The 144,179-nt window shown below is 39.5% G+C and overlaps 4 protein-coding genes across 4 annotated transcripts; 3 read left to right on the plus strand and 1 right to left on the minus strand.

The window, feature by feature from the left end:
* Window positions 1-10,578: 10,578 nt before the first annotated feature.
* Window positions 10,579-11,322, plus strand: LOC137043782 (uncharacterized). Its single transcript, XM_067420200.1, has one exon. The coding sequence runs from the start codon at window positions 10,579-10,581 to the stop codon at window positions 11,320-11,322; it is 744 nt and encodes a 247-aa protein (XP_067276301.1).
* A 9,007-nt stretch (window positions 11,323-20,329) lies between these two features.
* Window positions 20,330-84,294, plus strand: tnfaip8l3 (tumor necrosis factor, alpha-induced protein 8-like 3). Its single transcript, XM_067419280.1, has 2 exons — window positions 20,330-20,622; window positions 83,348-84,294. The coding sequence occupies exons 1-2, from the start codon at window positions 20,577-20,579 to the stop codon at window positions 83,908-83,910; spliced, it is 609 nt and encodes a 202-aa protein (XP_067275381.1). The 5' UTR covers window positions 20,330-20,576; the 3' UTR covers window positions 83,911-84,294.
* Window positions 84,295-97,269: 12,975 nt separating this feature from the next.
* On the minus strand, window positions 97,270-141,776 carry LOC137043342 (long-chain specific acyl-CoA dehydrogenase, mitochondrial-like). Its single transcript, XM_067419599.1, has 11 exons — window positions 141,594-141,776; window positions 137,535-137,711; window positions 137,304-137,441; window positions 127,106-127,270; window positions 126,873-126,939; window positions 119,991-120,155; window positions 119,775-119,876; window positions 119,295-119,408; window positions 110,931-111,058; window positions 99,094-99,180; window positions 97,270-97,756 (listed from the first exon to the last, which is right to left on the minus strand). The coding sequence occupies exons 1-11, from the start codon at window positions 141,674-141,676 to the stop codon at window positions 97,657-97,659; spliced, it is 1,326 nt and encodes a 441-aa protein (XP_067275700.1). The 5' UTR covers window positions 141,677-141,776; the 3' UTR covers window positions 97,270-97,656.
* Window positions 137,718-140,117, plus strand: LOC137043343 (uncharacterized). Its single transcript, XM_067419600.1, has 2 exons — window positions 137,718-138,738; window positions 138,883-140,117. The coding sequence occupies exon 2, from the start codon at window positions 139,067-139,069 to the stop codon at window positions 139,640-139,642; it is 576 nt and encodes a 191-aa protein (XP_067275701.1). The 5' UTR covers window positions 137,718-138,738; window positions 138,883-139,066; the 3' UTR covers window positions 139,643-140,117.
* Window positions 141,777-144,179: the final 2,403 nt, after the last annotated feature.

Genomic DNA, 144,179 nt, shown 5'->3' on the forward strand with positions numbered 1-144,179 from the left:
ATATTTTTTTACGGTCTATGTGATCTACTTGCATATTCTCTGGTGCTGGCGGCGGTGATCTCTCTCTGGCTGGAGGGGATGGTGAGTAGACTGCAACGGGGATATCTCAGAATAAAAACCTTGAGCGCGACGATCCACTCAAATGGATACCTGAATGAATTTCTCTAGACCCAGGGAATCATCGCAAATAGCAAGCTGTAGACGAAGTGCGGGGTTGAGGCCTTGACGATATGTGGTAATCTGTGCTCTCTCATTCCATCTGCTCGCAGCAGCCAGTGTTCTGAAAGTGAGGGCATATTCAGCAATTGAAGACGTGCCTTGACGTAGATGGTATAATCGCTCATAATCGCGGATATCCGGATCCATCTCCGGTCTTGATCTCACCTTCAGGATACACACACTGGACAAGGTTACGGTAAACACACAGGTAGGTTTATTGAACCACAGGGCAGTGAATGGAGCATGAATGGAATGATGAATGCGGAACAGTCTTACAGGATGCATGGAGAGAATGGCAGGATGCACGAAGACAACAGGGAAGGCACTCAGATGATGGGGAGAGACTCTGAAAATGCAGGATACACTGGAGACTGGTAATCGCTGGAGAACAGGTAAGTGGGTCTTTCCTAGTTCGAAGTGAGACGCTGACTGAGTGTGAGTGCTGAGACTATATGGGGAGTGGTGATGAGATGCAGGTGTGGGTGATTAGTACTCTGGTGACTGTGATCACTGTGTGCAGGAGGTGAGCGAGTCAGATCTGTGACACCCCACTGGCAGATTATTTTGCTTTTTGGGTGAACTAACCCTTTAACTGAAGCGTTGCGCTGGATTTCGCGGTTAGCAGCTGTGAACATAAAGCCCGCAGAGCGTTGTGTGTTTTTATTTTTAGATTATTTTATGTTAAATGCATTATATGAGTCGCATTTGCAAAAGCCAAAATTACATTCTTTTTATTTTCAGTGGTTAAATCAGCACTTGGCAACTTTTGCTCTCGGGGTCCCCCTACAGTTGGGAAAAATAATGTCCTCAACTACTGTCGTAAGCTCTGTCATCCTACAACAGGGGATGCCATCGCGCGTGCATTTGTTGACATGACAACCCTGATAGCCCTGAACTAGTAATGCGCGGGTCGTCTCATAACCCGCGTACCCCGTATTTCTATTTAGTGGTCGCGAGTGCGGGCGGGTTGTAAAAATATATACAGTGGTGCGGCGCGGGCCAAATAACTTCAAAAAAGCGTCCCCGCGGGTTGGTGCAGCTCTAACAGTTGAACACTGCAGGAGGAGTTCACATGCAGCTGTTCTTCTCAATTCAATGTTTGAGTGGTAGGTAATCACCATAACAAGCATGACAGCATCGGTCGGGCACGCCTCCCTCAGCTCACGTCAACGAGCAAACGCTGGTCCAATGTTGATCCTCGTCCTGCCTTTAATCCGATCACTTTTTCGTTTCCTCTTATTGCTTTCCTCCAACAAAACCTTTTCTTTCTTATTTGTCTGTGCTGCTTCGGACATGACTATATTATCCGACGAACAAAGTTGGGCTCGCACGTCCGAATTTAAGGAAGTGTGGGTGTTGGTGGAAGTGACCTATATGCCGTAAAGCAGTCGAATTTTGTAGTTCTTTTTTTTCTCGGGTTACTACCCGAAACCCGAAGTTTAAAAGTACGATTAAAAGCGATACAGACCCCATCAAGCTAAGGCAGACGTGTCACTCAACCTATTGTAAGTCACAAGAGTCTTGAAAATATATTATGAAGGTTGAAAAGTTAACTAGTGCTGTTTTAAAAAACGTAACCTATTGAATAGACTATCGCTGTAGCCTCGGATTTGATGACCAGACTTACAGTTCGTTGTTGAATGTGAAGACATCTCTAATTTGACAGTTTACCATCTGATCTCACTCAGTGATTGTAGGCTATGCAAAACAGGACGGAACCATGCAGTAAATGGAGGGAGATATTTTTTGCCAGAAATAAGACATAATTTTTTTTTTATTTGTTACTCTGGTAGATTATACATTTACAATTTTTATTTCATTACTAGAACTGTTACTACTAATAAAACCAATCTCTGGGGTTCCCAAAAGTGCATGGTCTTAGCTATGGCCCTTAGCTATGGCCATGAATGTCAGTCCTTTTCAGAAGACCACAAACACAAGGGTGAACTGTGACCTGCGGATTCGCATGACATGATGGCGTGTGATGAGTAGAAGATCGATACAAAAAAAAAACCACACAGACATGATTGTTATAATTATTGTTAAAAAAGACAAGTGGATTTCTAAATCCCAAAGTATACTTAGTTTTTTTAGGCATACGCTCACGAACGCACCACCTTACAAAGCATAATTCTTTTAACTTTTATGCGTACACAGGTGTTTGACGCATAGCTCGCTATGAGTTACAACCCATGTCAATAAAGCAAACATTTAAATGCGCATGTGCAACCTGCGCAGACAGTTAGATTTTTTTTCTTAGAATTGTGTCATATTAAGCGGTTTATATCTCACATTTCTGACTTTATACCACACAATTCCGACTTTATAACTTGCAAATATGACTTTCTAACAGGCAATTCTGACATTATAAGTCACAATTTTAACTTTATTACTTGCAATTCTGACTTTATAACTCGCAATTGCTGAGAAAAGTCAGAATTGTGAGATGTAAACTCACAATTGGTAGATAAAAAGTCGCAATTATGTTTTAAAAGGTTTTATTCAGTGGCGGAAACCAGCTTCCATAGTTCTGAGTGTTTTAACTGCAAAAAAAACAAAACAAAAATATTATATATGGAGGTTACGTGGCAATAAATGTATTAACCTATTTGAAGAAACTAGAAAATCTCCAAGAGGTGAATACAAAAGGGCACATTTCAATCACTGTCATTGAGTACCAACACATATGTAGCTTTGAAAACCCAACAGTGAATAAAACATATTCCATCAAATGTGTCAACCTTGATTGGACAAAAACTACAGCATCATCTTCACTTTTGAGTGTTTTTATTATCAATCTTATACTGAACTTTAGCATGAGTGGTTCGAGACGATTGACTGCTTCACTGGACTGAGCTGAGATATAAATTTGACTCAAAGAGAGAAAGTTCATGACCATCTGTCTATTAAGATGTGACAGCTGACCACACACACCCTTAGCCTGAGGCACCTCTACACCATCTGCCACCACACTGACCCTGCTGAGTGCCACGAGCAATCAGACACTCATGAAGGACAAACAGATCACGAGACAGACACAACGACATCTGCACAGACAGACAGACAGACAGACAGACAGACAGAGAGAGAGAGAGAGAGAGAGAGAGAGAGAGAGAGAGAGAGAGAGAGAGAGAGAGAGAGAGAGAGAGAGAGAGAGAGAGAGAGAGAGAGAGAGAATGAAGAAAACCCAATTCTGTAGGTTTTACAGCAATCAGAACACATTTGACTTTAATGTACACTAATGTGGAACAGGATTTTGGACCATGACGTTTTACTGTGGACGAAACGTAACTTACTACACGTAAACTTCAAAATTACAAAAGACATTCAGAGGTTTATTTGAATTCATTTATTTTCTGTTATATCAGAGAATAAGAAGGGAGAGATGGTCCACTTGTAGATTTATTACTGGGAAAAATTGTAAAACTCAATATAAAGGTTGAAGCCTGGTCTTACAGAAAGAGACAAATGTCTTCTCAGAATGGTGCATTATCTGGACCAGAGTGAAAAAAAAAGAAAGAAAAAAAAGAAAAAAAAAAACACGAACAAGTATTCACTTGACAGACACATTTTATCCAATGTGACATATAGAGGAACATCACTAGCAATTTGTCATTGGTCATAAAAAGAAGTGTGCTTAATCGCATTGCCTGCACTTGTGTTCTTGCAGGTAATACAGTATAAATTAAATAAAAGAGAGTATGCTTTCATGACCTTTTGTAATGTCAAAGTAAAAGTTTTACTTTGAAGTACATTTTAAAACATTCTAGTTTTGAAAATCTTTTATCATGCTTTAAAGGAACACTCTACTGGTTTTAGAAATAGGGCTTATTCAACTTCTTTCCTACATTTAGATATGTGGGCAAATGCATTTGTCTCAGTGCATGCATGGTTTTAGTTTGGCAGGGTTGCCGCTAGCTTAGCTTAATGAATGGAATCCTATGTTGCCAGCTAGCATATCAAGAGTAAAAGTGATAATTAAAAAAAACACCCACCTGATTACTTCTTGTGGCCTGCATATTCACAACGAATACAAATAGCGTTGCAGATTAAGACTAGGCGATTTCCTATGCAGATATTGACTTGGGACTATATTATTGGGAAGAAGACTTGGGCGCAGAGATATCACAGCTATTATCCTCACGTCATTCGGCTGTTGAGCGATCACAATGTGTTGTGTGATATCTCTGCGCCCAAGTAGCAGTGCTTTGCCTGTGCTTCCCCATAATATAGTCCCAAGTCAATATCTGCCCCTCAGGTCTCGATTCTGGCGCCAACTCTCTATTCCTTGTACAAGCTTCTGTATGTTCTGTATACCTATAAGGCATGAAACATCTTTCCATTTTTACACTCATTATACCTAGATTCAGAAATGATCCTTTGGTAATAAAATCTATATTAGTGTGCTTGTACGAGGTCAAAACTTGGCTAGAAAAGCCTTTAAATGTAGAACTGAGGTGATTCTTCTTGGTCCCACCAAAGTTTTTTTAGCCTACAGCATAGATTTGGGAAGCTTATCTGCTTTTAGCTGGTCGCAAGTACGGGACCTACACATTAATTTATGCGATTGTCTAGAACTTGACAAATATATCTCCCCTATGTTTGGATCTAGGAATCTATGTCTGATCTAGGGAAATTTACATATTCACCCTTTATTCAGTCCTTTGGATGGGATGATGATGGGATGAAAGAGTAGGGGTGTAACCCTGGCCAAATTTGCCCATTGGCCTCTGTCCATCATGGCCTCCTAATCACCCCTAAATACTGATTGGCTTTATCATTCTGTCTCCTCTCCAATCAGCTGGTGTGTGGTGAGCGTTCTGGTGCAATATGGCCATCCAGGTGGATGCTGCACATTGGTGGTGGTTGAGATTTCCCCCTTCTATATGTAAAGCACTTTGAGGACCCAGAAAAGCTATATAAATGTAACAAATTATTATTTTTAAAAGCTTAAATTGTTAAAGATTTGGCAAGAATATTCTGTATTTGTGCTTAGATTAAATTGTTTTATTTGTGAAAACGCACAATGCCTTGGCCAGGCATTTTTTGGTCTTATAAAGAAATTGTGAAGACATGCAAAAACAAGAGAGAAACTACAGAATGTTAATAACTAATTATGTTGTAGTCAATGAATGCTTTTTATTTTTTCTATGCAATTTGCATAGTAAAATAAAACATGTAACTGTAGTTTACCCCTTTTTTGCCAAATAGTTTAGTCAGATAAATACCTTAACCAAGTTTAGCGTTTTTTTTTTCTTCCCTCATTTTTTTCTCATATTTTGATGGTTTAGTCAATCTTATAGGGTCATTAAAAGCAAATCCTCAAACCAGTCCCCTCCAGACATCAGTTTTGGTGACTCCTCTATGGGATTATAATGCATTCATACTGTGGTTGATAGCCATTTACCTGTTATTCATAAAATAATGTATATGACTATAGTCTTGTATGACTGAGCACATACTTGCTGTCTCTCAGACACTCCCTGAGTACCAAAGAACCTGAACATTGTCTTCGGAGGGCTCGTTCAAGGGTTTGTCAAAGATATTGTCTAAGCGCTCTACAGTCATTAAACATATTTTTTAATGGTAACACATTATTTTAAGGTGGCATAGTTATTCAATTATGCATAATTACAAGAAAATAACCCTGAACCAAACCCTAACCGTAAACTGTATAGTACCTAGGCCTACATTAATATTGACAAAGAACAATGTCACTAACCTTTTTAATAAGTAAAAACAATTGAGTGCAGAACTATTAATTTAGGCTTGGGTGGTTACAGATTGCATAAACGGTGGCAAAAAGAAATGGCTCATCACTAGGCACTAAAACTGGATATACTATACAATACAATACAATTTTATTTGTTAAGCACATTTAAAATAACCGAGGTTAGCCAAAGTGCTGGACACTGACATAATTGCAAAAAAAAAAAAATATGTGCATTGCCACCTCGTGAATTCATACATTTTCAATAATTCAATACAACCTTGACAATGATCCTTTTTATTCAGTGAATCCTTGAATCAGTGTATTTTATGTCCTTTATTATTTCAGTCACACTTTATATTAGGTGTCCTTGAATACTAGGTACTTACATAAGTAAAAAATAAGTACAATGTACTTAGTGTGTTCATCTTGTACTGCAACAGTCTTTTGCTACTATTAGGTAGTTGACACGGGTTAGGTAGGGACAGGTTTGGTGGTATGTTTTAAGGGTAGGTTAAGATGTAAAGTAAGGCTCAGCAGTTTAATTAGATTTAATAATAATAAAAAAAAATACTTATTATTATATGCATGTATTTGATTTCACTTTATTTTCATGGTCCTTTAACACATTCTTTGACTATAAGTAACGTTGCACCTACATGTGTACTAACTCTCATTAGAGTATTATTAATAGAGTATTAGTAGACTCACTGTAAAAATCCCCGTAAAATGTACGGTAAAAAAACGGCAGCTGTTGTTTACCATAAAAGATTTTACAGGACAGCATATAATTTAAAGGTTTATAATGTGGTAATTTGCACTATAAAACAATAACGGTAACAAAAATATTTATTGAACTGAAATAATATTAAATAACCAACTTATTTAAATGCTAATATCTGTTATGTACCTTTTATATAATTTGACAATCACCAATTACAGTGCTAATTAGGTCTTAGAGTTAGGGTTAGAATAAGTTAACATATTTACAACGTTACTTATAGTCAGTAGAATGTCTATTGGAGGACCATCACAATAAGAGTTAAGCAGACAGTCTACTAATTCTCGAATGAGGGTAAGTTGAGATGTAGTTACTTATAGTCAACAGAATGTTTCTAAGGGACCATCAAAATAAAGTGTTACCAGGTATTTGTTAAAGCTACACTGTGTGATATTTCCTCCAATCTGAAAAGGTATATGACCAATCAGCGAATATTAGTTTCTGTTCCTCTCAATTCTGATTTCGTTTTTACTCCTACGGTGGCCGATTTAGTCCAAGATTAACATGGCAACCCCCCTCTCCACATTCCACACGCCCATCGAGTGTTAAAATGCGAAAGGCGAAGCTTAAATTTACGGGTATGTCCCTCTTTGGCTACTGTACTTTCAAGATGGAGGGGCAACATGGCGACTGGCATTCAAACTGCTCACCCGTATGTATTTTCAATGGCGTATTATACACTTACGAGAATACTTTATTACTTGAAAGAAGTATTAATGAGCACATATATTTTTTATGAACTAAGTGTTTTTAGGATTTAGTTAAGAATGAACTAAAAAAGTTACACAGTGTAGCTTTATATATAATGTAAAAACATGAATCAATAATGATTAATTTATAATTCATAATCAAATGTATTATAATTAATCATTAATCATAATTAATTTAAATGCTAGTACATAGTAGTTATAATACCCAATATAAAGTGGGACTGTCAGGGGAGTTTACCTTCTCTTCTCTTTGTCAAAAGATGCCCTTGCAAACATTGGTAATTTTTTTTTGAAGAGCGCGAAAATAAAGAAAACGATCTTGTGCGATCTTGTGGGCAGACATGTTGAGATCTGATTGGCTAATCACCATTATCTATATAGGTTGTAAATTATCATACGTAGATATTATTATTATTATTATTATTATTATTATTATTATTATTATTATTAATGTTTTTCCAATTTAATTTGCATGATGTTTTACGACACTAGTTAAAGGGTCATATAATGGTACATGCACTTTTACAAGTTGATTGTATGGAAATGTGTGTTAGCAGTGCCTGTACACAACCGTCCTATAATGATAAAAATCCATCCAGTGTTTTTTTTGTAATCTCCTTATATGTTTTCCCTGTCTCAAATCAAGCCGTCTGACCATGTGACGTCACACGATCGGACACCCCTCCCATGACTGATTGACAGCAGTGTTTCAACTCAGACCCGCACTGAGCGAGCTCATCATAGTCCGCCATTGTTGATAAGCTGGAGCAGAATGATGTCTCAGCGATTGTGGTGTTTTGTTCTTGGGTGTAATAATGAACACAGCAGTCATTTTGATGTTCCTAAATCCAAACTGCTGAAGACACAGTGGCTGAGGTTTTTTTTTTTTTCCAAAGGGAATATTCTCCCCATCAACGTCAATGCTTTTATATTTGCGCAAATCATTTCTTACCATACTGCTTTGTAAACGAGGGTCAGTATAAAGCAGGTTTTGCTGAGAAGCTGCTCCTGAAAAAAGGATCGGTACCAACGATTCGTGTTCCTGCTGCACCTCCAGAAGAAGTGAATGCAATGTTTGAAACGCTTGCATGCTTCGCGATGAATGCGGCAAAAGTTTACAGGGTAAGTTACATTACGGCATGCTTTCTATAGCACTATTTGCACGGGATTAGTATTACCTAGTGACCTCGGTGATTTAGAAATTACTCCCCCACATCTGAGTTTTGCGTGGCGCATTCACACGGGATAAGAAAAGCCTCTGATTTTATTTAAATTTACTGACTTCTCCGGGATATGATGTCAAGACTTCATTATAGATATAGCTGTATGAAATCATAAACAGCCATTGATATCGTTTTGATTATTTTATAGTAATAAATAAACTTAATTTTGTTCAGTTAGCGAACAGACGGCATGAACTGAGCACAGACCGGCGGCAGGAGTCAGATTTCATTTATCACGAGTGAGAAGCTGACATAGCCTACGGCGGAAGATTCATTTTCAATGCTAAATGTAAAAGCGCCTATTTAAATGAGCTTGTCATTGTACTGTTCTGTTATGTTTTTTATTAAGAATAGTATTGATGTTAATATTGAACACATCATTCAATCAGTTTACTCCCAAATTTATACTCATTCTAAAGTGAAAGTATAATCCGTGCGGCTGCATGGGAATTCATAACGGTGCGCATTATAAATGCAGACTTTATTCTTTGTGAAAGATAAAGATAGAAATGCTCACAGGAAGAAAACAAAAACGTGCAAAAATTATATACGATCCGCCTAATCCTGGCCAAATCACAGAGATGTCGATTCGCATAGGACAACTATTATCCCAGGACCTCGGTGTTTGGCGAAATATGGCAGGTAATTTGCGGGGGAATTTTTACTATACAAATTACAGACATGGCCGATTCGCACGGGATTAAGATCACAGACATTCTCTGCAATTATTACAAATCACCAGAGGTCCCCAGATAATTCTAGTCCTGTACGAATGGGGCTTTAGTATGACGTTCTTAATATAATTCATAATCCGACATGTATAATGAGCAACACCTTATTATCACATGACTGTCCTGTCTTGTGTGCACATGTGGGTTTTTTTTTTATTCTGAGCATGTGCTCATGTAATTGCCTGATGTTAGCTCTTATGCCAACCGCAGTTGGAACCAGCTTCCTGAACAGATCAAATGTGCTCCAACAGTAGCTACATTCAAATCCAGACTTAAAACACATCTGTTTAGCTGTGCATTTACTGAATGAGCACTGTGCCACTCTATGTCCGACTGATCTTATCTCTTTATTCTTTTTATAATTGTTATAGTTTACCTTTGTTCTTATCTTTGGTTATTGTTATTTTATGTTCATTTGAGTTAAATATGATGAGTGAAAACTGGGTTTGATGGAAATAGTAAGTTTGACAATAAGGTTTGAGTATGTGTAAATCTGTGGAGGGTATGATGAGTGAAAATGGGTTTAACAAGAAGGTTCCTGAGTAAAAATCAGGGAATAGTGATTAAAATTGATGTTATGAACGTGTTTGAGAAAGAAATGAAGGATAGGTGTTCTAATAAAGATGGTACATGTATGTAGGCTGTAGTGTAAACTGAAGAATGTTTAATTTTTTTTATATCAGACCACTATTGTGGATCTGACCATTTTTTACAACTTTTTACAACTGTTTTAACTATGCTTGTTTTTAATTTTCTATTCGTCCACATGGTATTCTTTTTTCTCATGCATATGTTACCACTATTTTAATTAATTTCTATGTAAAGCACTTTGAATTGCCATTGGGTATGAAATGTGCTAAACTAATAAAATTGCCTTGCCTTGCCTTGATCCCTCCCCCCTTGTTATCTGATTAGTGTTTGATTTCTCCCACCTGTTCCCTATGGATTTCTTCCCTCCCTTTATAAGCTCCTTGTGTTTGTCAGTCTGTGTCGTATCCTTATACTGTCTACGTCTCCCGTTCCCCTGTGACTTCTACGTGGTATGGTTCAGTTTATGTATTTTCTAGCTTATGTTTTTCCCCCTTGTGGGTTTTGTTTTGTTTTGTGTTAATGTTTTGTTTTATAAATGAATCATTGATTTCTGCACTTGAGTCCTCGCACCATTTCCTTTGTGTGTTCCCTACCGTGACATAAGGATACGACCATGTTGAGGACTCAGCAGAGAGAGGACTCGGTATCGCCTGCCAGCAGAACTCCCCGAGAAATGGTTCCTGTTTTGGCGGTCCCAGTTCCGGTGGACCCAGTTCAAGTGATCCCTACTCCGGTGATCCCTGTTCCGGGGGTCCAGAGTTTGATGGTCCAGAAACAGAGGAGGAGGAAGAATGGCTCCACATTCACCACCCACCCGGTGGTCCCTGTACCGGTGGATCATGTTCCGGTGGACTCAGTTCCAGTGGTCAGTGTTCCGTTGGTACGTGTTCTGGTGGTCTTGAAACAGAGGTGGAGAAGGAAGACTACCTCCGTGCCAGTTCCAGTGGTCCCAGTTCCGGTGGATTGTTTGCCGGTGGTCCCCGTGCCGGTGGGTCGTGTTCCGGTGTTCCCGATGCCGATGGTCCCCGTGCCGGTGGATCGTGTGCCGGTGGATGGTGTTCTGGTGGTCCCAGTGGCAGTGGATTATGTGCCGGTGGATCGTGTTCGAGTGATCCCGATGCCGGTGGTCCCTGCACCGGTGGTCCGAATTCCAGTGGTCCCAGTGTCGGTGAACTTTGTTCCGGTGGACACTGCTGGGGCGCTGAGGCGTCCAGCTCTGCCTGCGCCACTGAGGCGCCCCGCTCTGCCTGCGCCACTGAGGCGTCCCGCTCTGCCTGCGCCACTGAGGCGCCCCGCTCTGCCTGCGCCACTGAGACGCCCCGCTCTGCCTGCGTCACTACTCTTCCTGTGCCACTGAGGCGTCCTGCTCTGCCTGCGCCACTGAGGCGCCCTGCTCTGCCTGCACCGCCTGGACGCAGTCGGCAGCACTGGCCACTTGAACTTTGTGGGCCACCATGGCCTCCTGAATTTTGTTTTCCCTATTTTTCCCTTGTTAACCCCTCACCTTGTCTGTTCCTTCCTTGTCTGTTTCCCTTGTCCCGCCCTGGTCTGTCCCTCCCATCCCCCCCTTTTCTGTCCCTCCCATCCCCCCCTTGTCTGTCCCTCCCGTCCCTAGTGGAACGTCTAGTAGCCGCTCCTTAAGGAGGGGGTAGTGTCACATGCCTGTCCTGTCCTGTGTACATATGTGGGTTTTGTTATTCTGAGCATGTGCTTATGTAATTGTCTGATCCCTCCCCCCCTTGTTATCTGATTAGTGTTTGATTTATCCCACATGTTCCCTCTTAATTTCTTCCCTTTATAAGCTCCTTGTGTTTGTCAGTCTGTGTCGTATCCTTGTACTGTCTACGTCTCCCATTCCCCTGTGACTTCTACGTAGTATGTGTTCAGTTTCAGTTTATGTATTTTCTAGTTTATGTTTTTTTTTTCCCTCATGGGTTTTGTTTTGTGTTTATGTTTTGTTTTATAAATAACTCATTAATTTCTGCACTTGACTCCTCACACCATTTCCTTTGTGTGTTCCCTACCGTGACAGTTATGGTTATTACAAACTGTGTACGCTGATAAAGTTAACTTGGTAACACTACAGTAAGCGTACTTTTGTATATGGTTTATAACGGTGTTTGTTGAAACATTCCTCTGGTGACCTAATGTCAGTACTGCAGTCCTGACAGTTGTACCTAACACTGCATGGATAACATTATGCAGCACTGACAAGCCTACATTTACAGAAAAATGTTTTTCATGACTATTAGCTGTAACATCAATCTGTCAATGAACTAACTTATAAATCAGTAAACATATAGCATTCCTATCTCACTACACTAACGTTACCCTGCCTACATCGCCAGGCCGTCATCTTGTTTCGGGTTCAAATTGATACTATGTGTCCTCAGAGACTCCCGTTCCTATTCTTTCTCCAAAATATTCCGCAAGTGTTTTCAAGGCAAATCTCCACAAATGCCCCACAGAGTAGAGGGGTGGGGTGAGCAAAGCTGATTAGCATTAAAGGCACATGCTGTGAAATGGCTTGCTGAAAACAGACCTGTTTTTATAGGATAATTTTTAAATATATTACAAACGTTTTATTTAGACTCTAAAGAATCATATTAACTTATACAAAAATGGCATTATATGACCCCCTTTAAAGGCACAATATGTAAGTTTTAAAGGGGGGGTGAAATGCTGTTTCATGCATACTGAGCTTTTTACACTGTTAAAGACTTGGATTCCCATCCTAAACATAGACAAAGTTTCAAAAACTAATGTTGGACGTTTGATACAGTATTTCTGTGTCAAAAATACTCCTTCCAGTTTCTCACACGTTTCGGAGAGGTTTTTTGAGTATAGCTCGACTTGACGTTAAAAAGAGCGGAAGGTCCTTGTATGGGCCGCACGGGCTCTTCTCCCGGTAGGGTGCCTGACTATAGCGAGAGAGGAAATGCACGCCCATAAACACTAGCTCAGCTGCAGATCCACTCGTCCGTGAACACTTATGTCGTTATAGTCCGCGCCGCGCTCCACTTTATTCCTGAGTGACATCAAGCAACTTCGAAGCACAACTTCACAACATCGCTTCAGTCGCGTCTCAAAGTGGAGCTTCACGGTCACTGCTGTCACAGGACTTCACCAAATCATACCAAAGAAGTGTGTTTTTGACAGAGCGGTCTCAGCAATAAAGGTTCGGTCCTGCTTTGGAAGCAGCCGGTGAGTAAAAATTCTTCAAATGTCTGTGCTGTTGGCTATCGTCGCATGATTAACGTTAAACATCAGTAAACGACACGATCGCGTGCTTCGTCATTCAAATGCGCTAACGGACTCCATTGTTGTTCTATGTATAACGTTACACTAGTCTGACGTGCAAAAACGTTTTGCTTGCTACTGCTAAGGTTTAGTCGCATACAATAGTCCATACACCGAATCATGTCCTCATAAACTGCGAGTAAACAAGCGCAAATGTTGACAGGCCAATAAATACAGTACATACCACAGAGGCGGAAGTCCTGATGTTGCTGTTTCTCCTGTTCAATTTATTTCAGCCTCAGATTTGATTCTGGATCATATATCTCTTAGCTGAGATAGCCATGGGTTTCTTCACGCTTGAGGACGTCACCTCATTGTTCGCGATCGTCATTTTTTAGCTCCGCCCACTCGATACGCCTCCAAGCGCTTGTTTTTTTCCGGAAAGACTCGGTACAGCCTATCTTTCTTTTATAAATATAATAAAACTAAAGACTTTTCAAAAATATGAAGGATGCAATACTACTCTATAGGTACTCAAAATTGACATGAGATTGACTGAAACTGAGTGTTTCACCCCCCCCTTTAAGCAAATTTTTGAATGATGGGAGGTTAGTTGTTTTTATCATCCAGAGATGTATGAAATTCATGAATCATGTTCACAGATGAGGTAATTTTGTATTAACTGCATGCTTGATCACACTGTTTTACGTCATCATGATGAATTAGCTACAAGGAACGTGAAATGTAATGCAATATTGGCCTGTTACTGATATGCAGTAGCATACAGTGGGGTTTCAATCAGGGCCTTCACTAACGATCAACACACTCCATGCCGTCGCCATAACAACACCACACACAGATACATAAAAAATACAATAATGCACTGTATGCACTACTGTTCGAACCCCACTTTCAAAATGCTCGTTAGGAAGGGGGCATGCAACATAAAAGGACATGTGAGACAAAAATCCAATTAACGTTAACTATTTATTAATACCACTGCACTCACGTGTCACCATTTAGGCAACTGGTGAAATGAATCAAAATCAACTCACTGGCACAAATACTTTTAAACAAACAAACAAAACACAGACCAACTAGAACATCAAAAGAAACACAGAAAAAACAAAGCTTGTCAGCATCCGGCTTGACATCAGGATGCACACAAAGCTCATTATAACGCAGCCCGTCATCTGCGCTGGCTAGGCAGCAAGAGAATACAGAGCTCTGCGCTAGCTGTACACCAGTCATAGCGGTCATGGTTACCCTCAGTGAAGTGCCGCAAAAATAATATTCCGGCCTTGGCGAGCCCATCTAACTAAGGTTTAGGTCTTCCCTTTGAAATGATCTTTCTTCTCTCTAAACGAACGCTTTAAAAAAGGCACTCTGAGAAAGAAACGGGATCGATAAGAGCTGTGAAAGCACCGGCCATAGCTTATTTAAAGGGTTAGTTCACCCAAAAATGAAATTTCTTTCATTAATGACTCATCCCAATGTCTTTCCACACCCGTAAGACCTCCGTTCATCCTCGGAAAACAGTTTAAGGTATTTTAGATTTAGTCCAAGGGCTTTCTGTCCTTTAAATGTAAGTGTATGTCCACTCACTGTCCACGTCCAGAAGGTAATGAAAACATCATCAAAGTAGTCCATATGTGACATCAGTTGGTTAGTTAGACTCTTTTGAAGCATCGACAATACATTTATGAATAAGCAGATTGATTTGTGATTCGTATCGCCAATGTCACTTGATTTCAGCAGTTTGCCAGTTTGACACGCAATCCGAAATCATGATTCATGACCGTTTGAATCTTTATTTGAGGAACACGGAGGAGAAGACAATGCTGAATAAAGTCGCATTTTTTGTTATTTTTGGACCAAAATGTATTGTCGACGCTTCAAAAGAGTCTAACTAACCAACTGATGTCACATACGGACTACTTTGATGATGTTTTCATTACCTTCTGGACGTGGACAGCAAGTGGGCATACACTTACATTCAAAGGACAGAAAGCCCTCGCACTAAATCTAAAATATCTTAAACTGTGGTCCCAGAATGAACGTAGGTCTTATGGGTGTGGAACGTCATTGGGGTCATTAATGAAAGAAATTTATAATAGTTGCATAATTTATTCTCTTAATGTCTATTTAATTAAAAAGATGAAAACAGTATGGCCTGTGGCATTTTAATTAAGTTAGTTTTGGGTTAGTGTAATTGTGTACCTGTTGCTCAGTTTACATTCTGAATTATCTATCAGGGTGATCTGCTGAATTAAATATCATTTTTCTGAAGCAGCATTCTCATCAGCTTTGATGTATTTAATTCTTTATATTTATGAAGATGAATATTTGTTAAAAGTATTGCGCTCTTATACATTACATTACGGTACTCAAGATTACCTAGAGTTTTTATTTGGAGGCATACGGCTTTTGTACGTGATGACGTTGTGATTACGTGATGTTCTAAGCTGAAGAAAAATGTGAACTGATGTTATGTTCAAGTGAGGCTCCTAAAATAAAAACTGCTAAAAGGATAAATAAGCATTGGACAAACTTTCATTGTCAAAGTTTCGTTGTTTTTTTTTTTGAGTGAATGTAAATGGCGCACTCGGGTGCTCAACAATCTTATTAAATATAGGTTATGCTTCAGCTTTCCTTTAGAATAGGACAATTTGTTACCAGTCAAATTAAATAATTTACACTGAAAAATCACACCTGCATTAAATAATATTATGAGAGATATAATAATATTATTGAGCGTCGAGAGCTCTGCTAAGTGATGAACTGTGCCTTGGAATCTCATATGGTCCGTTTTTTCCGGAAGAAAACACTGAACGCAACAGAGAAAATAAATAAATAAAAATAAAAATGTCCACGTTATTAAATTTCACGAACCTAATTCCTATCGACCAGCTCACTCGAGACTGTTTTCCAAGATGGCGCCTGTCCGTGAACGCGTAATGCACTGTGTTTATAAAATGTCTTCTTATTAAACTGTTTGTACACTTACAAAGTTCTCAATGCTTCGGTTTACATGTAGGGAACCTCATTATGCTGTGTTAGTGTGAGGCTATTTTGAGCCTTGTTAGTGGTATTAACTATCGATTTAATTTCACTACACTACTACCGGTTTTTAGAGATAAAACTCTTTAAATTCGAATTTCATGAAAACGCATCCCAGAGAACGATCTACTCTGTAACCATCTGTTAATTACCCCTAGGTTAATTTCTCACCGGAGTTGTCCTTTAAGTAAAGTACAACTACATGAAAAATTTACTTAACTAAGAATTTGTACTTCATTACATTCCACCACTGATAATAACACTTTTACACTTACAGATATCACTATTTGCACTTAGTGTTAATAGCCGCTGCTTTAAAACAATCATACTAAAAGTAAATTTGAAAGAACCCACAGTATTTGTGATTAGTGGCTAAATTTAAAACAAATTTTATTTCACTGCCATGGTCACCAGACTTGATAAAAGCATTACTGAAATATAAACTAAGTGCAATATAACTGTATGTGTAATTTCATCAGCATAACCCACACAGGGTTACATGACTATTACTATTAAATAATATACATTTGTTTACCAAAACACATGCAAGAGCAGGGTCTCTGTCAAGTCCAAGTTTGTTGCAAAGCTCTTTCCATCTCGGAAAAGCCACGCCAATATTGATCTTCGTTTTATTTCTCTGTTTGTTTCCAAAGCCTGCTTGCCTCAGTTGATCTTTGTTTAAGTGTTTTTTTTTTTTTTTTTCTGTACTCGTCATTGAATAATCGTGATCCATAAGGACAATACATTAGCAGTGTACTAGTCTATTGCCATGGTTTCAACAAGCGGAATCCGAAGATGACGCATATACATCATTGATAGACTGCAATGACAAGGGATGAGCCATTATATAAAGAGGTGATGAATTGAGAAATCAACTTTCCCTTGAGCTTTTGATATATAAAAGGTCATGGTAATATAAGATTATCCTGTAAGTTTCAGAGCTGCAAACTTCCTTCCTAAAGTCAAAGAAAAGCTTTTATAGACACCAGTTCCAGAAAACGATGTTGTGCTTCATCCTTACGTCATCGCGCGACAAAACACACCTCTACAGAACGTGTAATCCATTTGCCCTGCCCAACGACTCATGGAGCTGTTCGAATCATTAGCCAGCAGCAATAAATATGTGAAAGAAGATAGCAAGATATTGTGGAAGAAAACAGTCGCTGCATATCAATCAATCAATCAACTTTATTTCTATAGCGCTTTTACAATGACGATTGTTTCAAAGCAGCTTCACAGTGTTAAACAGGACAATATTGCAACAAAATTAGATTTGGCTGTACAGTCGTTCTGGAGAAAACAGTGATGTTATCAGCTTATTTTAATTTATCATAGAGCGACAAGCTTCCTTCAGACCATAATATTAGGAATGTGTGATAATCCATTTATTTTTAATGAAGTTCCAGCTCACGTGGGGAAGAACCATAGACTGTACAAAGTATGGATGTAGTGTCCATATTCACCCATAGGATTCCGATAAGCCGTTCTGAAGCTTTAAGTAGGGGCGAGCTGGGCGGTGCCATCTTGCGAGCGAGTGTCACACCCGGATAACAGAAAATGGGCAAAAAGACTATAGACGGCGAATAAATGGCTATCCACCTGTCACTCAAACTAACCTTAATTTTGCAGAATTATAAGGCTTTATATAACATAAACGAATGAGTTATAAAAAAAATCACCAACCACAGTTGTCATGAAGGTCAAAATTAGCCGTATAGGCCAAAACCACAATTTGTACCAGGCTGTAAACATGTTTTTTTCTGCTGTAAAGTTGGGACTTTAACATGGGGCTCATTGAGATTCTTCTCCCTTTTGGAGCCTGTCCCTAGTGGCCAGTTGAGGAATTGCAGTTTACATTACTTCCGTATTGGCTTCAAGAGAGATCGCGGGAGGTTGCCCCTTGGGAAGGACGTTTGTGTGTTCGCTTCATTTCACCGTGGAATCGTTTGTAACCAAGCCTCAAGTGTTGGATTTGCAGACACAATGTTGTGCCTTCTTGGATCTGACAGGAATGGTGCAACAAACTTATGTGAGTAAAACGTCTTTTTTATATGTAGTAATAGTAGTCTGGGGGCAACCAAAATGTACACCTGTCGGCAGAAATTATTTCTTTATCTGGTTGCGCGTGTGTGTGTGTTTGTGTGTGTGTGTTTGTGTGCGTGTGTGTGAGTGTGAGTGTGCGTGTGCGTGTGTTCACGCTTATATCGACCGATCCTGCGGGCCATGTAATACAGAAATAATATTCCAATCAATCGAGGGTGGATGAGAAATAAATCATTGTGTTTGCTTGATAAAGACGTTTACCAGCCCTGTGGTTGAGAGAATCTTTGCAGTTGCCGCTTTAATCTCTCCCTTATGTGAACTGACACTGGGGCATAGATATCACAGCAGCTGAAGCTCATTAAATATGCAAATCTTATCCAATCCTAGCCATGGGCGTTTACTTCCAAATCTCCATTTCGGACTGCCCATCAAAATCCAGCATTCAGAAGAAAGCCTTAAAACCAGTGTATAAAAGAGCATATTACTTATTAGTTATGATGTTTTTGAATGTAAAAACCACACAAACGTCATTAGTTGGCCTCAGACAACAGTATAAAAAAAGAAATAAAAAAAGCCAGTTCATGATTTATTATATAAAATCTTATATATTTTGCCTTTAATGTAATTGGATGGTCAATTTTTATTTTGTTAACAAAGGGGTTGCCATGCCCTCATATCCCCGTCAAATCAAGCACTGTTTTATTTATTTTTTTCAGATTGTTTTACTTGATTTGTTATAGAAACACAATTCCGATAAATGATTTTGGTCGTTCCATTCAAGTACATATGCAACCCGATCACACATAAATGCGTATAAATAGTACGAGTGTGCAATGTCGTGGAATGTATACGCCAAAACTCATTTTGGCGTGCATATGATACGCTGTTTTTTGCGTGTATATGATACGCACTTTATGGCGTATATATGACACGTGCTTGGGTAGGTTTAGGGTAGCGGGGCGTATATATGACACGCGCTTGGGTAGGTTTAGGGTGGTGGGGTGGGGGGTTCGTATGTATAATACGCCATAAAATGCGTCTCATATGCACGCGAAAAACCGCGTGCCATAGACACGCCAAAATGAGTTTTGGCGTATACATTCCACGACATTGCACACTCGTACTTTTTATACGCATTTTTGTGAGAATACCCTGACATATGAGATGTACTGCTCTGCATGCGGCATTATGACCGACTCATTATGGCACTAAGTCTTTGGATATATCTATGAAATAATCTGTAGTTATTACTTTTGTAGAGACAGAAATCTATCTAAATTCAAGCTTATGATTTATGACTAATAAATCTAAAGGTGCAGGAAAATGATGTCATGACACAAACTGACTGATGGCCCAATGAGAACACACACAGTTCCAAACCCTTATATCAATGATACAAAGCTCTATGTTATATGCAGGTGACAGAGGAACAAATCTGAGAACTATACAGAAATCTACTTTGTGCAATGAAAAAGGAATTCTTTCATCGCAATAAAAGGCTACTTCAAATGACCATCAAAGAAGAAAGATGCTTTTTGCCCTCATAATGGTGTAGTTACGTCATCTACCAGCAGGGGCTAACTGAACCACACTAACCAGCCAAACCTTGATCTGTTGGCACATAGTCACCTAATGTTCTATTAATATTTGAGCTGGATGGTGTGGCAAAGACAACCTAAAGCAACATCCATAGCACTGCTGTCATTTGCCACTCACTTGGCCATTCAAAAATTATTTTCTAACATTAAAAACTAAACTTGCCCCTAAAATAGCTTACAAAAATGCCTGGATGAAAAAAAAAACACTCCCCAACATACAAAACATTCCTCTCAGGCAAGAGATCAGCTCAGAGAGGGACAGAGTTTTCCTCCTCTTAATGTTTTTGTAGGCATCACAATGTCGAGCCGAGGGGAGAAGGGGGAGGAGGGACAGAGGGAGGGAGAGAGAGAGAGAGAGAGAGAGAGAGAGAGAGAGAGAGAGAGAGAGAGAGAGAGAGAGAGAGAGAGAGAGGGAGAGAGGGAGGGGAAGGAAGCAAATGAGAGGAGAAAGTGGAAGCAAGAGAGTGTCAGTGAAAGAAGGCAGTCTGACTGCACAGAAAAGGCGCTCGGCAAACAGCGCGCGCTCATTGAGTCAGTTATATTCTGAACACGGACGGCTGGTGCATTTGAGCTCAAGAAAACAGTTTTCAGTGCGGAGGGACAGGACAGAGACAGACAGAAACAGAGGAAGTGGAGTGAAAAGAGTAGAGGAGAGGTTCTTTGTGGAGAGATGGACTCAGATTCTGGAGATCAGAGTGAAGGAGAGATCTCTCCAGGTAAGGGATCGGTCCTCTCTTTCTCGTCTTCTGTTTCTCAAACTTGGTTTGCAGCTTCTGGTAGCGCAGGCGAGCACAGACACGTGCTGCCACTTTTCTCATTAACACATTTAACATTCATCATAGTACTCATCTTCCTTGCCCGAAGTGACAGCCTGTGACAGGGCGTCCATCCGCCAAGTGCTTGTGTCATCTCTTCAGAGCTTTATTATCTGTGGTTTTGCTCTCGGAGGAAAAGTTAATCTGTGATATTTGAGCTGGCTGAATGCAAGGGTGGTGGAAAAATGAACAGCAGCACTTTGGTTTATGGCTGGCAGGGTTCACAGACTCTACTGATTATGATACAACCAGGCAGACAAACTTAAATCAACCTTGTGATTAAAAAAATAAGCATAATCTCGCTGAAAGAGTTGTGAAAGGACCAAAAGCAAAGACACAAGACAAACGAGGTCTCTTTAATGTCTCAGTTGAGAGATTTTCCTCCTTTGTTTCCTGAAAAAAAAACACACACACACACACACACACACAAAAAATATGTCTCTTCTAGAGTTCCAGAAGAGATTTCACCAAAATTTGCTCAGAATTGCCAAGATACCAAAGGCTACCATCAAAAGACAGAGATCTCATTTGAACTCAGACAGTTCCTCCTAGAGCAAATGATCTGACCTACACTATGCACATTCATTTTATAACTCTATACTCTTGCTGTGTGCCAGTGTTTTGATAATAAGCCAGATACTACAAATATATACATAACCTAGAACTTCTGAATGACATGGAAGTATTCTTACAATTAAATACTACCAACATTTTGCAATATTTAGCAAGGAGTCCTCCACAAAAATTCCACAAACTTCCTGAGTTAAAAGAATTTAACTGAAGAGCGTGTGACCACTAGATATTTAAATAAATAAATGTTGACCAAACTTTTACAGTTGGAAGAACTATTCCTGCAGGACTCGCTCTATCCATTGCTGACGAGGCATAAATGCGGTAATGTCAGTTGTATGTGTAAGTCATTACATTAGTGGGGCGTCTGACAGCTTGAGGTATTCTACTTCTTTGAGGTTTGGCTGAAGGTCTCTCTCAATGAGTTATGGACTGGAGAGGGAGATGCTCTTTCATGTTTATTTTTTCTCAGTTTTCTTGGCTGAATAATTTACCAGTTTGCCTCAGACTGCATGGCCATGGACCACCCAGATCTATTGGCAAAAATATGGCAAGTTCTCTCAGAAATGTCAGAACTGTGTCTACACAACTTTGGGGAACAAGGACATACAGGTTTATTTCTGGACTGGTAAACGGCAGCAGTAACTTGTCATATAACGGAGAAGATTGTTATAACTGGATGTGCAGTCTAGTTCAGCGTACTTTGGCATTTTAAATTGCAGTTTCATCAGTTCTGATGCTCATTTAATCATTAAACTGTAAAGGTTAAATATGTTTTTATCCCTGTGATCCATCCAAGGTGTGTCCCTGCCTAAGATCCAAAATGCTGTGATAGGCTCTAGCATCCCTGCAATCCAACACAGGGCAAGCGGAGAATAGATGGATGGTTAAACATAATTATCTTACTGTATGCAATGGAGGAGGGTCAACTCAAGATCTAATATACCCCCCTATGGGACTACTATGCATGGAGATGATTATAGGCAAAATAACTAAAGTATAGATGTGGTGTTGGGGAGGTGGAGATATGCCGGAACAACTGACATCAGAGTAATGTAATGAATGCTCTGGTGGTTAATTAGAAGACTAGATGGGATTACTCTTCCAGAATGTATGTTTAGAAACTTTAATTTAATTTAAAGGGAAGCCCTTTTTTACAAGATGTAAAATAAGTCTCTGATGTGTATGCGATGTTTTAGCTCAAAATACCCCACAGATATTTTTTATAGCATGTTAAAATTGTCCCTTTTTGAGGGTGAGCAAAAACACGCTGTTTTTGTGTGTCCCTTTAAATGCAAATGCTTTCAAGAAGAGGGCAGAGCTTCAAGATCTCAGCTTTGATTACCTCTCGCAGACATGCACTGAAATGGTCAGAAACTGTTTAGCATTTTATGTTCAAACCGGAGTCAGACAATGATGGAGAAACTCACTAAGAGGTGACAACATGTAGAATGCAACAGGATGTTTTTGAATGGTTAGTTGATGAATTTATGTTGCTCATGTGGAGATAAATATCTTCAAGTCATTGATTAGCATATTCTGTCATGATGTTGTAGATGTCTGCAGAGTCAGAAAATATATGCTCATGCATGAAGACAGAACAGGTCTAGTTTTGTTTAATTATGGTTATAACTTACACTCACCTAAACGATTATTAGGAACACCTGTTCAATTTTTTCATTAAGTGAATTATCTAATCAAACAATTACATGGCAGTTGCTTCAATGCATTTAGGGGTGTGGTCCTGGTCAATCTCCTGAACTCCAAACTAAATGTCAGAATGGGAAAGAAAGATGATTTAAGCAATTTTGAGCGTGGCATAGTTGCTGGTGCCAGACGGGCCGGTCTGAGTATTTCACAATCTGCTCAGTTACTGGGATTTTCACGCACAACCACTTCTAGGGTTTACAAAGAATGGTGTGAAAAGGGAAAAACATCCAGTATGCAGCACTCCTGTGGGTGAAAATGCCTTGTTGATGCTAGAGGCCAGAGGGGAATGGGCCGACTGATTCAAGTTGATAGAAGAGCAACTTTGACTGAAATAACCACTTGTTACAGCCAAGGTATGCAGCAAAGCATTTGTGAAGCCACAACATGCACAACCTTGAGGCAGATGGGCTACAACAGCAGAAGACATCACCGTTATCATTACGTACTGTATTGCAATAAATGTGAAAAGACTGACGCGACAGCTTGAGTGGACTCCTCGATGTGCTCTACTACAACAACTCTTGCTCTTCTCAACATCGCCTTTGTTGTGTGTCCCTGGGGGAAGGGTTTATGTAATTGTTAGGTTTAATGTTGTCACTATCCTGTAAATAAGCTCATTGTAGTCCCTACTAGCTGTTTGTTGTAGTCCGATGTCCGAAAGCGATTTCTGAAAAAAAAAAAATACTGTATATCTCCCTTTGCTTTGAACTTTGAGCGTTGTAATTTTGCAGATGTTGTTTATGCTCAAACAGCAACATTACACAATAACTAAAGTTTAAAAAGTGAAATCATAATCAACCACGCCTTTAAAAGCCAAATCACTCTGCATCAACAGATGCCGACCAACTGGGACAGTCACCAGATTATAACAGTACATCAGTACTTTTCATGCCATGACCCAACAATTGACAAAGTTCAATCTGTGAAAACAAGCACCAGCTAAAGCAAACAGATGGTGACAGAGGTACCACACTGATCTGACATAACCCAAGTGTCTTACCGGTGGTCGCCGTCTGTTTGCTTTAGCTGGTGTTTGTTTTCACAGATTTAAAATGTAGAGATGCTGGAGAGTTTGTCTAATGCCTGTAAAGTATGACAGATACAGTAGCAATACTCCGCTGCATATCAGTCTAAACTTAGATTCATCAGAGTTAGGGATAAGGATAACATGGAGCAGTGCAATAGTAGCCATCCATTTTCTTTCCACCCTACACAAATACATTCTTTCTCATATACACATGTATTCCTTGTGATGAGAAGGATGGATGGGCTTTTTTGAGCTTTAAACTCAATGGACTACATCATTGCCACTATAAAGTTTGGAAGTGTCAGGATATTTATTCATATAACTCCAATTGTGTTCATATAACATATAACTCCATGAGTCATATACACCAAGGAAGACTTCAAGGTGAGTAAATCATGGGGTCATTTTATTCTAAAAGTGAACTCCTTTAAGAGCTGGAAGCATTACATTCAGTTCACACTTTTTCTTTTCTAGTAGTTATTTTTCCAAAAATGTATCTTTTTCACAAGGATTGACTAAAGACCTATGTCTGATTTTGGGCATCAGATACCCAGAGGAACAGATTTACTCAGGTTGTTTGTTTTGTGTCAGTGTGTGTCAATAAGCCAGTAGGGAATTCGAAACTGCAGACACTGCTTAGAACGTCTGTTTTTCCAAAACCCAGCAGTTTTCAGTGGATACTGCTGAAATGTTTTACATTGGGTCAGGGTGTGTGTTTTAGTAATCAAAGGTCTTGATCTCCTTCCAGGGATATGTGTCCATCTTTAGATTCTCAAGAAATGTGATGGGTAAGCGTGGGTGTGTGTTTGTTGTGTCAGCAGACTTTAGCCTTTATCGCTAAAACAAAGCAGTCTGACACACAGACAACAGCCACTTTTATACATAAAACCTGCTAAACCGAGTTAAAATTTCCACCTTTCCCGGTGAATATACCACAAATGTCATTTAAACATGCAATGATTTTACAACGTATTTCAACTGTGTAAAACTGCAACGCATTTGCCAAAAATCAGCTGATACACTCTTAAAAATTAAGAATCTAAAAGGGGTTTTTCACAGTGATTTCACTATTGGTCCCTTTAACACATTCTGTTGACTATAAGTAACGTTGCACCTACATGTCAACTAACTCTCATTAGAGTGATAGTAGAATATCAGTAGTATCAGAATAAAGTGTTACCCATTTTTTTCTCAAATAATTACACTAAATTAATACTTAAAATCGACAGGCCTATTAGAAAGCTTCACTTTTACCTGAGGATAGTTACCAAAAAAATGCCATCCTAGGTGAATGACATTCTTCTTTCAGATGAGTACAATCTGAGTTGTATTAGAATAAAAATTTCCTGGCTTTTCCAAGCTTATTAATGGCAGTAAATGGCAGCCCAAAATTTGAAGCCCAAACAAGTGGTTCCATCCATTGTAAAATTCCTTTTTCTATATCGCCTTCCTTATTCAACTTATGGAAAAACGTAACTGGCGCAACAATGACATCGGACGTAACGTAAGCATTTTGAACTGCACTTTCTTCATAAGTTAAATACAGAAGGCGATCTGCCTGGAGCTAGATATAAGCTAGATATTAAATCATTTTCATTTTTGGGCGAACTATCTCTTTAAATCCAGCTTTGATCCATGTGAGATCCAGCTGTTATCATCTCCTTGATCCACGAGACAAGCTTCTTTTTCATCTCTTTGTACTGATATCTGACCTGTAGCACCACACAAACCAGCACAACTAACACACTGCACAGAGAGACAGTGAAGCCACGTGTGGACCAGAACGAAGGCAAACCTCTCTTTGTTTGTGCTGCTGTGCCCTGCCAGAGGAAAATCAGCCCAACAAAAAGATAAAAGGAAAACGATAGAGTGAGAGAGAGTTTTTCCTCCCTCCGTATGAAGAATGTGTGTGTAAATGAGAAAAATAACCATCTAAATACTTTTCTGAGCTTTATGGCATATATTTAATTCCACAAGGGGGAAAACAGTTTTCATTTTAGCCCAAAGACAGGATGAGGGGTGGGTGCAGAGAGAGAGAGAGAGAGAGAGAGAGAGAGAGAGAGAGAGAGAGAGAGAGAGAGAGAGAGAGAGAGAGAGAGAGAGAGAGAGAGAGAGAGAGAGAGAGAGAGAGAGAGAAATTGTGCTGAAATAGTGGAATATCTTTCATCCACATTTAACAAGAATCACATCAGTGAAAACAGACAAAAGTATGAGTGACTATAAACTCTCCCTGAGGCGTACCACAGCCATTTCCACTGCTCTCTCCCATTAAACAGAGGAATGCTATAGTAAAGCACTGTTAATTGAACTGCTTGGTGTCTATCAGGGTTTTATTAGCCTCTGTGTTTACAGTGTGGCCAGAGTATTCAGATAAAGGCAATAATAATAATAACAACATTAGTATTACCAGAGGGAAATAGTGGTGGCAAAAGACTTTAAAGTTTTAGATAATTTGACGATCTATGCAAGCAAGAACAATTCCATATGTTCTATCCTAATATCATCATATCAAATGGTGACTTAATTTGTTACAATGTTGCATTTTCCTCTTGGTTCGGTTCTCTTTTACTATGCAACCTTTCAAAGCATACTAAAATGTGTTCAAGCAAGCCACATGTGAGTGTAACTGTCCTCTTATTGGTGTTTCCTCTGCGTCAATCATCAAGATGAAGAAGTTCGCTCCCTGAGCTTAGGGTAAACAGAACAGAACAAACATAATGTATTGCAGGTATCATTAATGTTCATTTTAAATGTACAAAATAATTCCGAATTTTAGCCTGATTAAAGGGGATTTAGAATACCAAATCCTGAGTGGATGAGAGGAGGAGCTAGGACCTCTGGAGAAAAGTTGCTGATAGTACTAAAGGAGCTTTTTATAGTATGCTATGATAGACATCGTATTCTTATAGGTAGACGTGATCAGCTGATGCAAGCTTGACTAACGTGACCTGCCAGAACTGACGCTACGCTTAATTATAACAAAGTTTGATTGAACAGCATATAACATAGTTATATATGTTTCTGTTGTATACACATACTGAGGACAAAATGTGACATTTCCATATATACATAAAAAAAGTAGTTTATTTTGAATGAATCTTTTGTATGACTCTGAAAAATGATTTGTCTCAGGAAGCGATTTGTTCATTTTGTGTTGGTCACGTATGCGCATTTGCACCACAACCTTTAGTTTGTAACTAACGTGAAAAACATAGCTCTGTACAGGAAACAGAATTGATTTGTTCACCTTTTGAGGCTTCTGGTCAGAGTCCTTCCTTGTTTGTAATATGACAATCACATAGACTCTCAGACTACGTTCAGACTGTCAGTCCAAATTTGATTTTTGTGGATATGCAAATTGAAATGTGATCAGATTTACCAAGTCTGAATCTCGGGCCAAAATCTGATGAAATGTGATTATTACAATATATGTGGTTCGAAAATCCTATTCTAGTAGCATTTCTGGAAATCTGTTTCAGTCTGACCACTGTAATCAGATTCCGCATTGTTTACTTCAGTCGAAGATTCGATGCATCGATATGCAGAGACGGATTCGACCACCAAACTCGCAGTCGTAACTTCGTGGGTGTTATGAAACGAGGATCATTCTTTTTTGGCAATATGGGGGTGCACAATATTTTAAAGATGCGCCGCATTGTCGGGGACACCCCTACATTGTTTATGTGACTTTCTCACGCCATGGTAACTTAATGGGTTACTTCAGCGATTAGCATATGGCTTTGTATCAGTAGAAACCCTGGAGTATATTCGAATTATTGTGCCCCCCCCCCCCCCCCCCCCCATAGCCACCCTGAGACAAGAGATTTATGCATTTTATTTCTCTAAAAATTCCTCCGATGACACAAATTGACGATATTTGGGTCATCGGAGGAATTTTTGGCCAAAGGCTAAAGACTACAGCCAGCAGAGGAAGCTGTTTCAGCATGTTTTCAACCCGTGCATGGGCGATGGGATCGCACCATAGACAGTAAAAGAAATGGACAGAGCTCTCCCATTGACTTCAACGGCGGAAAAATGAGGCCAATCAGAGGCACTCACTTCCTGATGGCTGAGCAAACTGCACAGGCTCTGACTGAGCTTGACGACGTAGATGTGACGTAAGCAACCTGTCTGACAGTTGTAAGTCTTCTAGTAGTTGTGGAAAGTGAAATCTGAATCACGTTGTTTAAATATTTTCTACCCTTGCTTTTGGCTCACTATGGGCTTCTCCCCATTCTTCTCCCTTGACTTTATTAGACTTTATGTTCCACGTCCCCCGACTGCCTCATAGACAGTAAAAGATTGTTTCTGAGCGTCTCCTGTCTATACGGTAATTTCTCAACTGTGCGACAGAGTCGCGTTGGTTATGACGCAATCGTTAGCCTATTTTTACAAAAACAGCTTCTATGGGGCGATAGTGTAAGATACAAGGTAATGGAGCCTTTTATGCATTGTCGTGTTTCTTTATAAATAAACAATGGACAAATGGAGTCTTTAAACGCCTCAGATGTAAAGTTATTCACTGTCAAAGTGACTCAAAAATGAATGGGAGTCAATGGGATGCTAACAGCAAGTGATGGCTTGGTTAGTAATGGCCGCCCCTATGGGTGGAACGCTTTCCGAGTGCTAGATTACCCCCTTGGATCGCACTCACAGCACTCAGCTCGCAGCTGCAGGCATTCATGGAAACGGAGCTATGCGGAGCAAAGTAAATGTTTCAACTTCTCAAATTAATTCCTATGAAAGTTCTAAAGGCATGAACTGAAAACGTGCCAGACTGAACAAGCGCTGTGATGTGATGTCATATGTCACGTGACATAAACATAAACATATCGATAATTTATATATGATAATTTCTAAACCTTTCTGATGTCACATACAGAGATGAGTTGTGGTCTTGTGATAAATGAATGACTCAGACCAGTGGAGAGTCTTTGGAGGAGAACTAATAATTTATGTTTCCTGTACAGACAGCCAAGCCTATATGCAGCTGTCATGTGACAAGGAACAACTCAGACCAGAAGATCCTGAATTATCTGATGTGGAGATAACTATCTTCAAGTCATTGATTAGCATATTTTGTCATTATAATCTATAAATCGCTTGTGTGAGAACAGTTGTAAGATGAAGAGCCAGAGAATATATGCTGTATAAAGATATAATACAGCAAAAAATATATATATATATTTTTTATATATTGTTTTTATATTGTTATTATTTAAAAGTCTCTTTTTTTAATGTATGTTGCTTGTTGTGTCTGTGTCTCTGAATGGAGTCTGAAATAAAACAAGTTGATGATGATGATATAACAGGTACCGTTAATTACATGTTATTGCATGAGTTACTATTGCAATTAATGTAAAAAGACTAAAGCGACAGCTTGAGCAGACTCCTAAATGTACTCTATTACAACAACTATTCCTCTTCTCAACATGGCCTTTGTTGCATTTTCCCGGGGGCAGGGTTTATGTAAATTTGTTTGTGTCCGTTTTGTGTGGTTTTTGAAGCGTCAACTTTGGAGTTATTCTGAAAAAAAAGTCTTATACATCTGGGATTGCTTGAGGATGAGTAAATGATGAGAGGATTTACATTCTTGGGTGGGGTATCCCTTTAACTCTTTTCCTGCCAAACACAGAATTTTCGGTGTTTCTGTGTTTTCACTATTAGACGCTAGGGGGGCGCTATTGTGCATCTTCTGAATGAGGAGTAAAACAAGTGATCGCATGTAAGCAGATGTATTTGAAAAATAACGTGATCATCAACATTAAACATTATATAAATCAAAACTGCCTAATTGTTACTGAATGAAATGTGGACTCAGGACGACCTACAGGACTGTGATTCACTCTGAATCTGATCTGAATGCAGTTTTTGACAAAAAATGATTTTCTTAGCTTTTTGTTCAGTTTATTTTTATGAATCTTACCCATATTCAAGGGTTGATAAAAAAAAGAATGCATGAAGCTCTCTATTGATATATTGCATGCTCAGACAGGGGCTGAGGCGCGCGGGGGTGGGCACTTAATCAGAATTAATTTTTTGTTTATGTTTTAAGTGTTTTTTATGATAAAAATGCAATACCCCACCCATTGGTATCACTATGGTATTTGGTACAGGGGCCCAGAAAGATGGTTTGTACCCAGGGCCCAAAATTTGGTGCTACGCCGCTGTGCTCAGATATTCATACAACAAAATATTCAATGGTCTAAAAACAATTGGTGAAAATGGTCAAAAACCCTGACATGGCTGGCAACTTAAAAAAAAAAAACCAACAACAAAAAACACCCGCGGGGAAAGAGTTAATAGTGCGGCCATATTGGGTTTTCCAATTTATTTTATTAGTTTTAATACTAGTGGCCTCTCTCAGGCTACTACATCTGATGTGAATGTGTACTATTGCCAATTGCTTCATAATGCTTACTGTTTCACATAAGATTTCTACAAAATAGTAGGCATTATACAATATTGCAAAGTGGGCAGCACTCCTTTGGGATCATATCCTCTTTCTTTTATTTATATGTCCTGTGGTTCTATAGTTAGGTGTGTATTGGTCTAAGTTTTTGTGCTTTTTAGCTCCTGAGATTGATGTTCCGATATATTATCCAATATATTGCAGTCTTGATGTGACTGATAGAATTGTTCTCCACAGCTCCATTTTCAAAATGAATATGCGTAACTCACAGAATTAATGGCTTCCATAATTATAAAAGCATCCACTTGGAGAGATGTGAGAGTGTGTGAGCCAAGAGTGAGACAGTAACCCTCACGCAAACACATCAGGGTTATGGGGAAGCTGGCAAGACTGACTCTGGCTGAGAGCTTTTCTGGACAGGAAGTCACCCACTGAGACTGAGACTGTGGTCAGGGGGGGGGGGGGGGGGGGGGGGCAGCTTCTACGCTAGTGGCATGGGTCGTCTTTACCTAGATGTTTCTTTTGTTTGCTTTTGACCCAACTATACTTTTTTTATGTACAAAATTGCCCCCGGAAGCTAACTCTGTTTTTGACATCCTCAAAAGAAAGAAAGAGAGAGAGAAAAAACAACAACATGAGAAACTGAATAATCCTTTTTTTTAAATGCTAAAGGTTTTTAGGTTTTAGCTTAGGGCTTATCTGCAGTTACAACTTGATTGAAATTTTCAGGGAAAAAGAAAACATGAATGTCGTTTACATCGTAAACCAAAAGTTGCTGCCATGAGGCTTAGGGTTAGCCTGACGTGGTCATACTCAATTCTAGTCAGAATATGAGTCTGAAACTGCTCCATTGGGCTGTGATTATGGGGCGTGTTTCAACTGAACCAGGAAAGATATGAATTGGATAGAGCTACAACCAATCAGAGCAACGAAGCAACACATTGTCAAATGTCAACAGACAGAGCTCAACTGCACTGTGTTGCCAAGTCCGCGTTTTTTCCACGGGTTGAAGCGACTATTATGTGATATATAGACCCATGAGTGCGAATTTTAGCAGGCAACCTTGCCATAATAACACACATTTTACCCCCCAAACACCATTTTTTCCCAGGAGAACCCCCCGAGAAGCTATTGTTTAGGGCTAGTAGTTGGTGGGTTTTGTTGTAAAAACTTGGCAACCCTGTCTGCACGCACTCTGGAATCTTTTAAACAATCTTTGCTGGTGTTGTAAAAAATAAATAAAAGATCTTAATGATACACAGAGTACTTACCCAACATGATCATCATTTCTGAGAGAAATTGTGAAGGTGAATGCATATTCAAACAAGCTCTCCGTTTAGGATTTGAACAAATATAATCCAAGCCCCTTTGATGACATGCATGATTACGTTACTGTTGATCATCTGTCCGTCATCGTCTAAAGCCCGCCCTGATGAATTCATTGGTCCGAACAGTTTCTGTTCGGGGATAATTACTTCTCTATGGAGTGAGGCCAGACCGAACTGCCAGACCTAAAAGATTTGTGGGCGGGGCTAAATTCGGCTGGCATTCAGGCTAGCTTAGGGTGTCATGGGTGGTTGCCTGGGTGTTGCTATGCTGTTGCTAGGTTAATGCCTAAGTGTTTTTAGCACGTTTTGGGGTGCGTTTCCTGTACAACAAAACTCGCTGCTTAACTACCATAGTGCGATGCATCATTGAAGAAATCAACCATAACTGTTTTGTCGCAAATTTGTCGTTTAATCACATTGGTTAATGATGTCTCCCAGGTGGTGGAGTAATAACTTAGTTAACACTTTAGAATACTGTTCCATCATTAATGAATAATTACACAGGAACAAGTGAGTAATGCAGTATTAACACTCCAGTAACTACTATTAACTACCAAGAAACTCTGATTAATGAATTAGTAGATAATAGCGCTCAGTCAAATGTGGTAGTTCACCAATAGCTAATCAATAACTAAAAAGAAAAAATCCATACCGCCCAGAGTACTACTAGGAACTCCTGCAAGGATCATAATTAACCTGAACAATCTATAATGTATAATTCATTCTAAAGTAAAGATCATGTTAACCCACTAGTAATTCCTCAAGTGTTAACAAATCCTTAAGAACAAACTACTAATTATTTGGATCAGTATTCTAAAGTGAATAGCAAGCTTACAGGCACAATATGTAGTTTTTCACTACTAGAGATCGCCTATTCAAAATAAAGGCGTAACTTGATGACGCCGAGTTTGAGAGCAGATTCATGGGAGGTGTCATCTTTACCTCACAGCCAGTTGGGAAAAAAAATGGGACAGAAATCATGTTCATACATGAGAGCATTAACGTTACTGGAGTATGAAGCAGAGCAGGGCCGGGTGTTGTGGGAGCGAAACGTGATGTAAGCTAGACTGATATTAGTCATGGTAAAACATGGTACTCTCGCTAAATCAAGAAAATGAGATTCATACAATAAGACTAAATGTGTTGAGCTATATAACAATGATTCATTTTCTGTCTGTAAATGTATCCAAACAGTCATTCCCTTATCTAATAAAACATATGATATATTGCTTCTACCAAATAAAATTGAGGGTAACGCAGGGATGTTGTCATTGATAGGCGACGCACTGACACACAGTCCGTGTCCTGGTAAAAATAAAGCTTATATCTCTGGATTTAATCATTTTTGGAAGCATCTGATAATGAAAGTACAAAATATATAACACAGTTTTAGTCGTTTTTGGATATTTTAATCAAAAAATCTTACATATTGTGCCTTTAAGTGCACATTCAATAAAATGAAGTGCACTTTTTTATACAACTCCAAACCTGTTTGACTTTCTTTCTTCTGTGAGCAATATTTTTTGAAAAATGTTCAAATGCTAAGTTTGTGTTGTACTTGGCACTATATTGCCATATATTGCCAAGCAACTGTATGTAAGAAATGTATTTAAATGAATCATAAAATGGCCCTGATATGTCACTAGACATTAAGAAACCATGTTCATTTCATAAACTTATATCACTGACAACAGTAGTCCATTGTTTTTTGGCCTGAAGCTCCCCCCTTCACCTATCGACCAATCACAAAGTCAGTAGTGTTTAGGTATACGGGTTGCCAGATCTGCTCTAGGTACCACAGCTGCAGCTACAAACGTTCCTGCTGGATCCTGCAGCCTATCTGGCAACCTCGAGTCAGATGGAGGGGGAGATGGGATACACCACTCTACAGTCATTTAAAAGTGATTGTAGTGCCAATTTTGGCCACGATCTTACATACACTTTCTTTAATTAGAAAAAAAACAATTAGCTATGTTTCACAAAAGAAAGAAATGGAAGTTTCCCTTTAAAGTTTAATACTTTGTTTTGCCTAGATTGTTGATACATCTTAATGGGAACGTGTGAGCAGATCAGATTATGACAAACTTGATTTACTTATCTAAGCATCTTTTGCATTAAAAAGCAAGATATTTGCGGTCTGGGTCGATCAGCATTAAAGCAGAAGGAAAAGATCTAAACTCTTGTGACAATGAGTTCAGAAGGGACAAATGTAAAAGTATCAGAGTTCGTCTGACATTTCAAGATCTGCTGGGAGAGATGTAAAAACTGTTAGCTTCCATTTCCAAATCAGCTGCCGGGTGCAAACCTCCTGCGGTTTCTGCCGAGTCTGGAAAATGCACGTGCGTGCCAGACGAGAGGGAGCGTAACTCTGCCCTCAAAGGCTTCCTTAAATCCACATAATCAGCCCAGGCTGTTCTGGCTTCTTTTCTGGAGGAGGACACTTATATTTGACATTGGTTGGCCAGTCATCTTTTTACTCATGGTTTTCTTGCTTTGTTGTCTTTTTTAGACTAGCCAAAGTCTAAATAATCATAGAGCAGTTGTTCACAGTGATATCACAAACAGCAGATGGACATTTAACTCTTTAAATGTCTCATCGAGCATGAGGATATTCAGAGCCATAATTAGATCTGATTTCATGCTGTCTGGTTGGCTTGTTTTTCATGTTATGAGCCCCCACCATTGGACAATTGAAAACATACAATTATATGCAAGATACAGGAACTACAATCATAAATGTAATTTTAAAAACGCAATGTGGCAAAAATTGAGCACCACCACCACAGTAGGACTTTATTAGGGTCAGTGGATATTCTGGTCTCAGTTCAGACATCTGTGAAGGCGTATGGTGCTATCCTTTGATTAATTATTGTATTATAAACAATGAGGAGTCATTTTTATGCAGTCAATACAAAAAAAGGTATGTCATTTCCAAGAAGTTTGTAGTAGTGATGCATACTGTACACAGATGAGACTTTTGTTTAGAAGTCAGCAGGATTTTTTTGTTCTGTGTGCATATTAATATTATTTATTTAGTTTTGTTTTGTTTATGTCTTTTTCTGTGGTTTTTGTTTCGTAATATTAAGAGAATCCAATCATTTATGAATCAAGTATAGCAGGTTGTTGCAATAAGTGCTTGAAGGGGGATAAAATATGCTAGATGTGGCAAATAAGTTCCTGGCATCTCGTCTTAATAGAAGTGTTTTGCAAAATATCCATATGGCCGGACTTATGTATTAAGGTTTGCTACAGTGCTGCTTGAAAGTTTGTGAACCCCTTGCAGCATTTGTGTATATGTGAATAATTTTAACAAAATAAGAGGGATTATACAAAATGCATGTTATTTTTTTATTTAGTACTGTCCTGAATAAGATCATTTAAATAAAAGAGGAAAATAACTGAATTCATACAAAAGTTTATGTGCCAATCATTATTAATACTGTGTGCTGTTACCTGGAGGATCCACGACTGGGTTTTTCTTTTCTTTTTTTGATTCTTTATTTGTCCTGAGTAGTTAAACTGCCCAATGCTCGTTAGAAAAATCCTCCAGGTCCAGAATATTCTTCAGTTTTCCAGCATCTTTTGCATATTTGTTCCCTTTCCAGCAGTGTCTGTATGATTTTGAAGGACAATTGAGGGACAACTATTAAACAACTAATCAAAAAGGATGAAAAGAGGATGAAATCTTTCTTATACTGTTTAAATATCATTTTTTGTTTTTTTTGTTTTTTGTAATACCCTTCGGAAGCAACAAACAATACTAACATGTTTACCGAAAGACAATTTAAATACAATTTAACTTGATCTTCAAATTCAAAACCTTTTACCTGCCTAGTTGTGTTTGAGTCCCTCAGTTGTCCTCAGTGTGAAATGATTGATCTCAAAATCATACAGTCACTGCTGAAAGTGTTCATGTTAAAATTATTCACATTTTCACAGATTCTGCAAGGGGTTCACAAACTTCCAAGCAGCACTGTATTTGTTTTAGCACAAAATTTATTAGATAGCACGTCAGTTTGCTATCAGATAGAAATATTCAGTGTTTATTACATCTAAATGGATAAATTTGTGTCTTAAAGTTTGACCATATATTGGTTTTCTATCAGAAATTACTACATCTAAATGGAGGCAAACTGACCAAACCACACATATTTTAAGCATGTTTTGTCTTCAAGATAGTGTTGTCTTCAAAACAGAATGCTATTATTTAATTGCGCTTCTGTTTTAAAATGGTAGTTGGAATAAAGCGATGCATATAAACCCATTTAAAATAATTGGTGTCAGCTCTTTTCAGACCCTCAGAACGTTTGCTACTCAATCCTATCAGTCAAACAGTCTCTCAGAGCTTTCTCTAGTATGCATTCTAGTCATCAGTGTTGTCAAGAGCACTTTCAGTGTTTTTAAATGTATTTATTTATATATTTTTTTGTCTGAAAAACAATATATTTTGCCACAAGTTTGCTGTAAAATAATCATTTTAATTGGAAAGTCTATAGAGTAGAGCAATGACAAAATTATGTGTTATGGCATCACCCTGGTTCCCTCAACCTTCCCTCAAGAGTTTTGGATAATTGCAGAAAATAAGCTCTGTGACCAACAAAAGTTTAGGAATATTTCACATTTTGTTCATCATGATAATCTTCAACTGAACATTTCTGTTACTTTTGAAACTAAAAGTAAGCTACAGGTAAGCTAAAAAATGACCACACCAGTTAAGCTGCCTTAATTTTATCACCGCTAAGCTTCCGAAAAGGCTTCTAATCTTTATTTAAAATCTTGATGGAAAGTGTAAGTTAAAAGTTCTTGCATGAGCCGATTATAAACACAACGAGGCTGTAAAAGCGAACTACTGAGTAGATGGGTTTTCATGTTTGGAGTGATGACGTTTAATGTCCCTGAAAACCTAAAACACATAAAAGCTTATACATATCACGAGTATTACTGAAGCATTTTATGTCATAGAATAAACTGAAAAATATATTGTGCTTGTGTTAACCACAGAACTTATTTCAAGCAGTTAACCAAAACCCATTCATAAAACCCATTGACTTTGGGACGATGGAACTGTAAGTGCAGAAATGCCTACTGATTTCAGGTTTTAGGACTCTATAGTCTCACGTAGTCAAACCTTCACACTGACGGCAGAAGGTCTAGACTCCATAGCAGCTTTCATTGGCCAAGGACTGGCCAGAGGTTGTCTGATTGATATGTAAAGCAACCAATCATATTTAGGGCATACACCCAGTGCAATGCGACTCCATGCGCGGCGCAAGTGATTTTTGGTAGTTTCAGCCCGACGCAGTTATCATTTTCACGACCAGCACCATGTTGTTTAAATAGAAAATGCACTCACACCCATCTGTTCAACCATGGGCATACTGGTCTAAAATGAGGTGTTTGCATTTTTGCCGCATTTTGAGGCAAATGAAAATGACTTGACCAACAAAAACCTGTTTTAACTAATTTTTTTTCAAGCACCACAACGTTCATGCTTGTTACACACAAACATTTTAAAATATTAGAATAAAAGGATTAATCTCTGTAGAAGCGTTCATTCTTTCCATTCGTAAATTCCGCCATAGCATTTCCGCCATGGAGCAAGAAAAGCTGCCTTTTAAAGGGAATGAGAGATGAGATTGGTTTAGTGCACATCAAAGGGATCGTCCACCATTTTTTTTTCATATTAAACTACGTTATTCCCTTAACTAAGAAGAGTTAATACATACCTCTCTTGTCTCTGAGCTAATCGCTCTGAAATTCTGATAGCACTCGGCGCAGTAAAAAGTCACACCTGAAAAATCCTTTCCCCATTGACAGAAATGAGAGAGTGAGGGGGAGATGTGAGGGAGGATTTTTCAGGCATGACTTTTTACTGTGCTGAGTCGAAGTACTCTCAAAAGTGTTATTCCACCATACATTATAGTTCTCCTTTTTAATCTGCTTAGAAAAGTGTCACGTTTTATTTTGTGTCACCATATTGGTTGTTCAACTATTTGTGTAACTGTATTTAAATAGGGAAAACGTGGAGGTGTTTGGTCGCGTCTAACTGGATCTCTGTTTAATACCTAATGAATGAACTAAGCTAAATGCTATCAGAATGTCACCGCGTGTCAGAGCGATTAAGTGCACGCACTGAGATGAGAGAGGTATGTATCAACTCGTCTTAGTTATGGGAATAACATAGTTTAATATGAAAAAATTGAGTATGCCTTTAAAGTCAAAACACACCTATGACTCATTAAGAGACTAGGTACAACAATATATTGGACCCCGGTACGCAGACCATTTTTTCCCCTCAGATAATTAAAATAGGGCCCTTAGTTTTCTTCCACGTCATGTTTAGTGGGTGTGGAAAATAACGTTGATGTCCCTACAATAACAGACTTAGACACAACTCTTGTTTTAAAGAAGCTATGCCACAAACTATACATACACATACTTTTAAAAACCCAACGTTTAGTTGATCCTGTTAAGCGCTCATTGTCACAGTTGTAAACACGACGGCGTTCTTCTTCCATGAGGAGGTTTGGAGTCACAGCATTTGTTTCCAGGCAGACCATTAAAGAGCGACACACACACATGCCACCCGGCATCCTGTAGAATTCAACCAATAAGATGACGACTTCAAAAATCCTGATTTGCTTTCAGTTACATGTGCCATATGCATTAAACGTTCAGTCAGCGGTTCGTAAGCGTGACATCTGAGGCTGACTATGTAGGGGCTCTGGAGAACACTTTATAAAATATGGCATGACTCTCAGTCAATACTTTACCAAAACAAATCTCAAAAAAGCATAATGTAGGGCATCAGTCTGTGTACAATTAAATACTCTGAACCAAATAAACACCCTCAGAGAGCAAAGGACATCTGTCGCTCACAAACAAAACACATTTAACAAGCCTGACGTCAAACCCTTTAATGTACCAGTGTTATCACGTAACATTTTGCCAGTCAATCAGAGATATCTCTATTACCATGCAATAAATTGATTTTAAAAATATCACCTCAGGGCAAAATCCAACATCTCACAGAGTTGACAGCTGACCTTTATATTTAATCACACAGAGACATACCCCCCCCCCCCCCACACACACACACACACACACACACACACACAAACACTCAGAATAACCCATATACCTTCTGCACTTTCAGACAAAGGTCAGTATAAGTCGAGGTGGACTGATATCCGATCTGATCACACAGAGAAGTGTGTTGGTACTGGCTTTTTTCCAAGTCCTAGTGAGTGAACTTACTGGCTACTACATAGGCAGCCACTGGAAAGTTCACATAAAATGTGATCTTGAGGTCAAAAACAGCTTGGTGGAGTGCAATGGAATGGAACGGAATGTAGGGATCAGGATGTTACTTTAAAAAAAAACGTCTGATGCATTTGTACACAAAACAATCATTACTAAACAGCAGAAATAGAACACAAGAACATATCCTCAAGGCCTAACCAAAATGGAACTTAATGTGAATGACTTGAGAAGTACTCTTAAGGTCCGTGAGGACGTGGATGTGCTGAAGCTCTCTTTGCTTAAATTAGCTCAAAATTACTATCAGATGTAAGTAATTACCTTGACAAACTATAGGCTACATCATTAAAAAGATCTAAGACTAAAGTTGAATTTTTTGAACTCTGTTTTATTCTCAGTCTTATAGTGACCGTAATGTGTTAATATGTGCCAGGAGTTATAAATATGATCATCGGCGGCGGTACCTTTTGATTGTAATATGCGCGTCATTTGCTCCCATTCTTAAAAACTCCTCTGTGGTTGTCATGAAGACTCTTGACAAAACAACATTCCTCAGGGCTTTTAGTTTAAATGTGTGCAGATGTGAAGAAATATTGATAGATTATCATATGTTTGAGTCAAAACTATACAGAGAAGTATTATTTATTCAATCTTTATCCAAAATCCATGGTTGTATCATTATAAGCGCTGTATAGATGTGCTGTGTTTTAAATTCATACTGGCAGCCGGAGGGCACTGGCAAGCTGTACTACTGAACATTCAGTCCATATATGGCACATGCAGAAGAAGAAACCATGTGACTTTCCAGGAACTAGAATGAAACTAGAATGCTATTACATGCAGATAGACACGTTTGAAGACAACAAACACACAATCGCAAAAATATATGCTTGGTCTGTGTTCTTTATGTCATGTTGGGTGGTTTCATAATAGATTATATTTATAATGCAATGCTATTCGACATAGCTTTCATCATTGTGTATTTTCTGTCAGATTTTTTTTGACCCAAAGCCACGAGATCACAGGTGGTTATATTAAACACTCGACTTATATAAAGCTATATGAAGTAAGTTTTGAATAAAATATGATTATATCATGAAATCAGAAAATATAATCTGTTGGAAAAAAGGGTGATATCCGTCGTTTGTAAGACTCCTCATTATCCGCTAATGCGGCCACGCCCACAGAAAGGGCATTCTATTCAATGCAAATTCTGACGCGATCCATGAAAAGATCCCTGCCTGCATTAACTCTCATTTTAAAGGGCCCTAAAACTGCCTCAGACCCATGAGGGTTAAATTAAATGCATTTTTTTTAAACAAACATTTTCTTCATGTCTTGAATCAGACATTTTGGAGTCATTTTTTGAGCATGATGCACTGAATTCTGGGATAGGCTTCCAGCCTGTTTGGATCAATCTTAGCTTAAAAGTACATCGGTGATGGCTGAATGCTTGGGTTTGGAACACAGAGTTCAGGCTGCTAAATTTGAACTGTGATGTCAGAGAAGCAGGTATTGATTCAGAATCAGTGTTTCCTGTTAGTGTGTGTTTGGGCTGCAGATGATGAGAAACAATGAAACCAATCTATATGTCCCACACAGAAAAACAAAAAGAGTTTTTTTTTAGAGATTTATTTAGTTTCTTGCTTATTTTAGTAGTTACACTGCCAGAGATCCATTCGGAGATGTTTTCGTTAAATATGAGGACACAAATGTGTATAATGACATGGGTATGACATAGGTATTACAGGAGAGGGTGAAATATGAGGATATTGGCCATGTCCCCATTTTTCAAAAAGCTTATAAATCATACAGGATCAGTTTTTTTGAGAAAGTAAAAATGCAGAATGTTTCCTGTGATGGGTAGGTTTAGGAGCAGGGGCAGTGTAAGGGGATAGAAAATACGGTTTGTACGGTATAAAAACCATTACGCCTATGGATTGTCCTCACATTTCACAAAAACAAACGCGTGTGTGTGTGTTTGTGTTAGAGATTTCACATAAGGAAATTGCTCTAGTTACAGATTATCCAGAGGAATGTTTTATTGCTTAGTGGTTGCCCTTGTGAAAAGGAAATACACTGTAACATAGTTTTAAAAAGAGTACCTATTACGGAAAAAGTGTTCTTTACAAAATAAATATCCTTAAGTGCACATTAAATGTAATGTTTTGAGACACTTAATTCCACTAGTTTCACAATCCTTCCTTATGATTCGTATAACAGTGTTAAGGCTATAAAGACTAGCAACAATTATGTTAACTGTATGAAAAACATGACTTTATAAATGATTAATGCAAGCAGCGAACATTTTGAATCTAATTAGCTGTTGCTTGAAAGAATCTTCTTTGAAAAAACTTAAAAATATTAAGATAATTGTTTTAGTTATATTTACCATCCCTTCAGGAGTTTCATTACTCTGTAAAACAATCAGCTGAGAACAAAAGAGATCTTTATGGGTTTTTTCTTTCCTGCCTGATGTTCCCTCTTCTAATCTAAGCACTTTTCTGTTGTGATCTCTGTTTTATCTTCAGTATTGTGTAAGAAGCCTTGACCTTTACATCAAACTGAAAACCAAGCAGACTAGATCAGTCTTTCCAATGAATTTTACTCTCCATCATAGCTCACACTTTCCCTCTCTGTCTCTTTTCTTTTCACATTTTGCCCGTTTTTGTTCCATGCGCGTTTCCTCTCTGTCTTTTTCCAGTATGGAAAGAGTGAAGGCTCCCAATGTTGTGCCAAGCATTCACTCACAATGAACCATCTCTGCTGTGTGTCTTTTAAATGTTGACAGCTCCTCACTGGAGTAAACGTCACTGCAGAGTTGGTGCCGATCCCAGACGAAGAGGCCCATGACTTTGCCACCACCACACACAACTAATCACACCACAAACTTTATTACAGAGCTTGCAAGACCGCAATGCGTTGATAAACCTTGAACATTCTGCTTTGGGTTTGTTCTTATGCCCTATTACCTTGATTTTTAAACTTATTCGACTGGTTAACATTTACACTTAAACTTCACATTTTTGTTGTTCATTCATTCGTTTCAGCTCGACACAGTTATCATTTTCACTTCCATTGCCACATTGTTTAAAAAGCAAATGTACTCCTGCCCATCTGTTCGCCCATGGTCGTGCTGGTCTGATATTGAGGTGTGTCAAGGCATATTGTTGGAGCATTGCTATTTTGAAGCAATTGAAAACGACTGCACCAATGACCAACAAAAAGTACACAGTATTTTGTGTGTTATTTAAAGGGCGTGTAGTAATATCTGCCTATAGGTAGATCCACAACGTGCAAATCCTCTTCTTATTACACACACAGGGATGTGCAGAAGCACATACACATTTTTGCAAAATCCACCATGAAAATAGCAAATCCGCCATGGTGCAAGCAGAACTGGCTTTTAAAGGGAATGGGAGATGAGACTCCGATTGGTTTAGTGCACGTTACACCCAAAACACTACCATGACTCGTTAAGAGAAGAGATACAGCCCTTTTGGACCATGTGCTGGGCACGCCAACCATTTTTGCCATTGTTAAACTAGCAAAAGGGGAATCGGCCCTAAGTGCACCCGCACCATGTGCTTCAGATCATTAAAATAGGGCCCTTAAAAGCACAATATGTACTATTTTTAGACTAAAATATCTAAAAACCACCAGAATGATATATTTTGCCTTTTGCCAAACTCGCTCTACTCCCTTTACCCATCACAGAAGGGTGTTTTTTCCCCAATAAAAATTAAGAAAATATTCAAAAAGTTGAAATAAATAATCAAACGTGTGTTTAATAGAGCCCGATCTCACGAAAATGCGTATAAATAGTACGAGTGTACAATCTCGTGGAATGTATACACCAAAATGAGTGGCGTGCATCTGGTACGTGGTTTTTTGCTTGCATATGAAACGCACTACCTTAGAAATCTAGACGCACCCTAGCGGCAGCAAATCTAATCTAATCTTATCTAAACACACTTCTGTAAAAGCCAAACTCAGGTCGGGCCAATCACATCGTGTATAGAGTTGGTGGGCGGGGCTTGACATAATGACGGCAAAGTTGCGCTTGCGTGTTACTAGTAAACACAGAAACTGGCGAACGGCGGTCTTTCGAATCAGCTTTGCCGCGAAGACTTGGAGTTAAGCTTTTCTCTGAGAAAAGAACAAAGAACGGCACTGAAGTCATTCTTAAGGAGGGAAGATGTGTTCTGAGTTTTGCCGACCGGGATGGTACACGGTTTTTCGCGTGCTACGCACTTTATTGCGTATTATACGTACGAACCCCCGACCCCACCACCCCCAACCTACCCAAGAGCATGTCATATGCATGCCATAATGTGTGTATCATATGCACGTGAAAAACTGCGTAGCATTTGCAAGCCAAAACTAATTTTGCCGTATCCATTCTATTAGATTTTACACTCATACTATTGATATGCATTACCATGAGATCGTGTTGGTTTAATAATAAAGTGTTAGGGGTAGGTGAACAAACATGCAGTTGCCATTGGGGTGCCCTTTTTCAGTTTTAGCACACACCCTTCAAAAGGTCTGTGCACGGCCCTGATTACCCCACATACGCACCATAAGCATAATAAAAATTGGTGTTTCGCCCAGGTCTCTCTCATTAGCATTCACTCATTTATTTAGTTAATTAAAACTTTAATACATTTGTATTATCTGTATGGGGGTTAATACAGCTGAGACAACATATACTTACATGTTTATCACTTTTAGCAGTGTTTTATGTAACTTCAAAGGCTTTCTTGTGACATGAAACCAAAATGTTGTATTTAGACCACTGTATGTTATTTGAAGCTTATAATTTTGGGTAGGCCAAATCCAGGCGGAAATGGTCTCAGAGTAATTTAGTGTAAATAAGTTACTTTGTGTAAAACAAATGCCAAATGATGCATATCTCCAGAAAGTAGCCATTCTAAGCTTCCAAATAATATATTGAGAGGTCAGAGCTCCTCAGACGTTTAAAATTTAAAGTATAGACTTTATGATGGCATTCCTACAAATTAGAGATTAAGAGGTTACTAATTATTTGAAACATAGCAAACTGGCAGCTCCAGTAGTAATGAAAAGATTTATATTGAAAACTGTCATGGAAAATAGCATGTATAAACTCACTCAAAAAAATGATTCACACCCTTCATAGATAAGACACATTTAAATTGTTTACTTTGCTTAATTAAATTAAGTGGTGTAGAAATTAGATATTTTTGTGTTCAATCAGCCTAATATATTTAAAACTGAAGTTTACTTAATTAATCTGCGTTAAAACTACATTAAATATTTGTGCTGACATAACTAATTGGGCAGTGGATCTGTAGTTCCCAGCATGCTTTGCAAGGGACTGCGCTAGGAGAGAAATGGATTAAAGTGTTATTTTATTTGTTTTTCAGTAAAGGGAAATATGTTATTAGTTTATGTTAGTGTTTAATGTTCAGTTATGTTGGACATTGAGGAGTTTCTGTAATTTTGTGGTTACCATTATGCAGAAGAGTGGTGCCTGTGTTTAGGCTGTGGGCACTCATACACAAATTCACTGAATGGAATTTCTGCTCTCAATTAAATATTTTTAGTTTGTCCAATGAGTTATTTTTCCATTTTATTTTTAAAAAATATGCTTATTGTTATTTAAAAGTTTTAAAGGCAAATTAAATTGATAACAGTGTTCACTTTACATAATAAAATTTTATAAATTGAACATAACATCATTAAGTAAACGGCACATATAAATATTATGTAACAGTGACAAATTCAAATGGTTTGTATTTTCTCAAAGAAATTGTGCCAGCTTTACTTAATTTTTTTGTTCCTATAACTAAATTGTTATTTGCAAAAATTTCTCAAGATAGTTGTGCAACCTCTTACCACAAATATTTTAAACTAAATTCAACAAGTAATTTTTTTGAGTGTTGTAATTAAACAATTTAATAATCAATTAAAAATTATTTTAATCTCTGACACAGCCTATAACGTCTCGGTTACGTATGTAACCCTCTTTCCCTGAAGGAGGGAACGGAGACGTACGTCAGAACTAGACCGACGAATGGGGATCACTTCTGGGAGCCCCTATCAGCTCTGAGATTTAGAAAACGGGCCAATGAACATTGGCGTGCGTGCTTTGCATATCGCACCCCGCCCCGCTACGTGGGTATAAAGCGGAAGCGATCACCACGCACCATTGTTTTTCAGTGAGTAGCCGAACTGAGGCTCGATCTGCAGTGATGGTACAGCAACTGAGGCGACGGGACGTACGTCTCCGTTCCCTCCTTCAGGGAACGTGGGTTACATACGTAACCGAGACGTTCCCTTTCAGTCGGTCACGTTCGACGTACGTCAGAACTAGACCGACGAATGGGGATCCTTATGGAAAACGCCACAGTTACTACCACTTCCAGTGCCCTGCCGGAGTCCCTCGGACTCTGTCTCAGCGGGCGGGGATTTTCCTGCAGGGAGAGCCCTACTGCTATCCCACAAGACCCAACAGTGGACTATTGGATAACGCTGGGAAAGTGTGCCCCTGGTGGCCGTTGCGGAAGCCACACTCCCCCGAAGGAGATAACGTATGGAAATTACACGTATGGATTGGCCGTGTCTCTGCCAAGGGAAAGACACTGGCTCACCGTAGGGAGCCATACCATGGAGAATACACATATGGGACCACTGTGGGGGTCACTACATATGGAACCCAGCCTAACACAAGTTCCACACTGCATATGAGTGTTGGACCTGGCGTCAGACGCTCCGCCACGTCTGACTGCCGAGGGTTGCGGAGGACTCGACAGGATTCGCCATATTGGGAAACTCGACTGGAGCATTTAAGCACACATATCCGTTCCATGGGGAAGGGAGTGGCGCAGCAAGCCGACACTAGAACGGGCACTTCGGTGCTACCAACTCTGAGGAGTGAGTACACAGGAAGATACCGGTTCTACACGTAGGCTATAAAATCTAGCGAACGTGTTGGGTGTTGCCCAGCCCGAAGCTCTACAAATATCTGTCAGCGAGGCGCCAGGAGCCAGCCCCCAGGAAGAGGCTACACCCCTGGTGGAGTGGGCCCTAATCCCGAGCGGGCAGGGCACGTCTTGGGACTCATACGCCAAGACGATGGCATCCACTATCCAGTGGGCCATCCTCTACTTTGAAACAGCCTTTCCCTTCTGCTGTCCTCCGTAACAGATGAAGAGCTGCTCTGAGGTCCTAAAGCTTTGCGTTCTGTCCACATACGTCCGAAGAGCTCGGACAGGACAGAGAAAAGCCACGGCTGGGTCTGCCTCCTCCGAAGGCAGGGCTTGCAGACTCACCACCTGGTCCCGGAAGTGAGTGGTGGGAACCTTGGGCACGTATCCGGGCCGGGGTCTCAGGACAACGTGAGAGTAGTCCGGCCCGAATTCCAGGCACGATTCGTCGACCGAAAATGCCTGCATGTCCCTACCCTCTTGATAGAGGCCAATGCAACCAGGAGTACTGTCTTCAGAGACAGGAGTAGTGTCTTCAGATTTTTAACTCCACTGACTGCAAAGGCTCAAGGGGAGGTCTCTGAAGTGCACTAAGCACCAGAGAAAGGTCCCAAGAGGGTATAGAGGGGGGGCGAGGCGGATTTAATCTCCTCGCGCCCCTTAGGAACCTGACGATCAGGTTGTGCTTCCCCAAAGACTTACCTTCTAGTAGTTTGTGATGTGCAGCGAAAGCGGCCACATACACCTTGAGGGTGGAGTGAGACAGCCTTCTCTCCAACCCATCTTGTAGGAAGGAAAGCACGGCCCTGACCGAACATCTTCAGTGGTCTTCTCGATGAGAAGAGCACCATTCGACGAACAGGTTCCACTTCAACGCACAGAGGTGCCTCGTAGAGGGAGCTCTAGCGGAAGCGATGGTGTCTCACTCACCTTCCCGGAGTAAGGTGAGTCTCGACCTCAGCGCCGCGATAGTCATGTTCCCGCAGTGAGAACACGAACTATCCACAAACGCTGCCTCAGCATGCTGTAAGCCCACACACGTGATACAGCGCTTGTGACCGTCAGCGGGCGACAGGGAACGCACGGGTGGAAAGACATCCTGAAAAGGACAGCACGTCACCCGTGTAGCTCTTTTTGTGAGGAAAATCTGCTCTTTTAGGTGTTGAAGCACCCAGGGATCGACCGCGGCAAAAATTACAGGATTTGTGTGCAGTCTGCTCTCACCAGAAAAAGGAACACGCCTAGCGAACCAACTGTGTGTGTGTATGTAAGTGCAACTTGCTCAGTTTGCTGTGAAAACAGCAGCTCTCTCAGCAGCAGTGAGATCGCGGTCACGTTGTCTTGTGCCGTCTGGCCAACACAAGAGCGATTTCCCCCAGCACGCTTTCTCTCTCTCTCTTGCTAGATAGCAGGTAGTCAGATGCTTCATCAACGCCGTTCAGCTCCAAAGTGAATGACAATGTTGCGTAGTGATCGCTTCCGCTTTATACCCGCGCAATGGGGCGGGGTGCGATATGCAAAGCACTTCATTTTCTAAATCTCGAAGCTGATAGGGGCTCCCCGAAGTGATCCCCATTCGTCGGCCTAGTTCTGACCTACGTCGAAAGTGACCGACTGAAAGGGAGCTCCAATGATTCAACTAATAGTGTTAAATATAGTAACAATTCAAATTTAAACAGACGGAATCGGAATCTATTCTGCTTTAAGAGCTTGACAAAACTGCAGCATGTTTATAATAAGCATAAAGATATCATCTGCTGCATGGACGCTAGTTGTAGTTATTGGTCTAAATGGGCGTTAATATTATCCCAGTTACTATCCCAGTTGAAACTGGTTTATTTTATTTTTATTTTTTTGACAAATAGAAGGTCATGAGGACGACTTTTTTTTTGAATCTGAAATGTTTGTGAAAGTCTTTACTGTCACTTTTGATCAACTCAACGTATTATTGCTGAATAAAATTATTATTTTCTTCTTTTTTTTATTGAACTGATCCCCAGCTTTTGAACTGTAGTGTATTTCCAAACTGAATTGACATCGCTCAGTATTTTTTTCCACCCTGCAAGCACTGCTACTGTATTTCCTTGCAAATGCAATCTGAATTCCAAAATTATAACTCTCAAATTCTACACAGGATTCCAGCTGCCAAAGTCAGATCATCGCGCTCTCTGTTTTTCGCGTTTATCGTGCATGTCGTGCTGGCTGGTTCACTGTAGGAGAGATATGAGAGCAGAAGAAGCTGTTTTCATGTCGAGTCTGTCCCTCGGGGACCACACTGGAGAAGCTTTCAGAAATCAGTGTTCTCCTCAGAGGAAGACAGAAGAAAGAGAGAGACAAAGAGAGCAAAACGAGTGGGAAGCAGAGAAGTAGCCTATGGCAACATAGGTTTGAAATAGGAAAGTAAAGATGTGTCATCTCTTCCTCAGAAACAGGAATTCCCTCAGTAAAAATCCTTTCTCAGAAGCCCAGAGAGCTTTCATGTGTTCTGAACATATCTCTATTAGCTTATTAAATTATTATTGTATGAGGATTATAATGAGATGCTGCTGTGCACTAAACATGTGGAGAAACATGTATACTCAGTATTTTTATACCTGTTTTTCCCTCTTCCATTTAAAAAAAACAATTGTGTCCACATGAAAACGCAAAAGCACGCTATAAAGTGATGTCAAGAGCATGCTAAACCAACAGGTGGCAATATAATAATTATCGCTTATTACTACACTCAACATTATCGATGTTTAAAAAAACATCAGTGCTGATTTTCGCTGAACTAAAACTTCTTAAAACTAACATCACACTCTTTGGAACAATAGCAAAGTATCTTGGTTTACCTGGAATTATTATTATTATTTTTTTAAAGAAATGCAGTGTATGAAGACACATATACATTGTAAGCCTTCACTTGATCTTTATACTTGCTTATTTTTCTTGCTTTTTTTGATGACAGCATCACTGCAGCTGCTGATGGAAGCTCCATATGCCATAGAAACAGCCATAAAGGGATTGGTGTCTTGAAACTTGAGCTCAGCCTTTGCTCTACACCTGCCCATTGAATGGACTGACCTGAAAATATAATGTTTTTTAAGCGATATTTGAGGGGGAAAAAAAACATTTATTCTTGTCAGGCTTTATTGTTAATTTGAAATGTGAGCTTGGTAAATAATGTTTGAGATTTTGATATTTCCTCCTTCAAATAAGCCGCACCAGACAAATGAATATTTACAAATTTTCTATATTGTGTTGAAATTAAATGACTCAATATGAAAGGGTTAGTATACCCCCCCCCCCCCCCCCCAAAAAAAAAAAAATGAATGTTGTGCAATTTTGTTCATCTTTGGAACATAAATGAAGATCTTTTTAATTAAATTTTAAATAAATAAACTTTTCTATCCCTCCATTGACAGCATAACTTTTACTTTCAAGCCTCAGAAAGGTAGTAAAGACATCATTAAAGTAATCCATATGAATCCAGTGGTTTAGCCTCAATTTTATGAAGCAATGCGAGTGCTTTGTTTGTGCAAAAAACTTTTTATTTTTATTTACCACTTTAATTACAAAATATTAATCTCCAACGCAAACATGCATGTTGTGTTGATGCTAGAACAGACATGTTGTGTGAAGATTTCGTGCACGGACAATTAATTTGTGTTCCACAGTTTAACGCATTTTCATTTTTGCCGTATAAATAGTACGAGTGTGCAATCTAGTGGAATGTATATGGCAAAATTAGTTTTGGAGTGCATATGGTAGTTGGTTTTTCGTGTGCATATGAAATGCACTTTATGGCGTATTAAACATACAAACCCCAGACCCCACCACCCTAATCCTACCCAAGAGTGTGTCACATGCACGCCATAAAGTGCGTATCATATGCACGCGAAAAACTGCGTAGCATTTGCACGGCAAAACTCATTTTGGCGTATCCATTCCACAAGATTTCCACGAGATTCTGTGTGTATGTGTACGTGGGCATGTTTTTGTGACATATGAGGACACAAATGTGTATAATGACATAGGTATTATAAGGAGAGGGTGTAATATGAGGACATTGGCCATGTCCCCACTTTTCAAAATGCTTATAAATCATAATTATATTTTTTTGAGAAAGTAAAAATGCAGAATGTTTCCTGTGATGGGAAGGTTTAAGGGCAGGGTCAGTGTAGGGGGATAGAAAATACGGTTTGTACAGTATAAAAATCATTACGCCTATGGAATGTCCCCATATGTCACAAAAACAAATGTGTGTGTGTGTGTATTAATATCTTATTTTAACTGTACTTGCAGATATTATAATAATGAAACAAAAGGCTACCCTGCTAGCGGCAGCCTAGAGAGAGTAGACTTTCATGACTATGCTTAACACAACTGCACTTGTAATAATGTCAAACTAAAGCTGCAGTCCGGAGTTTTTCCACTTTGTCGCCATCTCGTTGTTTGGCTGTCAGTCACTGCGCCAGTATGGATACTGTCATTCAGAATCACAGATTCTACTTTTTGAAAGTATAACCAACACAATTTTGTTTTTAAATTGTTAATGTTAACATCAGCATTGCATGACGTGTATTAGGGCTACCTGTAGTTGAGTTTCCATTTCTGTGCAGACTAATTTCTAATGGTCTGAACCAACACATTAATGTGGAGTATTGCTCCCTATCATAGCTAGCACAAAATAATCGATGTTTACCATAATGCACATAGCAAAACCTGAAAGGCAAAACAAAGAAAACTCCCTGACTGTATGAAGCGAACAAATGTGCTGTAAGTCTGTTACTCTATTGAACTATTGAAATGTCTTCCCTGTCCAGCAGAAAAAAAGCTATCTCTGCCTTCAAAACATGGAGTTCACCACAAAGCTCTTTTTATCCTTGTTTCCGCATCGGCCCAGTTGCAGTCTTTTTTTTCCGTAGCCACTCCAAAAATCTTTTGCCTTTTACAACGGGTGAATCTCCAGTTGTCACTGGTGATTGTAGTTTGACCCTTTCTGGATCTGCCATCAAATTGTTTCATTTAATTATATCAAGTGCTGTGAGAAAAGGCTATAAATCTCCACCTCCAACATCCTCACGCAATATAGCCTACTAGCCGGTGCCCCAGCCTTGATGTGTACAGATGTGACGTAATGACGCAAAGATATGCTCGAATTTCCAGCGGAAATCCACCAATACAAACCTAATGTTGTCTTTACTTAAACAAATCAAGTAATCTTGACTAAATATTACTAGTTAAGCCCAGAAACTCACAAATATAAGTTAGTATAACTTATTAACCTACAAAATACATAAACTTAAGATTTCAAGTTGTGTGAACTCAAAATCATAACTAATTAAAATAGCTCACTCTGGTCTTGCTTTGATGTGATTGGCCATGCAATGAGTTCCGTCTGGTAACAAGAACTAATTCACTGATTGGAGGTCCTTTTCGCCTCGTCTGTTGCTGATTCAAATTAAGATGGATACTTTTTCATTGTGTGCAATCTTAAATTTGGTAAGTAAAAATGTATTTATTAACTATTATTTATTAATAGTTTCAAAGAATTTATAATAATAGCCATGAGATCCTTCACTGTTGTGGTAATTTAACTTTTTTTTATGTGCATGAAATGTTTAAATCTACGGCATTAGTTAGACACACACACATCAAGAATCCGCGTATGAATCTCTACACTGGCGACAAAATCAGAAAAAATAAAAAATTATATATATATATATATTATATATATATATATATATATATATATATATATATATATATATATATATATATATATATATATATATATATATATATATATATTCAGATAAACAGATCAACTCTGAACATAAAAAGCTACAAAAACATCAGAACAAAACAGCAAACGTAAAAGCAAATAGTAAGAATCAAAGACAATTAGTCACAATTCAAATGCATAATTTATTCATGCTGCAATGCATGTTGGGACCCATGGGGAAGTTTTGATTGGTTGTACCCAGTTTGGCGAACTTAACAATTTAAGTATAGTGAACGTGAGTTTAAGTTAAGTGAACTTAAATATAGAAGCTTTGGGAGACTCCATTACTCAATTGAATTGAGTTTACTCAAATCAATTAAGTTCAATCAACTTATTAGGATTTTCAATTATTACAAACTTACCTTTGTAAATCAAGCTAGTTTTGAACACTGGCTGGTTATGTGCTTGCTCAAAAAATTATTTTGGATAATTGTATTACCCAAAAAGTTACGGACTGCAGCTATTTTAATAACTAAATAACTATTTTAATAATATCGTCGTGCATAAAGAATACACTCGTTTTGATGTGTTGACAAGCATAAGCACATTTAAAGCATAAGTTTACCTATACTACTGTGTCATTTGATCATATATTTAAAGCAACTATAGTTTAAATGTTCAGACAACTATATTATTTCCATATTAAATACTCTTTTTTTTTTTATATATAAATCATCACTTCCAGTGAGTGTGTCTGTTGTATAAGATGCAGCACAGATATATATTAATGTGTGTGATTTCTTCCTGTGCATGTGTGTCTGTGAATGTGTGAAGCTGTCAGCTGGGATTTTTTTCAAACACTGAAGAATTAATTAAAAAGGTGTTGAAAACACATGACTCTAGACACAACACAGAACCTTGCTCTCCTCTGACACCCCCTCCACACTCTTTTCTCTCTCTCTCTCTCTCTCTCTCTCTCTCTCTCTCTCTCTCTCTCTCTCTCTCTCTCTCTCTCTCTCTCTCTCTCTCTCTCTCTCTCTCTCTCTGCTAGAACAGGATAACAAATATGCTATTTTGCATAAACAAATGATGTTGAGAGTATGCGTGGTGGTTTGTTTAGAGAATGACTATTATAAATATGAATGTAGAATGTAGTTTTCTTGATTTACCACGAATATCATGCTTTACCATGCCTAATATCAATCAAGCTTACTACAGTGTGCAACAAGTGTCTCAAAGTACACTCTTAGAAGTAAAGGTTCTATATGTAAGGGATAATGTACACCCAGCCGGGGTCTTGCATCACTCTGAAGGGGTTTATTCTGCATAACAACCGGCTGGGTGTACATTATCCCGCTTATTACACGGCTACTAGTCTCAAATAAATAATTATTAGACACAAAATATTGTCTTGAGATTAAATATTTTATTAGCTCTTACGCAAAGCTTCCGTGAAGAAAAACAGTTCCAAACTGCTTTAAGCCTTTATCTATTGCTGCTAAATGTTGAAAATGAATGCTGAAAGGGTTAGTTCACCCAAAAATGAAACCAAGCCTATGATTTACTCACCCTCAAGTCATTATAGGTGTATATGATATTCTTCTTTCGGGACAAATACAACCGGAGTTATATTTAAAAAGTCCAGGCTAACGTTAATCCCAGCTGTAGTTGTAGCTGTTTTTGAAGTCCATAAAAAATGCAGCTGTCTGTCAAATAACGTGTTCCACGCGGCTCCGATGGGTTAATAGAGCCTTCTGATTCGAACTGATGCGTTTTTGTAAGAAAAATATCCATATTTAAAACTTTATAAAGGAAACCCGCCTTGAAGTCTTCCATTGTAGCCATGACTGTTTCAGCCACAAGATGGCGCCAGCGTTAAGCATAGAAGTAGTACCGGTCAAGATAACTCGTATTACCGGATGAGCGGGTGTTATTTGGGAATAACATACTGCTGGAATGCGCGATTGACCAATCAGAATCAAGTATTTCACAGAGCCGTGTAATAAAGAACCTTAGAAGGTTCTATCAGCGCTACATATTTGGAATCCCTAAAAGTTATATAGAACCATTTTTAAGTGCCAAAAGGGTTCTTTCTTGTTGTTATAGAACCTTTTTTAACATAACTTTCAACACACTGAAATGTATCTAATATGATAAAGGGCTTCCTCCTCTGAATTTGCCTCATCGGCACATCATGCTCAAAAAACCCGTCTCAGGCGCAATAATTCCGATCTTTCATGTATTCATACTCGTGTAATCGACGCCCCATCCTAAATAAACCCGTCTCTTCCGGGATACCCTGAAATTTTGAATATTCCGATCTAATATGATTTCTGACCTGTAAGGTTGCCAGAATAATAATCATACACGGTGTGTTAAGAGGAGAACTGGCACCCCGACTGAGTCTGGTTTCTCCCAAGGTTTATTTTTCTCCATCACGCCCTGATGGAGTTTTGGTTCCTTGCCACTGTCGCCTTTGGCTTGGCTTGCTCAGTTGGGGACACTAAAAATATGATTAAAGTTATTCAACTAATTATACAAATAAAATTTATGAATTAGGTTTTATTTAATTCTATAAACTATAATACTGATATGCCAACATTGTCGCTATATGATAAATTAAAATAAGCTGATAACATCACTGTTTTCTCCAGTACGACTGTACAGCCAAATCTAATTTTGTTGCAATATTGTCCTGTTTGACACTGTGAAGCTGCTTTGACACAATCGTGATTGTAAAAGCGCTATATAAATAAAGTTGATTGATTGATTTACCCCACATATGCATGAGCAGAAGAAGAAGGAAGCGGACATCAGCAACATGTTGATGAAACTGTGCTTAGGGGGGTCTGAAACACTCAGTTTCAGTCAATCTCATGTCAATCTTGAGTACCTATAGAGTAGTATTGCATCGGTCATATCTCCAAAAAGTCTTTAGTTTTATTATATTTATAAAAGAAATATAGGCTGTACCGAGTCTTTCCCGAAAAAAAAATGAGCGGCTGGAGGCGTATCGAGTGGGCGGAGCTAAAGAATGACGAGGGCGCAAAGCGGTGACGTCCTCAAGCGTGGAGGAACCCATGGCTATCGATCTCAGCTAATAGATATATGATCCAGAATCAAATTCGGAGGCTGAAATAAATTGAACAGGAGAAACAGCAACAGCAGGACGTCCGTCTCTGTGGTATGTATTTAGTGGCCTGTCAACATTTGTGTGTCTTTACTCGCAGTTTATGAGGACATGATTCGGTTTATGGACTATTGTATGCGATTAAACCTTAGCAGTAGCATGACAAAGCACGTGATCGTGTCATTTACTCACACGACGATAGCCAACAGCATAGACATTTGAAGCAGTTTTACTCACTGGCTACTTCCAAAGCAGGACTGAACCTTTATCGCTGGGACCGCTCCGTCAAAAACACACTTCTTTGGTATGATTTGGTGAAGTCCTGTGACAGCAGTGACCGTGGAAATCCACTTTGCGACGTGACTAAAGCTGTGTTGTGAAGCTTCCCGTCATTTCTGCGTTCAAATCGGGTCAAATGCAGTGCTGCCTTCCGGGAATGCTGTGCTGAAGCGTTGAAGTCGCTTGATGTCACCCATAGGAATAAAGTGGAGAGCTGCGTAGACTATAAGGACGACTGGATCTGCACCTGAGAGAGTGTTTATGGGCGTGCATTTCCTCTCTCGCTCTAGTCACGCGTGCCCGTACTGCCCATACAAGGACCTTCCGCTCTATTCACGTCAAGCCGAGCCATACTCGAAAAAACTCTCCAAAACTTGTGAGAAACCGGAAGGAGTATTTTTAACACAGAAATACTCCATCAAACGTCCAACATTAGTTTTTGAAACTTTGTCTATGTTTAGGATAGGAATCCAAGTCTTTAACAGTGTAAAAAGCTCAGTATGCATGAAACAGCATCCCCCCCCCCCCCCTCCTTTAATCAACCCATGACATCTACGGATTTAATCAAACTATGAATGGTGGCATGAAAAGAACCACTGCTATTATTTGCTCTTGATAGGACTCATATCCCTCCTTCAGTATATCTAAGGGATTTTTTTGTCCATTATCATCTATCCAATCATAACAACAATCAAAATAAATCTGATTGCCTAGGAAAATAAAAGTTGATTATTCCTCAACCAACCGCACAATATGAGGCATCGTTCTTGACCTCATACTTAAGGTCCCCCTTCATATGAGCAATATTAATATTAATGCTTGTTTTAGGAAACACCGTTAATAACATCGTTCTTTTAAATACCTTATAAGGACTCAATTTCCAACCTGGGAAAACTAAATCTATTTTTCCTCCTTGTCTCTCGCTTATTTAGTTTGTGCAATAAACATCCAACACATTCAGTGATTGATTGTTACACTTTGAACTTTGGTACTGACCTTTTGGTATGAAATGAATGTAATTATACGAATGAGAACTATCAGCATGTGTGATGCATGACATTAAATGAAAGAGAAGAATATACACACATACACAACACACACAAGCAAGCAGTGCTGATGGAGTGTTGCCTTGTTGCTTTGAGCTGACAAACCCATTCACTGGTTTCTCACTGATATGTAAACACATAAAAAGTGAAAAAGGGAATGTAAAAAAAGTCCTTCACTATATATGTAGTGATAAAATGTGACAAGTTCTTTCCAACCGCTGCGTCCAATTCTAACATGAATCGTTCTCCCTATGATCAGAGCCGACCACAACTGAATGCCGCGACACACCTGCTGTCAGATCCCGCTGAATTGACTCTCTCATCACAGACCTAAATCGAACAGTACAACAGTTCAGTTAATGTGACATTTTGTGTTTTGGTACAGGAGGCAGGAAAAGTTACAGGAATCAAAACCTCTCTGAATATTCCTAGTGGAGAGGCTTTTGGACTGTTTTATTATAGATTTTCATTTAATTGAAAATAACAAGCAATGAAGTGTCTGACAATATTACATTTAGTTCACACTTAAGGATATTTTAAAGTATATAACAACCTACACAACCCATTCACTTTCACTGTAGAAAAAAGCATGGATATTTTCCAAAACATATCATCTTACAATATGGTCCACAAAAGTCAAACAGGTTTAAATCAACATGAGTCTATAAGTAAATGATGACAGAACTGTCAGTTTTGAGCGAGCCTCTCTTTATTCCAATTTTAAGTGTGTCAACGGCTGTAAACCGTTGTGTTAAGTATATTTAAAAGCTTATTAATGCAGCAGGAGTGAGGACATAAACACTTGCAAATGTAAACTGTAATAAACGTAATCACTGGCAGATGATGCTTTCCACACCAAGATTAAACTAAACGCAGCAAGATGGCGCATCTGATGAACATCCCCTCCATCTGCACAAACGCATGCTAATCTAAATGAGGACATTTCATAGACTTCTATAGTTATAAATAACCTAACAGAAAACGTTCTGCATTTGTACTATATTATATATATATATATATATATATATATATATATATATATATATATATATATATATATATATATATATATATATACACACACACACACACACACACACACACACACAGGTCCTTCTCAAAAAGATTAGCATATTGTGATAAAGTTCTTTATTTTCCATAATGTAGTGATAAAAATTTCACTTTCATATATTTTAGATTCATTGCACACCAACTGAAATATTTCAGGTCTTTTATTGTTTTAATACTGATGATTTTGGCATACAGCTCATGAAAACCCAAAATTCCTATCTCAAAAATTTGCATATTTCATCCGACCAATAAAAGAAGTGTTTTTAATACAAAAAAAAGTCAACCTTCAAATAATTATGTTCAGTTATGCACTCAATACTTGGTTGGGAATCCTTTTGCAGAAATGACTGCTTCAATGCGCCGTGGCATGGAGGCGATCAGCCTGTGGCACTGCTGAGGTGTTATGGAGGCCCAGGATGCTTCGATAGCGGCCTTAAGCTCATCCAGAGTGTTGGGTCTTGCATCTCTCAACTTTCTCTTCACAATATCCCACATATTTTCTATGGGGTTCAGGTCAGGAGAGTTGGCAGGCCAATTGAGCACAGTAATACCATGGTCAGTAAACCATTTACCAGTGGTTTTGGCACGGTGAGCAGGTGGCAGGTCGTGCTGAAAAACGAAATCTTCATCTCCATAAAGCTTTTCAGCAGATGGAAGCATGAATTGAATGCGGCACCTGTAGCCCATTTCCTGCACACGGTGGCTCTGGATGTTTCTACTCCAGACTCAGTCCACTGCTTCCGCAGGTCCCCCAAGGTCTGGAATCGGTCCTTCTCCACAATCTTCCTCAGGGTCCGCTCACCTCTTCTTGTTGTGCAGCGTTTTTTGTCACACTTTCTCCTTCCCACAGACTTCCCACTAAGGTGCCTTGATACAGCACTCTGGGAACAGCCTATTCGTTCAGAAATTTCTTTGTGTCTTACCCTCTCACTTGAGGGTGTCAATGATGGCCTTCTGGACAGGGTCGGGTCTGGTCGGCAGTCTTACCCATAATTACGGTTTTGAATAATGAACTCCGCTGGGAGAAATCTCAGGAATCTTTTGCAGGTGTTTAGAGTTAATTAGTTGATTCAGATGATTAGGTTAATAGCTTGTTTAGAAAACCTTTTCATGATATGCTAATTTTTTGTGTTAACCACACATATTTTGGGTTTTCATGAGCTGTATGCCAAAATCATCAGTATTAAAACAATAAAAGACCTGAAATCTTTCAGTTGGTGTGCAATGAATCTAAAATATATGAAAGTTTAATTTTTGTCATTACATTATGGAAAATAAAGAACTTTATCACAATATGCTAATTTTTTGAGAAGGACACATATATATATATATATATATATATATATATATAGTGGCAGGGTGAAGGATCACGCAACAATGAAATTGGTGCAAAGCCCCCAGAGGGTGGATTTATTTGTAAGAACAGTGACAAACGTGGTGATTTAGGTGCAGGTGCGCTGTTGGTGTCCTTCTTCCTGGTGCCCTGGTGCTAGCGGTGACGTAGGTGCGGCGAGGTGGCCGGAGCGTCACAGGCTGCAGTCTGGGTGAGAGAGAGAGAGAGACAAGCCCTGCGTCCCAATTCGCATACTATCCATCCTAAATAGTATTCGAAAATAGAATTAGTATGTCCCAAATCGTAGTATGTTGAAAAGAGTATTCCAAAGATTCCCGGATGGTTTACTATTTCCGGTCCGAATTCGTAGTATGGATCGATGGGCACTCTAACGGCTGATATTGCCCACAACCCATTGCGAGTTGGACGAGGATTCGATTAGAACTACAAACGCGGATAAAAAACGTTAAAAAACTACAAACATGACGGCTGTGCGAGTTCGACGGTTAAGTAGAGAAGTTAAGATAAAGGGGTTTGAGTGACCAACTATCAATATTTTACCCGTCAAAAATATATTCATTCAGTGTTGTCCACATTATATTTCACAAGTTTCACATTGTGAACTTTTGTAATGACACGTTTGGCCATTAACTTTTAAATGCATCATTATATTTAAACTGCAAACACATGAGGAGAGTCTCTGACCCACAAAGACCCACACACGGAAGATCAACGAGCGGCTGCATTTCTCTCCGATACGGTAGGAGATTCAACTGAATGTGGAGGATTTGAACTGTGACGAATCTGACGATGATTGACAGGGCAGATAAACGGTGACAGGATGCCGTAACTAAGCGACGGAGTCCGTTAAAGATGGCGTAGTATGTCCCGAAGCTTGCATACTTTTCTGCTACACACTCAAAAGTATATACTTTTTCTTCACAAAAAGAGTACATACTTTTAGGACGTAGTATAAGTAGGCGAATTGGGACGCAGCAAAGGATTAGCGTAGTGCTGCATGGAGATCGTGCTCAAACTGGTGTCCCAGAGTGAAGGCTTTTATGCCCGGGCCTGAAGCTGTGACGATCCGGCCCGTGCTGATCGTGTGCAGGTGTTTGTAATCAATTGCCAGGGCGACGCTGATGATAGCTCGGGAGACTTGTCACAATATATATATATATATATATATATATATATATATATATATATATATATATATATATATATATATATATATATATATATACACACACACATATACGCACCCCCAAAGGGAAGTTGTCAGGTTCAGTACACTTCTTGTGTAAATTTGTCCCCAAAATATACAAAATATAAGTTGGTTATGACATGAATGTACTAAATCAAAGTACAATGTAAAAACTTACATAACTGCATACACAAGCTACACGTACACAATAAGTGCATTGTATCAAATTATTAATTTAAATGTTAGTACATAGTTAAGGCCACCTAATAAAAAGTTGGTCCAAATTTTTTACCCACCCACTCAAAAAGATCTAGCGGTACCCCAGCTAACAGGGAACATTCCTATAACTTTCACTAACCCTAAACATTAGGACAAACTGTTCTTACAATAATGTTTGTGGAACGTTCTTATTCATAATTTATATACGTTCTTGTAAAGTTAAGAGAAAATTTTCTTAGAACAACATTCTTAAAACATCCTGACTTCACTGAACCTAATGCATTACACTAAGCAATCTTAGCTTTAAACTTCCCCATTTGTCACAGCATTTCATCTGATTCTGATCTAAATTCTCTCATTGTCTTTTTATAACTCACTCTGCGCATGCCATGTGCTCCATTGCACGCCATTTTTAATCTAAACATCCAGACAAGCGTTACACTCTACGGTCTCTCTTCAGCCTGAAGCATCACAAAGCATTCTGTAAAATGACAGTGTTTGAAACTCTATATAAACATGCAGTTCGTATACACAGTACACAATTTTGTCATGTTTTCTTTTTCTATTGTGTTGTTTACCACGTCTTGTTAGATTTGACTTGTGTGTTGTCTAGTTGTGTTCTTTTTTCCATTTGTTTATCTTGGTAGGGATGTATCTTGGTAGGGATTCTTCTCAGTTTAGAAAATGTAAGCTTAGCTCTTTGCTATTTTCTCGATTCCATGTTTTGCATGAGGGCATCTCACTACATAGATACACTATATTGCCAAACAATTTGGGACGCCTGCCTTTTCATGCACATGAACTTTAATGTCATGCCTTTCTTAATCCGGAGGGTTTAATATGGAGTTGGCACACGTTTTGCAGCTATAACAGCTTCAACTCTTCTGGGAAGGCTTTCCACAAGGTTTAGGAGTGTGTTTATGGAAATGTTACTATTCTACTAAGCACATTTGTGAGGTCAGGCACTAATGTTGGACGAGAAGGCCTGGCTTCCAGTTTTTTGCTCTAATTCATCCCAAAGGAGTTCTATCGGGTTGAGGTCAGGACTCTGTTCAGGCCAGTCAAGTTCCTCCACAACAAATTCATTCATTCATGTCTTTATAGACCTTGCTTTGTGCACTCGTGCGTGGTCATGCCGAACAGGAAGAGGCCATCCCCAAACTGTTCCCACAAAGTTGGGAGCATAAAATTGTCCAAAATGTATTAGTATGCTGAAGCATTAAGAGTTCCTTTCATTATAACTAAGGGGCCAAACCCAACCACTGATAAGCAACCCCACACCATAATCCCCACTTCACCAAACTTTACACTTGGCATAATGCAGTTAGGCAAGTACCGTTCTCCTTGCAACCACCAAACCCAGACTTGTCCATCGGATTGCCAGCCAGAGAAGTGGGATATGTCACTCCAGAGAACATGTCTCCACCGCAGCTCTAGAGTCCACTGATGGCATGCTCTACACCACTGCATCTCACACTTTTCGTTGCACTGATGTAAGGCTTGGATGCAGCTGCTCGGCCATTGAAACCCATTCTATGAAGTTCTCTACGCACTTTTCTTGAGCTAATCTGAAGGCCACATGAAGTTTGGAGGTCTGTATCTATTGACTCTGCAGAAAGTTGGCGACTTCTGTGCACTGTCCAATGTGGTCTACCACTTCGTAGCAGAGTTGTTGTTTCTCCCATTTGCTTTCACTTTGTTATAATACCACTAACAGTTGTTTGTAGAATATTTAGTTTTGAGGAAATTTCATGAATGAACTTATTGCACACTGTACCACGCTTGAAATCACTGAGCTCTTGTGAGCGACCCATTCTTTCACAAATGTTTGTCTTTTCTCAAATACCTGCAGTTTGCAGTCTTTCACAAAGCAGTCTGCATAACTAGGTTTTAACAAACGATGTTATGCACCTGTGGCCATAGAAGTGATTGGAACACCTGAATTCGATGATTTGGAAGGGTGTCCCAATACTTTTGGCAATATAGTGTACCATAGCTGTTGTTGTTTTTATATATATATATATATATATATATATATATATATATATATATATATATATATATATATATATATATATATATATATATATATATATATGGTAAACCCCAAACTTAACCCTGCCCCTAATAATAACCCTCTCACAAACCTGTTGATGTCAGTCGATTTAAAGGGATAGTAAAGTCAGAAGTTGGTTTTGATGTTTCACTAAATTTGTGAGAACATGAAAATTTGTTTATAAAAAAAACAATAATTAAAAAACAGGCCCTTGCATTTTTAACTAATACAACTAAACTTGCACACACACATACTTTCACACACTCCCTCATTAAGGTTTGTTTTCTAATAATACCAGTTAATATAACTGAATTACAATAGGATATTTTATTTATTTACTTATATTTTGCCTCTTTCTTTCATCAGTCTTTAAAACTAGCCACGCTGACAATGCCGATTAAATTTACAGTGATTCTAGCCCTCGGGAGACACAAATACACCCACCCACATATACACACACTCCCCTGGAGGACCAAAAATATCCCTAATAATGTCTATTTGTGGCGCACACACACTGAGACAAGCTTGTGTTAATCACACACACACACTCATTACCCCCGTGGCTTCTTGTACCACTTCTCAAATCTGGAGATGCGAGCTTGTCAGGTGAATTTAAGTGTGATGTTGTGACACCACTGTAGTCATTAGCAGTTCTATCTCTGTGACTCCATCATAAATGACTGGTATGACAGGAGGATTATGGGTAACAGAATGCCTCAGGCTCATAGATTTGAGACACACTGCAGTCATTATTATCCAGCAGAACTCTCAACCATTGCAAATATGTTACAAAAAATTATATATATATATATATATATATATATATATATATATATATAATTTTTTGTGTCATATTTGCAATGGTTGCGAGTATATATGTTATAATGTTTTAAAATATTAAAATGTTTTTGGTTTTATGAAAAATTACACTTTTAAAAAGAGTTCTTAATTCAGAAATAATACAATTTAAAAGACAATTTAAACTGAATCCAATGCTTTTGGAAGCTGAAAATGTATTACCGTTAAAATGTATTAAATCCAAATAAATGCATAAATTAAGAAATGCATTTTTTAAAGTGTACTTAAGTGTGTTAAGAAACAGTCAGGCAAGTGTAATCTAATCACAACTAATTTTAAGTGGCCTTTTATTTCATTAATATTATATTAGCTGCAAGTGTTTTTTTTTTAACGTTTATTTTTAAAGTGCACATTCTACACACTTCCTATACACAATATACACAAGTCTGGTTCAGTAAGTAACTACAGAATTGACAAATCAAGGCCTGTAATCAAAGAGTTGATACTTCAATGAAACAACTAAAATTAAGTAAGATCATTCACTCTCATTCATAAAAAAGTTTTTTTTTTTAAACGTGTACCTTAACTGCTTGTCACTGGGGCAGTACCATTAAAATGACACCTTGGTTATTGACCATATATTGCTACTCTAATGTATTAAAAGTGGGGTAAGTGCTATCTGGTAACTGTTGTTGGCATTTTAAATCACCAAAACAAACACGCCCCTACCCCCAAAAGGGTCTCGCCCCTATTTTGATAGCGCCGCCCCACACATACGTAAACCCAGAGGCATCAACGGCTATGGCAGAATCTCTGTGTATCTAATCCAGGTCGAATATTCAATGAAAAAGTCATCCCTTCTATCACAAAAACACAAACCGTTCTTGTGAACAACTCGATAGTACACGAGCAAGACAGTCCAACTAACGGACATATTACAATTATGACCAGATTAGAGTTACAGCAATCACAAAAAAAACACACAAACCGTTCTCGTGAACAACTCGATAGTACACAAGCACACAGTCCAACTAACGACATATTACAATTATGACAAGATTTGAGTCATAGCGATCACAAAATCACAAACTGTTCTCATGAACAACTCTATAGCACGAGCCGACAGTCCAACTAACGACATATTACAATTATGACAAGATTAGAGATGGCGATCAAACTGTTCTCATGAACAACTCTATAGAACACAAGCAGTCCAGCTTATGACATATTACAATTATGACTGGATAAGGGTTATATAGATCATGAAAAGAGTAAACGAACATATATTAGGAGTATAGTATCTTACTTGTCGGAGACATTGTGTGAGCTGATGCTTGAAGCACACAGTGACGAGATTTAGATGCTCCATACGGTGTGGAATTTAACAGGTCTTTATCATCGGTGAAGTGAGACTCCATACGATCGCAAATGGACTAACAAGTGAACATGACACACAAGCATAGTCAAGCAGCATATATTAGACTAGTTCTCAGATAATGTCGGTCATGTGACTCGTGTGTTTTGAATAATGACGTGCACAGAGCGAGAGCTAGGCTCTTCTCACTATCAATAGTAGACACGCCCCTTACTACTGATTGGCTACAAGTTTGTTATTCGACTCGGCCGTGTCCTTTCTCTAAAACGGTTTTGAAATAAGACTTACCCCATCTTTATTATGTACCTATTAGAGGCACAAAAAAAGTCAAACATATCCTATTAAGAGTACTGCAAAAAAAAAAAAAAAAAAAAACTTATTTTTTACATTTTTTTTCTGAGAGTGTCCTATAAGTAATAAAATCTTCCTATAGGACTGAGATACCCTTCATGAAAGTATTTGACATTTCACAGAATGGAAAATCATGGGGGGGGGGGGGGGGGGGGGGGTAATATGGTAAATGTCTGGCAGTTTGTTTAGCCATTTGGCTCAAGTACATCATTTCAAAAGTATTACAAATGCATATATCACTTTGTGAAACATAAACCTGTCTACAAATAAAGGTGTGTCGTGTATTTAAAAGCATCCCACCTCATTTTCCTACAGATGGTCGATTGACTATGCAAACACACCAACACAAATTATCCATTGACTGTCCCTGTCCCTACACACTTTTCAAACTAAATGTTTCACCAAAAGAAGTTTTCTAGGTTTGAAATGCTAAAGCAACAGCTAGTTCAGAACCTTAAAAAAAGCAAGACGAAATTAAATCAAACCAATCAAAGAATCAATGACTTCAGTAATGTAATTCAGCATATACAGTGCAGCATCAGATCTCTGCACACCACAGCAACAGCCTGAACACAGCAAACAGACACAGATGTTCAGATGAAAATACGAAAGGGACAGAGTCAGAAGAGTTTTAACTGGTTGAATGCTGACTGACTTTTTATTTTATCTTATTTTATTTTTTACAAAAACAAGCCAAGTGGGTTTAGCTTGTTGTGTGTGTGGAGGTCATGCAGTCATAGAGCATTCCTCATTCTCCTCCGTCAGCTGTGCTCTTTTGTTCCAAACACAAGATAAGGTTAGCAGGAAACCAGCACACATTTTGACAGTAAAATAAAGAGGCTACTTTTGAGAGATAATATGTTTAATTGCTGGAAAATCCAGTGCAGACTGTTTTCTAACTGGTCCACAAGACAACAGGTTACAGAAAAAAGCTTTATCACCTTGACTGTCATTCAATAAGTTATACACACCCCCATCTTTTGTGTTTCTTTTTAAAGCAGCACTTGGCAACTTTTGCTCTCGGGGTCCCCCTACAGTTTGGAAAAAATAATGTCCTCAACTACTGTCGTAAGCTCTATCATCCTACAACAGGGGATGCCATCGCGCGTGCATTTGTTGACATGACAACCCTGATAGCCCTGAACTAGTGATGCGTGGGTCGTCTCATAACCCGCGGACCCCGTATGTCTATTCAATGGTCGCGGGTGCGGGGCGGGTTGTAAAAATATATACAGTGGTGCGGGACGGGCCAAATAACTTAATAAAAGTGGCGCCGCGGGTTGGTGCAGCACTGACAGTTAACCTGAACACTGAGGAGTTCACATGCAGCTGTTCTTCTGGCGGCACGTGTGAAATGTCTTCATCCCAGGTACAGTCACTGGCATATGTTTCAGCATGTCATATGAATATAATTTCATGGGTTTTATTTTTTTCAAACGCCAAATAATCACGATGCTCACGTTTACAAGCCAGCTTCATTATAGTAGTCTATTGGTTACCGTTTTACAGAATCTATATGATACTTCAGTTCAATGTTTGAGTGGTAGCTCACCGTAACAAGCCTGACAGCATCGGTCGGGCACGCCTCCTTCAGCTCACGTCAACGAGCAAACGCTGGTCCAATGTTGATCCTCGTCCTGCCTTTAATCCCATCACTTTTTTGTTTCCTCTTATTGCTTTCCTCCAACAAAACCTTTTCTTTCTTATTTGTCTCTGCTGCTTCGGGCATGACTATATTATCCGACGAACACAGTTGGGCTCGCACGTCCGAATTTAAGGAAGTGTGTGTGTTGGTGGAAATGACGTAATGCCGTAAAGCAGTCGAATTTTGTAGTTCTTTCTTTTCTCGGGATACTACCCGAAACCCGAAGTTTAAAAGTAGGATTAAAAACGATACAGACCCCGTCAAGCTATGGCAGACGCGTCATTCAACCTATTGTAAGGCGATGTATCATCACAAGAGTCTTGAAAATATATTATGAAGATTGAAAAGTTACCTAGTGCTGCTTTAAAGGGTAAATTCATTAGACACTTTTGCATGGAGTATTTCGGCATGTCCCTTTTTACTACCTACCGCAGTTCAAATTAGTTAATTTCTTACTAAATATCCCAACTCCTACCCATAACTTACCCACTTCTACACAATAAAAAAACATGTAACAGGCAAATACAAAGTATAGTCACAGGTATTTATTGAAAAAATGAGCAAAAACAGTATAAAAGTATTAAAGGTGCCCTAGAATGATTTGAAACTATGTTAAATTGTTCTCTGATATCTGCATAGAGGGTATGTGGCTTATTTAAGGGAAAAGTTTGTCCAGATACAGTTTTACAGGTCCATTTACGACCCTATAAATTGTCCCTAGGATGCAATGCTCTGTTTTTGCCTTATTTGGAAGAGTCATGAATATTAATGTTGAGCTCTGCTCTGATTGGCTTATTTCAGCAGCTCTCAGCTCTTCAGCGAAGCGGCTCGTGAGTCCAGTCCTAACAGAACACAGACACTTTAAGCAGAACATCTCAAATGGAGATTGATAAAATGCAGCTTACTTGTTTATTGATGTTTTCAGATCATCCGCGTGCGAAAGAGAGCTTGCGTGCATATACTTGCAAGTTTGGACATATTTGGGCAAAACGTAAAAAGATAGCGTACATGTTCTTTTCACAAAAAAGCTCTGTTTGGGGGATTTAAATTACTGAAAATTGGCAACCGCACGAACAATCTTCTTTCCCAAATCAAAACCAGTGATGACTCATCTTTTTTCGATATTGCATGTCTATGATTCACAATATCCGACACAGTCCTGTTCTATCTGAGAGCATAAATAGTTCAGCAATTGAAGGAAATAGTCTTATCTGTCGATGAGTAGAGTTACAGAAGATGAGGTCGACTGTTGTCCTTCACTTGGATGTGTGGTTAATCGCAATGTTTCAAGGTAGCAGAGGATGGTTTCACCAACACAAACAGTATGTTTGTGCACATGTAGTTGCCCACAGTCAAAGAGCAAAAAAGTGCCTCACAAACAAATCCTCTACAAAGAGAAAACATCAAATGCAATAACAATAAATTAAACTAAATTAATTAATTTTAACTTTAAAGCAACACAATACAAATCAACCTTAAACTTACGTTTGAGCAGGAAACCAACAGTTTCTCAAACAGGATTTGGAAAGAAAGGCTACAAACAACCATAAGGCAGCATCAAACAGACCCTAACATTTACTCTATAGTTTCTTGTTATATACCCACATGCACACCAGCCAGAGTATGTTCCTATATCCCCCTAGAGGCCAGGAAGAACATAACCATCGGTACTAGAAATCTTGTGACAGGCATTGACTGTCATAAGTGGATAAAATCGCTACTTACAGCTTGCAGGAATACAGTTGCCCTTTTCTTCAGTTTGAGACGCTGAGCAAAGCTTGCTTGAAATGGGCCGAACAAATGAACCGCCAGGGTTTTTGACAATAAAATTGAATAGCCCAACGAATATATATTTTTATGAATATCTGAGCATGCATTATATCAAAATAAAGAGCTGAACCTGTATTTTTTAAACAAACAGCAACAAAAAAAAAACGTTTTATTCTACCTTGAGTCCATTAACACCCCTAATGCTTCCCAGTCCTATAGCTCGTCCTGGGTCCACATTTCACTCATAAAAATTAGATTTTTTTGATGCACATGCTTCATAATGATGAAGATCAAGTAATTTTACATATGCATATGTTTACATTCGATCGCTTGGTTTACTGCGTCTTCCTCACGTGTTTTGATCAGGATATTCAGCACTCATTCAGAGGATGCGTAATAGCGCCCCCTAGCATCGGAAGCTTTTTCTTACAAATAACGGAAAAATCTGTGTTTGGCGGGGAAAGAGTTAAACTGCAATTCATCGACTTGCCACCAGGGAGCAGACTCTCATTGAGCCCCATGTTAAAATGCCCAACTTCACAGCAGAAAAAAGCATATTCACAGCTTGGTTCAAATTATGGTTTAGTCTATAATGCTATTTTTGGCCTTTATGACAACTGTGAGGGGGGGGGGGGTGAATATCTTATTAATTTACATTATAAAAAGCCTTAAAGTTCTGCATAATTAAGGGCGTGGCCACTTTGAGTGACAGGTGGTTTATCCACTGTCTGTTAGTCATCGCGTCACCTCAGCTCCGCCCATGTCCAGCCTCTTTGCTCATTTTATGTTATCCGGGCGTGACATGCAATGATGCACTGCCAAGCTAACAACGGCCAACTCATCTCTACTTTACGCTTCAAAACTGCTCTTCAGAATCATATGGGTGACGTCACAGACACTAAGTCCATATTTTTTTCCTTTGCGTTCACTCGCAAATAGCTTAAAAGGTTTTGCAACGTTTTTATTTTTTTTTGGGTTTGTTTTTTTCTTTCTCTGCAACTTATACTGCCTTCACATAAATTAAATCAGAATTACAGTACCTTTATTTGTTTTATCAACAATACAACCCACTTTACAAGGAAAAACGATTGCTGCTGGGATTGCTATTTTTTATTCACCCCCCCCCCCCCCACAACAACAATTACATCGCCTTGTCTTGTCATATATGGATAATTATATAGAGTTTATTGTATGTTTCATACACTGCAAAAATAGCCTGCATTTGACCAAAATGACCACATTGGCCACTTTACTATAGATACACTTAAAAATAAAGGTTCTTAAATGGTTCTTTGGCAGGGTGTATGGTTCCATGAAGAACCTTTGATATCAAAAAAGAACCTTTCCATTGCACAAAAGGTTCTTTGTAGTGCAAAAAGGTTCTTTAGACTACTATAAAATGGTTAGAAAAAAACGGTTTCTTAAAACGGTTCTTTGGGGAACCAAAAATGGCTCTTCTATGGCATCACTGTGAAACCCCATTTTTGGTTCTTCCTGGCACCTTTATTTTTAAGGGTGTAGCGTGGTAAATGTTTATATGGTAGTCAATGAATGGGATGCTAAATTTCATTTTGGCTTTAAAAATATTCCAATACATAGGCAATAATAAACCTGGTGTCCTCCGTGATTGCTTTTTTCCAAAGTCAAAGCACTTGAATGCAACAAGCTTGAAATTACAACTTCAGAAGTGGGATACAGTAATACAGTAGTTACATGTTCGGTTGTAGTCAGTGATATTTCAGGCGGCAATACATTTTGCACAGCCAGCGTATAGCAAAACTGATTTTTTTAATTTATTTTATTTAAAAGGAATGTTTGTGTACGTTTTTTTTTTAAGTTATCAATAATTCATGAGTGGTTATTTTATGGAGAAGAGTGTCACATGCCATATCTAGATAGACTGTGGTATCCACTCCAATTTAACATTTAGTCAGAACTAGCGCGTGAGATGAATTGTGCATGCTGACAGTCTAAAGCAAACATTTATTCAGATTTGCTTATGTCTTTACCTGATTTGCATATTGCATCAGTGAATCCTAAAACAATGCAGACATGCGCATGTGCATAAACACTGTCAGTAAATGAAATTCCTTATTAGTGAACTTCTCTTGCTCTCTAGTGCACACCTTTAGACAGCTGCTTTTTTTCTGTTTTCACCTGTATGACTCTCCGTTGCCCCTGAAAACAGCATGGCCTAATGCCAAAAGGGCAGAAACGCCCGTGTAGCTGGTCAGTTTCAGGTTGGTCTGGTGTGTGTTGATGCCTTAGGTCGTGTCTGTCACTCACCGACTTTACATCACCCCAGAGAGTGATAGTAAACAAAGCCCCGATTCACAACAACAAACGACAGCGCTGACACTGATGCGGACACAGTCAAACGCCTGTGCACTGCAAAACCGACTGCCAGGAGTGTCAGAGCGAGAGCTAGCATCTGACGTTAGAGGCTGTGCTCTTTAAACTGGTTAGCATCCCACGCCAGTTTGAATCCCACTCGGCGCGCATCAAGTTGGACCGCTTCCATTTGGTGCCATGACCCGGATTCGAATGAAGTTTAGGCGGGTGAGTGTAACAGATGTAGGTCAGTAGGAGCTGTGCCTGTAAACCACGTGTTAGCGACTGAAGCTTGCAGCTGCAGTCTTTAGCATCCTTGTAAGTGACGCCCACCTCTCACGCAGGAGACCCCTTTACAAAATCCGCTCAGAGCTGGTCGAGTAGGAGAGGTTACAAAATGACACAGTGTTGAAGTAGGCTAATGTACCTTTAAGACTTATATTTGCAAATGACCTCCATTATGATTTTGATCATCTACACGTTTACATATAATTTTCTGAACACTGATGTAAACATGGTAAGCCTTATGCTTATAAGTTTATGGTTGTCATGTCACATCTATTATGATTTAAGAACAAGAAATCATTGCAGTTTAGTTTCAATAAAGAACTGCAAAAGCACATCCACTTCATAGACATCTCTTCCCTCAATGAAAACCTGACAAGCAACACAACATTTGGTGTTATCTATTTCTGTTGTCATTTTTAGTAGCCTTGACCCTCACCCCACCCCCAGAAGTCATTTGTCTGAAATCCTGCTCCATAGCATCAACTATGTTCTGATCAGCTGTTATTTGGGTCACACAATATTTCTTTGAAATAAAAATTTAATTATTATGTAATGTCTGCTTACGCCAGTCTTAATTTATGTTGACCTAGTAAATCATTCCCTTTTATTTAAAAAAAGAACATCATTTTGTATAATATAATAGTCACAAGATATGCCAAGCAAGATCTCTTCACCGGAAACACAAATGCCAGCATCGGGAACATTAAACTTTCATTCATTTGCCAGTGTTTATTCACAGAATTGAACTTTTTATACGGTCATTCTGACTGTTTACACTTGGCGGACATTATTGAAAGCCACTTGCAGTGCAACTAACATATTACCAATACATGACAGAATCAAATGCATGGCCCCTTGCGAAAAAGTCTACTTCAAATCTTTCAACAATAAAGTATTAAACTCTAAAGTGTATTTTAGTTTACCATAAATTCTTGTCAGTGCATTTTACAGTACAAACATATTTCAAAGACAATATAAGTAATTATGAAATTACATATAAAGATGTACTTAAGTCCTTCTAGTTGCATTTAATATACAATAAACTATAATACATTTTCATTTAAGTGCAATTAAAACCACTTCAGCTCTGCACCCCCCATTGGACCCACCCGTGGCTCCAATATTGCATCATCATAATCTTTAAAAAAAATCTGTAACTTTAGCACCACAAAACTAGACATATATATGGTATCATTTGAAAGATTAGAACCTCAGCTTTCTTAATAACCCAACAACTTCTGCATTTATATTACATAGAAGAAAACAGGGTAACACTTTACTTGAAAGGGTGTGCATAAGACTGACATGACACCTTCATAATCATGACATGACACGTGTCATGAATATGAAGGAGTTTTTATGCATGTTTATAACAACTGTCATTAAGTGTCATTCGCTTAATTATGTCATTTTTAATGCAATGATGACATTTCAGAGTTGTCTTTATTATGACAACTTGACATAAACCAATACATCATAACCTGTCAGTGTCTTTGTCATGACAACTTGACATTACCAAGACAACATAACCTGTCATAAACAGTCATGAAATGACATAGCAGATTAATTATCAAATTTAAGAAACTACTTAGATTTTTGGGTTTACATTACATTAGTTGCTAGGCAACGTGGGGGAGAGGACGCTGGCGTTGTCTGTTCGCCACTTCTCCACCCACAAATCATGTTAACTTTACTATTAAATTTAGATTTTATTTTATTTTCTTATGTTTGTGACTAGTCTAACAGTCAGAGCTACAATTGGGACTGTTGCTGATTGCTGGCAGCCACTGAGAGGACGTTGTTTGCCGTTTTTTCACCGCTTCTCTTCTGTTTTTGTTTGAATTTGCGGTTGGTTCTGGTTTGAAGGACATTTGATGTTGCTCGCTGCGGCTGCTCTCTCTTCTGGGTGTCGGCTGCTCACTGGTGGTCTCCCTCAGGCTTGAACTGCGTGGTGGCTGAAGTTTGCACCAGGCTAGCGTCATCAGCGTCCGGCATGATGTTGAGATGTAATTTTTACTTGTTATTCATGTATTGTTATTTTTTCCCTTTGTTGCACTTTGAGATTCTTCGGAATGAAAAGTGCGTTATAAATAAAATCTATTATTATTATTATTATTATTATACATATATAGCCTGTCATTAGGCTATTATAATGTCATGATTTTTTTATAAATTTAATTTGTCATTTACATGTCATTAAGTGTCAATACTCTGTCAAATTATTTTATAACATTGTCATGAATATATTTCTTGACCTAAACTACAGTGGTACAAGTTGAATTTGTCATTAACATGTCATTAAGTGTCAATACTGTGTCAAATTATTTCATAACATTGTCATGAATATATTTTTTGACCTAAACTACAGTGGTACAAGTTGAATTTGTCATTAACATGTCATTAAGTGTCAATACTGTGTCAAATTATTTCATAACATTGTCATGAATATTTTTCTTGACCTAAACTAGTGGTACAAGTTGAATTTGTCATTAACATGTCATTAAGTGTCAATAATCTGTCAAATTATTTTATAACAGTGTCATGAATATTTAGCTTGACCTGAAATATGGCATCATAGAGGAAATCGTACAGAGTCATTAAAAACTATTAATATAACTCAAAATGATAGAGTGGCATAGACATATACACCTATATGATAATGTCTATGGTGGCACCACTGGTTATGTGTACGCTGTAACAGTTGTTGGCAGAGCCTCAGTCAGGTTAGTTTGTTTAGGTGTTTAATGTCAATTTAGTCTGCGGTAAGTAAAAACAATTCACAACAACGTTATTTTGGGTTTAATATACTTTATTTAAACTTTCGCTCACTCTTTAACGAATAGTTTGAGTTTATTCTTACCATTTCTTTGTTTGTCTGTTTGTTATGGCGGAGTCCCGTGTGCACCGTCAAAAGGGGTTCGGGCGGAAACGTTGGCCCTATATATAATGTTCCGGCCTAGGCTCTCGTCGCAACCATTCATTGTTCAGCCCCGGGGTGGGGCTCTAAAGACTATTCCTCTTATTTTTATACATCGGAAGATAATTTATAAAGTGAAGTCATTTGACAAAGTGTTATTTTTCTGTGTTTGTTTATATATATATATATATATATATATATATATATATATATATATGTTTATTTTGTGTAATGGCCATTATTTGTGTACGTGTTCTCTCCTTTTTGCGTTAATTGGTGCTGGTCACCTGTGTATAAATTCTTGCCTTGTGTTTTTAAGAGTCAGTTCTGTGAGAGAGCAGGTCTTAAAAATTAAATGATTGATTTTATTTCTCGAACTCCTTTTCATATTTTTAAGACATTTGAAATTGTCTATTATCTAACCTTCTGTTGAAGCTGGCGGAGGAAACTTAAAAAATAAAATAAAACATGAACTGAAAAATATTAATGATGCTGTTATTATAAAATTATTTGACAGCGTATTAACACCTAATTACATTTTAATGACAAATTAAACTTGTGCCACTGAATTTTTTTTATGACATTATAATGGCCTCAGTCAACATCAAAACCAACCACATGACAGTTTAAGGTTATCCCTATAAGCTAAGTAAGTTTCTTAAATTTGATAATCTGTTATGTCATGTTTATGACAGGTTATGTTGTCTTGGTAATGTCAAGTTGTCATGACAAAGACACTGACAGGTTATGATGTATTGGTTTATGTCAAGTTGTCATAACAAAGACAACTCCAAAATGTCATCATTGCATTAAAAATGACATAATTAAGCGAATGACACTTAATGACAGTTGTCATAAACATGCATAAAAACTCCTTCATATTCATGACACGTGTCATGTCATGATTATGAAGGTGTCATGTCAGTCTTATGCACACCCCTTCAAGTAGTGTTACCGAAAACAGTATAAAATTTCATATTTTTATCACACAAACTTACCTAAAATAGACAAGTAATATATCAAATGAAAGCTTTTTACCCTCAAGAATATCTCACTTATTTAAGCGGTCCAATAATTTACAGTAACTTACAGTAGTGTCAAAAGAATCACAAAGATGGAAATGACTCCTTTGAATTAGCAAACACATGAGTCATATTCCTGTTCAGACCACAAACGTCTTGTAAAGCTACTAGGCTAAGCTATATCAGCTTGTTCCTTAGGTTGTTTGCTTCCAAATTAGACTATTTTCAAGTCTGTGAGCAAGCATGGACAAACGACACTGTAATATGTCACCGATGTCCAGATCAAAACATGTGATGCAAACAAACTCTTATTATCCTTAGTTTTGATTGTCGATGTTAGCCGAGATTTTGATAACGTCATCACAAATTGCATCATATGACAAAAAAAAAGCTGAGAATCTCAGCTCTTTATAGACATGTTGATCATGCTTCTAGACCAATCAGAGCCCGAGATCTCGCTTTACAAAGAGGCGGGGCCTTCTTTCCGATTTCCTAGTGGCCAGTTTATGTCAATGCTGATGACTAGGAGTTATAAGACACTTTGGACAGATAAATCTCAATAACTTTTTTTGGAAGGAGATATCAAGAAAATTCTTTTTTCCCCTGTTTAGTCCCAATTATTAGAATCAACAGAAACTTTCAGAAAGGTTGTGGACCAAAAAGATAAATAAATATATATATAGATTTTTAAATAACAAATTGATTAAAAATAAATCTAAATATACATTTTTTATATATGTTCATCATAAAATTGTAAAAAGATACAATAGAATATATGAAATATTCCACCACTGTGTTAAAAGTGTTTTCCGTAAAATGAGAATTTTTTATCAATTTACTCCCATGTATGTGGATATGGCGCTCTTTTAAATTCAGATATGCCTAATTCTCAAAAAAAAAAATGCAAAATGTGCTACAGAGCTGAAGTGGTTGACATGCAGTTTGTTTCAATTTAAGTATATTCTTTTAAAGTATATGCTTTTCATATTAAGCACTCTTAAAAGTATGTTAAAGTGTATTTCTTTCTCACAAGGGACCTCTGTGCTGCTAGTGTCAAGCACTACCAGCTGAGCTAAAGCAGCAACAATTGTGTTCACCAGTTTGTCATTCAGAGTGAACATCATCATTCCTGTCACAGACACTTGCTAAAGGTCACGCCTCGGTCATCTCACCTGGCAGCCTGACGTGTGTGCATAGAAGTGAATTTCACTCTGGCTTTCTTTATGTGAAATGATGCGACTGGAGCTGCGGTCGGACATTTGTGTGGCATTCACGTGCCATTCTGTGGCATTCAGTGGCATTCTCAAATGACGTGTTTTCCAGACCACTCGCTGACATATGATTTGTGTCATTTTTACTCAGTAAACAAGAGTGACGGCTCTCTGCAGACGACTCCAGGACAGAACAGCTTCTCTGTATTTGGTTCTGTAATGTTGATCACGTCTGTAGTGTGTAATTTGAACTGGGAGGTATCTAAATAAAATTTGCTCTCAGATTGCCCACGCCTCCTACAGATAAACACGACAAAACAATACCCTCCTCTCTGTGCCATCTCATCAGCTCAGCCCAAGATAAACCCACATACTATGAGATACAACGATGGCCTTATACGGTCACCTAGTTCTTTTCCCAAACCTTTCGAGCTGTCGGCAGCTACCTTCTAAGGCCCTCTCCTAAATGGCACACTTCATATGCACTTTCAGTCTTGTGGACTTACAATGGCTGCCACGTGCGCATGTCCGTTAAGTCCACGAGACCGCAGCAGTTTGTCATTTTAGGTCTCAGAAGGGTTCTCGCGGGTCAATATGCGCCCTCGATGTGCACTTCTGCTGGTTCCGCAGCGGACTTCTTCCCAACAGTCAAAGCGGAGTTACGTCATGAAAGTACAGACTCGTAGGAAGACCGCAAGGGTTTAGGGTGCCATTTGGGACAGGGCCTAAGATGCATTTTTAGTGATCTGATCAGAAGCGATCAGATGAGACGCAAAACCATTTACACCTGGGGCCAAATTACTCAACAGGTAATTCTAAAAACCCGCCAATGGGAGTGGAAAGTTCTGCATGTGATTAACTGATGACAAGCAAATTAACCCTTAAACGCATACCTAGGGTCTTTAGTAACCCAGGAATTCATTCACTACCCTCCTCCTCCTTCATTGTTTAAAGTAGACATCAACATCAACCTTCTTAGTATTCCCCATTTAATTCATTACAAACAATATAACAAGAAAAAAAAAGAAAAAAAGCCTGTTTTCCCATTCATTTCTTATAAAAAATTGTATAGGGTCGCTTTCGACCCAAGGTGTGTAACAAAGTATTTCTTTCTGCACAAATACATCTTTAAAGGGGTGGTTTTCCTTGGGTTTTTTTCTAGGCTTGGTTGTGTTTATAGGGTGCAGTATAACAAATCTTAATACTTTTTTTTTTTAAACGCCATATTTTTCATATATTTTATCTTTATTCCACACCGCTGTCTCCACTGTCCTTTGAACAGCTTGTTTGCTTTTTGCTTCTATGAAGCCCATCCCTCCAAAAAAACCCGCAATGGTCTTAGATTGGTTAGATGGCCAAATGTAGTTTCATGTATTTTTATTGGCTGAAGTGTCAAGCACAGGTTGTCCGGAAACTAGGGATGGCGAAAACTAAGCATTTTCTTGACCAACCACCGAGCCTCATTAGCCGGTTGAAACCGGTTAACCGATTAGTTTAAAATATGCTGCGCTATTTGAAATAACAGCCACGAGCCGCGTCTGCAATTTCGCAACTCTGTCGCATCTCTCTCTATGATCTCTCTGCCGCTCTTCCTCCCGCTCTCACACTGTCCCTTCCATTCACTTCAGTTTTTTTATAATCCCCTACAGTGTGTTTAAAATCCCCTACAGTGTGAGTCCCGCAAATGCGGCGCCTAAGAGCTTGTTTGTAATTGACAAACAAATGGCTCTTTAGTTTCGAAATGGTTTGGGTACAAGGTGATCGCATTGAAAATAAAGGCATTTGTCTAGCGTTAGAAGCTCATTTGAAACATTGCTGCGGCTCATTTAAGAAAATGGCAGCTCTGAAGAGACGGCGCTTTAGTTCGAGGTAGTGCTAACAATAATAAAGAAGCATGATGATCAACATGTAATATATTTCCAAAGGTAAGCCCATCTTATGCGGAATGCACGCTTCATACAGTCGTCTGTCCTGTCTCTAACCTCGAGTGTTTTAGCCTGTTTACTTTTTGCAAACCTTGAGAGCGCGCAAACCCAAACGCTGTGACCTCGCGCTAAATGTTTTTATTGGGTTATTAAGTACAAACAGGCGAGTTATGAAAAATTGAATGTGAGGGATTTGTTCACTTCACACAAAAAGATTTTGGAATGATGGCTAACTATAGTAGCGTTTAGTCAACTGTCTATAATAGCCTAATTTAGAGATCACTTTTTTTTTTTAACCGTCAACTTTGATCGTTAACGTTGATAACCTGGGAAGAAGCTTGTTGTAGTCCAAATTGGACATTTTTGTAGGCAATAAACTGCCCTCATTTTAAAAGACAATGTCTCCTTTTGCATTAAACTTTCAGCGCTGTAACTTTGCAGATACTGTTAATGCTCAAGCAGCAACATTACGCACTAACTAAAGTTAAAAAAGAAATGAAATCGCATGCAACCACTCCTTTAAATCTTGAATCTTTGGCAATGTCTGATACACAATGGATGAAGTGACGTTTCACTCACAGTTACCGCAGGCAGAAAACTAAATAATAGGAAGCATCATCAGAAAAACGTGAAATGTCTCAGAGATTTACTGCAGAGAAAAATACTGAGCTGTCACTGTCACTTGATTGTGGATCTCGTGAAGCAATCAAAATATTTATTTTGAAGATTGTTGATTGCTGAAAGTGATCGTTTTGAGAAAATATGTTTGAGATGGCGAATATGAGCCAGATTGTGAATGTACTTGAAAATGAGCTCTGACGAGGGCAGTGAGGACGGTATAAAACATCTGCTTAAATTGAACCCTTCCAAACTTCAAAAAGGTAACAAAATATGCTTTATTTTGATCTTCTGTAATTGTTACTCTAATATCAGGAGAGTTTTTGTATTATCCCAAAAGGTAAAGATCCATCCGTGTTAGATATAGATCCAGGTAGCTATATGACCCAAATATGTAATAATGATTGGCAAAACATTTATGCATTTAAGGGTTAAAGAACACAGGCGCAGATGGATCATTTTCATAATGATCAACACAGTCTACCCAGAGCAGCGCAAATTATTGACTGGTTTGAGACGTGCTCTTTTTGGGACAGTAAAATAATGCCGCAAATACCATAAATTGAATAGTGAAAACCTTAGCAAAAGACCATTTAAATGCTCTCCTCCCATAAGTATTGCATCTGAAGGGAAAGTCCTACAAATACATTTGCAATCAGCTGCAAAATGTACTTGTCCATGCCTTTTCAGTGCAGATTTTTTTATTGCCAGTAGTTTTTAACGCCAAAAAAGGGTTTGCACTGGCGCAAGCCGTTAATAAATCTGGGAGGCCACTGCCCTGCAGAGTTTAGCATCAACTTGCCTCAATACACCTACCTGGAATGTTTATAGTATGTCTAGTAAATTAGCCTGTTATGGTTTGTTTAGTTGGGGTTGTTGCTAAACTATGGACAGTGGCTAACAGGACAGTTGCCCTCCAGGAGCAGGATTGGACACCACTGGCCTAAACCCTCCCCTCTTATTTCCTCACACTCTACATCACTTTTGAGAGAGCGCAGAGTGTGCACACAAACATAATTGAATGAATAAAGCCATTACTCTGCTTATGAGCAAGTGGGGAAGGACAGGAATAGAAAAGTAATGGCAATTTTGATCGCAATCCATGTGTTTTGGCACAACGTAGCGAAGTTAGAGTCGATTGTTTTGGCGCCCATTCTTAAAACATTTAGGCTGTCTTTTATGGCTGCTCGACCGCATTCGACCACATGAGCATCTACACTACAAAAGCAATCCATTTGTATGTGTTTTGACTGCCTCTGGAAGTGGTCAGAAGTGCACAAGCTCAAACTGTTTTAGAGCCTGTTTACACCTATTTCACATTGAGGAAAATTCATCTTAAAAGAAGTGTAAACAAGGCCTTAGTGAAATCTAAAGCAAGCTTGCGATCTATTTGGATTTAGTTCTTCATTGATGACTCATAGACAAGCATATTTTGATAATAACACCAGTTTTCCAATTTTTATTACAGAGATATCCTTTCCGGACAGCATGTGCTGTTTAGCTCCTGATCGATTTGTAACTCTTATCCAGAAGTCCATTATAGATTACTAAAAAACACAGTGCAAATAAAAAAAGAGGAAAATGGCTAGACAAAGAAAACATTTCCGCAGCATGCAGCCATGAGTGCTCTTCTTTGAGACATTTAAGTGTGTACTTCCTCAGAAATTAGTGTACAATACACAAGTGTTTTCTGTACCGCTTTTCATCCCTGATGAATTTACAGAGCCACGGCAAAAATACATTTTACCCAAGTTGTGCGCTTGTAGACTGAATTAAATGTGAATTTTAAAAATGGCAAGAAAACACATATTTCTATTAGCTGACCTCATGAATGTGCTCATGTTTTTGTTTTGCATTCAGCTCGAGCAGTCTGATTCACCAACATAAAAAGATCATGAGCTGGTTCTTTTAATCTCACAAATTCAGGAATTAGTGGATTGAATCAATCCGAAGAGTAGGAAAACTTTGGGACATACTAACTCATCATGATGATGTCACATGGTTACGTGCATTATATAAACCATTACAACAATCATTCTGTCACAACTAATATCCTCATATACACAATCTACACTTTATTTAATTAAATGTACACTACTCAAGCAACTATTTTTAACTTATTGGAGCGAAAACAAGTAGCATGTCGTTCTGCCAGTCTTGGGTCTTTCATGCAGATAGCTCTGCTCATGTTTTTCATGTTTTTTGTTTAAAGGGGTACTTCAGCGCTGGGAAGATGAAACTGTATTTAAACTTGGTCATCAATGTAGTAGAAATGTGAAATTATTTTTGAATTTGCTGCCTTCTAGACTGAAAAAAAAATGCATTTTTGTCTCATGGGGATGAAAGACTACAATTCCCAGAATGCTTCGCTGCCCTGTGAGGCCTCTCCCAAAGCCACCAACTTGATTACTGTGACTGAGTTGAAGACACTACAATTAAAAACTGAACGTGTCTGTTCAATATAATGAGTGAGTCACTGCGTGAGTATCACAGCACTGAGCAGTAACTGCAGGAGTCAGATAAATGAGCTGATGAGCTCTCGTGATGAGAGCTGAGGTAATCGCGACTACACTCGCGGCATACATTCACAACATGAGTTCAGTCTGGCGCGTTTCAGTTCATGCCTTTGCAAGCTTAACTTTCATAGAAATTAATTTGAGAAGTTAAAAGACTTACATTGCTCACCATAGCTCAGTTTAAATGAGTGCCTGTAGCTGTGAGCTGAGCTCTGAGTGTAATCTCCATCCCTCATGCGCAGGTTCAAAACATGCGGAAATGGCTCCCTCTGCTGGCTGTAGTCTGTAGCCTTTGGCCAAACATTCCTCCTATGATACAAAAATCGTCAATTTGCATCATAGTATGAATTTTTCCAGAAATAAATTGCATAAATCTCTTGTCTCAGGGGGATATGAGGGCGGAAAGCACATTTTTTTGAATATACTCCATGGTTTCTACTGATACAAAGCCATATGCTAATCGCTGAAGTAACCCTTTAATAATGTTTGTGAGCAATACTACCCATTCGAGTGTGCAAAGATCCACACTTCGAAAATCTATCGAGAGTAGTAGATATGGCCCAAGCTAACCTTTAACTCAAACTGGCTGCAATTATATCATTCTCTATAGGGCAAAGCTGATTGGTTCCTGCTGTATCAGTAGCCAATGAGCTTGCATGCTTACCATTCTATTACTTGGTTAGCATTTGCCTCAGCAGTGCAGCGCGCTTTCAAAATCTACCTTCCCCAGCTCCACCTGTATCTGGTATGGGTAATTCATGTACACTATATTGTACAGCAGCAGCATTTCTTATTTGCTCACATCAACGTACTGTGTATGTATTGGCAGTAGCAAGTCCAATACTTGAAGAGCTATTTTTCACCAAGAACAAATATATCAACATTGTCATAACCATAACCATGCCAAACACTCCAAAAGTTGTCATGACACAAATGCACTTCACCAAATATAAAGATTCAGATGTGAAACGCGCCAGAACTAGATCATCGATCTGTTTCTCCAATCAAAGAATCCCTCTTGAAATTCATCAACAGGTTCTTAAATGCTCAGCCCTCCATAAATGCACTCTCTTTTCCTATTTTTGGAAATCATATTATTGAGCTCTTGAATGTACAGTTTCCACCTCTAAAACAACAGATCAGACAGACAGCAAACCTCAGCAGGAAGAACACACTGAGAGCTCACACACCCAGAGGAACTCAGTGTCAAACAGCAAACATCTGACCTGGAAGCTTATTCCAATATTATCACAGTCCATTAGACTGTATAAATCATTACTAAATCCAGAGCTTTGCGTGTCATCCATTTGCACACAATAAATTACAGTGACACCTACATTAGCTCAATAAAGTCACTCATATATAACACTCACAATAAATAATGTCACTGTGTTACATAAAATCAGTGGCATCAGCCACCTCTACTAATTAACTTGTATAAATGCACAAACAAATAAATAAATGTTGTTTTTTTTTTTTTTTTTTTTTTTTTTGACATCACAAGCACTCTTATTCCACCTCTTCTTCCTTCCAATTTTTCACAGTTCAGTCAGTTCTTAATTTGTAATTATTATTAAAAAATACAACTTGTCTATCTTGGAAATACATAACAGTATGGGAGTAGAATGGGTTATGAACGTGGCATGCCATTTCATGTTGGCTTTAAAGGGATAGTTTACACTAAAATGAAAATGCTGTCATTACATATGCACCCTCAAGTTGTTCCAAACAATTTCTATCTTCTCTTGAACACAACAGAAGATATTTTAAAGAATGTTGAAGAATCAATGGAATCATAGTTTAAAGAATCAATGGAGCTCATCAACCATCTGGTTACCAACCTTTACAATATATTTTTTTTAGTGTTCAACAGAAGGGAAAAAAACTCATGCAGGTTTTGAACAACAAGAGGGTGATTAAAAGATTACCAAATTATCCTTTTTTGGTGCACTATCCCTAGTGTGAAATAAACTAGTGTGGGTTAACGTAAGAGTCCAAATATTGAACATCTGAACAAGATTCATAAGAAACAGATGTATCCTAAGACTGTCCTATGTTGTAGTGAATCAGCACAAATTAATATAAGATATCAATGTGTAAAAAAAACATTTTTTCTTTCATCATTTCATTCAAATTTAAAATGAAAAGAGTGAAGATGGAATGAGATACAGAATTCAAAAAACAAAGGAACGTATCAGTCTTTTAAAAATGTTAGAACATTTTATTTGATGACAACTGAATGGAGGTTACATCAATACCCAGAGTTCAGAAAAACATTCACACTTCTTTTTGAGCAAATGATTTTAAAAGACAGAATGTGTTAAATGTTTCATGTTTTAAGCCTTTCAGAAAAGTATGACAAAGATGTTTCTTGAACCGTCCTTGACCAGGGAGCTGAAAATGCAGCAGCCCATTTATAGAAAAAATGTTCTCTAGAACGTTGTTGACATTCAAAAGGATTTATATGGGAGAGAAAACAAATCTTTGAGTGGCTAACTTGGCTTTTTTTTCTTTGTTTTCCTTTTTATAGGGCAAGAGAGCTTCAACTCCAAGAGTTTGGCCCTTCAAGCCCAAAAGAAGATCTTGAGTAAAATGGCCACCATGGCCGTGGCAAACCTCCTCACAGACGACACTAGCAGCGAGATTCTGGACGAACTCTACAAGGCCAGTCGTGAATACACCAAGAGCAAAAAGGAAGCCCACAAGATCATCAAAGATGTCATAAAGATCGCGCTGAAAATTGGCATTCTCTACCGGAACCACCAGTTCAGTCCTGATGAAATGGAGACCGTTGAGCGCTTCAAAAAGAAGATGAACCAGGCAGCCATGACGGTGGTAAGCTTTTACGAGGTGGAGTACACGTTCGACCGCGGCATTCTTTCCGAGCTGCTGATGGAATGTAGGGACCTTCTTCATGAGCTGGTGGAGCACCACTTGACCATGCGCTCCCACGGGCGAATCGACCATGTTTTCAACCATTTCGCAGACGTGGATTTCCTGACCGAGCTGTACGGCCCATCTGAAGAATACAGACTTAACCTGAGGAAGATCTGCGACGGGATAAACAAACTCCTAGATGAAGGCACACTTTAACCTCCAGTTCACAGTTCATCAGATGAGACTCCATGGGATTGGAACTGAGTGATTTTACACTTGTGTTTTTTGGTCTTTGTTTGAAATATAGGCTGTCATGATATCTTGATGATGTGATTGTAACCCAACCTGTAGGGATGGTCACCCAGACGCAGATTAAAGTCAAAACCTGGTCTGTATTGTCAACGTACCGGATGATTGTTTGGGGAAAATCTGTTTAAGTGGAAAACCTGAATGAATCGATGTCCCAAAACCCTGTCCTTTGTGTGAAATTGCAGGAACGTTTTCAATTACGAGCTCCTTTATATGCACTGTATGAAATTTGACCTACCTATCCTTTAAGAATGGCCTATCAATGCAACCCTAGCTCTCTTCTGTGTGTCTATAAGATGTCCAGTTAATCTACTCCAAAGTTAAAGGGATTTAGTTCACACCAAAATGAAGTCTGTCGTCATTTACGATGTTCCAAACCTGCATGGCTTTCATAATCCTTCAAGTTCTTCTTTTCTGTAAAATGAAATCAATGGGAACAATAAAGCAACAATAAATGTACCATATAAATAATCCATTGAAATTTCTCCATATTTACTGATAATGTGTACTCACAACATATTTGAAAATGGATATGTTGTTTTGAAATCCAACCCTATTTTACTTTCTTGTATGGAAAATTGTTCCCATAAATCAGATTTGAAACGGGCTCGATTCCACAATCAAATCACTGAGGGTGCTTCTGAAATTAGTGAGAGTGCTCTAGTAAAGTGCAGATGTAGTATGCAAGCAACTGCTCTAACATAACAAGAATACCAATGTAGTGAGACATTTGCAAGTCATTACTTTTACAAATAATTGAAATAGAATTTTAAAAATGACTGATACAAATATTTCAATATTTTTATATTAATCTAAACTTTCAAATTCCGAATGAATTACATGTGCTGCATCAGATACCGCGTACTAAGTATGCATATGAGAAATATGAAATTCGGATGTATTACATCCGACTTGTTAGACACGTAACATACTAACATCACTTCTGTCGCTTCACTTCCATTCATAAATCTTCTCCTGTGGCCTTATGGGATAGTATAGTGCCGCTCCCTTTACAATTACTAAAAACCTATCACTTATCTTAGTTCATCGCAATCTCACAAAGTACTGTTTTAATCAATGAAGCTGACTGCACAGTTAGGGCCCTATTTTAAAAGGGTTGTACCTAGTTTCTTAATGAGTTATGGGTGTGTTTTGGGCGAAAAGTGCAATAAACCAATCAGTGTCTCATCTCCCATTCCCTTTAACCCTCTAGGCGCCACGGTCGAGTTTACTCGACAAGATGAGTCACTGAATAAAACGGCCGATTTCGTCAAATAGGGTGTCAAATTTAATTCAACTAGAATGGTAGACATGTCATACTTCATCCCTGACTCATACAAACTCATGATTGTATACAAAATATACGAGCAAGAGCGCATTGTATCAGTGTAAACAAAAGCGGAGCTGACGTGCGAGTGAGCTGTTTTATCAGAGCATTTATTAGTAATGATTTACACAGTTTGTTTACTATTTACTATTTTAACTGAACATTCAGTATTGTACAATATAGCACACCAACCCGATCACACATAAATGCGTATAAATAGTACGAGTGTGCAATGTCGTGCAATGTCGTGAAATGTCGCGAAATGTCGCAAAACTCATTTTGGCGTGCATATGATATGCTGTTTTTTGCGTGTATATGATACGCACTTTATGGTGTATATATGACACGCTCTTGGGTAGGTTTAGGGTGGTGGGGCATATATATGACACGCTCTTGGGTAGGTTTAGGGTGGTGGGGTGGGGGGTTCGTATATATAATACGCCATAAAATGCGTGTCATATGCACGCGAAAAACAGCGTGCAATAGACACGCCAAAATGAGTTTTGGCATATACATTCCACGACATTGCACACTCGTACTATTTATACGCATTTTTGTGAGAATACCCTGAGCACACAGAAGGTGAGGGACATTTTAAGAAGTGCTGAATTTTATCATTTAAACATGTGGCTTTTCATGAAAATCCTATAATCCAAGATTGCCCCCACTTTATGATGTCATAATATGCAAATTAGATGGGAAAATGTAATCTCTACATAAATTTAGGGTCCTCCTTAATATTTCTCTAAATTACAGAAAGTTTCTATCTTTTATCACTTTTAAGATATAGCCTTTTGAAATTAAGATGTCAAAATCGAACGTTTTAGGAAAAAAACTCAGGCGCCTAAAGGGTTAAATGCCTTTTTCAGACCAGCATGCCCATGGGCGAACAGATGTCCGCGAGTGTATTTGCTATTTAAAAAACGTGGCGCTGGACGTGAAAATGATAACTGCGTCAGACTGAAACTTGCAGAAAACACTTGCGTCATGTCTGGCGTCGCATTGCGGCGGGTATATGATAGGGCCCTTATCTCTTTCATCGCTAATCTCTCTATTAATCTCTCACACTACATGTGCTTAGCACCCTCAAGCACCGCCATAGGACCGGGCCTGGTTTGAAACCAGGTAAGGCAAGTAAATGACGATGGAATTTATACATCTTTGGATGAACTATCCCTTTAAGATTGCATAAGCATTGAAGTATGGCGCACGCCTTTGTTAAACAGAGTGTTCGCCAAAATAAATACATAACTGAAGTGCAGCAGAAAGATTGTAAATAAACTTTGGGGTTTTGCTCTTCTGCCTTTTGCCTTTGTAATGACTCAGTATCACAGCAGCTCCCACGATCCTGTGCTTGGTTTTTCCAGATCCCGATGTTTCAGAGCATGTAAATGTGTGCAGGAGAGAAATGTGACTATTTCATAATCCTGTTCAGTAACCCCAGAGTGTAGCACTATTAGCTGTCATTAAACGATCCAAATGAACTTCCTGTAGTGTCCTTTTGTCATTTCAACTACTGTGATTGTTTTGTGTTTGATTAGTCCATATTATTATTTAGCCAGTTAGAATGTCAATGCTGCATTACGTAAAGTCATATATGGGATATTTTGACTTCAATATCTTTCCCCCAACCATAAAGCATTCTTTTGCAAAGTGTTTTATTGCCATTCTCTATTATTCTACTCAATAAAGTGTGCAGAGTGCACATGATTTATAATAGTCTTTTACAACTGTTACTTGTCAGACTGTACAAACATGATCCCCGCTGTAAGTCATATCACACTGTGGGAACTTGGTTGTCTTTAAAGGTAGGGTATAGGCAATTTTCGGAGCAGGTAGCAAATTAGCTTTAACCCTCTAGGCGACATTTCACATGTCGTGAAATGTCGCAAAACTCATTTTGGCGTGCATATGATACGCTGTTTTTTGCGTGTATATGATACGCACTTTATGGTGTATATATGACACGCTCTTGGGTAGGTTTAGGGTGGTGGGGCGTATATATGACACGCTCTTGGGTAGGTTTAGGGTAGTGGGGTGTATATATGACACGCTCTTGGGTAGGTTTAGGGTAGTGGGGCGTATATATGACATGCTCTTGGGTAGGTTTAGGGTGGTGGGGTGGGGGGTTCGTATGTATAATACGCCATAAAATGCGTGTCATATGCATGCGAAAAACAGCGTGCAGTAGACACGCCAAAATGAGTTTTGGCGTTTACATTTCACGACATTGCACACTCGTACTATTTATACGCATTTTTGTGAGAATACCCTGGGCACACAGAAGGTGAGGGACATTTTAAGAAGTGCTGAATTTTATCATTTAAACATGTGGCTTTTCATGAAAATTCTATAATCCAAGATTGCCCCCACTTTATGATGTCATAATATGCAAATTAGATGGGAAAATGTAATCTCTACATAAACTTAGGGTCCTCCTTAATATTTCTCTAAATTACAGAAAGTTTCTATCTTTTATCACTTTTAAGATATAGCCTTTTGAAATTAAGATGTCAAAATCGAACGTTTTAGGAAAAAAACTCAGGCGCCTAAAGGGTTAAAAGCATGAGATCCTACCCTCCCTTTAGAGTGCAATCCAAAGCCACACCTCCTTCAAAACACATGAACGCACACAGCAGAGTTTGCAAAGCATCGTGAGAAGAGAGACAGCATTAAAATACCTCATGTCTCAATGCACAAAACATTACAATAATAATGCATGTAAACATTTTAAAGAGCACTGAGCTGGACTGCTGCTGATACATTTTTGTGCTGATAGTGTTGCGACTGAACCGCACTCAGTATAATGTCATGGGTCTCCATCTCTTCCAAATTACAGCATGCCCATGACCCCGCTAAATGGTTTTACAGTACTGAGATGTCCTCCTGGCAAGTTCATACTAGTCTGCCACGGAGAATGATGGGAAATGTTGGGAAATGGGAAACTTTGGTCGCCTCTTAAACTAGCTAAATGAGTGTTTTCAAGCAAGCTTCTTACAAAATGCGTACAAACGAAACTGTATCAGCAACATTCACACAGTAAGTACCATATGATCAATTACAATATGCTTCCGTCATAATTCACTAGTTGACAAGCCCTGTTTCCCACTGATAATTATGACTTTGTGCGCACCCAACTTGTAAAAATCAGTCTGACAGGACTTGAATGAAGCAATAGATGGGACTGCAGTTAAATCACTCTATTCTACCACAAATTAAGACCCATTTTATACCACACAAAGAAGTTCTTGAAAATATTAAGCAAATCCTTTTATATTGGAGAAGAGCTTTAAAGCTTCTATTTCTATTAACATAATGAGTTGTAATTCCTCTTTTCTTAACACATAAAGAGAACAGACTGACATTTCTACATATTGGAAAGACCAGGTTTGAAAAGCATTAAGACAGAAATGAATGCAAGACAAAGAAGCTTTAACGACAAACATCTGGTGAACATTTTCTGTATTACTTGCCATTCATTCACTTATAAAATTGACTACAGCACTCAATGGTCACAATTCCCTCTCATAGCCTAGATGTGAGCCAAGGGGTCAGCATAGACCATTTAATTCCTGTTTGGTAACTACACACATTTTTGGGGCAAAAAGCTCCTTTCTCCATTGACAGCCATTTAAAAGAAGACAGATATTGGCTGCGTACGAAACCTGGAAAAGGCTGCCTTTGGAGGACACATTTCAAGGTAGGAAAGCATCAAGGCATGTCCGAATCCAATGCTTTTACTAATGCTTTTTAGCTTTACTTCCTGTGTCCTGAGATACCTTCTTCTGATGGATTTTTGAAGGCAGCATATATGTATCCTTCACTGCTTTTGATATCCCACAATCCTGTGCATTCCTTTCTGACAGTTGAGGGTCCGAAAGTTACGTTTGTTGGTCAGTTTGTGTGTAAATGTATGTTTTTGACCAACATTTTCCACTTCTGATGTAATTTTTAGTGAGAAATTACTAATGTAGTTATTTAATTTTGTTTAGCTCTCACCAAATCTATCAGTGTAAACTGTTACACTGCCTCAAATGTCTGTCAGAAATCAGTTTTGTGAGGTGCCTTTCATGTACAAATGTTGCCTTACAAGTCAATTACTTACTAACTTACGCTGCCTTCATTGTCTGATAAGTTTCTCTGTCTGGCAATCAGATGGATGAGTCTGGGTTTGGCAGTTGCCAGGAGAACGGTACTTGCCTGGCTACATTGTGCCAAGTGTAAGGTTTGGTGGAGAGGGTATTCCAGTCGATCGCTACAACCATTTTCGTTCCCTATTTGTTCATTTACATTACAATTTGCTGACTCTGTGACACATTAGTATTATAGGAATCTTAAAGATTCTTCTCTTAAACACCCAATCTAATTTCAAGAACCCATGCTAGAACACAAAGGGTCCTAAAGTTTCCCTCCAAAGGAGAAACTCGTTATTAGCTCACTCACCTCAGGGGGAAATCTTCACATTTTAAAATATCACTGATCACAAGATCATCCATTTTGTCTGAGGAGATTTTGAGAAATTCTGAGGTGAAGATGAGCTAGAAGTCCTCTAAGGACCCCTACGTTTGTGCCAGGTTGCGCCCTTGTCTCTCCATTCACGAAAGATCCCCTGACTCCAACTGGTTCTCTCTCATCAAGACAACATCGGCAAAGATAAACTGGAGCCTCAACAGATTGCATCAGGACAGTTTTATTCAAATGAACGAGACATGCAAGTATCAACCTTGGTGTCATTATTTAATTCATTAAGTATTCAACTAAGAAACTGATGGTTTGCTCAAGGCTGTTGATCTGATGAATTTCAAAAAATGCTAATTTTGCTTTCCTATATTCTGCTTCAGTTCTCTTTAAATTGCTCAACTGTATCTGTGTGTGTGTGTGTGTGTGTGTGTGTGTGTGTGTGTGTGTGTGTGTGTGTGTGTGTGTGTGTGTGTGGTTGTGTGTGTGTGTGGTTGTGTGTGTGTGTGTGTGTGTGTGTGTGTGTGTGTGTGTGTGTGTGTGTGTGTGTGTGTGTGTGTGTGTGTGTGTGTGTGTGTGTGTGTGTGTGTGTGTGTGTGTGTGTGTGTGTGTGTGTGTGTTAAATTACTCTATTTTTCTTCCTCCAAATATTTATAATTAATTGTAACGAGTTATAATGATTTATTCATATTTCCCTTGGGCTAATTTGCTACATTTGACAGCATAATAAAACACTCGATTATGTCATTTGTGGTGCTTCAAGCGAAAAGGTGTTCCCTGTGAGATATTTTGGCATGATTTGCTCTCTGCAACTCTCTGATTGGTGGAAATTTTTATGCAGCATTATGGGTAATGGTAATTGTAGTTCTTCCCCACAAATTTAACTGTGAAAATAAATAATGCAAATGGATAGCTTCAACAAAAGCATATACTGTCGATTAACAATCTTGGAACTTATAATAGATTTGCCTTTATGGGTATATAAGTTATCATTTAAAATCCATTTCCTTATGGAAAATAAATATGTTTCTACTTATGAAAGCCAACAGCTGTTACTTATGAAAAGACAATAGTTACTGCCAGTAGCTATTTATTGAAGACTCTTAAACATAAATTGCTAAAAAAAAAAAAAAGGGAAAGTTAACCCAAAAAATGAAAATTCATCGCTCACATGTTGTTCCATAGCTGTATGACTTTCTAACTTCTGTGAAACACGCACATTTTTTTTTTCTAAATGCTGTTTTTATATAATGAAAGTCAGTGGGGTCCAGTGTTGTTCTGAACCCCACTGACTTTTAGTTTAAAAAGAAAGGGGAAAAAAATTCAGGGGCATATTTCCCCCAAAACATTAGCACAGAAAAAGTGAGATACATAAGCAGATTCTGTCTGGACTTGCTAATGAGGAATGACACTAATTTTTCAAACAGCTCAGGATCTCCCACACAGTGGGTTCACAGTTCGAGAATGTGTGACTGAGAGCCCAAATTTAGCTGCAGCAGAAGACAGCATGGGTCGAGTCGCCCAGGAATGAAATATTTGTGGGATTAAAGAACAGAAAGACATTGAAACTGTTAGACATCAACAGGCTACAAATCAACCCACACACTCAAACACCCCCCAGTGTGCACTAACAGGGGAACCATAGTAAGATGAACGAGATAGAAGAGTTTTGCTGCCTTTAGGGGAGTAGAAGTGTTTTTTGAAATAGTATTCGAAAAGTTCAGATCGATTACAAACGGATGGTTTGATTCGTCAAGCAAAGATGTTTTTGCTGCAAGATTAAGTCTTAAATGTCTACATTAGTGAAATAAATGATTGCTTAATGATATCACCGTAATGTTTCCCAAATTGTATTAAAAAAATTCAACAGGTAATTGTGAATTTTTATTTCATAATTCTGAGTTTTTTCTCAGAATTGTGAGATATAAACGTGTGATTACTAATAATAATGTTTAGAATTGCAAAGGATAAATGTGCAATTCTGAGAAATAAGTCATAATCAGCATTGCGACTCGTAATTGCATGTTTTAACGTCAGAATTGCGGGATAAACTTGCAATATAGAGACAATGTCAGAACGTGGGGAAATTGTTGTCTTGCTATAGTGACCCTGATCTATATTTATCATGGATGGATCTTTACCTGTTTTAATAATATAAAACTCTCCTGATAGAGTAACACTTACAGAAGAATAAAATAAATCTTGGAAGGGTTCAATCTGAGCAGATGTTTTAAACCATCATCACTGTTCTCATCAGAGCTCATTTCTATACCCAGATAGCATGGTGACATTGATTCAATGTTGAAATTGCATCAGAATCATCATTTTGGTTGAGGTTGAAATTTCAATGCTAAGTAATATTGGATCAATGTTGAAAATTCAATGCTAAAACCATACTGGACCAATGTTGAAAATTCAATGCTAAAACCATACTGGACCAATGTTGAAAATTCACTGCTAAATAATATTGGATCAATGTTGATAATTCCATGCTTTTCAGTGTTGAAAAGACAAACATTGAATCAATGCTGATGTTTGGTCATCTTAATTATCCACCGGTGAGGCTTACGGTCAATCTATCTGTCACATTATTCAACATGTTAAGGCAAGTCCAAATCAATTGGCTACATTTGTGTGAATGTGAGCACATTTATTATCCTCAAAGGATACGATGAGTACACCAACGAGTATGTGGATTAACAAAGAATACATAAATGTAAATTTTGTAATTGTAAGCCTTTCTTTAAATTTTTCTGGAAGAGTTAAAATTGTATGTGTGTTTGATGTCTGACTCTTCCAATAAGAAAGCTGTAAAAACTATGAATCTTTTTAAAAGGTATATTATTTTCCTGCTTAATGTTGTCATTCTGTGTTTCATGTTATTATAATAAAAAATGCAAAAAACAAATAAAAACAAAGAACTTCAACCATAAATTTAGTCTATCAGTTTTAAATAAATAAAAATGTAGCCTATTATTATTATTTAAATCATGTAGAATGGACATGCTAGTACATGAATGTACAAGTTAATAAAGAATTTAGAATATGTGTCCCTATCGAATGCGCCACAATCCAATCCAGCAGGTGGCGGTAATGCACCTTCAAGACATCCACCAATCAGATCAAAGCAAGCGCAGCTGAACAGACTTCAATCGCGAAAAAGAGACACTGGACAACGACCATGTTTTTTAGAGGTAAGTAGGCCTACAAAAATATATTTATACAATTCATCTCAATTTTAATTTAGTATTTTTATTCATCTTTATGTTTTACAACTTGTGTGCTTCTGAGAGTTTTAGTGAACTGCAATGTTAATAATAGTCACATGAGCGCCCTCGTAAGTTACACAACCAACGGCCAGGATAATATTAATACATTGAGTTTCAGTTTGTTTTTCACCAAACCATATCATATTTGTATTCATTTTTTTTTTTCTTAAGATTGGCATATACACTGTGAATTGCGTCCGAATTCTGACTCGTGCAACTCTTTTTTTTTTTTTTTGGTCATGCGTCGTTTGTTGTGAGGTGTTCATCTATTTTATGAGATGATTTTTGTATTAAGATGATTCATCTGTGCGTGCAACGAGTAAAATGAATGTGCGGCGCGGATCCACAAACGTATCTTACTCGGTGCACGCACAGATGAATCATTTAGAATCATCCTTTATTCGTCCAGTGTATAAACGAGAGGCGATCGGAAGGTTAGATGAATTTCTGGCTTGTCAGTAATTGTGTTCACCACTCGTGAGAGTATCTCACAGCTGAAGCAGAACTAGAACTGATTATACAATCAGTTCATAACTGCTTCAGCTGTACGATATCATCACGAGAGCAGATCACAATTACATCCTTACAGTTTAATCTTTAATGCAGCAAGAAAAAAGAAAAGAGTGAGATCTTTAAGTTCTGTAGGCAGCTATGTCAAACTACAGAAATTTAGTAAACAGTTGTGCCTCCAATTCGTGTTGTAAAATGGAAAAAAAAATCTCTTCCAAACAACCATAGCCTATACAGCTCCTCTTTTATTTTCTTAATTTAACTATTTGGTCCTTCATTTACTTGTTTCATTTTCACACTTTATTTATTTACTATTAAATACAATAATATTATTAGATAAAACACCGGATATAGTCACTTTGCTCTTTCATTAATTGTGTGTCTGCAGGTCCTTTAAAGTCTATACTAAAATGCATTAAATAGTCCTGAATTTAATGTTACCGTGTTTTAACTGGGATATCAAGATTTTGATAAAATTTCAAGTTTCACTTCATTTTGTAGTAGGCTATATTTGTAATGTATAATTAATCACATTTCCAAATATTTACTAACTTCTTGTTGTTTTAGATGCCGTGAATGCTGATAATAAGAGGCATCAGAGTTTATCTTTGCTGGGACGGTGCAGAACTGGCTCCGTTACAACCTGAAAGGCTTCGGGGCATTGCTCATGGTGGAACCCCCTGAGTTTGGAGTATTTCATTCTTTCTTCTACCTTCTTTCTTTCAGTAGTACTGTGTCATTTCTGTATTTATTGGCAAGTTTACATTTGTATTTACTTCCATTTTGCAGATGCACGTTGTCATGTTTTTCCAGGCTCTTCTCATTTGTGTTATAAATTCAGATGTAATTGTTTTAAGTCAATGTGAGATTTCCAGTTGTAACTGTGGGGGCATAAATAAATACATTTGCATGTTAACTGAAGGATGGTGTTTAATTTGAGTGACTTTTTGATGCAAAATCATATCGACTGCAGCCACACATGGTCTCTGATTAAAATGAATAAAATAAAGAGACAAATTAACTGGCATAGAATCCTGCTGTACATAAAGCAAGATTGATCTATTTTTCATTGTTGAAATAACATTATTTCCCGGTGCAAACCTGATGAAAAATCAATGTTATATTTCAATATTGATTCAATGATATTTTGATTGATGCATTAACATTGATTCAACATTGATTCACTTAAATAAGTGGTTTAATTTTAGTTGTTAAACTATTGATTTTAAGCCCATCTTGATCTATTTTTCATCGTTGAAATAACATTATTTCAGGGTGCAAACCTGATGAAAAATCAACATTCTCAACATTGAGATCTCAACATTGATTCAATGATATTTTAGTTGATGCATTAACATTGATTCAACGCTGATTCACTGTTTGTCTGCTATCTGGGTAAGTACATTCAGCATCTGCCTCGTATTCACAATCTCAAACATATTCTCAAAACTATCATTTTCAACATCTTCAAAATCAATATTTTGATCACTTTACCAGATCCACTATCACGTGACAGTGACACTTATATATGATTGCGTTCAGTTCTTGCTCTGCAGTAAATCACTGACTCATTTCAAGCTTTACTGATGATATTTACTATTGTGTGTATCAGACATTGCCACCTTGTGGAATAAAGGGAAACTGCACTTATTCAGTCATCAAAGATTCAATTATTGTGCTGAAAAAAATACTTACACTGTTACACACCTCGGGTCAAAGGTGACTCTATGAGTAATTCTATAATTAGATATATATTGCATGCATTATAATATAACTTTAACTTTTTACTTCAAGTAATGATCGCTTTTATATCAGGGGACATTTCTTATTCTTTTAACACAGAAATCCAACGGATACCTATATTTTATCTTGCAAAAACTAGCATTTTTACTGGAATTTGCTGTTTTTGTGCTGTCAGATTTAATAAATTTGAGGTTTTGATCTTCAGATTAGCTCTATATTTTTCTTATAAATATTTGTGCAAAATTTTCATAATATTATAAAAAAGGTGTTTTAAAGAAATACGTTGCTCATGCATCTACATTAAATCATCCATTTTGTGTATGTCAGAGAAACTAGTGTCAACTGTGTTACTCACTATAAAAAAAAAAAACTATAAATCAGCAATGGTTTGTTCCAAAGTCACATGTCCAACATCACATGATGTCATTCCTTTTTTTTTTTTGGAGTGAAATTTGAAGACAGTGTGGTAAGTTATAACTTCTCTTCACACAAGAGGCTTCTGGTTTCATCGGCTTCCAGTTATTGTAAAAGTCTGTTATGCTGATTGATATTGCAAACGGGTAGGCCTATTTGCAATCCTATAAAAACAAAAAATAATAATAATGAATAATAAAAATGTATTTATTATTGTAAAATCACACTAGTTTGCAGTGTAAATAGTTTTACTATTTAAAGGTGTACTATGCCGTCCACTAGAGGGCGCCTATTCAAAACAAAGGTGTAGTTTGATGACGCAAAGTTTGAGCAGCATCTTGGGACATGTGGACTTCAGCTCACAGCCGGTGGAAAATATGACTCGGGCAGAAATCACGTTCATTGATGCGGTTATTACGTTACTGTAGTATGAAGCAGAGCAGGGTGCTGTAGAGCTGAGCACGGCTGCTGGAGTGACTGTTACACAAATACCCACCTCGTGAGCACCGGGACTTTTATTATGACAGAACAGGACACAGTCACTGGGCGCCAGCACTATCTCCGCTTTCCCGGTCATTATTAGGAGGTAATGCAGCTCTGTTTATCATATTAGATACATTTAAGTGTGTTGAAAATGATGTTATGATGTTATTCCGTGCGTTCACATGTTCACAATGCTAAGAATAAAGCGCTTTGGCCAAATAAAACTCGAAACCGAGGGTAGCGCAGATATGACGCAATTGACAGGCGACTTCCTCAGACGCTATGCTGAAACGTCCCGGTCCTTAGTTAAAATAGCAATTTTCTCACAATTTACAAATTGTTGGACACATTTGGGATATTGTAGGTACTCAACTGAAAAACATATATAACACTGATCTAGTGGTTTTTGGATATTTTACTGCAAAAATACTACATAGTGCACCTTTAATGCACTGTTATTCTATTTACCGATAGCAGCTAATGAATCAGTAATCTCAGACATTCACAGAAAACAGGGTCGATAGACAATCCAGAGATCAACCAATGCTTTGCCAAGCAGCTCAATCGATACATTACAAATGACTGGTTCAATAGAACGATTCGTTACAGAATCATGCCTTTAATCTTCTGACCCGTAGTCAAACTTGCTTGAAAGACAATTTTTTTCTCCTTTGTCTAATCTATAGTCGCTCTAAACTTGCATAGCATGTCTCTATATTTGAATATCTTTGAATAAAAGGAAACCGGCTCTATAATTATACCCATGACAGAAAGAGGGCGGGATGGAGAGAGAGAGTTGAACACTCTGGATTTAATCTCTTTATAACACCCACCAACTAACTCTCACAGACCACCCACCTCTGCTCCATGACTCACTATAACACACCAGCCAGCCAGAGACTCATAAAACACACACAACTTACACACACGTACACAGACTCTCTTTGTTTACACGAATCATAACAGTGCATGATTGAAATTCAACAGTTTTTTGTTTCCTGAAGGTGTCTTTGGGAAGAAAAAAAAAGAGAATCACATTGTGAGATAAAAAAACAGAAGAGCCATCTTTAGAAGTGTCTTTATAAAGATTAAGTACGCTCAACAAGTTGGTATTCACATATCGAACAATCAAATCACTTCTAAAATATCTTAACTTTACAACTAAAAACACTTGTATTATTCTTAAGTGATGCAAATTTTTAACCTAGAAGGCAAATGTTTCTTAAAATATATCCATACATACAACATGGAGTCACAAACAGAAGAGGCATTCTCTATGGAGACCATATGATATCAACAGTCTGTCACATGACATTGACATTTACTATGTGCTGAAGCACTCATCTGATCTAAGATCTTTTTATAATCAACAATCCATGAAGCTTCTGCTGCAGACATAGGAGACATTAGAGGCACCATATTAAACTTTCACCTTATGTGTGCACTTTCCTAGATTAATTTTTTGCTAACAATGCTGCGTGAGATGAGTTCTTTCATGATCTCGTTGGTTCCTCCATAGATGGGCTGAACTCTGGAGTCTGCAAAAGCCCTGAAAGAGAGAACATGAGACGGTCATTAAAACTTTCCTGCTGCCTTTTATGTATGGGTCAAGAGACAAAGTCTGTTTGGGTGAATCTCAAGAATGTCCAGGTCATATTTCACCTCAAGAACAAAGAAGAAATAAACACATTATATTAATTGAAGCTTATTTTTAAGATCATTATGATATTTCACATTGTGACATTTTCATGGCAAGCACATTTCCCCTCAAACTTTCATTATTATAACAGGGGGGGGGGGGGTCTTATTACCATAATTCATCCAGACATGGAGGTTTTTTTGTTTGTTTGTAAATTAACACAAGGAATACTGCAGATATCTACAAAACGCTTCACAATTTAATATTTTTATTAAATTTACTATTTGTCTTACATTAATGTAAAAAACACCCGAAATGTACTCAACTTGCATTACAAAATAATAAAATCTGCCTAATTGTCATGAAAGTAAAAGCAAAAACACTTGATCCAATAATATATATATATATATATATATATATATATATATATATATATATATATATATATATATATATATATATATATATATATATATTTATTATGTTTTTTTTTTTCTCATCCTGGGGAGAGATTTAAATCTAAAAACTATTTATATTGTAATTTTTTTAAATAATTTATTAAACACTATCAGATTTGTATGTGTGTGTATTCTCTGAGGTTCTGAAAGAGGCATTTCACACCTACACAGGGTACAACTGCTGCCAACAATATATATAAATATGCACTAGTCTGATTTCTAGATAACAACAGTCAAACTGTTGCTTCCATGGAATGTCTATTTAAGTGTTTTCACACTGCACAAAAGCTTTTCTATTAATGTCAGTTCATCTGAACCCATTTACAGAGTGTGAGATATTTGTGGTGTGACTATCTAAGAGAAACATGCCCTCTGCTGGACATTAAAATACAAAGGAACTGGAGAAAAACTACTGAACATGCTATTTCAAACTGTCAAGCTATGGACCCCTTATTTAAGGGTCGGGACGTACGACCCCTGTATTTAAAAATGCAGAATTTTTTCCTTCGGATTTATGCAATTTACATAATTCAAACTTCAGGTTGGAAAATATGGAAATCTGTACAAATAAATAAAACTCACATCTCTGCAGCTTGGACATTTTCTTTTTGAGTTTGAAGGAAGAAATTAATTTGGGTTAGGAACGACATGCATGATGACAGAATCTTAACTCGTGGGTAAACTATCCCTTCAACCACTGTTTGCAATCACGGTCATAGAACAAACATTGCATTCTGGTTACAAGGGCAAAGTAGACGCTGCTGATGTCACTCAGTAACAGTTACTCACTTGGCTATCGGATACTCCCACATGTAGCCCCATCCTCCATGAAGCTGCAAGCACTGAGTGGCAACTTTATTCTGCAAATCTGTAGCCCTGAGGAAGGAAAAAAGATAATTAGTATAACAGTGAAAATATGAATACAAGTGGTGCTTTCTATATAAAAGCACAGACATGCAAACTTAACATGAAACAAATCCAAATTAGGGCTGCACAATAAATTCTTTCAGCATCATATTGGGATAATGCACATCCACAATAGTCACACTGAAGGATGTGCGAAGTAATATAGGGATCGTAGTTGATCAGTGAACCATTCGGACCAGGCCCTACAGTTCTGAACACATGGGAATTATAAACTCCAATGCTAAACACTCAGAGAGTCCAGTCAGTTTAAATATTCAAGTGTTTTTAAATCATTAAAATGCAAGAACACATGAAAGCGTAGGCTAGAAATCTAGACGCACCCTAGCGACAGCAAATCTAATTTGTAGCCAGGGCATCTAGCAACTCTCCGTTGGCTTGCGAGCTGGAAATACCAAACTCTGTAATGCAAATCACATCGTGTATAGAGTCGGTGGGCGGGCTTAACATAATGACGGCAGAGCTGTGACGGTTCTGCGTGCTACTTGAAAACAAAGAAGCTGGCGAACAACGGCCTTTCGAATCGGTTTTGGCCGTAACTCTGGAAGATTTTGAGTTAAAGGTTGGGTAGGTAAGAATTATCTAAACAACTTTTGTCCAAATTTGTTTAAACTTTCTTTATATGTCAATACATAATTAAAATGTAAGTACTCTGAAAAAGAGAGTATAAAAATCGAGTGACTCTTGACTTTTTAATCTGCAATAAACAACCCTAGTATTTTCGTTCGGGACAAAGAAAGTGATTAGCTTGGGCGACTGTCACTCTCTCTCGCTACCATGGCTACCACCCCTTTTGCTACAGGATCTGCCTACATGCGCGCACCCGTTTGATTTGAGGAGTTCAAACATAGATATGTATACCTAGTAGGGATGCGCAATATACCGGTACTGGAAAAATACCGGTATATATATTTATTTAAAACGGTACGATATCATGATTTTGCACATTTCGGTATATGCTGCTTTTCCAAAGTTCACCGCTAGATGGCAGCGCGCTACCCAAACTGACCCGAAACAACCGGCAAATGTGACAACCCCTGCGTCTCAAGCAGCTCCCTAGTTCCCTTTCGTTCAGTCACTCCGACGTAACGTCAGTGACTGACGAATGGGGGTTTCGCTTAGAAGCCTGTCATCTCCGAGACTAGAAAGCGCCCAATGGCAGTGCCAATGCCATGGGCATGCGAGATTTGCATGCGTAACTCCGCCTACCCACGTGGGTATATAAGGAAGTAGCTGGCATCATCGCATTATGTTTTAATGTTTCGGAGCCAAGGGTTACATACCTTTCACTCCTATAAGCCTTCTGAGTTAAGTCAGTTCTTCGAGACGATCAGGATCTTCCAGTCGGTGTTGGTGTTTGGCGCGTTCCAGCGGTCACATACTTCCTGCCTGCTGGTCATACGATTGGTTTCCAGTTGGTGTGTGGTCCCCTGGGCGCTTCGGCATCGACTGCGAGGTTAATCCTCTCACAAAAGAGCTCACACGTGGCACGTCCTTTTCAGGATGTCTCGCCCGTGTGCTTCTGGGTGTGGCCGGTCTTTACACTCCACTGATGGGCACTCGCACTGTCTGGCATGCTTGGGCTTCCAGCATGCTCAGGCGGCGCTTGTGGATGAGTCATGTTCTCACTGCGGGAACATGGCCATCTCCGTGTTGCGGTCGAGACTCAATGATCTCCGTGCGGCCGCCGGAGTGAGAGTCCCCTCCGTCACCCCCCGATCTGACGTGTCCGCGGCCTCGGTCTCATCCGGTCCGCGGGGCGTCTCTTCGGCTGGTGGCCAGGGTGACCTGAGGGTGATGGTGTGGAATACAGCTCCGACGCTCATGCCTCGGCCCACACCCCCCTCTGTTGCACAGGGGGGGTGAGCGCCCCCCCTGTGCAACCCGCAAGCGTTGTGATGGAGCCCGCGGCCTCGGTCTCGGCCGGTCCACGGGTTTCGTTCGGCGCTCCAGAGGAGGACGAGATGTCGGTGACCGCATCGCAAGGTGGGCTAGAGTCCTCCGAGGATGAGGATTCGGCTGTGCTGCCGCCTCCGGGCGCGCCAGCATTGTCCGAGTCGGACCCGGAGTTGACAGCCATGCTTGCCCGGGCGGCCGCGGAGCTCGGTCTGGAGTGGAACCCTCCACCCCGGCCAGAGCGTTCGCGGTTAGATGATTGGTTTTTGGGTGCGCCACAACAGGACAGCCGTCCTGCCGTGCCCCCAATTCCTTTCTTCCCGGAAGTGCATGAGGAGGTTGCGCACTCGTGGAGGGCCCCCGTGTCTTCTCGCGAGCGTTTGGCAACCTCTTCCGCCTTCTCCGCCCTCGATGGGGCGGCGGCTAGAGGGTACACTGGGGTCCCCCCGGTGGAGCGTTCTGTGGCGATGCAACTGTGTCCCCAGAGCGCCTCCTCCTGGCGTGGCGACCCTAAGCACCCCTCCAAGGCCTGTAGATTCACATCTTCAATGGTGTCGAAGACCTACAGAGCTGCGGGGCAGGCCACCGCTTCTCTGCATGCCATGGCAACCCTCCAGGCCTACCAGGCCAAGTTGCTGTGCAACATGCACGAGGGTGGAGCCGACCCAGGGCTCAGAGATGAGCTGCGTGCCGCGACCGACCTCGCTCTCCGAGCGACGAAGGTTACCGCACGCTCCCTGGGCCGGGTGATGTCCACTTGTGTGGTCCAGGAGAGACACTTATGGCTCAACCTGGCCGATATGCGGGACGCCGAGCGGACTCGTTTCCTCGACGCCCCCATATCCCAGGCTGGGCTATTCGGCGGTGCGGTCGAGAGCTTCGCCCAACAGTTCTCGGCCGCCCAGAAGCAGACTGAGGCTATAAAGCACATACTGCCCCGGCGGCCCGCTGCTGCACCCCAAGCGCCGCCGGCACAGTCGCCTCAGCTGCCTCGCCGCCGAGGGAGGCCTCCTGCGGTCCCCCCCGCTCCCGCGCGGCCGCAGCAGCCTTCACCCGGGCCGCACCGCGGAACGCGCCGCAAGAAGCCGCCCCAGTCCGCGCCAGCCCCGCGGCCCGCTAAACGCCAGGCCAAGCGGCGCTCCTGACGCGGACAGCTCAGAGATGGGCAGTTCTTTCCAGGAGACGGCAGCAGGGCCGCTCCTTCCCCCGGTGGAGGGCCGGGGGAGAATCTTTCGTTCCGCTGCCGCCCCCCGGGGTGGCAGCACCCTAATGTGGTTAAAGAAAGAACTGACAAACCCATCTCTGAGCACCCAGAGACCGGTGACGGCAGTGTGCGCTGCCCCCGGGCCACGCCGCTCTCGTCCCTCTCTGTCGCCAGCCCCCTCTCAGAGCAGACCCCAGTGGAACGCGAGTCCTTCCCTGGTCTCCTCTGTCAGGGCGCAGCCGTTACCGCCGCCCCGACACCGGGCCGCTACGCCACCCGAGTCCGGGCCGGTAACGCTGCCTCGCTGCCCCACCGAGGGTACGCCGGTGCTCCGCATGACCCCGTTGGTACACTCCCTGGGAGCGTGGCTACAGCTGCCGGGACTGTCCCGCTGGGTCGCTCGGACCATCCGGCTCGGCTACGCGATTCAGTTCGCGCGAGCTCCTCCCCGCTTCCGGGGTGTCCGGTACACCATGGTGGGGTCCAATGCCCCAGTCATGCGTGCGGAGATCGCAACCCTACTGGCGAAGGGTGCGGTCGAGCTCGTCCCTCCAGCCGAGATGAAGTCCGGCTTCTACAGCCCTTACTTCATTGTACCGAAGAAATCCGGTGGGTTACGACCGATCCTGGACCTTCGCGTCCTGAACCGATCCCTTTACAGGCTTCCGTTCAGGATGTTGACTGCGAAACGCCTTTTCGAATGCGTTCGTCCATGCGATTGGTTTGCAGCGATCGACCTGAAGGACGCGTACTTCCATGTGTCCATCCTTCCGCGACACAGACCGTTCCTACGGTTTGCGTTCGAGGGGCGGGCATATCAGTATGCTGTACTACCATTCGGGCTAGCTCTGTCCCCTCGCGTCTTCACGAAGATTGTCGAGGCAGCCCTTGCGCCACTCAGGCAACAAGGGGTTCGCATCCTGAACTATCTCGACGACTGGCTCATACTGGGCCACTCTCGGGACCGGGTGTGCGAACACAGAGACCTGGTTCTCCACCACTTAGCTCGTTTGGGCCTTCGGGTCAACTGGGAGAAGAGCAAACTCTGCCCCGTGCAGAGGATCTCTTTTCTCGGTATGGAGATCGACTCGGTCGCCATGTGCGCGCAGCTTACCGGCTTGCGCGCGCAGTCACTGCTGACTTGCCTCAAGCAGATAGAGAGCAAGAGGGCGGTTCCACTGAAACTGTTTCAGAGGCTCCTGGGGCATATGGCATCTGCAGCCGCGGTAACGCCGCTCGGATTGCTTCATATGAGACCGCTTCAGCACTGGCTTCGCGATCGAGTCCCGAGATGGGCATGGCGGTCTGGCACGCTCCGGGTCCCAGTGACCCAGGCCTGCAGACAGACACTCACCCAGTGGTCGAACCTCAGTTTTCTACGGGCAGGAGTGCCCTTAGAACGAGTTTCCCGGCATGTTGTTGTGTCAACAGATGCGTCCACCACGGGTTGGGGTGCCATGTGCAATGGACATGCAGCCGCCGGCTCTTGGTCAGAGAGCCAGAGCCGCCTGCATATCAATTGCCTCGAGTTGCTGGCAGTACGGTTCGCCCTGCACCGCTTCCGAGCGTTGCTGAAGGGTCAACACGTACTAGTCAGATCGGACAACACGGCCGTAGTAGCGTACATCAACCACCAGGGCGGTCTACGCTCCCGCCGCATGTCTCAACTCGCCCGCCATCTCGTTTTATGGAGTCAGAAGCGCCTGAGGTCCCTTCGTGCTGTCCATATCCCGGGGATCCTGAACCGTGCAGCCGACGAGCTCTCACGGGTTCAGCCAATCCCTGGGGAGTGGAGACTCCATCCCCAGTCGGTCCAGCTGATTTGGGATCAGTTCGGGGACGCACAGGTAGATCTGTTTGCCTCCCACGACTCGTCCCACTGCAGCCTGTACTATTCCCTGACCGAGGGCACGCTCGGCACGGATGCACTGGCGCACAGCTGGCCGCGGGGCCTACGCAAGTATGCGTTTCCCCCAGTGAGCCTTCTTGCACGTGTTCTGTGCAAGGTCAGGGAGGACAAGGAGCAGGTCATTTTGGTCGCCCCGTACTGGCACGGCCGGACCTGGTTCCCAGAACTAGTGCTCCTTGCGACAGCCCCTCCCTGGCCAATTCCTCTGAGACAAGACCTACTCTCTCAGAGACGGGGCACCCTGTGGCACCCGCGTCCCGATCTTTGGAACCTCCACGTGTGGCTCCTGGACGGGACGCGGCAGGGTTGAGTACCCTACCACCTCCGGTGGTGGCTACCATCACTTCCGCTCGGGCCGAGTCCACGAGACAGGCCTATGCGTTGAAGTGGAACCTCTTCGTCAATTGGTGCTCTTCTCGCCAAGAAGACCCCTGGAAATGCTCGATCGGGTCTGTGCTCTCTTTCCTCCAGGAAGGGTTGGATCGAAGGCTGTCTCCATCCACCCTGAAGGTTTATGTGGCCGCTATCGCTGCCTACCATGACCTCCTGGACGGGAAAACGGTAAGTAAGCACGACCTGGTCATCAGGTTCCTGAGGGGTGCGAGGAGACTACATCCTCCTCGCGCTCCTCTCGTACCCTCTTGGGACCTCTCAGTAGTTCTAAGTGCTCTGCAGAGGGCCCCATTTGAGCCTTTGCGGTCAGTAGATGTTAAGTTCTTGTCTATGAAGACAGCGCTCCTGACCGCACTGGCCTCCATCAAGAGGGTAGGGGACCTGCAGGCATTTTCGGTTGACGAAGCGTGCCTGGAATTCGGGCCGGCCGACTCTCACGTGATCCTGAGACCCCGGCCTGGATATGTGCCCAAGGTTCCCACCACTCCATTCAGAGACCAGGTGGTGAACCTGCAAGCGCTGCCTTTGGAGGAGGCAGACCCAGCCTTGGCACTGCTCTGTCCAGTACGTGCCCTTCGCGCTTACGTAGACAGGACGCAGTGTTTCAGGACCTCAGACCAGCTCTTTGTCTGTTATGGTGGGAAGCTGAAAGGAAAGGCTCTCTCAAAGCAAAGGCTGTCTCACTGGATAGTGGACACCATTGTTTTGGCTTACCAGCAGCAGGGACGCCCATGTCCCCTTGGGGTCAGGGCCCATTCCACCCGGAGTGTGGCCTCCTCTTGGGCTTTAGCACATGGCGCTCCGCTGACAGACATCTGCAGAGCTGCAGGCTGGGCGACACCAAACACATTCGCCAGGTTTTATAACCTCCGAGTGGAGCCTGTATCCGACTATGTACTCGCCTCTACAAGTGGCCGGTAATGGATTGGCTCAGGTGTCTTCGCTTGCTCGCCATTCCACTCCACGGACTGGATACGTGCGATATTCTTCTCAGGTGAGTTCCCCGAGAGCCCTGAGCTCCTCCAGCACTGACGACGCCGACGCCAGTAAGTCTGCCCTTAGCCCAGACACTCGTGTCCGGCCAGGTGCCCCATGTGCATGGTTCCCCTCCGGCGACCCCCACATGTGTATTTCCACCGTAAGCCTCCCTGAGCGGGTGTATTCCCTTGGCAACCTTGCCACCTCCTGGGGTTAAAAATCCACCTTCGGCTGGTACCCCAGTGATCTTCCGTATGCAGCCCCCCGGGGTCATACGTGTATCCCTAAGTCCTCCCTACGGGTAGGCATCTTGGCGCATATCTCCTCCTGGAATATGCCTCCCAGTGTACCTTGGTATTCCTGCGTTAAGTAGAGGCCTTTGACCGTCCTAACTTGCATCAGGGTTCTCACGCTTGCGCAGGGCACTGGAAGACAGCCGAGTGGCGTTATTGCATTGGGACCCCCATTCGTCAGTCACTGACGTTACGTCGGAGTGACTGAACGAAAGGGAACGTCTCGGTTACGTATGTAACCCTCGTTCCCTGAGGAGGGAACGGAGACGTAACGTCCCGTTGCCACATCCGCTGTACCGCTGGAACGGAGTTCAACTTGGCTCCTCAGCAGGTAAAACATAATGCGATGATGCCAGCTACTTCCTTATATACCCACGTGGGTAGGCGGAGTTACGCATGCAAATCTCGCATGCCCATGGCATTGGCACTGCCATTGGGCGCTTTCTAGTCTCGGAGATGACAGGCTTCTAAGCGAAACCCCCATTCGTCAGTCACTGACGTTACGTCGGAGTGACTGAACGAAAGGGAACGAGGGTTACATACGTAACCGAGACGTTCATTAGTCAGGGCACTGATCAGGCCATAAGTCAATGACAACTGAACTAGGGAGCTGATTGAGACGCACTAAACAACATAGACTAACAAAATGGATAAAGCAATAAAGCAGTTGAATCTCACTCAAATGCCCAAAACGAATTAATAGAGAGAGGAGTAGAAGTGACATTTGTAATGAGTTTGCTTATAAAACTGATGAACTGATGCACCCGCTCCTTCTTCTCCGCTGGTCTCAGGTCAATAATGCATCTTTCAGCTGAGCGTTCGGTGTAGCGCATTCATGTATTTTGGGGGAGTGGCTTTAAAAAAGAGCCCAGAAGGAAGAAGGTGAAGTGAATGGAAATAATGAGCTGTCTTTAAAACAGTCGTGAGAGGTCTACAGACACTCTATTTTTATACTTTCTTTTTCAGAGTACTTACATTTTAATTATGTATTGATATATAAAGAAGGTTTTAACAAATTTAGAAACAAAGTATTTTAACCAATTCGTACCTACCCTACCTTTAAGCTTTTCTTCAAAGAAAAGAACAGACAAATTTCTGAAGTCCTTCTTAATAAAGGAAGATGTGTTTGGAGTTTTGCAGACCGGATACAGCAAAAGTTAAATCTGTCAACTAGCTCCTCTAACTACATCTCCTTCTTCATTGCTGTGGTTGGTTGTAGCGCTATCCTATTGCGTGCAGAGGGACTTGAAAGGCACCTGTGAAGGGCTGCAATTAACGATTATTTGGCCAATTATTGGTCCGATTAATCCATTAATCAGATAAAAAAGGCGTTTTTTTTTATTATTTCACTGACAAAACAAACTATTCCATATCCTGTCCAATGCTTTCCTTCAAACAAACGTATCGGCTGAGTGCTATGAACACTCACATAGTGAATATATCTACCTTTACAAAAATTAACCAGGGTTTTACAATGAACAAAACAATAATAAATAAACAAACAAACAAACAACATGGTTATTGTAGTTATTCAGTGGTAACCACAAATTAGCTAAGTTTTGCTTTAAATCTGTAGTTTAACTATATGGTATTTGTGTGGTTATACAAATGCCAATCAATACGGCAAAGCATGGTTTTATTAAAATAAAAACATGGTTTTACTGTCTAATTGTCACACCCTCACAATCATCAGTCACTGCCACGCCCACTCGTTCCCCATCACCGGCATTCTGATCACCTGTACACCATCACCAGCACTCCTCACCTTCACACTCACTGTCTGATCTTGCACCGATCTACCCATGGCTACCTGTCCTTCATCGAAGCCCTCACCTGTACCATCTTCATCGTCATCGTCGTCTTCACCATCATCGTCTTCACCTTCATCGTCCGTCGTCTGAGTGTCACCCACCTTCTAAGTATTCACCTGTGTTCGAAACCTCTGTTAATAAACCTTGGACTTGCACTAATCCCTCTGTGTCCTCGTCTGTGTCTGACAGAAGACCAGACCGTATGCAGAGTTCTTCGGACACAGGTGGGGACCGCACCGCAGACCACTTCACCACGCTGGTTCACGTTGTACAGTCCTCACTGGTTCACGACACTCCCTCCACCGCTACCCATTCTAGCATATCATCATCACCTGCACCACTGGCACCCGCTACTTTGTCAGCTGCCTGCGTAAGTCCCATGGCCCAACCAGTGACCTACAGTGGCGCGCCTGAGGATTGCAGCGGGTTTCTCTTGCAATGTTTCCTGTATATGGAAGCAACTTCCCATCTGTTCCACAGCAAGAGAGGCCGGGTGGCGTTTATCATCTCATTACTCTCAGGCCGAGCCCATCAGTAGGCACAGTCACTATGGGAAGTGAATGCCCCGTAATCTGCTCAACCACCACCTTCTGTACTCATCTAAAAGAGGTATTTGGTCAACAAACTGCCGAATTATCTGTCCATGATCAACTGTTTTCTATTTGCCAAGGCAAACGAGAGACAACGGGTTCCTATGCACTGCATTTCCGCACACTGGCCTGTATGAGCAGATGGAATGAATCAGCCCTCGTTACCACCTTCCACCACGGCCTCCTCGCTAAAATCAAGCAACTCATTGTGGTCTACGAGGACGCCATGGGCTTGGAAGCCCTCATCCAGAAAACCATCCGTGTGTCTCAACGGTTATCTGCCTGTGCCCTCTCCTCACCCGCTGCCGATCCTCCGCCCGCTCAAACATCTGTTGCACCTGAACCCATGCAGATCGACTCATACCATCTCACCACCACCGAATGCCAATGCAGGATCTCATTACATCTGTGCCTGTATTGTGGGGGAGATGGCCATGGCATGACGACCTGCCCTGTGCGAACTACTCGGCCAGCGGTGAGTACCATCGAGTTACCTTCTTTAACGGCAAACCTTACTAAGACACCAGTATTCGTTTGTAATTCCCACTCATCTGTTGCAGCACAAGCCCTCATCGACTCCGGATCGGCGGGAAACTTTATCAGTCAGCAAATCCTTGAAAAGCTAACGGCCCAATGTCAACGTTGTCCCGTCAACCTCAGAATCACCACCATTCAGGCAAAATCGATGGGCCGAGGTCATGTCCGCCATTTCTCCCCCACACATACACTACGCATTGGTCATCTGCACGAGGAAACCATCACGTTCATGGTGCTGGAGGAGTCAACCGCGGACATCATCCTGGGACACCTCATCTTGCATCAGCCGCATATCCATTGGTCCACCGGAGAGATCCTGCAATGGGGTGAGAACTGCTTTGATCGTTGTATTCATCGTCCTCACCAAAAAGCTCCATTATCATTGTCAGTTCCTCCATCATTACCTGTCCAGTCCACCTCAGTAGAGAGTCCCGAAACTCAAGTCAACGTGACCATTCCCCCAGCTTACTGGGCGTTCCAGGATGTCTTCAGTAAGCGGTTGGCTACCAAACTACCACCCCATAGGCCATGGGACTGTGCCATCGACCTCCTGCCTGGGGCTACTCTACCTAAGGGCCGCGTCTATCCTCTCTCCATCCCGGAACAGAAGGCCATGGAGGAGTACGTGCACAAAGCGCTACAACAAGGGTTCATCTGTCCATCGACCTCCCCTGCCGCTTCAAGCTTTTTCTTCGTGACAACCTGAGTCGTATAACCGGTAAAATGAACGTTTTGCATGTAGGGCGCACACGCAAATGTCTAAGCGCATGACATGGTGTGTTAAACGATACTGCATTCACTTGAAGCTTAAAATAAACAGTTCTCATGTTTTGGGCGCTTGGATCACATACCTTTCCTGCAGCAGCTCACTCAGTTTCCACTCCACTATTTCTAGATGCACATTTTGTCCATAAAAAAAATGCATTTATTCAGTGCTGTCATTTGGTGTGACTGGTTGAACGGTACAGAGAGCAGACCCGACTAATCGGTTAATGAGAATAGTTATTGATGATTTTCATTATCAATTATTATCTATTAGGTTAGGGTTTTATCCATGTTTGAAGTTCTAATCGAACCCTCGTCCTTCGCAATGGGTTGTGGGCAATATCAGCTGTTAGAGTGTGCGTCGATCTGGACTTCCGATTCTGACCGGAAATAGTAGACCATCCGGGTATCTTTGGAAAATCTTTTCAACATACTATGATTTGGGTCTTACTAATTCTATTTTCAAATACTATTTAGGATGGATAGTATGCGAATTAGGGTGCAGGGTATGGTTTTGATCCCAAGATCCTGTACTCTTTCAGGAGATGTAGCATAGTGCCCACCACCGCATAACAGTGAAAACACGGAAAGCTGGAAAATTATAGATTGGGTAAACCCAGCCTTATCTGCAGGCGATTTGATTTCACCCAGCAACTTGGTCTGGAAACCTGTACATTCATTTCTACTGCTTCTGTTACACTTTTGCGGGAACCAATCACAGACTGGCTTAATCATTTGGCACGCTACTGGCGGGTTTAACACGATGACAGATAGAGAAACGATGGGTTGTTGCCTTTTGGTCACGCCTCTTGTGGTCTGATATGTTAAAGGACTATCCAATTGCATACAGAGTCATTCAAATAATGATCGTGGATGCTGCCTTTTGTGCAGTAGAAAATACAGAGCAGATTCCCAGACCAATGTTCAGTTTTAAATGGAGCTTGGTCCGGTGATAGCCAGACAAGGAAAATTCCATCAATGGCGGGGAAGTGTTATCTCTATAACTATAGTTACCCTTTTTATATTATACATCATGTCATGTTTATTAAAATGTATTAAGATAATTAAAACTGAACATTGTAAAATTGTAGCGATCAGTTAAAAACAATGGACACTCATGCAGGTAAAGATAAACACCCTCTAACAAGAAACCTGCAAAATGTTTAAACATTTCAAAACCAAATGGCTCTAAACAGTATTACGTGATGAAACCTTGTTTGCTGAAAATATGTTACTTGCGGGGTTCAAAAGCTTTCGAAGCTCTGTAAAGCAGTGTTTCAAAAGCCATCAACACAAGCGCTCAGCAGGTTTACTGAAGAGACTCACCAGTATTTGGCCATGGATGCTGTGCTTGAGTCCAGCTTCTTCTCACTGTGGAGCTGCAGGCAGCTGTCAATGAAAGCTCTACCTACACAGATGTCTGTCTTCAACTCAGCCAGTTTGTGTTGCACCATCTAAAAGACAGACAGACAATCACACACAGTTATAGTGTAAACTTGATTTAGACCTCGCTGATTCAACTCATCCATATGCACAAATGAACCATGTAATGGAGCTTATTTAATTTCTCTGAGCATCTCAAACTGCCGGCAGGATGGAGGGATACTGTTACAAAGTGTGGCTGTGACCTTGCGCGAGGTTAAAAGCAGACTAAACAAATGAGGAAACTAATCATGAGGATCTAGCAGGGTGGGGGGGGGGATAGCCTTTGAAAGTGATAGTGAATGTGAAAGATTAAAAAAAAATTGATCACACCTCAGTGCCTACACAAACACAATTTCCACCGGTGGGGGACCCGTCCCGAACGCGATTTCTAGCAAGAGGGACCACACCACCACCCCCTCCCCAGAGCGCTACTGCCCCTGCCCCTGCAGAGGTATGTGCACTCCACTGGGTCATACCATGAAGAATCAAATGTTCTTGTTCAAGCAGCTGATAATATTATAAAATTTGTCCTATACTAATGATCCCTGAGTCTAACTAATTTTTTTACTGAAATTATGTTGGATTGGTTGTATTGAAATTGCTGGATTTCTGTCATCAAATCCTATAACAAATCACGTTTACATGTCAACACGGCCTATAAAGTGTTTAGAATCTTAGTCCATCCAATCACAAAGAGTATGACAGACACAAATCACCAGAAGAACTAAAAGAACTGTACAATTCAAATATGTCAAAGTTCAACAGTGCTTTGCTATTGCTGGATTGTGTGTAGCACCTGCAACTCTGCAGACCCATCTGAAGTTCATTCCCTGATAATTTCAGTCTAATCTTAATATTTTATGCAGCATATTTCAGTGCAGATTGTTTTTAAGTCTGCCAATGAGGCTAATATAAAATATATACATTTGGCACAGAACCTCATACAACTGTTTATGATTATATATTTTTATTCATTTATTGTTTTCTCTATAATGAAGTAGTGTGTACTTAGGGTGTACTCACAGTAGGCACAGTTTCCCTTTGCCTTGTACTGTACCCGAGCGCAATTGTTGCCCTTCACTCACATTGCACTTAAAGTACAGGGCCATGTCATTCACGATGCAACTTTTTGTTTTGAAGACAACAGAAAGAAAAACACTTTTGTAATAAACTGCCTAAAAGATTGATAATTTATGCCAATTATTGCATATCTGGTTTCTCCCAAGGTTTATTTTTCTCCATTATGCCACCTGATGGAGTTTTGGTTTATTGCCACTGTCGCCTTTGGCTTGGCTTGCTCAGTTGGGGACACTCAAATTTCAACTAAATATCCAAATAAATTAAATGACTAAACTTAATTAACTATATCAACTAAATTACTGATATTACCATTTTTTCCAGACCGGTTATACCATAGATATGTATACAAACCAGACTCATTTGGGGTGGCATAAATTATCAATCTTTTAGGCAGCGTTTTTCTTGTATTGTATTTTTGTCTCATGGGGATGAAAGACTATAATTCCCAGAATGCTTCGCTGCCCTGTGAGGCCACTCCCAAAGCTACTGAATCACTTTTACTTTCCCACCACCGCATTCATCTTCATAAAATCAGTTCAGTTAGAGAACAGACACTACAATTAAAAACTGAAAGTGTGTGTTCAATATATTGTGATTTAGCCGCTGAGGAAGTGTCAGCACAAACTCAGCAGGAGTAAGATTACACGCATCGTGATGAGATGAATGAGCTCTCGTGATGACAGCTGAGGTAAACGTGTCCATGCTCGCGGCAGTAGTTCTTAGCGCGTGTTCAGTCTGGCGCGTTTTTAGTTCATGCTTTTGGAAGATTAACTTTCATAGGAATTAACTTGAGACTCACTTTGCTCCGCCAGCCGCACCGTTTCCATGAATGCCTGAGCCGAGCTGAGCTGTGAGTGCGACCTCATCCCCCATGTGCGAGTTGAAAACGTGGAAATGGCTCCCTCTGCTGGCTGTAGTCTTTAGCCTCTGGCCAAACATTCCAAAGATGACGCAAATTGACGATATTTGCGCCACCGGAGTAATTTTTTCAGAAATAAAATGCATAAATCTCTAGTCTCAGGGGGATATGAGGAGGGGGGGCACAATCATTCGAATATACTCCAGGGTTTCTACTGATACAAAGGCATATGCTAATCGCCTAAGTAACCCTTTAATGATTGAAGCACACAAGAAAATTTTGTCCTAAAAAAAAAAAGTCCTAAAACTGACAATTAATCAGTATAATCAACTGACGATTAGTGCGGATCGGGCCACATTTTTCTGTCCGAGCCTGGCCCACGTCCGACAGAGCAGTAACCGAGCCCAACAGTTAAAATATTTTTTTTTACCTCATATACTAATGACACATGTAGCTACGTTTGTTTGTGTGGAAATCCCGTTTTATTAAAGGGGGGGTGAAACACTCAGTTTCAGTCAATCTCATGTCAATCTTGAGTACCTATAGAGTAGTATTGCATCCTTCATATCTCCGAAAAGTCTTTAGTTTTATTATATTTATAAAAGAAATATGGGCTGTACCGAGTCTTTCCGGAAAAAAACGAGCGCCTGGAGGCGTATCGTGTGGGCGGAGCTAAAGAATGACAAGCGCGCAAAGCGGTGACGTCCTCAAGCGTGGAGAAACTCATGGCTATCGAGCTTAGCTAATACAGATATGATCCAGAATCATTCGGAGGCTGAAATAAATTGAACAGGAGAAACGGTAACAGCAGGACGTCCGTCTCTGTGGTATGTACTGTATTTAGTGGCCTGTCAACATTTGAGTGTGTTTACTCGCAGTTTATGAGGACATGATTCGGTTTATGGACTATTGCATGCGATTAAACCTTAGCAGTAGCAAGCAAAACGGTTTTGCACCTCAGACTAGTGTTCATAGAACAACAATAGAGTCCGTTAGCGCATTTGAATGACGAAGCACGCGATCGTGTCGTTTACTGATGTTTACTCACGCGACGATAGCCAACAGTATGGACATTTGAAGCAGTTTTACTCACTGGCTGCTTCCAAAGCAGGACCGAACCTATATCGCTGGGACCGCTCCGTCAAAAACACACTTCTTTGGTATGATTTGGGGAAGTCCTGACAGCAGTGAACGGTGGAGATCCACTTCTGCGATGCGACTGAATACAAGGACCTTCCGATCTATTAACGTCAAGTCGAGCCATACTCGGAAAAAAAACTCTCCGAAACTTGTGAGAAACCGGAAGGAGTATTTTTAACTCAAAAATACTCTATCAAATGTCCAACATTAGTTTTTGAAACTTTGTCTATGTTTAGGATTGGAATCCAAGTCTTTAACAGTGTAAAAAGCTCAGTATGCATATACTATATATATATATATATATATATATATATATATATATATATATATATATATATATATATATATATATATTAGGGGTGTAACGATACGCGTATTCGTATTGAACCGTTCGGTACGAGGCTTTCGGTTCGGTACGCGGTACGCATTATGTACCGAACGGTTCTTGGACTAATTAATTACAATTAGGACAATAAAAAAAGTGTGTGAAATATAATAATATGCGTTCAACAAGGTAGCCCAATAACCAAAACGACATAACAGGCAATGCCCCTGACACCGCCGAAGTGAAAGAAAGAAAAAAAACACCAAATATGTTTTAGGCTGCTCAGTCAGGTGCTCGCTTACTCAGTAGGCTACGCGCTGAATGCTCGTGGCAAAATGGCAATTGCGTTTAACAAACCAGAAATAGAAGATCCTCCAATAACCAACAGGTCTGGTGTTTGGGTGAACTTTGGATTCTTGGTAAGCTATGATGGTGTTGGCAAGATTGATTGATTGATAAACAACGGTATGTCGCATTTGCTGATGGTACAGCAGCGGGAATAATTCATGTCATGTCAATCAAAGCCGACAACAAGACGATCTTGTTGTCTTTACGCCGACAACAAGACGATAAAAAGGAGAAACAGCCACAAACTATCCCACAAACTATCCCCGCAGCATTTAGACAGACATTTCCAACTTATTCAAATGGCAAAAGACATCACCGCGCGAGTGGTCCATTTATAGCCGCGGATATGAAACCTTACACCCGTTTCACACATACTCCGTCTGCAGTGCGTGTGCGGTGCGTATTTTTTTCCGTCCCCATGTTAACCGATGACAGCTTTCAAACTGCACGCGGGTGCTGTCCGTCAGTCTGTTCCAGGTGCGTTGCGTCTGCAGCAGTGCGGCGATCGTTTTCATACCGAGTCAATTTTTTGCTGCGCTGCGTTGCTGCATTAAAGTGGTAGAACATTGTTCGCATTAAAATTAACATGTACTGACGCGAAAATCTTATTCACTATAGTAATTTCACCACAGATGCATCTCATTTAAAATATATTCTTGTTTCAAAGTCAACACATGGCTTTTTTTTTCTCAAGTAAAGCAACAAAACGACACCATACCTGGCATTTAGGTTAAAAAAAATGTGCCATAATGGAGAGCACTCGTACTTTCTTGGAGGTGAAAAGCAAAGTTATTTTTGACCTTCATGATTTCTTTTAAAAGGGTTTAAAAACGAAAGTAAAGGCTAGAGTTGTCACATGCCTGTCCTGTCTTGTGTGCACATGTGGGTTTTGTCAGTATGGCCTATGTGCTTCTGTCATTGTCTGATCCCTCCCCCCTTGTTATCTAATTAGTGTTTGATTTCTCCCACCTGTGTTTCCTCGTTCCCTGCCTCATTTGTTCCCTGTTATAAGCTCCTGGTGTTTGTCAGTCTTTGTGGTATCGTTGTATATGTCTCGTCATCGTCTCCCGGTTCCCTGTGTGGTATGTCTTCAGTTCATAGTTTTTGATTATGTATTTTGCCCCCTCGTGGGTTTTGTTTTCTGTTTATGTTTATTTTTGTTACAAATAAATATATCATCTTTTGCACATGAGTCCTCGCACCATTTTCCTTTGTGTTTGTGACGTGACAGAACGATACCACCATTAGAGGACTCAGCAAGATGGAAGGCTTCCTTTTCCCATCTCCCTGCCCCTCTGCTTCACCGATGGCAGGACGACGGCGCAAGCTCCTCTCCCTCCGGCAGGAGGGAACCAGCGTGAAGGAGTTTGCGCACCGGTTCGTATTTGCAGCAGAGGGGCTCAACATCAGCGCGACAGAGCTCAACGACATTTTTAACAACGGACTAAATGAGCCTGTTAGCGCTTGGGAGATGGGAATGCTGGGGATTTTATCATTTTGGCAGTTTGTGGGATTTATGTACAATCGTGGTGGTGGAGGAGAGTTATGGAAGGGTGGCCTTCCTCCGCTTGGTCCTCCTCCACTTATCCTCACAGACTGCCAGGTCCCCAGTCCTCCGATGACCCCTTCGGGGAGAGGTGAGGAGGAAGAGAAGGAGGGCTCCTTCGGTGATGGATCCGGTGGTCCCAGTTCCAATGGATCGTATTCCGGTGGTCCCTGTGCCGGTGAACTCAGTTCCAGTGGTTCGTATGCCGGTGGATCGTGTTCCAGTGGATCGTGTATCATTGCTCCCTGCTCCAGTGGCCTCGAGACGGCGGCGGAGGAGAAAGGCTTCCTCCACGCCAGTTCCGTTGGTCCCTGTGCCGGTGGTCCCGGTGGATCGTGTTCCGGTGGTCCCAGTGCCGGTGGATCGTGTTCCGTTGGTCCCTGTGCCGGTGGTCCCGGTGGATCGTGTTCTGGTGGTCCCAGTGCCGGTGGATCGTGTTCTGGTGGTCCCAGTGCCGGTGGATCGTGTTCCGGTGGTCCCAGTGCCGGTGGATCGTGTTCCGGTGGTCCCAGTGCCGGTGGATCGTGTTCCGGTGGTCCCTGTGCCGGTGGATCGTGTTCCGGTGGTCCCTGTGCCGGTGGATCGTGTTCCGGTGGTCCTTGTGCCGGTGGATCGTGTTCCGTTGGTCCCTGTGCCGGTGGATCGTGTTCCGGTGGTCCTTGTGCCGGTGGATCGTGTTCCGGTGGTCCCTGTACCGGTGGATCGTGTTTCAGTGGACCATGTTCTGCCCGCGCCGACACGGCGCCCTGCTCTGACCGCGCTGCCCCGGCGCCCTGCTCTGACCGCGCTGCCCCGGCGCCCTGCTCTGACCGCGCCGACCCGGCGCCCTGCTCTGACCGCGCCTCCCTGGGCGCCTGAACTTTGTGGGCCACCATGGCCTCCTGAAAATTTTGTTTTCCCCATTCCCTCCTTGTTGACCCTTCCCTTGTTTGTTCCTTCCTTCTCTGTTTCCCCTGTCCCTCCCGTCCCGCCCTGGTCTGTCCCTCCCGTCCCGCCCTGGTCTGTCCCTCCCGTCCCGCCCTGGTCTGTCCCGCCCTGGTCTGTCCCGCCCGTCCCTCCCTGGTCTGTCCCGCCCGTCCCTAGTGGAGCGTCTGGTAGCCGCTCCTTAAGGAGGGGGTAATGTCACATGCCTGTCCTGTCTTGTGTGCACATGTGGGTTTTGTCAGTATGGCCTATGTGCTTCTGTCATTGTCTGATCCCTCCCCCCTTGTTATCTAATTAGTGTTTGATTTCTCCCACCTGTGTTTCCTCGTTCCCTGCCTCATTTGTTCCCTGTTATAAGCTCCTGGTGTTTGTCAGTCTTTGTGGTATCGTTGTATATGTCTCGTCATCGTCTCCCGGTTCCCTGTGTGGTATGTCTTCAGTTCATAGTTTTTGATTATGTGTTTTGCCCCCTCGTGGGTTTTGTTTTCTGTTTATGTTTATTTTTGTTATAAATAAATATATCATCTTTTGCACATGAGTCCTCGCACCATTTTCCTTTGTGTTTGTGACGTGACAAGAGTTGGCTGTTTTTGAATAGACTATTGTAAGTTTCTAATTTAAAATGTTTGTGATTTAAGGCTATAAACTATCTTTAAATGTTTTGCCACTTGTGTGAGCTAAATCTAAAGTATATAAATATGAATAAATGAATTTAATAAAATGTTGTTTAAATGTAGTAGGCTACGTAACCTGACTTCTATTAAAGAGTAAACAAAGAAAATTGGAATTCTGACGAGGCATGTTCAGTAAAAACTTTTGGATTTTAAATAAAAAATAATGAATAAATGCTGTGTTTGTGGTGTGCAACAGCGGATCAGTTGCGGACTGCAAACGCAGCATATGTAAAAGCACTGCAGGGTGTGGGGCTCCTGCAACGCACACGCTAATGTAAAGAGCTAATGTCTTATTCCTGTAACTACATAGAAGATGGGTAAAATCATACAACAACAAAAAAATCATACTTTGTTAGTTTTAATTAAAAAAAAAAAAAAAAAGGTAATTTCTGCCAATTTTTTCTTTTTGCTGTATCTAAAACATACCGAACCGTACCGAACCGAACCGTGACACCAGTGTATCGTATCGAACCGAACCGTGAATTTTGTGAACCGTTACACCCCTAATATATATATATATAGGGCCGGGACTCGGGCCGGGGTCGGGGGCCGGGACTCGATTAAAAAAATTAATCTAATTAATTAGAGGCTTTGTAATTAATTAATCGAAATTAATCGCGTTTTAATTGCATATAAATATTTTACCTGAGAACAATGAGAAGTAATTTTTCACATGTATTTTTAGTATACCATTGAATAATGACTGAATACATAAGCTTAATCAACAAAATATTGTTTATTTATTTCAGTCCAGCAGACCAGTGCAATGTTTGCCATTAAGTGTAGCAAAAGCATATTTGTGATATTTGAGGGTCGATGTGCTGCTGTGATACGCAAATTCCTTGTTGTATAGCTTGCACACAACCATGCTCTTGACGACGCTTCCATTCTTTCGTTTTTTAAAACAAAATTTCCCATCCACGGGGCCAAGCAAAGCAGTCTCATCAGCTTCTTCGTTCATGTTCACTCATGCCCTGCGTCTCAATCAGCTCCCTAGTTCACTAGTCAGGGCACTGATCAGGACATAAGTCAATGGGCTGACTCCCTGATCAGTGCCCTGACTACTGAACTAGGGAGCTGATTGAGACGCACCCATGGTTTGTTGTTGTCGTGACTCCGGAGCGAGCGCTAGATGGTGTTCCAGTATAATCGGCCCGTCGAAACTCATTCATTGAAAAACGTTCCGCGGTGCAAAAATAAGTGTGGTTAAAAAAAAAATATATATATATATATATATAGTTGCCAGAAAGATTTTCAGTATGTGATGATAGGCTAACATAAAATTGGGCAAACTGTGTAATGAAAAGTCTTCTAAACTAACAGAAACTAAATTGTATGACCCCTTTAAAAAAAAAAATTACCCCTTTACCTGCAGGTCAGCGATGGTCTTACCAAACGCCTTCCGCTGCATCACATAGTTCCTTGTCTCTTCAAACATGAACTCACAGCTGGCAAGGCCCATGACTGCTACAATAAGGCGTTCCTGCAGAGTAACAGAGGAATAGGGAGAGACTTAAGTTAGTTTTCCTTTCTAATATATAATGCTGTGTCAGCCTGTTTTGTAGAACTGTCCCTTCTTATTTTGATATTTTCTAATGACAATGCAATCCATGTACAAAAGAGATTCACAAACGGATGCAATATGTGAGGGGGAATTGATTAAGTGCTGAAGTTAGAAGGAGAGGAAGATCAACTAATAATAATACTCCTTAATACTCACAGAGCTTATAAACACTACTTATAAGGCATTATACAGAGGTAGGAAGAAACAAAACTATCACTGAAACTTCTGAAGATAATCATATTCGTTCGGAGCTAGACAGCAGACGATTTGTGCTTTCACTTATACCTGTGGCAGCTCGTTCATCATATAATAGAATCCTTTATTGACCTGACCCAACAAAGCTTCAGCGGGCAAACGCACATCCTCAAAAAACAGCTCAGCTGTATCCTGCACAGAAACAAAGACCCAATACATTTATAACCAGACTGCTTTACATTATCAATAAATTGTATAAACTTATATACATTTAAAACTGATGTGATGGAAGGCATCAGGGGGCACCTGAGCTTTGAGCCCGAGCTTCTCCAGCTTGCGTCCCTTTTGGAAGCCCTTAGTGCCGTCGTCGACCAGGAACAGACTGATTCCATGAGCTGGTGTCTTCGCTTCATGGTTAGTCACAGCAACTACAATCACTACACCACACATCTTGCCATTTGAGATGAACACCTGACAGAAAGGGACACAAGTTGAAAACTGTTTCAACAAAACCTGATGGAAAATTCTTGCACCAACAAACTAATCAGCAAAATATTCACTCTCACTTAATATTATAAAAAAAAAAAAAAAAAAAACAGGAATACAGAGAGTATGAGAGAACTCAAACCATTCCTTTTTGTCTGTCTAAGAATAGTTTTTTATTGACATCAAACTGCCAAATGACTCGTTTTGTACTTCCTCCTCTTTCGTAGGTAACAGATAATCGCCCCATCTGGCCACCCACTGGCTATACCCACTATATAAAATTATATACACTCAAAAGAAAAACTTGGATTTACTTTAAAAAGTAGCGTCAAGTGGTTCCACACAACTATATTGAGTTATTTTTATAAGTAAAGATGACAAAATTTCTTTGAGTAAATACAAACCATTTAAATTTGTCACAGTTACATAATTTATCATTTATATATGCAGTTTACTTAATAAATGTATAAAATTGTATTATGTTATTAAAATCTCATTCATTAAATTAATTATTTGCTCTACAAGTTTAAGTGGAAAACTATTAAATAATAGCAAGCATTTTTAAGCAAAGATAACTCATTGGACAGACTTAATTTAATTAAGGGCAGGAATTCTGTCCAGTAAATGCATGTATAGCGCCCACAGCTAAACACACACTCCTCTAAATGTCCAATATAACTGAACATTAAATATTAACATAAATTACAAAATATTTCCCTTTACTGAAAAACAAATAAATAATAAGTAAAATAATTTACTTAAGTAAAGCAGGCAATATTTATTTTTAGTATAAACAACTCAATACATTTTAATTACATTTTGTTTGGCACTTTATTTCCACATTTTGAACATTTTCTTAATTGTTATTGAAAATATAAATGCCTTTCTGATGTGATTTGTGATGAGAAAAGAGAGGAGCAAGCTCTGCAAAAGACGAATTCAAATCCGTGTTTATCGCGACAAAACAGAGATCCATTAGCCATGAATACGCTTTACTGATTACGTCACTGAGGACACTGAACTATGAGACCCATTTTATATTAGGTGGCCTTAACTACTATGTACTTACATTTTAATTAACAATTTGATACAATGGACTTATTGTGTACTTACATGTTTTTACATTGTACTTAATTTTTTTTAAAAACCTGCATGTAATTACGTCTGTAATTAATTTCTGTAGTTACATTTGTAATTACACAGTTGGCACTTCCCTTACACCTAACCCTACCCTTAAACTTACCCACGCAACCACATCTGTCCCTAATTTTACCCGTATCCGACCTCAATATCAGCAAAAGTGTTTTGCAGTATAATTCAAACACAGTAAGTACATTGTACTTAAGGCCACCTATTATAATGTGGGGCCGAACTATGTATACACAGACAGATAGTGAACTAGACGCGCGCATGCGTGCGTGCGTGCGTGCGTGTGTGTGTGTGTGTACAGAGCAGAATAGAGTATAAGGGATGGATAAGATGGGTGGAATCAAATACAGCATTGTACATTACAGTACATGCCATGTGATACTGTAGACAGATCACCATGGTAGAGGTTGCCACATTACTGTAACTACGGCAGCAAACTCTGTTCTATAGCCTAGAACCTCATGGCAGTTTCATAACTTTATCACACCTTTTGATAACACACTAAATATACACTATTACAAACATTATGGATTCAATTACATAAGTTAGGTAATGTACGCATATTTTCTAATGTGGTATCTGTAGCCTGTGTAACTGTAATTGATTCGGCAATGAGGGTAATTTGAAACACGTATCTAGCATTGTTTGCTGCTGGATGAACTGACTGTTAAAAGTACTAAATTGAAAGCAGATCATACAGTTGTGTTTCAGTGATTAAACCAAATGATCTCATTACATATTACAATAATCTTGTGTTTGAAACGATGATAATGTGGATTGAAATATGTGCAACTGAATTAAAGCACGAGATCAGTTTTTGTAGGTAACTGTGTTTACCAGTGTGAACAGTTTGAATTTTTGTACTAAGAGCTTTGAAAATGTACACCTTAAGCCGGGTGCACACTGTGCGATTTTGCCCACGATTTGGCCGTCTGAGACAAATTTTGCTAATCCTCAAAGATTCCTCTGATCCTAGGCTAAAATCTGATGTCTTTGATCGTTAGTTTGACATGTTCACCGGCAGCCGATTAATGACCGCTGCGATCAAATTTTTCCTCAGACGAAATTCTGTCAGTGTCAGAAGATTTGGCACACAATCCTGCAGTGTGATTTCTCCTACGACGACAGTCAAATATCTTGTTTTTTCAAGACAAACTATGACCAAAACGAGTGCTAGGGATTTCTTTGTAGCCACCATTTCAGTCCCGCATGTAATGCAGCTAACTGTCACCGAACTCATTCATTCATAGATGATATAAAACTCCAGACGAGTTTTTTTGCGTGTCCATTTTTAGCGCACCTTGATTATTATACAGTCTGACATTAATGCCAACTGAGATCTTACAGTGTGACATGGCTTACAGCAGCGATCATGTTCGTACAGTCTGACAAGCAACATTTGCAAAGGATTTTGAAAAATTGCACTGTGTGCAGGACCCATTAGTTGTGAAAATAGTACCAAAGCGAATAAAAAAAAAAACTGTAAATGCAAAAAAGTTGGCTAAACCAGTGAAAAGAAGTTGGTTCAACAATTGTTGGACCAACCTAGTATTAAGTGTAAATTAGATTTGTAAATAAAAGTAACAAGCAAGTTGCAACAAGTTAACAATGCATTCAGGGTCCAGCATGCAAAACTCATCCATGGCTCCCAGAATGCATTGCAGCATCAAGCATGTCACCATTGTTGAGATTCATAGGCTGATTTTTTTTTTTTATGTCTGTGGGAGTAAATCTCACAGGAGGTCAAAGTGTTTAGTGTACAATCTGTGTTAAATTCATCTTTTCTAATTAAAACCATGCTGGATCTTTTCATCACAGTAAAACAAAGTTAATAGTATATTGCTCAATCAGCTAAACAAAATATCTTAAATTGGGAGACATGTGACCTTACTCAATTAATTGAGTTAAGTGAACTACTTTGTTTAAAGGTCCCGTTCTTCGCGTGTTTTCAAAGCTTTGATTATGTTTACAGTGTGCAATATAACATGAGTTCATGTTTTGTGTGTAAAAAAACACAGTATTTTTCACACAATTTACTTATCTGTACAGCGCCGTTTCCTCATCCTAAAAACGGCCTGATGATTTCCTTGTTCTATGAACTCCCTCCTTCAGAAACACGTAACGAGTTCTGATTGGGCCAGCGCTTCCCGTGTTGTGATTGGACAGCAGCTTAGCGCACTTTGCCCGGAAAGGTCCCGCCTCTTACCATAACGGGGAGATGCAAGCGCTGAATGCATGCTCTTCTCCAAGTGAGAGAGCAACAAGACCACGCCCCCTATTTTGTGTGTTCTTGTGGGCGGAGGGTTAGTCAACAAACGGTTCTAGTGACGTCATTACATCCCTGCACTTCCTGCTGTAGTCCAAACCGGCCGTTCGCTGTAGGCTTTGAAAGGGAACTTCTGTTAAATAAAATATCTTGCTTGGCATTGAACTTTGAGCTTTATAATTTTACAGGTATTCTTTATGCTCTAACAGCAACATTACACTCTAACTAAAGTTTGAAAGATGGAATCGCGAAGAACGGGACCTTTAAAAGTTTAGTTGTGCAGCAAGTTGCCATACGATTTTAAGTTAAGTCAACTTTTCTTTTTTTACAGTGTAAACCTCCTCACTGTGTTTCAAGCGTCAGCTCCTAAAGTGTGTCCGAAAATTAAGACAAACTCCTAATATATGTTATAAGTTGTTTCCTTTGGTTTATCTTTTAGTGATCGTTATAACCCTAGTCTTGTCATAATTCCAATATGTTCATTAGTTGGACTGTCGCACTCGTTCTATCAAGTTGTTCATGAGAACCGTGTTTGTTTTTTCAGGATCTAAAGGATGACTTTTTCATTGAACAATCAACCTGGATTACCATAGTAACAAACATTGCTTTCACTTACAGATGGCATCACATCCTCAGTCGCCTGGCACAGCAGATTCCGCCATAGCTGTTGCCTGTGTTGCATTCGCATGTGTGGGATAGAGCCATCAAAACAGGGGCAAGACCCTTTTTGGGTAGAGGCGTTTGTTTTTGGCGATTTTACATATCAACATCGGTAACCAGAAAGCACTTACCTCACCTTTAATTCTAAAGCCTGATCTTTTATAAGCAGAGGTGGACAGTAACTAAGTACATTTACTTGAGTACTGTACTTAAGTACACTTTTTGAGTATCCGTACTTTATTATTTTAGTATTATTTTACCGAGTATTATTTTTTGTGGAAATTTATGACTTTAACTTCACTATATTTGAAAGACAAATATTGTATTTTTTACTCCACTACGTTTCTATCAAGGTCCTCAAAGGCGAAAGTCATTTCTGTCACAGCTTTGAGTCAGTGGATGATTTTTTTCTTCTTTAAGGGTGCTTTCACATCTGTAGTTCGGTTCATTTGGTCCGAACCAAGGGCAAACAATTAAACATTGTTGCATTTTTCAGCTTTTTTGGTTCCTTTTCACACCACACTGATTGCTTTGGTCCGAACCAGTTGAAACAAACCAAAACGCAGGCACGTCACAACATCCACATGACTCATTGGCCATGGCGTATTTCCTAAACTGCTTTTCGATTGGTCAGAATTTGCGTCTGGAAAAATTCCAACAGAAGAGGCAAAGACAGCAAACTATAATAACACTATGGAGAGACGACTGCGCGGGCCAGTTTTGTCCCTGGCCATAATCTACTACACTGTGTGTATTTACCACAGTATGCAAACAATACATTTCTATAATGAAGCGCGGATGCGACGTGAAAACAACATTCTAATGCACTGCAGACGGCGAGCGCGCATCACTCGTCATTTCAAGCGGAGGCATGCATTAATTATTCTTAACTGACATGCTCATCTTCCCGAAAATATTTCCAACGATCTATCAGGTAATAATGTCATGCACACAATGTCAGCGCAGCTAACTACGGCAGCTGGTTCAGTCCAAAAATGATCAGTACTTTTGCAGTTGGTTCTGTTCGAGGTCGGATCACGTTCTCACCACAAACAAACCGCTCCAGAGTTCGTTTGAAAGCGTACCGAGACCACCTCTTCAAGGAGGTCTCGGTACGCTTGTTTGGTCCGCTTTTGGTGCGCACCTGAGTGCGATTGCTGCTTTCAGAGCTGACCAAACGAACCGCACTAAAGAGGGAAACGAACTCTAGTACGATTCAACCGAACTAAATGAGGCAGGTGGGAAAGCACCCTAAAAGGTGTTTGGGTTTTTGCAGAAAGCCTTTCAGGAATCACCGTTGTAGAGTCACGTGAAGTTCCCAGCATGATTTCCCAGCATTTTTTAAACACTGATTTATAGTTTATAGCATGATGGCTATAAGAAAGTTTAGTAATGTTACACCACTCGTGACTTCTGGTTCCAGCCGTTAGTTGTCATCATGTCTGATCTGGGCCGTGACAGCCTCATATGTTATACATGCGTCCGGAAACAGAAGAGATTAGTTCATCTCTCGAGTCTTCTCGTTCAAGTCGTTTGTTTAAGTCCTCATAGGCTGAATGCAGAAGCAGTTCATCTCTCGAGTCTTCTTGTTCAAATCGTTCTTCGGGTCTGACTCTGAGTCTCGTTCAGTTGTCACATGACCGCGCCGCTTCAGTGTCTCACAAGTCACAACATATACAACATTACATTACAGTTGTAGGCCTACTAGCTAAAAAAAAAAAAAAAATTAAATCTATGCACTTGTTTGTGAGGACTTGGTTGTGAACTAATTCTGTATCCAACACGGCTATCACGTGACAAAAGAACGAGACTAGGACCGAAGATTTAAAAGAACGAATCATTTCTGTTTCCAGTAGAGCCTTGTCTATGGGGCTGGGACTTGATGAATGGATGACTCAAACCCGGACTCTAATCAGTTCTGTTTCCTGTACAGAACATATGGGATGTTGCGCATGCGCAGTCAACACAAAAAGAACGAACCGCTCTCTGAGAAAACCGGTCATTCTCGAGTCATATTGAAGATTTGTTCAAAATGAACAAATCAATACTTGGTGAATAAAGTTGTTATTTAGATTTTTGTGCGCATAATAACTATTTTTGTCACATTGTAAAAGTATTGTACAGCCACTGTAGTGAGATGGACTTTTTAACAAAGTCTTTAGTGCCTTTATTGGGTCTTGTGAGTGGGAATGTACTGAATGCCAATGGAGGCCTATCTGAAGCCTTTCTCAGCCATCAGCTTTCAACAAAAATATCTTCATTTGTGTTTCGAAGATGATTGAAGGTCTTACCGGTGTCCAATGACATGAGGGTGAGTAATTAATGAAATAATTTTCATTTTTGGGTGAACTAACCCATTAACAATGTGATGTTTCCAAACTTTTGACAAGTATTATAATTCTATTCTAGTTTGCTTTATAAAAAATGATATTGTTGATTTTTTTTATTGTTGAGTTTAATGTTTTATTATAAACTATCTTTTTATTATTTTAATGGCTTGTATTTTGTGTCAATTACTTTTTACACTTATACTGGATTACTTTGAAAGAAGCTATATAAATTAAGATTGATTGGTTGATTGATTGATTGGTTGATCAAATCTTTGCATCACTTGTTATTATTCATACCTTGCTTCCATTAAGAATCCAGTCGGTTCCATCTTTTTTTGCATATGTCTTCACTCCTTGAAGGTCACTTTGGAGAGAAAATAGAACCCATGAACAGGGAAGACCAGATCAATGATCAAAGGAATATCTCACAATGTGTCTTTGTATCTTTAAAAGTCAAATTCATTTCTTCACCCATCTGAGGGACTAAAATGCCATTATTTCTTTAATGTCATGCCTGCACTGAATCCCACCTGCCAGCTGCAGGTTCTGTCATAGCGATGGCCCCGATGCATTTCCCAGCGGTCATCTGTGGAATATAGCGCTCAATCTGAGCCTTAGAGCCATAGTGACTGATATAAGGCATTACAACCTCAGAGTGGAGAGAGAACCCAGGACCACTGCAGTTACAGTACATTCTACAACACAAACAGAGCCAGAACACTTGCTACATTACAACACACACACATATACATATATATATATATATATATATATATATATATATATATATATATATATATATATATATATATATATATATATAGACAAACTGTTGAGAACAGCACACATCAAGCTTTTCTTGCGATCTTGCTGCCTTTGTATAAGTTACTGCAGTACAGACAGATACTTTCACACTCAAGAAATGCGAACACGTGCCTTGAGTTTGTTCCGCCATCATCTCTTGTGATCCTGAGACACTAGCTGGGATATGTGCCCAAAGTTCCCATTACCCTTTTTAAGGACAAAGGGGTGAACTTGCAAGTGCTGCCTCAGGATCAAACAGACTCAGCCTTGTAGTTGCTGTCCAGTGCACGCCCTGCATGCTGCATGGTCTTACTTGGACTACACACTTCAGAAGCTCTCAGCAGCTCTTTTAAATTATGTTTATTAAAAAATATTCGGGAGGAGCGCTTCCAGATAATTGACACAGGCGGGGAGCACTCAGCTAATCATCAAAGAGGTGTACATATTGAGCAGTCTTACCTCCATTCTGTTGACAGTTTATCAGCATCCCTCCACCACCCCTTCTCTTCACATTTCTCTTTTAGTTAAAACCACTTACATTCGCGGGTTGCAGGGTACTCTGCCCTAAGTCCTCCCCCCGGACAGCATGCCAAATACGCATTTAAATTTACTCTCTGTATAATTATATGTAAGTGTGAACTCATGAAACAACACGTTCAGTTGTAAGGCATTTATAAGTGGTTAGTTAATGAAGAACTAATCATTTACAAAAAATGTTTTAAATGATTATCAAGTGATATGCTAACATTTTAAGTATATTTTGTAAATTCTGTTACAAGTCATTTACAAGTGATTAGCAAATGATTACCTAATCATTTATGAAAAGCATTCATAAATGATTAATGAGTGTTAATTATTTTACATATATTTAGTAGATTCCGTTCTAAGTAATTTACAATTGATTAGTTAATGATTAACTAATAATTTACAAAACAGGACTATGCATTTCATAATTGTTAATAAATTGTTACTTTTTTGTATGTTTTGTAGATTCAGTTATAAATTATTGGTCAGATTTAGGTTCAGTTATTAACTAACTAGTTGCTTATTAGCATGCATATTACTAGGATATTGCCTGTTTATTAGTACTTATAAAGCACATATTAATGCCTTTTTCTGCATGACCTTATTCTACATCCCTTAAAGGACAACTCCGGGGAATTTTTAAGTGTATCTTGATCATTATATCTTTGTGAGTACAGTCTATGGAAAAGAAAAAAAGAAAAAAACGGAATGGTGCTTGCAACACAGAGTTATTTCAGTTAATGCCCAGAGGGGATAATAAACGTAAAGGGTGTCTTTGTGCCTCTTAACAGACACAAAATGCAATTAAAATGTTTGTCCAACATGAACAGGTCCCTTACATGACAACAAGATCCGCTTAGCCACTTACAAACGACATTTTTCGTAACATCTTAATTTATTGCTCTGTCTTTTAACTATTCTTGTATTGATTATTTGTTGCTTTTGTTTGCTTGTCTAGCATTTGTTTATCTTGTCTTTTTCCCATTGTTTTTCTGTCTGACTGTGATTTTTCAATAAAATGCTATACTTTGCATTTGTGTAGTGTCATTCTTTTATTATTCCTTGCACAATATAAAAGTATTACATAGGGATCATTTCTGGTTCAGTTTTGGGGTCTCATAATATTGGCCCATTTATGGCTGTTTTCTGGAGTTTCTGAATAAGTTGTGGCTGAGTTCTGGGGTAAAGGTGGTGGCATTTGGCTCTTGTCTGGCTGACACCTGGGGATTACGGCGTTGTTTTGGGCCAGTTCTGGATAATATCTGGGTACATTTTAAAGCTCTGGGTGAGCTTTGGTCTGCTTCTGGCATTGATCTGGTTGACTTTCAGGAAAGAGCACTTGGGCCAACCTTGGACCGTAATTCCATGCGGTATGTGGGCCAAAATCTCAGCCGAAGTTTAGCCAGATCTGGCCCAAAGCCAATTTGCTATCTGGGAAATATGTAGGTGACTTTTTTTCTTTCTTTCAGTAGAACAGTAAATATGTTTTTTTAGCTGAAACTGTGGTCCATGTTGACATAATGCAAGTCAAAAAGAGTAAAAAAATAATAATAATTCATATAGGCAAACCAAAATTAATACAGGACCTGGCGATTCTTTGAGGTTTTATAAAGCGAAATGTTCAGCCTATGCAAGAAACTTAACATTATATACAAAATTATTACCTGTAATCAACAGCCTCAGCAAACGGTCCTGAGTACCTTCATGGCAATGTTGCATGTTAATAATGTTCAGTTTCTTGCACAGACTGATCGTTTCACTTCATAAGACTCAATGTGTTGTCAGTAGCCCTGGGTAATGTTTTTTAGTCTGCATGTTTGTTTTTTACTCTCAAAGTAACGGTAGCAATGAAGACGCTAAAGGTACCCCTTGGCGTCATTTTTCGACGCGCTGGGTGCTCCATTCATGTCAATGAGAAACCTTTGGCGTCATACACATACGCACTGGGTATGGGAATGTTATCGTCATGGTGAAATTTTATTGGTTTATAATTTTGCCATTATGACATGTTGGGAGTGTGATTCTCAATTTAATCAGCAAGCATAATTTCATTTACATTTATTTTATGTACGCTATTTAGACACGTTTAAACATGTAACCCAACCCCACCCCATCTCTAAACCTACCCATTTGCGTGAGCATGATAAAAAACAGAGAATATAACATAAGACTGCATCCACAAGTTATTCAAAAAAGTTTAATAATCTTAGTTTTCCTTAGCCAAACGATTGATTTGTATGAAGAAAATCCCCAAAAGCAATAGGCATCTCATGAACACATCAAATTGAAATATTGCTGCCCATCACATCAGATTTCATAGTGAAATTGCATTGGCTCTCGTATGTCCTGTGACCAATTGCGTCATTACGTCAGCATTGATTGTAAAATGTCATTGGCTCTCCTGTGTCTTGTGACCGATCGCGTCATGCTCAAGAGTCTTTTGAATCATTTGAATGAGATATGAATGAGTTCATTCTCGGGGCAGTGGGATCGTCATTTCAGCGATTAAAACATTAAGATCAACTCTGTTCTTCACATGAAGACATCCTATGACTTCAGAAGACTTGGAATGCAACATGAGTTAATACTTCTATACTGTTTTAGTCAGTTTTTGCAATAAATACTTGTTACTGTACATTTATTTGCCTGTTACGTGTTTTATATTGTTGATTTTCGTGAGTGACAAACAATAGGAGTGAAGTCAGTGGAGTGCACGTGATCCATGATCTGCTACAGTTATGTCACGGAGGAGTTGTTGATTTTAGCTGTTAGCAATTCCCCTGCTCTTTACGATATGTCTCTGAGACACATTTTAAAAAAATGATGCATGGAAAAACGTGTCCGGGATTTGTGTAGTGCAGTTTTGACTAAACTGCATGCAATATGGTATGCCTATTACAGTACAGTGTGTATGTTATTCTAATAACTTTCTGTGTTCTGCAAAACACAGTTTTGACATTAATGACGTTTATACAACCCGGAGTGGGAACGCCCACTAGCGACGTGTGTGGGATAGGCTACGCATCATGTGTGACAGCGGAAGATCTTTTAAAGTGACAGTAACCACTTATAATGACAATGTAAAGAACAAAAGTAATTGTTCACTAAATATGCTCTGCTCTTGACTAAATAACTTTAGTACCTTTAATAAGGATTAATCTATATATAATTCATAATGTATGTAGTGCAAACTGATAACATGTATTTTTCCTACTTGTTAACTTCTTGAGCACTTGTACAAATGAAATGTGAGGATTTTTTTTTTATTCACTTAAATTAAAAGTAATATTTTTTGAAGCTTAATAAATGTTAGTGTGTTATTTCATTTAAGTGTGAATTAAATATTATTTAATAGAGACATCAGAAGCTGTATTAGTATCAGTGATACTGGCCTAAAAAGATAAAGGCCAGTATCAGTACCAGTAAGGCACAGTACCAGTAAGGCCCTGTGGATTTTGATACCCAAATGTTGACAGGTAAGCATGAATCTCTGGCGCTGGCTACATGCAGTGACAAAAACGCTGACAGGGTTTCTTCAGCTTCAGGTTTGTTTTTTATTTATTTTGTTTGTAGTACTTACTTTTTAACCAGTAGAGTTCTGGTAAACGTGGGGTTTGTTCAGACGTGGTGCTTGGTAGAATGCAACAGTCTCACCTGTCGGAGATTTTTTTCTTCTTTTTTTTTTAACCGTCTGCTGGCTCTCCTTACCGATTAATGACCCAGTGAAATACTGGTCAGGCAAGCTTCAGTGCTGGCCCAATCTTACACGCTTTGCCCTGTAGTATCTCAGTTGTCCACCTACAAGTGTCCAGTCTGAGTGTGTTTTTAGCACAGCTGGAAATAAGGGCAGTCCACAGTGTACTAACCTAGACCATGTGGAACAACTGGTCTTCATTAAAGTCAATATAGATCTCAAAAACAGCGTCAGACTGTTTTATCTGTAGAACATACAGTCCCCCCATTCCCCTCTCTCTCTTTCTCTTACACACACACACACACACACCTAGTGTGGAATATATATATATTTTTTTTTTAAAAGAACCAAAAAAAAATAATAATAATAATCACACTGATCATAAAAAAAAATAGAGTTCTGGTAAACGTGGGGTTTGTTCAGACGTGGTGCTTGGTAGAATGCCTCTCTCTGCCTGTCGGAGAATTTTTTTTTTTTTTTTAACATTTTTTAGTACTTCCTTTAATTACACAATTTATCACAAAATTACAAAATTAATCACACAATACTTGTACTTTTACTTTCAGTACTTGAGTAGTTCATTTTTAAATAAACTACTTGCAATACTTAAGTACAAATTTTTTTTGAATACTTTTGTACTTAAGTGTGGTGCTTAAAGAGGACTTCAACTTCTACTCAAGTTACTTTTTTGGTAGAGCACTTGTACTTTTACTCAAGTCTGGGTCTCATCTCTGGTCTTGTGACCAATTGCGTAATTACGTCAGGTTTGATTGTAAAATGCCATTGGCTCTCGTGTGTCATGTGACCGATTGTGTCATGCTAAAGAGTCGGTGTATCACTTGAATGAGAAATATGCGTTCATAAATGGATCATCATTTCAACAATTAACACATTAAGATCAACTCTGTTCTTCACATGAAGATATCGTATGACTTCAGAAAACCTGGAATGCAACATGAGTTAATAGTTTATACTGTTTTTTGGTCAGTTTTTTCTATAAATACCTGTAACTGTACTTTTATTTGCCATACGTGTTTTATATTGTTGAGAAGTGGGTGGATTTAGGGTAGGAGTGGAGTGGAGTTAGTTGCTCCAAAATATAAAAGTAGCCTATAAATATTTATAAAATCATGTCTACTTTTATAAATGCAAAGCATTAAATGTGTCTTGATGTGCCGCATTGGGATATGCACCAATACATTATATAATCATAAATTACTAATGGTTTGATCATCATTTATTCATTATTACCAATTTATTGAGATAATGGTACGCTGACATTTCAGTGATTAATATATTAACTAGTAACTTAACCATTTACTAAGGACCTGTTTAATTATTTTATAACAACATCAGAAGCTGTATAAGTAGCCTATCAGTGATACTGGCCTAAAAAGATAAAGGCCAGTATCAGTACCAGTAAGGCACAGTACCAGTAAGGCCCTGTGGATTTTGATACCCAAATGTTGACAGGTAAGCATGAATCTCTGGCGCTGGCTACATGCAGTGACAAAAACGCTGGCAGGGTTTCTTCAGCTTCAGGTTTGTTTTTTATTTATTTTGTTTGTAGTACTTACTTATTAACCAGTAGAGTTCTGGTAAACGTGGGGTTTGTTCAGACGTGGTGCTTGGTAGAATGCAACAGTCTCTACCTGTCGGAGATTTTTTTCTTCTTTTTTTTTTAACCGTCTGCTGGCTCTCCTTACCGATTAATGACCCAGTGAAATACTGGTCAGGCAAGCTTCAGTGCTGGCCCAATCTTACACGCTTTGCCCTGTAGTATCTCAGTTGTCCACCTACAAGTGTCCAGTCTGAGTGTGTTTTTAGCACAGCTGGAAATAAGGGCAGTCCACAGTGTACTAACCTAGACCATGTGGAACAACTGGTCTTCATTAAAGTCAATATAGATCTCAAAAACAGCGTCAGACTGTTTTATCTGTAGAACATACAGTCCCCCCATTCCCCTCTCTCTCTTTCTCTTACACACACACACACACACACACCTAGTGTGGAATATATATATATATTTTTTTTAAAAGAACCAAAAAAAAAAAAAAATAATAATCACACTGATCATAAAAAAAAATAGAGTTCTGGTAAACGTGGGGTTTGTTCAGACGTGGTGCTTGGTAGAATGCCTCTCTCTGCCTGTCGGAGAATTTTTTTTTTTTTTTTTAACATTTTTTAGTACTTCCTTTAATTACACAATTTATCACAAAATTACAAAATTAATCACACAATACTTGTACTTTTACTTTCAGTACTTGAGTAGTTCATTTTTAAATAAACTACTTGCAATACTTAAGTACAAAATTTTTTTGAATACTTTTGTACTTAAGTGTGGTGCTTAAAGAGGACTTCAACTTCTACTCAAGTTACTTTTTTGGTAGAGCACTTGTACTTTTACTCAAGTCTGGGTCTCATCTCTGGTCTTGTGACCAATTGCGTAATTACGTCAGGTTTGATTGTAAAATGCCATTGGCTCTCGTGTGTCATGTGACCGATTGTGTCATGCTAAAGAGTCGGTGTATCACTTGAATGAGAAATATGCGTTCATAAATGGATCATCATTTCAACAATTAACACATTAAGATCAACTCTGTTCTTCACATGAAGATATCGTATGACTTCAGAAAACCTGGAATGCAACATGAGTTAATAGTTTATACTGTTTTTTGGTCAGTTTTTTCTATAAATACCTGTAACTGTACTTTTATTTGCCATACGTGTTTTATATTGTTGAGAAGTGGGTGGATTTAGGGTAGGAGTGGAGTGGAGTTAGTTGCTCCAAAATATAAAAGTAGCCTATAAATATTTATAAAATCATGTCTACTTTTATAAATGCAAAGCATTAAATGTGTCTTGATGTGCCGCATTGGGATATGCACCAATACATTATATAATCATAAATTACTAATGGTTTGATCATCATTTATTCATTATTACCAATTTATTGAGATAATGGTACGCTGACATTTCAGTGATTAATATATTAACTAGTAACTTAACCATTTACTAAGGACCTGTTTAATTATTTTATAACAACATCAGAAGCTGTATAAGTAGCCTATCAGTGATACTGGCCTAAAAAGATAAAGGCCAGTATCAGTACCAGTAAGGCACAGTACCAGTAAGGCCCTGTGGATTTTGATACCCAAATGTTGACAGGTAAGCATGAATCTCTGGCGCTGGCTACATGCAGTGACAAAAACGCTGGCAGGGTTTCTTCAGCTTCAGGTTTGTTTTTTATTTATTTTGTTTGTAGTACTTACTTATTAACCAGTAGAGTTCTGGTAAACGTGGGGTTTGTTCAGACGTGGTGCTTGGTAGAATGCAACAGTCTCTACCTGTCGGAGATTTTTTTCTTCTTTTTTTTAACCGTCTGCTGGTTCTCCTTACCGATTAATGACCCAGTGAAATACTGGTCAGGCAAGCTTCAGTGCTGGCCCAACCTTACACGCTTTGCCCTGTAGCATCTCAGTTGTCCACCTACAAGTGTCCAGTCTGAGTGTGTTTTTAGCACAGCTGGAAATAAGGGCAGTCCACAGTGTACTAACCTAGACCCTAGCCATGTGGAACAACTGGTCTTCATAAAGTCAATATAGATCTCAAAAACAGCGTCAGACTGTTTTATCTGTAGAACATACAGTCCCCCCATTCCCCTCTCTCTCTTACACACACACACACGCGCACACACACACACACACACACACACACACACACACACACACACACAAACACCTAGTGTGGAATATATATCTTTTTTTAAAGAACCAAAAAAAAAAAACACCTGTTTAATTATTTTATATGTTATTTTTTTAAAGCTATCTTATGGCAGATTTGTAAATTGTTAGCATATTACTTAATCATTCATGAACATAGTCATTATTTGTAAATGATTAGTTTATCATTATCTAATAACTTGTAAATAATATATAACTGAATCTACAAAACATACAAAAAAGTAAAAATGTATTAACATTTATGAAATGTTTTGTAAATTATTATTTCATCATTAACTGAACAGACGAACGATCTTGAATTAAATTGTTGTGGTATCGGATTATAAACATCAACCGCGACTGTTGACATTTTTTTATCTGTAGGAAGGTTAGAAAAGTCCTCAGGTCTCCTGAACAGCCTGGAACATGAAGTTTGTCCATGCGAGCAGCTTGTTTTGATGATTCGCTCCATTTATGTGTGACAATGCACATGTTTGGACAGATGCAAATGTTCGGGGCGTGCATATAAATGATCCCAAATGCTTGCGTCACAGTTAGGTTTATGTTGAGAAGCACTTTTTTTTCCGTGGAGTTTTGGATTCACAAGATTTACATAAGAAGTAGGAGACAATGATGTTTGAGACTCACAGAATGTGATGTCCATGTACTGAACTCTTATTATTTGGCCATGGCAAGGTTAGTTCAATTTTTCATTTTAGGGCATCTTTAAATATTATTAGAGCTGCATTCGGTCTTAAAGGGGCAGCATCTAATAAACCCTGACGACTATGCCATGTGAATCCAACAACAAAAGATGGAGAGAAAGATACTCGCAGCTTTAGAAGCATGAATCTATCAATTTGTACAGTGAAAACTATACAGTGTTATTTTATATTTGATTACTTTATTGGATGTCTTTTGTAAGCCATTACCTGAACAGTAATGTTAGATCTACCTGAGATTAAAGCACCATTTCATTTAGATCTTTGTTTCATATTATACCATTTGTTTGTACTTTGTTCTTGTTCTTTTCATATGCATATAAAACACACAAAAAATATGTTTTATATCAATTTTGTGCAAACATTGATGTTTATTTTGCTATAGCCTAGACATCGTTCATCGTAGATTCAATATTGTGTATTTGGTCTTAAAGGATAGTTCACACAAAAATTAAAATTGAATGTTTATCTGCTTACCCCCAGGGCATCAAAGATGTGGGTGTGTTAGTTTCTTCAGTAAAACACAAATTAAGATTTTTAACTCCAACCGTTGCTCGTATAATGCATGTCAATGAGGTCTAATTAGAATTAGACAGTGTTAAAACTATACCCAATGCATGTCAACGGGGTCTAATTCTAATTACGAGCAATGGTTGGAGTTAAAAATCTTAATTTGTGCATAGCCTTTAGCCTACATCCTTCAGTCTATCATTAAAGTTAATCAAAGAATAAAAAAATATATATATAAAAAAAAAAAAAAATCACCCACTGAACTTGACCGAATAACCTTTGTAGCTAGTTTTAACATGCATTAATCTATATTTAATTTATACAGTGAAGATTATGCTATGCAGTATTAGGTTTGATTATTCAATTTCTGTACCTGAATCACGGTGACCTGAAACTGCAAACACTTCATTCTTAGCATTGTTCTTACTTTATTGCTAACTGTTCACTTGTATTCAATAATGTTTTAAATGTATATTATTAGGCTAGGCTTGTAGTTTTTGCAGTGGAATATCAGTTGAGAATTGTGACATTTCACTGCTATCTACTATTATAGTTGCTTATTTATTATTATATATTTAACTTTAATGTTACTCAGTCAAATTCAATGAAAAATCTCAGTCAAAACAATGAAAACAATAAGTATTACACATGCTATTCTTGGTCTATGGACCCCCTAAAGTAGCCTTGGCCACCCCCCTGCCACCATGTATAAAGGTCTAGTTCCACTAGAAGTGAGCGTGGGGCTACTCACTGCTCCTCCAAAACGATAGCAGCAGACAGACGGTCTCCTCCGATTCCACCATGCTCTTCAGGTGTATATATTCCCAGCAATCCATGTTTTCCAGCCTTTTCCCAAACCTCTTTGCTGACCTCACCAGCCTTCTCCCACCTATAAGCACATGTGCATACATTTAAACCTGCATAATTTTTTCATCCTGTATCTATTATTACATGTCACACTCAGGATGATATGGTAACTTACTGAGTGTGATATGGAACAACTTCCTCTTGAAAGAAGCGCCGCACATTCTGACGGAACAGGTCGTGTTCCTCTGAGAAGATCCGTCTGGTGCCGATGTCCATCATCGTCTTGGCCATGCACGTTTCAAGTCGAAAAGGTGCTGCTGTTTCCCCATGCTGGAGCTCTGCATGCTGCATTCTGGAAGACAAATTAACACCTTAAAATAGAGCCTTGGCTATTAGAATGTGTAGAGAATATTGTGGTCAACTTGCACCTCACACCAATTGTCGCACACAAAATAAAAACATTGTCCACTTTTATTTCTGTCACATGCCTGTCCTGTCTTGTGTGCACATGTGGACACGCTGTTCTGAGCATGTAATTGTCTGATCCCTCCCCCCTTGTTATCTGATTAGTGTTTGATTTCTCCCACCTGTTCCCTCTTGATTTCTTCCCTTTATAAGCTCCTTGTATTTGTCAGTCTGGGTCGGGACAATATACACAAGAATAAGGGGGAAAAAGTTGTAAGATCCAACTGATTTGGATTCAAGTGCATATCGGCATTGTGGGTAATGAGAAAGTGGACAAGTTAGCCAAACAAGCTATTAAAAAAGAGAGTATTGAAACAAATATTAAGTTGTCAAAATCAGAAGGGAAGAGTATTATATGGAAAGAAGCCATTAGAGAATGGAAAAATCAGTGGAACAGGGAAATTAAAGGGAGACATTTGTATAATATTCAAAATGAAGTTGGGGATGTGAAGAATAGGGGAGGAAATAGAAAAGAAGAAATAGTTATGACCAGATTAAGGATAGGTCACAGTAATTTGAATAGCACTCTAAATATTATAAGGAAGCATCCAACGGGTTTTTGTGGGTATTGTCAGATTGCAGAAACTACAGAGCATGTGCTGATGAGTTGCAAACAGTATGATGAACAAAGAAAAGAAATGATTGAAGAATTAGGAAAAGAGACAGGAATGAAGGAAATACTGGAGAGTAGGGCGAATGAACAAAGAGGATGTTTTTTCAATTTTTTAAGAACGACAGGTCTGATGAAAAGAATATGATGTAATGGATATTACAGGAAAGTGAAACCAGAAGATGGCAGTAGTGCAACACTAATGGATGCAAGCTGCCGTTAAACCCTAAAGAAGAAGAAGAAGACAGTCTTGGTCGTATCCTTGTTATGTCTTCGTCTCCCGTTCCCTGTGATTTCCAAGTTGGTATGTTTTGAGTTATAAACATATGTATTATGTATTTTGCCCCCTCGTGGGTTGTTTTGAGTTCATGTTTTATGTTGTAATTAAATCACCTTTCCTTGCACTTGAGTCCTCGCACCGTTTTTCTTTGTGTTTGTGACCTGACAGAAGGATACGACCATACTAGGAGGACTCAGCAGGAGGTGTTAGTTTATTTTTCCGGGGACTATGGATCTTAACAGACATTTACAGGTGATGCGGCAGGTGAATTCTAAGCACATCCGTGAACAGGGGGCGGGTGTAAAACAGTTTGCCTGCCAATTCCTCAAGGAGGTGCATCACCTGTACCTAAATGAGGCAGAGAAACCTCTGCCTGGACATGCCTCTTAGTCCCACGGAGGTTGAGAGAATGGGGACGCCTGACTTTTGGGAGTTTGTGGACCGGCTGGACTCCCCTAGGACCAGGGTCCGGATAGCTCCGATGGTCCCAGTGGATCGTGTTCCGGTGGTCCCTGTGCCGGTTGATCGTGTTCCGGTGGTCCCTGTGCCGGTTGATCATGTTCCGGTGGTCCTGATACCGGTGGATCGTGTTCCGTGGGTCCCAGTGCCAGTGGATCGTGTTCCGTGGGTCCCGATACCTGTGGTCCCTATGCCGGTAGATCGTGTTCCGTGGGTCCCAGTGCCGGTCCATCGTGTTCCAATGGTCCCAGTGCCGGTGGACCGTGTGCCGGTGGATTGTGTTCGAGAGGTCCTGATGCCGGTGGTCCCTGCACCGATGGTCCGAATTCCGGTGGTCCCAGTGCCGGTGGACTCTGTTCCGGTGGACACTACTGGACCGGAGAAGTTTCCCCTCCGCCCTGCCTGCGCCACTGAGGTGCCCTGCTCTGCCTGCGCCACTGGGGCGCAGTGGGCAGCACTGGCCACTTGAACTTTGTGGGCCCCCATGGCCTCCTGAATTTTTTGTTTTCCCCATTTTTCCCTTGTGGACCCCTCCCTTGTCTGTTCCTTCCTTGTCTGTTTCCCCTGTCCCTCCTGCCCCGTCCTGGTCTTTCCCTCCCTGGGCTGTCCCGCCCTAGTCTGTCCCTCCCGTCCCTATTGGAGCGTCTAGTAGCCGCTCCTTAAGGAGGGGGTAGTGTCACATGCCTGTCCTGTCTTGTGTGCACGTGGGTTTTGTTGTTCTGAGCATGTAATTGTCTGATCCCTCCCCCCTTGTTATCTGATTAGTGTTTGATTTCTCCCACCTGTTCCCTCTTGATTTCTTCCCTTTATAAGCTCTGGGTCGTATCCTTGTTATGTCTTCGTCTCCCATTCCCTGTGATTTCCAAGTTGATATGTTTTGAGTTATGTTTGATTATGTATTTTGCCCCCTCGTGGGTTTTGTTTGGAGTTTATTTTATGTTGTAAATAAATCTAGTGATGGCCAAATGAAGCGTTTCGAAGCATTATTGCGTTCTGATACAATTGTGTCGAAAATGGTTCATTACTCGAAGCTTCATTCAGATGAAGCACCATCTCCTGGTGAAGTAAATGTAATGCAACAAAGCTGACAACCATAAAATGCAAGTAGGCTTATGTTCACGCCCCGTTTATTACGTGTTTACCGAGGCGATCAAAGCTGAAACAGTGTTAGTGCTGTGAAACTCATTTATGTAGGTGAATTTTTCAGATACTGATGAATTTCATGTGTTCACCTTGATAATAAAACATTAAGCATGATGTGTGTGTGTAATTATTTCTTTAGACAACGACAGAAGATCAGACCAGCTTTAAAAAGTTGGAAACCATCACAAAAATTCTAATGGTTTCTATTAAAATAGGAACAATTGGAACCGCTGGCTATTACCATTTAAACCACTACAGATTTTTTTTTTCTTTTTCCGTGTGTGGGACATATTCCATTAGGATGTGATGCCCCCACCAATAGAACCCAACACATATCAGAAGAGACCCACAGTGACTACTTTAATTTCCATTACAACCAATAAAATTCCCATGGAAACCATTAAATGCAATAGAATTTCAGTAATGGTTTCTATAGTGTTTATTTATTTATTTATTTATTGTTTTATTTATTTATTTATTTTTTAGCATGGCAGTCTCATGTGTGAAAGCACATAAGAAATACAGCCGGGAGTCCGTACAATCATTACTATCATTAATTATTATTATTATTATTATTCAAGGAAAAAAATACAGTAGTGCTAACACACATCTCAAATATATATATATATATATATATATATATATATATATATATATATATATATAATTTCCAACAATGTAGCCTACAACATGTAAAGTAATTTTACATAGTTTTTACATAACCAGATAATGTTACATGAAAGATCTCATCATATTTCTTCAAAAAAGAAGTACGTTTTCTATGATCAATTATTCTTAGAGATTTGATTAAATATTGTACTACACAAACAGTACTTCTTTAACAATCAGAATTTTCTTAAGAAACCTTTGTTTGTGAAAATAAAAAATTGCTATAAGGATAAGGAAGTTAAGATTCTAAGATTTGTTTGGGTTTTCAATAAGACAAATTACATCCTGCAGATTAGCCTAAAGTTCCTATTAACTTTAGAAAAAGAATAAGAGCTCAAATCATTCCAGAAAATTTATGATACATTATAAGAGAAAAATACACGACAGATTTCATTGAAATTTCACACAGAATGTACATATCCATTAGGTGGTAGGTAGTTTAAATGCTCCTAAATTATGGAATTTCGCTTCCCCTCTCAGCTAAAAACGTGTATTTAATATAGCCTATATTTAATATTTTTGCCTCGTTAAAACATTAAAGAAAATGAAATGTAGGCCTATATGATATAACTGATGAAAATAATAAAATAAAACCCAACGGCACTCACCTAGTGACGGCAACCTGTTTACTCCGCAAATAAACATTTTTCGTCGCAGCAGAAAAACTCCTCAGTGTCTTCAGTGCAGACATGCTGGACGTGACCGACTCAAAGGCTGATGCTGAACTTCTGAACGATTCTGAATCCAGCTTCTTAATTATTGATGCTGACGTCTCATTTCAGGCGTCATAACCAGGTCATAACACTGCACGCGACACTCCAAATGCGACCTTTGAATGCACCTTTTTTTTTTTTTTTTTTTTTTTATTGCAACAGAACCATAAAAAAGAAGAGAATTAGACATCACATAATATCGACTACAACAATAATAAATGATACAACCACAGCAAATATATAAATAAAGAAAGAAAAAAAGAGGAAGATGGGAGCCATTACATCACATAAAATTGTCCATGAAGCGATCAAAGGCAGTGCAAATCCTAACAGTCCTTATAGCTTTCTTATGAGTAGCCTAGATACTGAAATAATTTGAATAATTTTACATTTCCACAGACAGGCAGGCTTAAAGTTTGTAAATTTACACAATGTAAAATTTACTCAGGAAAAATGCTTTAATTAATAGCGAAACAGATAATTTCGTCTGTGGGGTCTGAGTTTAAATACCCAAATGTTCGAGAAGCCTGGCAAAATACCTTTACACTTGACAAATACAGTCTCCTTCTTCTGAGTAATGACATGACCAAAATATGTGAACCTCATCAGAATTCAAACAAACAGAGCATATGAATTCAATGTCAGATTTATGTATACATTTCTTAACATGATAGCACAGCAAATTCTGTTTTTTGGAATAAACTCCGTTAAAATCAACTAAATCCTAGTGTACATGCGTGACCATCCAACAGACTCCAGCGCAGAGTTAAAATAAAAATTAAACTCCAAGACCAGAGTTAACACTTTTTCAAAGTTGAAATGTAACTCTTTCTGAAGTTAAAATACTAATCCTACGGAGAGTAACTGTAACTCTGAAATGTAGTTCATTATAATACGAACTCCTTACCAGTGTTAAAAATGATCTCTTAAAAATATTCTATTTAACACTTCTTAGAGTTAGCATTTATTTAACACAATATAATTTTTATGTAGAAATTACTACACTGAACACCCTACTCTCGATTCACTGCCTTTATTTGAGCATTTGGTTCAGAAATTCAATGCATGGACACACTTTGAAAACATTTGCCGTCCTAAAATACTGTAAAAATCTAACAGCAAAACATTTACATTACTACATGTAGGCAGCTAAAATAGTCTATTGTATAAGCATTGCCAATCAAACATTACTGCTTTATATAAAATCAAGCCTGCTGGATTATTTAAAAGAAAAAAAAAAATGGAAAAAAGGGGAAAAAACAGTAGTCTAGTAGGATTGTGTAACCTGAGGTATACATCAGATGAAATAAAAATGTATTGCATGCTGTCCCTTAAAGGCTGCTGCTTAAGCTGCTTGAGACAGACAATGTATCTGTCAGACTTGGGGAGGAGGAACTTCAACCCCTTGCTGCAGGACAGTCAAATATGAAGATCACAAAAACAACACAGTATAAGGCCTAATCTAGCAAAACTATCATATGAACCAGGGTGGATATTCCCAGGGTCACCAAACATGATCATTGCAAATAACTCTGCTTATCACGAATAGTATGAGTTACATATTGTGTCAGATTTGAGGTGGCACACTCTAAAAAATGCTGGGTTAAAAACAACCTAAATTGGGTTTAAAATTGACAAACCCAGAAATAGGGCTGTTTGAACCCAGTGAATGGACCCATTCAAACAACCCAATTTCTGGGTTTGTCCATTTTCAACCCAACTTGAGCTGTTTTTTAACCCAGCACCAAATTCTGTCAGGTCTGAGAAGTCGGAAGAGTTCTTGGCAATTGAAATGGAAGTTCTGAAATGCACACATTTTGTTTCTGAGTCAAGATACAAACTAGGCCTATCAAAATATCTATAAAACAAATCAAATGTTCTAAAATATCCTACCATCATCAGTGTGCAAAAAAATAAAAAATAAAATAAAATAAAATAAAATAAAATAAAATAAAATAAAATAAAATAAAATAAAATAAAATAAAATAAAATAAAATAAAATTACACATTTCTTTGGTTGTTGCAAGTACTGGAAAGACATCCTCATCCACCTGTATGCCCTGGTCCTCTGTGACTTTCAATGTTGTATTCTTAGGTATCAGAAACTTCTGCTGGATTACACCATAATATCAGCAATGTTATTTACAACAGAAATTACAAAATACTTACTCTTTATTAACTGTACTGAATACTAAACATACAACTCACCTGCACTGAGAAAATCTGAGAATCAAACTTCTTCCAGTTTTACATACTTCTTCTTCCCTCCAAGTTCCACTTTTATTAACACTGTGACATGAGAAAACATGAAATGTATGATAATAACAGATAATATTACTGATTGAGCGGAAAATCACACTCTCTTGGATCACAACTAAAACCTATACAATTGCTGTAACAATTCAAATCATTGCAGGCCTACACATCACGGCTCAACTAGCCTCTCTTTCCATTTAGTAACTATGACTGTAAAACATTAGG

The sequence above is a fragment of the Pseudorasbora parva genome, chromosome 16 (assembly GCF_024679245.1).
Source record: "Pseudorasbora parva isolate DD20220531a chromosome 16, ASM2467924v1, whole genome shotgun sequence".
NCBI classification, from domain to species: Eukaryota; Metazoa; Chordata; class Actinopteri; order Cypriniformes; family Gobionidae; genus Pseudorasbora; species Pseudorasbora parva.

Excerpts from the sequence above, each read along its gene's own strand:
- LOC137043342 (XM_067419599.1), bottom strand. The coding sequence starts at position 141,676 with ATGTCTGCACTGAAGACACTGAGGAGTTTTTCTGCTGCGACGAAAAAT. Across the intron at positions 119,877-119,990 it reads AGCTCGGGCTCAAAGCTCAG|GATACAGCTGAGCTGTTTTT; the intron begins GTGCCCCCTGAT and ends GTTTCTGTGCAG. Across the intron at positions 99,181-110,930 it reads GCATCCATGGCCAAATACTG|GGCTACAGATTTGCAGAATA; the intron begins GTGAGTCTCTTC and ends TTCCTTCCTCAG.
- LOC137043343 (XM_067419600.1), top strand. The coding sequence starts at position 139,067 with ATGAGGCAGAGAAACCTCTGCCTGGACATGCCTCTTAGTCCCACGGAG.
- tnfaip8l3 (XM_067419280.1), top strand. The coding sequence starts at position 20,577 with ATGGACTCAGATTCTGGAGATCAGAGTGAAGGAGAGATCTCTCCAG. Across the intron at positions 20,623-83,347 it reads TGAAGGAGAGATCTCTCCAG|GGCAAGAGAGCTTCAACTCC; the intron begins GTAAGGGATCGG and ends TCCTTTTTATAG.
- LOC137043782 (XM_067420200.1), top strand. The coding sequence starts at position 10,579 with ATGTTGAGGACTCAGCAGAGAGAGGACTCGGTATCGCCTGCCAGCAGA.